The 122,952-nt window shown below is 39.5% G+C and overlaps 3 protein-coding genes and 1 long non-coding RNA gene across 5 annotated transcripts; 2 read left to right on the top strand and 2 right to left on the bottom strand.

The window, feature by feature from the left end:
- Nucleotides 1-7,118: 7,118 nt before the first annotated feature.
- Nucleotides 7,119-34,113, bottom strand: LOC103693918 (uncharacterized). Its single transcript, XR_010058653.1, has 3 exons — nucleotides 33,517-34,113; nucleotides 31,666-31,794; nucleotides 7,119-7,378 (listed from the first exon to the last, which is right to left on the bottom strand). It is a non-coding gene; the product is annotated as an uncharacterized LOC103693918 (long non-coding RNA).
- A 755-nt stretch (nucleotides 34,114-34,868) lies between these two features.
- Nucleotides 34,869-68,008, bottom strand: LOC134482477 (ankyrin repeat domain-containing protein 7-like). Of its 2 annotated transcripts, XM_063275946.1 has the most exons (8): nucleotides 66,680-68,008; nucleotides 62,078-62,192; nucleotides 61,178-61,351; nucleotides 60,028-60,134; nucleotides 57,993-58,045; nucleotides 50,039-50,136; nucleotides 45,743-45,801; nucleotides 34,869-39,090 (listed from the first exon to the last, which is right to left on the bottom strand). In XM_063275946.1, the coding sequence occupies exons 1-6, from the start codon at nucleotides 66,934-66,936 to the stop codon at nucleotides 50,126-50,128; spliced, it is 717 nt and encodes a 238-aa protein (XP_063132016.1). In that variant the 5' UTR covers nucleotides 66,937-68,008; the 3' UTR covers nucleotides 34,869-39,090; nucleotides 45,743-45,801; nucleotides 50,039-50,125. The 2 variants fall into 2 exon arrangements, with proteins under 2 accessions (XP_063132016.1, XP_063132017.1); XM_063275947.1 differs by lacking the exon at nucleotides 45,743-45,801 and having other exon boundaries at nucleotides 34,870-39,090.
- Nucleotides 68,009-79,245: 11,237 nt separating this feature from the next.
- LOC134482563 (elongin-C-like) lies at nucleotides 79,246-79,662 on the top strand. The gene has a single exon (XM_063275994.1). The coding sequence runs from the start codon at nucleotides 79,246-79,248 to the stop codon at nucleotides 79,645-79,647; it is 402 nt and encodes a 133-aa protein (XP_063132064.1). The 3' UTR covers nucleotides 79,648-79,662.
- Nucleotides 79,663-119,368: 39,706 nt separating this feature from the next.
- On the top strand, nucleotides 119,369-119,853 carry LOC134482481 (elongin-C-like). The gene has a single exon (XM_063275951.1). The coding sequence runs from the start codon at nucleotides 119,379-119,381 to the stop codon at nucleotides 119,787-119,789; it is 411 nt and encodes a 136-aa protein (XP_063132021.1). The 5' UTR covers nucleotides 119,369-119,378; the 3' UTR covers nucleotides 119,790-119,853.
- Nucleotides 119,854-122,952: the final 3,099 nt, after the last annotated feature.

Below are 122,952 nucleotides of genomic sequence, written 5' to 3'. Positions count from 1 at the left end.
ACCTACACAGCCTGTTAATCATCCAAAGGAAAAGCCCACAGCCTGGCAACCATCCATAAGAATTGCCCATGTCCTGTCAGTCATCCACTGGAAACCCCCTCATCCTGTCAATCATCTACCAGCAACTCACAAAACCTATCAGCCATCCAGAAGAAATTATCACAGTCTGTCAATCAGACATAACAAATGGCCATAGTCTGTTAATCACCCACAGGACATGGCGACTAACTTATATACAAACCTCTCAGAGCCGGTCAGTCATACATTAGAAACTCCCATAGCCAGTCATTCAATGGAGAGACCCACAGCCTGTCAGTCTTTCACAACATATCTCAAAGCCTGTGGATTATTCATAGGTAGTGTCAACAGCCTATCATTCAACCCCAGGAAACATATACCAACTTTGTCACTTGTCCAAAGGACAAGCCCACACTCTATCTGTCATTCACAGGAAATACCTACACCCTGTCCATCATTGTTAAGAAATAGCCAAAGCCTGTCAACCATACATAGTATGTATCTACCATTGTTCAGTATGCATAACAAATATGCACAGACTTTCAGTCAGTCCTCCATGGTAAATGAGGGCTACATGAAATCATCCATAGAAAGTACCCACAACCTGTAAGGCATTCATAGGAAAAACCAACAACCTGTCAATCATCTGTAGGAAAGAGTTGCCTGTTTGTCAGCTACATGGCACACCCCCAACTTGGTAATCATCTGGGGGAAAAATCTACATCCTATCAATAACCCATAGGAATTGCCCATAGCCTTAGAACCATTTATAAGAAATTTCCATATCCTATCAAACAGCCACAGTAAAGTCAACAGCCTCTCAGTCATCTATTAGAAACACACACAGTCTTTCAGTCATCCACAGATCACATACATTGCGTGAGAGTCATCCATAGGAAAAGCTAAGTGCCTGTCATGCATACAAAGGAAATGAACACAACCAGTAAATCATGCATAGGAATCTCCAACAGTCTGTCAGTTATCAAGAGAAAATTCACACAGTCTTTCAATTATCCAACAGTATTCAATTAAGATTAAACAGAAAAATTTCCAAAATCCGCCACCCTCACACACTGATATCATAAATAGGGACATGATAAACCTGGGAGACAGCACACAATAAATCATGCCGAGAGCAAAGATTCATCTCTGCCTCAGGCTCCTCCTCCTACATCATTCAGGCCTCAGGTTTGCCATGCAGAGCCGATCCTGTTACCATGCCTGCTTGAAATCAAATGGGGAGATGTTTGTGATGATGAACTTCATCAATTTATTCTAATAGCTTTATAAAAATCATGTAGTGAAGGAAGCGCAGGATTTTGTTTCTGTTGACAGCACATTTTCAGAAGGGTTTAGTCCACGGTTTTTCTGCATACGGTAGCTAATTCTTCAGAGCTCCTGATAAAGCAGAAGATTGTATAATAGGAAAACAAGGCAGGAAGTGTGTGTCCATTCAAGAGGCTAACCTCACCTTATTTCAATTATATTGACAATAGCAAAAAGAAACGTAAGAAAAATGATAAAAATGCCTCATCTTGAATATGATCACAGTTTACCATTGAAAGAAACACCGATGTTTAAACAATATGCACATAGAATTAATATTTAATTAATGAATTCTAGTGACAGGTTTACAACGTGCCTCAATGGTTTACATTTCTTTTTTTTATTCAGTATTTTTCCTCCATCTTTATTAACTTGGGTATTTCTTATTTAAATTTCAACTGTTATTCCCTTTGCCGGTTTCTGGGCCAAATCCCCCAACCACTCCCCTTCCGCTACTATATGGGTGTTACCCTCCCCATCTTCCCCTGTTACTGCCCTCCCCCCAATAGTCACGTTCACTGGGGGTTCAGTCATGGCAGGACCAAGGGCTTCCCCTTCCACTGGTGCTCTTACTAGGCTATTCATTGCTACCTATGCAGTTGGAGCCCAGAATCAGTCCATGTATAGTCTTTGGGTAGTGGCTTAGTCCCTGGAAGCTCTGGTTGGTTGGCATTGCTGTTCATATGGGGTCTCATCCCCTTCAATCTCTTTCAGTCCTTTCTCTGATTCCTTCAACGGGGGTCCTGTTCTCAGTTCAGTGGTTTGCTGTTCGCGTTCACCAATGTATTTGCCTTATTCTGGCTGTGTCTCTCAGGAAAGATCTATATCTGGTTCCTGTCAGCCTGCACTTCTTTGCTTCATCCATCTTATCTAGTTTGGTGGCTGTATATTTATGGGCCACATGTGGGGCAGGCTCTGAATGGGTGTTCCTTCAGCCTCTGTTCTAAACTTTGAATCCCTATTCCCTCCCAAGGGTATTCTTGTTCCCCTTTTAAAGAAGGAGTGAAGCATTCACATTTTGGTCATCCCTCTTGAATTTCATGTGTTCTATGCATCTAGGGTAATTCAAGCATTTGGGCTAATATCTACTTATCAATGAGTGCATACATACCATGTGTGTTTTTCTGGGATTGGGTTACCTCACTCAGGATATTTTCCAGTTCCATCCACTTGCCTTTGAATTTCATAAAGTCATTGTTTTTTGATAGCTGAGTAGTCTACATGTTTACGTGAAGGCTGTTAGTTCAAGACTGACAGCCATGCAGCTAAGATCAGGGTCTTAAAGCCCACACCCACAGTGACACGCCTATTCCAACAGGGTCACAACTTCTAATATTGCTATTCCCTGGGCTTCACACATATAAACCATCAGACCCAGGATACAGTTCAATATAATCAAGACAGGATAAGAATGGTACACAGCAAATATCATTCTAAAATATATATGCCCAAGCATTCACACTAAATCAGAAATCAGAAATGTGAAAAATATATTTGATCTTCCCCTGTTCAATAAAATCATTGAAGTCTTAGCTAGAATAAGAGCACAAGTGAATGAGATAGATGTACACCCTTGAAAGAATGAAGCCAATGTCACTTTATTTAGGCCTGGGTGGTTGATATACACAAAAGACTCTAAAGCCTCCACCAAAATTCCCCTGCAGCTATTCAATTGTTCAGCATTGTATTAGAGGAAAAGCAATGCATAAAACCAAGTTAGTTTCCTAAATTCAAATACCCAGCACACTCTGCAAATAAGCAAACTAACAGATTCTCACAGATATTATAGATTAAATATAACCAAGGAATTGAATGACTTGTACAGTAAAAACTCTAAACTTAATGTAAATTAACAGAAGAAGATACAGTAACATGGAAAGGCCCCATGCTCCTAGGTCAGAAGGATTAATATGGTGGAGTTGGATGTGATGGTTTATATTTCCTTGGCTCAGAGGTGGCACTATTAGAAGCATGGTCTGTTGGAGTAGGTGTGGCCCTGTTGGAGTAGGTGTGTGACTGTGTGTAAGGGGTTTAACACACTCACCCTAGCTGCCTAGAAGGCAGTATTCTGCAGGATCATCCAGATGAAGATCTACAGCTCTCAGATCCTCCTTCACCATGTCTGATTGGTGGCTGCAGTGATCCTGCTGTGATGATAACAGGTCTAAACCTCTGAGGCTGTAAACCAGCCCTAATGAAATGGTGTCCTTTTAAGAGTTGCCTTGGCCATGGTGTCTGTTCACACAACTAAAGTCCTACGTAAGACAGTGGCCATAACACAAAAATTTATCTACATAATCTGTGCAACCCCCTAAGAATACTAACACGATTCTTTAAAGACATTTAGAAATCCATCATTAATTTAACAGGTCAATATAAAGGAGCCAAGAAGGTCAGCACAGTTATCAACATTAGCGCAGCTTGAGCCCTCACCGGCACAGATTTGGAGTTATTACACCATAGCGGTAAAGCAATAATGAAATCTGCAACAATATTCAAAGGCTCATAGGTTGGGAAACATAATTAAGCATCTGTCCATAAATTTGTACACAGACAGCCATGAGTCATTGAACACCCCTGTCTGGGTTCAGGTAAAGCAGATGTCTACCCTTCAAGAGACTAGCGGCTCCAGGAAGCTTATACATATGGTGGAGTTGCTGGGCTGGGGATATCCTTGTGGAGGAGACAAGGGGTAGGGGGAGGAGGTATGCAATATTGAGATGTGGGACTGTCAGGGGGTGGATTGGGAGGGGAATGAAATCTGAAGTATAAAAGTAAATAAATAAAAAATGGCTATCTTGCTGATAGCAATCTACTGATTCAATACAATCTATCAAAATTCCAATTCAATCCTTCATAGAGTCAGAAAGATGAATTTGCAAATTCACTTGGAATAACAAAAAAAAAAAACAAAAACAAGGATAGAGAAAACTATCCTCAACATAAAGAAATAATAACAATAAAAGATAGAATCACCATCCTTGACCTCAAGCTGTATTACAGAGCAATAGTTTTAAAAACTGTATGGTATTAAAACAGAGACAAGCAGGTAGATCAATGTAATAGAATTGAGGACACAGAAATGAACAAATACTCCTATGGTCCCTAGATGTTTGACAAATGAAATATAACCTTACAGTAGAAAAAAGATAGCTTTTTCAATAATTGTTGCTGGATCAACTGGAAGTTCGCACCCAGAAGAATGCAAATTGATCTTCTTCCCTAGTGCAAAGCTCAAGGGCAAGTGGATCAAGGACATCCACATAAAAAGAAAACACTCAAAGCCATAGGGGAAACTGTGGAGAAAAGCCTCGAACGTAGGGACTCTGCGGAAATTTTCCTGAAAAGAAACACCAATGGCTTCTGCTCAAGGACTTTCAAATGGGACCTCATAATATTGCAAAGCTTCTCTAAGGCAAAGGATACTGTCTTTAGGACAACACGGCAACCAAGAGATTGGGAAAAGGTCTTCACCTATCCTACATTCAATAGAGGTCTAATATCCAATATGTACTAAGAACTCAAGAACTTAGACTCCAGAGAGCCAAATAATCCTATTAGAGAAATGGATATAGAACTAAACAGAGAAATCTCAGCTGAGGAATATCGAATAACTGAAAAGTACCTGTAGAAATGTTCTTCAACAACCTTAGTCATTAGGGGAATGCAAATCAAAACAATGCTGAGATTCTACATCACAACCCTCAGAGTGGCTAGGAACAAAACTCAGGTGACCACAGATTCTGACAAGAATGTGGAGAAAGCAGAACACTCCTCCACTGTTACTTGGATAGCGAGCTGGTACAACTGCTCTGGTATTCAGCTGGGGGTTTCCTCAGAAAATTGGACATAGTACTACCTGAGGACCCAGGTATACCCATTTCTGGGCATAGAGCCAATAGATGCTCCAACATATAACAGACAAACATGCTCCAGTAAGTCCATGGCAGCCTTATTTTTAATAGCTAGAAGCTGGAAAGAACCCAGAAGTCCATCAACAAAAGAATGGATACAGAGAATGTGGTTCAATTACACAAACGCAGTACTACTCAGCTATTAAAAAGACAATGACTTCATGAAATTCATAGGGAAAAGGATGGAACTAGAAAATATCATCTTGAGTGAGGTGACCCCAGAAAATAACACAGATGGTGTGCACTCACTGATAAGTGAATAGTAGCCCCAAAGCTCAGATGAGCCAAGGTGCAATCCACAGATCACATAAAGCTCAAGAAGAAGGACAACCAAAATGTCTATGTGTCAGTATTTCTTAGAAGGGGGAACAAAAATATTTATAGCAGGAAATATGAAGCCAAAATTTGGAGAAGAGATTGAAGGAAAGTACATATTAATTAACTAATTAATTAAAAAATAAAAATTAAAAATAAATCCATGGTATATGGGGAATTGACAGCACGTTAACAAATTATACTGGTGAATAGAGACAGCTTCATGGAGAAGACAGAAACTTGGTCCATTACACAGAACAAGCACAAAAGTCAATGCCACATGCATCATGGAACAAAACATAAGACTTCATACCACAGATGTGGCAGATGAGAAAATAGGAAATATGTTTGACTTCGTTGTGCAGAATGGTACTTCCTGAACATTACTCCTATAGCACAGAGAATAAAAACATCCATTCATAAATCATACCTCCTGAAATTTAAAACATGGCATAAATCAATGATCATCATCATTTAGCTGAAAATGATGCCTCTACCATTCGTAAAAATCTTAATAGATTCCTATAAAAAATAAGTATATTTACTCTATAAACACAAGAAAAACCTTATCTATTAAGCTTCACACCTACCAAGTAGCATTCATGATACGTAAAGTAGTCTGCATGATTTCAGAACAGAAATGCAAACATGGTTATTCCAAAGCTACAAATACTGCAAAGTAAACCAGTTACTGGCTCGTAAGATGTTCTGGTACAGTAGTGGAACACATATTATGGAAATAATTCTATTTCCTGATTCTATTTCAGACACACTCTATGTGATGGAAGCCAGGCCTGAAACTGCTAAAGCAGCCAAAACCCTAAGAGTAGATATGTCCTGAGACAAGAGGAAAACTCAGTACTCTTATCCGTATCAATGAAATGACTGTCATAGCTATAGATCTGTGTTTGGAACCCTCATTAGAAAAGCATCATCTTCTTGTAGGCTATAGACACTAACACAGAGACCCCAACCTGGAAAGTGTACAGAGAAGGTGGTAACTCCATTTTAAATGGGATGACTCCTTTACATCTCTCCCTCAAGACTTCATTATCTCTATAGCAAATAAACGTAGAGATTCTAAGAGATTGGGGTGATAGATTACTGTAGTGAGTGACTTACCGACATAATACCAAGTCCCTAGTAAAAGAGAAGAAAAAACAACATGGAATCTGAGAAGTAATACTAAGAAGTCAATAGGATTCAAACAAGGAATTGCTGAGTGGATGAAGGTAGAGGTCAGTACTTTCCCTTTCGTGCATTCAGAGGACCTGTGGGAGCATCACCTAAGGATGGCACAATGGCACCAGCCACCCTGGGTTTCCCTTCAGTATTTAGGTATTTTAGTAATATCTGCAATTTAATGAGTATAAATATCCTCCACTTGGGAAGACAGATGTGATGTTTGGATTCCACTGAGCATGGATGTTTGTTAAAATTTATTCTCAGTCTAATAGGTCAGGTCTGCACCTGAAGGGTGCACTGTGCACTCACTGATTTTGGTGAACAGGATTTTATGTGTGAAAAGAACAAATACTTCTCACGCACTTACCAGATGACACAATCCAGGAGATTGGAACCGTGATCAAGGAGAATCCATGTCTCTGTGAATGCAGTGTCCTGGAGGTGACTCATTTGTCCTTCTTTGCCATCGGGCAGGCAGCAGGCCAATACCATGACAGTGGATGTATCCATGTCCAAGGTGATCCTTAGTGAAGCTCAGTTTTTTTCAGAGATAAAGTGACGTCACGAACAGCAGATGACGTTTGCAGACATGACAATTTATGGAGTCTGGTCTGCGTATGCTGTAAAGTTGTCAAAGAAAGCCAGCACAGCACTGTTAGTAAAACAGTCCAAGGAGAGCAGTGGGCCTCTGATTTGTGAGGGTTTATCATGACATTGCTAAGTAGGACTCCCTCTTGTCAAGGACTCTGCTGCTAGTCCTACTTACTCATCCTATGAGTGTTGACCTAAACTGTTTGCCTTTTAATTAAGAGTTTCCCATTAAGAATATCCTAGTAAGAGCACCAGTGGAAGGGGAAGCCCTGGGTCCTGCTAAGACTGTACCCCCAGTGAACTAATATTGTTGGGGGGAGGGCAGCAATGGGGGGGGGGAGGATGGGGAGGGGAACACCCATAAAGAAGAGGAGGGGGAGGGATTAGGGGGATGTTTACCCAGAAACCAGGAAAGGGAATAACACTTGAAATGTATATAAGAAATACTCAAGTTAATAAAAAAAAAGAGTTTCCCATTAAAATGTTTTAAGTGAAAGCCACAAGTTTCTATACTCTTTATTACATCAGTAGCTTTTTAGTGTATTTTTCAAGTGAAAACCAGTCTTCAACTGGTACTCTTTAAAACTTCAGGAGCTCCTTCCAGTACCTGATGGAATTAGGATACCCCATTCTGTGTAGGGTGTTTTCAGCAAAGGCCCCTGTATTGGACTCATGACTGCTAGCATTTGTTCCATCCAGAAGACCTAGTTTTACAGGAATGCCCCCAAAATTCACTCTTCCATCCTCTCTGACTCTGCTCAACAGCAGCACTGGAGCCTTGGAGGCTAGGATGCTGGTTGATTTTAAGCAACTCTACAAAATGTGGATATAATCTGGGAAAAGTGAATCACAGTAGAGGTACCTTCTCCATCACATTGTCCTGAGGGCAAGTCTGAAGCTCATTTTATTGTGATTGATGTATAATTGCTCTGCTAAGTGTAAAAGACAAAAGAGAGAACCCCAAATGGTCCAGCATGATGAACGGGTAAACAGAGTTTATCATATTGATACAATGTCTCTAGAGATGGACAGAGGCATTGACAGTATCTTATGATAAAAGAAACTATTATTTAATGACCAAGAAAGGGGATATTTCTATATTAGATGACTTCATTTATGTTAAATATGCAAAATGACCTGGTCGGTGAGGGCATAGAACTTTATCCCAGCACTCAGGAGGCAGAGGCATGTAGATTTTCACGAGTTTGGGGCCAGCCTAGTCTACAGAGGTAGATTCAGGAAAGCCAGAGCTACACACACTCAAACACACACACACACACAGAGAGAGAGAGAGAGAGAGAGAGAGAGAGAGAGAGAAAGGGGGTGGGCAGAGACAAACTTTCTTGAAAATCAACCAATCACTCACACAAGGAATCAATTAAACAAACAAAAACCTCAAAAAACCAGACACCAAAAAACCAATCAATCTATCAAACAATATCAGAAGCAACAGCAGCAGCAGCAGCAACAACAACAACAACAACAATGACAACAACAACAACGACGACAACATCTACACCAAAAACCAACCGAATGAGACCAAATGTTAGATTGGATTGCAGCCAGTTTACTCATTAACTCAAAGCATCCGTGAAACCCAGGCACACCATGGGCTATGGTGTGCTCTACACATCCTGATCTTAAGTTCCTATACTTAAAGTAACACTTCTGTCATTAAAGAGGGATAGGCTGAGCTGGTGCCTAACAAGTTGATAGGGGGTAGGATCTGGAGGAATAAAGAGTACCTTCTAATGGCCACAGAGTTTTCTCAAACTTAAAATATTTTTAAAACCAATAGTATAAGGGATGCATAATTTAATGACATAGTAAGAATGCACTCCTAGATTATATACTTGAAAAAGATGAATTTGCTGCATAAGTGTATTACATACCTGTAAACATGTTATTATTGAAAGATTATGCTTCTTTCACATGTATGAATGTTTTGCCTACGTGTCTGTGTGTGCACTATATGTATGTCTGGGCCTGTGAAGATATGAGGGTTCTAGATCACCTATAATTAGATTTGAAGATGCCTTTGAGCTTCTTTGTAGGTGTTACTGTAGGTTTCAGGGTTTGAAGCTGACTGATATTGAGGATTACCTTTGCCCTCCAGTAGCAGACAGGTTACCTTCCAGTATTATGAACTCTGGTTAGTAGTGTGAAGAGTCTAGTTAGACCCCGGCTCAACCTATCCCCCCCTGTGATGACAGAAATGTTATCTTCAGAAGTCAGTCCTGAACATCAGATTTTATAGAGCAACCAATAGTCTTGGCACTGGCTTGTGATGGTCAAGGTTTTCTATAGGACCCTTTGGGTAATGACTCAACAGGTTGTCACCCATTCCTGTTGCTGGATTTGTAACTTGGTGGCACAAGATGTCTAAGTGGAGCCTCGTGTCATGTTAGTTTTTGGCTCCATATGTATTCCATACATATAGGAAGCTAATAGAGTAGCAGATTTCCATTTAATTTTTTCAAAGGGACTTGAGTGTTTGTTGTCCCTCCCCTTATTTCCTACTTTACCTAGGCTTGCATGCCAGGGCAGTGGGTGCTTGGTTAAGAAAAAGAAACTGACCCTCTTCCTTATCAAGTATGAACCTGTGTGCCCATTCCAACATGCAGCCTGCAGGTGACCTGGATACACTGGAGAGAGTGATCAACTCCAGTCAACATCATGTTGATGAATATGAAAGGAGGGTAATGGGGCTTGAAAAATGCGAGGGAGGTAGAAGTGTGTACCCTTTGCCTCTACCCATTTCTCCTGGTTCCCTCTCATTAACCCCTCCTATTCTAGCTTTTCTTTATCTCTTCCCAACACTATACACTCCTTCCTCTTCCTGGGCAGATATTCTTCTGCCCCCTAGTTCCCTAGTAGATAGTCAGGAATCCTGTGTGGTTATCCAGATTGTAGTTCTCATATCAGATACTTAAAACCTAACATCCTTAACAGCAGACACATGAAATGTTTGTTGTTTTGGGTCTGGGTTTGCTAAATCACGATGATTTTTTTAGGTCCATCAGGCCAGTCTTAGGGTTACAGATTGCAATGGCTGCCCTAACTGCCCTCAGTACTCCCTTTGAAGGCCATGCAAATAGATCTACTTCAGCGTCAACATTGACAGAGCTTTGAACAAGCACTGAGGGGGCTGGGCTCCTAACAGTGGAGTCTGATGGGGCACACATGGAGCATAAGGATAGGGTACAGTCCGTAAGCCAACTCCATTGTGAGCTCAGAGCATGTCACTATGGTGGTGCCAGTGCAGCTGTGTTACTAGGTGATGAAGTATAGTTCAGTTAACCCTGAACGAGCAGGTCTTGCCTACACTTCTTTGGCAAGAATTGGTGATTTTAGCAAACTCTTATCGTATAATTTGGGAGGTGGAGATTAGCTAAATGGGAGGGAAGAGAGGGTAAGAAGGTCCTGGGCGGCCCTAGAGCTCCATAATGGAGGAAGATTTTGAATATGATGCTCTGGCATTGAAGTTCCCCAGAAGGGGACGCTGGTACACCCGTCTGTGGCGCTCCTGTCCTGGTTTTGGATGCCTGCGTCAAAAGAAAACGACGAAATTTCCCCTCTATCTGATCGGGTATGATCCCGTGGGTCGATTACAAAGAGCGGCCTGTGTTGGGGACGTGGAGAAAATTGAAAGTATGATCCATGAGTGTCATCATCATGTGGATGAATCTGATTGGAGGGGCAGGTAATGGGGCTTCAAATTGATGAGGGGAGTAAAAGGAGGAGGGTAGGAACTGTTAGGGACACTCAGGGCTAAGGAGGAAGACAAATCAACTTCCAGGGCTACAATCTGAGGGTAGAGAGTGGTCATACATAGGCTCATTTTCACTGGGGACCCCTGGGTTTTATACCTGCTAAATGCTCTTAGTCGTATGAGACCTCCACACTGTGGAACAGCAGCTCCTAGGCCTTAATGAAACTACATAATTTTATTTTTATGTTAACCCTTACATTTTGTAAACATACAAAAAGACACACACACTCACACACATAAATACCGTTGATTTGCCTCTGTGTATTTTCTGTGTACCATTGTGATAGAACCTGGTGCAGGATCCCCTGGAACTGCAGCTATAGACAGTTGTGAGCTGCCCTGTGTGTCTTAGCAATCAAACTGAGTTCTCTACTAAACAAAACTAGAGCTGTTATTGCCAAGACCCCTATCTAGATTTTCTTTCTTCTTTGTTGTTGTTGTTGTTTTCTGTTTTTTCATTTTTATTAGATAGTTCATACATTTACATTTCAATGTTATGTCCTGTCCTGCCTCTTCCATCCCACTTCCCACTCCCCCTGATTCTATGACGACTTTCTTAATACATAATATGATGCAATATAATAATGTATAATATAATATAATGTATATGATACAATATAATAATATAGTATAAAATAATAATGGATCAAAGACATTTAGAACTGGAACTGTGACCATGCTCCCATGTAATCACCTTCTGTACTGTTGTTTTTACATCGATACACATGTGAAGGACAGAGATTGTCCTCATCTCACTTCCTGTGCCCCACACGTGTGGAGCTTAGGGTGTGGTGGTCAGAGACAATGTCGACTGCTAGTTATGTTGTACCACCATGGGGTTCTAAGGCCTGAGCTCAGGCAAGCAGGCCTCCCTGTGGGTTCCAGCCCATTGTCCCTCTGTTCTGGAGACTCCACTCAAGCAAGTCCATGGTGTGCTTTATTTACTGTCTTGGAGCACACTGATCCTCACACTTGTAGGCAAGTGAGCTTTGCAGATCCCGTTATCCCAAGATCAGCAGTCAGGTTTTCAGGACAAATGCTTTACCAATTGAGTTTTAACAACTACCCCAGCCCCTCATTCCTTTTTCTCTGTGTGTGTGTGGGTTCTTACCATGAACCCCCTTGCTCATCGTCCCTCCTCCTCTTATATGAGGGTTCACCCCCACCCGTTTGCCCACTCCTTCGGGATTCCCTGCCTTAGCATTCCGTTCCACTGGGGCTAGAGCCTTGGCAGGACCACGGGCTTCTCCTCTTATTGGTGCCCAACAAGGCCATCCTCTGCTACATATGCAGTTGAAGCCAGGGGTCTTTCCATGTGAACTCTTTAGATGAACAGACATCTGGGTTCTCTCCAGCTCCTGGCTATTGTAAATAAGGCTGTTGTGAATGTAATGGAATATGTTTCTTTGTTTTATGTTGGAGCCCTTTTTGTGTATATGCACAGGAGTGTGTAAAGCTGGGTCCTCCGAACAGATTTCCAGAGTTGTCCCAGCTTGCTCTCCCACCTACAAAGGAGGAGTGTTCCTCCTTCTCCAAATCCTCGCCTACCTCTGTTGCCTGAGTTTTGATCTTAGCCACTCTGACTGGTGTGGCGTTGAATAACAGGGTGGTAATGATTTGCATTTTCTCTGATGACTAAAGATGTTGACCAGTCCTTTAGGTTCTTTTTGGCCATTTGATATTCCTCAATTGAGAATTCTTTGTTTAGCTCTGCTCCCCTTTTTGTAATAAAGTAATTTGATTCTCTGGAGTCCAACTACTTGAATTCTATGTGTATATTGGATGTAAGCCTTCTATCAGATGTAGGATTCATAAAAATCTTTTCCAATCTGTTAGTAGCCATTGTTTTCTAATGACAGTACTCTTTGCCTTACAGAAGCTTTGCAATTTGATGAGGTCCCATTTGTTGATTCTTGATCTTGGAGAATAAACTATTGCTGTTCTGTTCAGGAAATTTTCCCAAGTATTCCAGGCTCATGTATTCTAGGCTCTTCCCCATGTTTTCTTCTTTTAAGTTGAGTATATCTGGTTTTATGTGGAGATCCTTGATTTGCTTGGATTTTAACTGTGTACAGGGTGATAAGAAAGGTTTGATTTGCAGTCTACATGCTGAGTGCCAGTTGATTCAGCACCAGTTGTTGAAAAAGCTATCTTTTACCCACTAGATGGTTTTAGTTCTTTTGTTAAAAATCAAGTGACCATAGGTAGGTGTATGGGTTCATTTCTGGGTCTCCTATTCTATTCTATTGATCTACTTGCCTATCGCTGTACCAGTATCATAACATTTTTATCGCTATTGCTCTGTAATACAGCTTAAGGTTAGGGAGGGTGATTCCCCCAGAATTTTTTTTCTTGTTGAGTATAGTTCTCAGGATCCTGTTTTTTTGTTAATGCAAGTGAATTTCCAAATCGCTCTTTCTACCTCCATGGGGAATGGAGTTAGAATTTTGATGGAGATTGCGTCGAATCAGTAGATTGCTTTTGGACAGATGGCCAATTTTATAATGTTAATCCTGCCAATCTGTGAGAATGGGAGATCTTTCCATCTTATGAGATCTTCTATTCTTTCTTCAGAGACTTGAAGTTCTTACCGAACAGGATTTTCACTTGCTTGGTTAGAGTCACACTGGGTTATTTTATTTTATTTGTGATTATTCTGAAGGTGTTGTTTCCCTAATTCCTTTCTTAGCCTATTCATCCTTTGAATAGAGAAAGGCTACTGATTTGTTTGAGTTAATTTTGTATCCAGCCACTTTGCTGAATTTGTTTAAGGGGGCATCCTTGACTACTCCCTGATTTTAGTGGTATTCCTTCAACTTTCTCTCAATTTAGTTTGATGTAGGCTATTGGTTTGCTGTACATTGCTTTTCCTATGTTTATAGTAAGCTTTGAATTCCTGATTTTTCCAAGACTTTTAAAGGTTAGCACCTCATTCTTATATCCTGTCTTTATGGTTGAAGGGGAATCGATGACACACCAGCATATTTTCCCTAGTTCACATGCTTCTTGATCATTTTGTTATTCTAAGATGTTAATTAGTCTTTAAGGTGGAGCTTCATATAAAGAATACAAGAATGAAGTTTAGTTTTAAAATATTCTTCTGTTCATTGAATATTTTCTTTAAAAACACTGAATTGTCCAATGGTAATTTTTCATTCTGTCAGTCCATTTATTCCCCACATGTAACTTAGATATCCCCTGTGTAGAATACACATTCTAATATCTCTCAAGATCTTCCCATTTGTAAAACTTCATTTCTCTGCCCAGTCAAGCTTCCTTACATTGTATAAATTTAAATATAACATGAAATGAACATTACTCTTTGGAACCCTCCTTTCATTTTACTGAAACTCTATGAATCTCAAGCAAGGCAGCTATGCCACCATAGGTTATTACCTTGTAGCAATATTTACCTGATTTTGGTGTGAGTCCATGGGCACATTGATCAATATACGGCAAAGCATGAGGTCCTGGTTTCTATACCGAGTATAGAAGTGTTACATATGGGCATAAAAAATGAAATGTGAAAATAAAAATAAAAGAAAGTATTGAGGACTGAGGGCTTACATTTTTGTTCACTGTTAAAAATGTACATAGATGCAAGTGACCGGTAAAATTGCCACTTACCTGTAGATTGTGACATATTTTGTTTAATGTAGGGCACAATGGGTTGCATGATAATTACCTTTTATTTTGTAAAGTGCTAAAAGTATGCTAATTATAGTTGTAAAATAATAAAAAGGATAAATGACCTTCCATTCTTAGAGAGGGTAAAATGTGAATGAAAATGAAGGTAACCACAATGAATAAGATAGGAGGATTAAGAAATGTAAACTTCTTTTATATGAATTTTTTTATGTGTACTGCTGATAAAATCCTGTTTTTCTCTCACAGAATAGTTCTGTTTGTTATCACTAGGAAGAGAAATCATTACCATGATCAGGAAATGCTGAGCTCTCAGGAGCTGGAAATGCTTGTAGTGTTGTAGCAGATTTCTTCCCCATTCGAACTGAAACATCAGAGTAGCCCCTATTAAGATATGTTTAATGTTCATCCCTTGGATGGGGACATGGAGTCATGGAGCTCCTGAAAATACCGAGGAGTAACTAGTAAGTTCCAGATATTAGAGTATGACTTAAATTCAAGCTGAGATCAATTTGGGAACTTTTCTAGGATTCAGACAGGCTGCTTTGAGCAGCGAAGAAGGTCAGGATAGAACACCTGCCTTAAATAGGAAGAGTCATGTACCATATCCCTAGCACAGTAAATGAACATTTGAGTAGACCTCAATAAATAAGAACATTGTAGTTACTTTCTTCCATCAGATAGAAATCACCTTCATATTATGTAGTACTTACAGGTGATGAGAGTCTTACTGGGAATTCAGAGATGTTGCTAAATGTGTTTTCAATTTGCAGGACATCGCTGCATTATGCGAGTGCCCACAACCATCCAGATGTAGTGACACTGTTATTAGAAAATAAGTCCAACATTAACATCCAGGATGATGAAGGCTGCACACCGTTGATTAAGGTAGCTATTGGCCATCTGTTTTGGTATGAAATGGATTAGAGGTGTCCTTGTTTGGTTTCTGTTGTTGTGAGAAAACACAGACCAAAACTTACTCAGGAGAGGAAAAAGTTATTTAGCTTACATTTATTCATCCCAGTTGATCCTCATGGGAAACCTGGTCAGGAACTCAAATCAGGAACTGGGGGGAAGAACTAAACTAGAGATCAGGGGAGAATGCAGCTTTCCATGGCTTTTACCCAGGTTTGCTCAGCTTTTTTTTATACAACTTTGAACTCAGGCATGCCCCTACCACAAGACTTTGGGCTTTCCTACTTCTGTCTAAATAAAAAAAATAGTTCCACACAGTGCCCCAGAGGCCAGTCCAATTCCTCAAGTGAGGATCTTTCCAGGTGTATTAAGCGTGTATCACATTGGCAAAAAGAACAAAATCTAAGCAAACAAGCAATCTCTGCATTGTGACAGCCAACCAGCACAGACCTGAGTGCTTAGGACATCTAGGTGGGTTGGTAGAACCCCTTAATTCTACCACTTGGAAAAAGATGTGGTGGGGAGATCATTAAATGAGTCAAGCCTGGAGTATTTAAGAAGACCTTGTGTCAAAATGGAGGGAAAATATGAATAACTAAAACTCTGTCTGATTTCAGAGAAACTATTCAGTGCCATTGTAGAAATGTTTCCCTTGGCTTCCTTGAAGTGAAGATGTATTTCTTTGTACAATTTCCACAGGCTGCGCAGCGGGACAACACACATTGTGTTTGTGTATTGCTCAGGCACAATGCTAATCCAAATTTGATGGATTACAGTGGGAATACAGCCTTTCACCATGCCATTTCCAGGGGCAGCATAGCAATTGTAAAGATGCTCCTGGAGTACAACGTAGATATTGAAGCCAAAACAGAGGTAAAGGTCATTCAACTTCATTCCCAATGCACTTCTAGCTACTTCTAGCTGGGACACTCAGACCTATTTTCTACATGCAGAACCTCAAGCATTGTCACTGAATGTGTTCAGAGGAACGCTTTTTCTCTTTAAATATATATGTGTGTGTGTGTGTGTATGTGTGTGTCTGTGTGTGTGTCTGTGTGTGTCTGTGTGTGTGTGTGTGTGTGTGTATTTATAATTAGTGCCAAAAAACCCACAGAATAGCATATTTTGTCTCAGCGTTGACTTTAAGTTTGAAATTCAAGATTATAGGCTTTAGGATTACACACACACACACACACACACATACACACACACATCACATCACATCACATCTACACCAACAAGGAAAAGAAATACATTTCAAGTTTAATGATTGTAGAATATATAGAACTGGGTTGCTGCTAAGAAGGTATTGATGTGTGTTTGGCTCAGGGATGAGGGCAGACTGGGAAAGGAGAGAGGTGTCAGGCAAATTAGAAAATCTGATCATTGAGAAAATACACAAAACATTTTTATGATTTTCAAAAGTTTTGGTATTCATAGAAGATGCTATTGCCCTTGGGAGATAATTCTTAGTTTAGAAAAGAAATATATTTGGAGTGCAGATTGAGAAACTCTGCTCCAGATACCTCTTGAGCACACTCCTTCAACAGGGGCATACCAAACTTTATATTTTGGGGTTGTGTCCATGGAGGTCCTAGTTTTTGGAGCTAAGAAGATTGGAACCATTGAGTGTTTGGGGAAAATTCTGGAAGGGATTGGTGTTCATATGCAGTGTTGTGTAGACAAAAGATGTGTCAAAGGGAAGAAGAGAGCTGTGTGTGGAAAGCACAGCAGGTGTTGTAGGAAAAATGATGCCTTGTGACTCAGTACAGTGTGTGTTTATGTTCACAAAATCTGTGATGAACTTTCAGTTGAGAAACAAGTTGTTTTATAAAATGTAATATTGTTTTCTTTACAGTATGGCTTGACACCACTGCAACTTGCAACATATGAAAATCAGACTGAAATGATAAACTTCTTAGAATCAATGAGTGCAGATGCACAGGCCGTGCAAGTGTCAAACAGGTACAGTTTCTTCTCTTCTACAATCTTAGTGTTGTTCTTGATGGTGAGAATTGCTTAAGTCAGGAATATTAATATGATATTAAATGATTTGAAAAACTCAGAGAAATATTTAGAAAGCTTATTACACACGAAATATGAGCTAGAAAAGAGACTGTTCCAACACAACAAAAGAACAGCAGTACCAGGAGTACTACATAGCTCAGTAGTTCAGTTCGTGAGTCATGAACCAAGACAAAGAATAAGCTAGATCAGCTGTTGGTCCACTTCAGTATTTTTTATTTTGACACAGTTTGCCACTGAATTAAAGGTCATGTGTGTCATTGGCAAATGTTCTACCATGAATAAACACCCCCAGTCCCTGAGTCTGAAATTTTATAATTTCTGACCTTAAAAATGACAGTATAAGCCATATCTTTAGAATTATATGTTACATAATCACAGGTAATAAATAGTGTTTCCTAATGATCTGTTTGAAATGTCCAATGCAGTAGAAAACTACCTTTTGCTAGGAGGTGTTTGGTAAACTTTCATCCTGTAATTAACTAGCAATGTTGGTGATATTGCAGTCCAAGACATTTTTGTGTCACATTTCAGATGGAGCTTTTAATGTGGATATATAAATAGTTCATTTCCTTCCACATATTCTGGTATTTTAGAATTATAAATCTTCTCCTAGATTTTGTGAATGTTTAGCTCTAAATAAATTGATCTTACAAAGCTATATTCCCTTCCATATGAAATAAAATTATTATGCTGAAATTCCCTGTTTAGTACACATGTTTACCTAATGTTTATGTTGAGCCATTATTTCCAGACAACAGATCTGTGCTTTAAGGTGAGCCTTTCTAGAGAGAGCTCACTCTCCTTTCAAAACTTAATGCTCTTTGAAATATTTAATTTTATTTTTTCTTATTCATTTTACATCAAACTCACTGACCCTGTCTCAGTCTCCCTATTCCACAGTCCTTTCTGGTTCCCCTTCCCCTTCACCTCTGAGCAGTCATGGATCCCCTATGTATCCCCACACCCTGGCACTTCAAGTCTCTGCAAGGGTAGACACTTCCTCTCTCTCCAAGGTCAGACAAGGCAGCTCAGCTAGAAGGAGGTATCCCATGTATAAGGAACAGCTTTTTGATAGGCCCCATCCCAGTTGACTGGGACCTATATGAAAATCCAGCTGCTCTTCTGCTACATATGAGTGGGAAGGTGTGAGTCCAGCCCGTGTATGTTCTGTGGTTGGTGGTTCAGTCTCTGAGAGCCCCAGGCGTCCAGCTTATTTCACTCTGTTGTTTGTCCTCTGGAATTCTTATCTCCTTGCAGACCTGGAATCTTTCCTCCTAGTGTTCCCTAAGAGTCTACTGCCATACATCCCTGAGCAATGCAAATATTCTCTTTAGAGTTTTTAAGAGGGAGAAAGGAGAGAGAGAGAGAGAGAGAGAGAGAGAGAGAGACAGAGAGAGACAGAGAGAGAGAGAGATTGATTGATTGTGTGTATGCATGCTTGAGCCTTTTAGTTTGTGTTCTATTTAAAAGCTAACCATGCCTCATGTTTTCTCTTGAGAAAGTCGCAAGAATACCAGTCAACAGTCATAGTGAATTGCTGAAAAATAAATTCAAAATTGTTTGACTCTGTAGTTCCATGAATTACATCCCAGACTGTGGGAGGGAGGAGACACACAGACCTTTGTGAGTTAAGTACAACATGGTCTATGGCGTGGGTTTCAGACCAGCATGGCTACATAGTGAGATCCGGTTTCAAAAAACATTGTTTGTGAACATCTAAACTAAGATACAGGGGACTGAAATATAAAGGTCTTCAAATGCTCGCTAAATGTTTTTCTTATGAATAGTACAATAACCATAACTTATAAATCTATGCCACAGTGCAAGAACACCAGCACATAAAAAAAAGTGAAGCATGTAAGATTTTTGGAAGGTAAGATTTTTTATATCATATATAAATTTACTATATTGTAGCTGGTCTTATTCACCCTAGATAAAATAGTGCGGACATTTTAGCTCCTCTCCTACTGTGACCACACAAGGCAGCCCAGCTAGCAGAAAGGAATCCAAATGCAGGCAACAGAATGAGAACCTGCCCTCACTTCAGTAAACCAGGAGTCCACATGAAGAGCACGTGAAGCTGCACGTCTGCTACCTCTGAATATGGGGTCTATGTGCAGCCCTGACGTGCTCTTTGATAGGTGGTTCAGTCCCTGTGAGCCCTCATGGGCCCCTGTTGGTTAATCTGTAGGTTTTCTTGTTGTGTTTCTGAACCTTCAATGGCACTGTCCTCCTTTGAATTCAATATCCTTCCCCCAACTCTTTCACAAGACGCCCCAACCTCCACCTGATATTTATTTTGCTGTGGGTGTGTACATCTGTTTCTATCCAGGGCTTGATGAAGACTCTCAGAAGAATTATCCAAGGCTTCTGTCTGCAAGCATAGCAAAATATCATTAATGGAGTCAAAGACTGGCTCTCTCCCACAGGGTGGGTCTCAAGTTGGTCCAGTTATTGGTTTGGTATCTCCTTAATGTCCGTTCCATTTTAACCTGCATATCTTGGTGGTAGGATAAATTCTGGGTTGATGTTTTTCTGAGTGCTTTGGTGTTCTCCTCCTTCTCCTGGAAGTCTCCCCTGTGTACAGAAGATGACCACTGAAAGCTGCATATCACCTGCTGCTAGTAGGATCTGCAAGTCTCAGCTCCATAGATAGACTGCTAAAAGCCCCCATGGTTCCTGGTCTTTGTTTCACCACAGAGATGCCTCTCCACTGGTATCTTCTGTCCCAGCTCCCACACCACACCTGCTCTGCACCTTAGTTCCCCTCCCCATCCTACAAATTTCCCTCCCTCAATCGAATCCTGATATCTATTTCATTTTCCCTCCTGAGTGAGATTCACGCATCTTCCCTTGGGCCCTCATTACTTAGCTTCTTTAGGTCTGTGCCCTGTGGCCTGGTTATTCTGTAATTTATGGCTGCTAAGGTCCTCACCTTTAAGTGAGTACATACCATGCCTGTCCTTCTCGGTTTCAGTTACCTCATCCAATATGATGTTTGCCAATCCCATCCATTTGCCTGCAATTTTCTCAAATTCCATGTTTTTCATAGCCGAGTATTATTTCATTGTGCAAATATACCACATTTCCTTAATCAGTTTTTCAGTTGTCTCCTGTCCATGGCTATTACAAGGAGAGGTTTTATGAACATAGTTAAGCAAGTGTGCTTGGGTGGTATGGTGGAGCAAGTTTGGGGTATATGCCCATGATTGACATAGTTGTGTCTTAAGGTAAAAACTATTTCAAAATTTTTGGAAAAAAACCCGCCAAATTGCTTTTCAAAAGGGATTTTAGGGGTTAGGGATTTAGCTCAGTGGTAGAGCACTTGCCTAGCAAGCGCAAGGTCCTGGGTTCGGTCCCCAGCTCTGAAAAAAAGAAAAAAAAAAAAAAAGAAAAGGGATTTTAATGTCTCTCCCACCAACAATGGAGGAATGTTCCCTTTGCTCAATATCCTTGTCAGCATGGCTGTCACTTGAGGTTTTGATTCTGGCTTCTCTGACTGGTGTAGGATGGACACATGGTCCTTCTGATCTGCATTCAGTGATGACTGAAGATGAGCATTTGATGTCTCTCGGCCTCCTGAGCATCCTCGGCTGGGAATGCTCCGTTTACCACTGTACACCATATTCAGATTGGTTTATTGTTGTCTATCTTTTTGGGCATTTTATATATTTTAACCATTATTTCTCTGTGAAGTGTAAGACTGATGACGATCTTTTCCCAAAATGTAGGCTTCTCTTTTGTCCTTTTGATGGTGTCCTTTGCTTTACAGAGGTTTTTAAGTTTTTTGAGTCCCCATTTATCAATCGTTGATCTCAGAGGCTGGGACAGTGGTGTGCTGTTCAGGAAATTGTCTACTGTACCGATGTCCTCAGTATATTGAAGTTTCTGCTTCAATGTCAAGGTCTTTCATCCACATGAACTTGAGTTTTGTGCAGGTTGAGAAAAACAGATCTATTTGCATTCTTCTTCATGCAGACATACAGTTACACCTGCACCATTTGTTGAAGAAACTTTCCTATTTTCCCCATTGTGTGGTTTTGCCTTTGTCAAAATCATGTGTTGGTAGGTATGTGTGTTTTTTCTTTGATTTGATTCCATCGGTCAACTTTTTGTTTCTATACTAATTCTATACAGCTTTTGTTATGATTGCTCTGTGATATGTCTTGATATCAGGGATGATGATACCTCCAAAAATTATTTAATTATTCAAGATATCTATCTATCATCTATCATGGGTTTTTTGTTTTTTAAAAAATTGCTCTTTCAAGGTCTGTAAATAATGGTCTTGCAATTTTGAAGAGAAATGTATTGACTGTGAAGATGCTTTTTGTAAGATGGCCATTTTCACCTTGTTAATCCTATCCATCTGTAGTATAGGAGACCTTTCCATCTTCAGATGTCCTGTTAATTCCTTTTTCAGAGACATAAAGTTTTTGACAGGCAGGTCTTTAAGTAGCTTGATTAGAGTTGTACTGGGCTATTTAATGTTATCTGTGGTTACTATAAAGGGTTTTGCTTGACTAAATTTTTCTTATCCCTTTTAACTGTTGCATGAGGAAGGGCTGCTGGTTTTTTGAGTTAATCTTGTATTCAGACACTTTTCTGTAAGGGTTTATCACCTTTGGTGTAGGAGTTCTTTGGTAGATTTTGTGAGGTCTCTTTTGTATGTGGGCAGCTTTGCTTACTCTCTGGTTTTAAGTTTCTCTGCATATAAGTTGTTAGTGTTTATTGGCTGGTTCAGGTATGCAAATTTGATCACTGAGGTCTCTAAGACTTTTAACATGAAGGGGTGCTTGATTTTATCAACGGCTTTATCAGCATCTAATGTGATGACCAAGTGAATTTTTTTGACATCTCCACCCCTGCCAGCTGCAGCTATCCATTCATTTTCATGGCTGTCAAGCCATCTCCCCTGTATCTCCCCAGACCCGATCCTGAAACACTCAATTGTCCCAAATTTACCCACTCCCACCTAGTTCTTTCCTTCCTCTGCCTCCTCTGACTATTTTCCGGTATGTTCTAAGTTAGATTCAAAATCCTCTCTTGGTCCTTTCTTCTTCATCTTCTTTTGGTCCTGAGTATAGTATTGATATCCTGTACTTTATTGCTAATATCCACTTATAAGTGAGTATACACCATCCATGTCTTTTGGGTCTGGGTTATGTCACTCAGGAAGATACTCTCAAGTTCTATTCATTCACCAGCGAAAATTCATTATGTCTTTGTCTTTAGTAGGTGAATAATATCCCACATTGTCTTTTTTCATTAAAAAAAAAAACTTCACCTTGTCAGGACCATCCATCCATCTCTCCTCTTCCTTACCCACACCTGATTCCAAACCCATCCCATAGCCCTCCGTATCTCTTCTCTATTCAGTTCACTCCCTCCGTCTTCCTCTTAGGACTGCTTTATGCACTCCTTTAAGTGAGATTCAGGCATCCTCACTTGTGCATTCCTTCCTGTGTAGCTTTTCTGCGTCTGTGGATAATAGCATGGTGTCTGTAATTTTGGCCAATAACCATCTATAAGTGAGTACATAACACACATGTCCTGTTTGGACTCCGGAGGATATTCTCAAGTTCCATTGATTTACCTGCAAAATTCATTCTGCCTTTGTTTGTAATAGTGGGATAATATGCCATCACTTTATTTTTTTTTATTAACTTATGTATTTCTTATTTACATTTCAAGTGTTATTCCCTTTCCCAGTTTCCGGGCCAAAATCCCCGTAGCCCTTCCCACTCCCCTTCTTTATGGATGTTCCCCTCCCATTCCTCCCCTATTGCCGCCCTCCCCCGAACAATCACGTTCACTGGGGGTTCAGTCTTCACAGGACCCAGGGCTTCCCCTTCCACTGGTGCTCTTACTAGGCCATTCATTGCTACCTATGAGGTCAAAGTCCAGGGTCAGTCCATGTATAGTCTTTAGGTAGTGGCTTAGTCCCTGGAAGCTCTGGTTGCTTGGCATTGTTGTTCATATGGCATCTCATCCCCTTCAATCTCTTTCAGTCCTTTCTCTGATTCCTTCAACGGGGGTCCTGTTCTCAGTTCAGTGGTTTGCTGCTGGCATTCACCTCTGTATTTGCTGTATTCAGGCTGTGTCTCTCAGGAGAGATCTACATCGGGCTCCAGTCTGCCCACTTCATTGCTTCATCCATATTGTCTAATTGGGTGGCTGTATAAGTATGGGCCACATGTGGGGCAGGCTCTGAATGGGTGTTACTTCAGTCTCTGTTTTAATCTTTGCCTCTCTATTCCCTGCCAAGGGTATTCTTGTTCCTTTTTCAAAGAAGGAGTGAAGTATTCACATTTTGATCATCCATCTTGAGTTTCATGTGTTCTAGGCATCTAGGGTAATTCAAGCATTTGGGCTAATATCCACTTATCAATGAGTGCATACCATATGTGTTTTTCTGTGATTGGGTTAGCTCACTCAGGATGATATTTTCCAGTTCCAACCATTTGACTATGAATTTCACAAAGGCATTGTTTTTGATAGCTGAGTAATATTCCATTGTGTAGATGTACCACATTTTCTGTATCCATTCCTCTGTTGAAGGGCATCTGGGTTCTTTCCAGCTTCTGGCTATTATAAATAAGGCTGCTATGAACGTAGTGGAGCACGTGTCTTTTTTATATGTTGGGGCATCTTTTGGGTATATGCCCAAGAGAGGTATAGCTGGATCCTCAGGCAGTTCAATGTTCAATTTTCTGAGGATCCTCCAGACTGATTTCCAGAATGGTTGTACCAATCTGCAATCCCACCAACAATGGAGGAGTGTTCCTCTTTCTCTGCATCCTCGCCAGCATCTGCTGTCACCTGAGTTTTTGATCTTAGCCATTCTCACTGGTGTGAGGTGAAATCCAAGGGTTGTTTGATTTGCATTTCCCTTATGACTAAAGATGTTGAGCATTTCTTTAGGTGTTTCTCAGCCATTCGGCATTCCTCAGCTGTGAATTTTTTGTTTAGCTCTGAACCCCATTTTTTAATAGGGTTATTTGTCTCCCTGCGGTCTAACTTCTTGAGTTCTTTGTATATTTTGGATATAAGGCCTCTATCTGTTGGAGGATTGGTAAAGATCTTTTCCCAATCTGTTGGTTGCCGATTTGTCGAACCACAATGTCCTTTGCCTTACAGAAGCTTTGCAGTTTTATGAGATCCCATTTGTCGATTCTGGAAATTTTTTCCAGTGCCCATGTGTTCCAGATGTTTCCCTAGTTTTTCTTCTATTAGTTTGAGTGTGTCTGGTTTGATGTGGAGGTCCTTGATCCACTTGGACTTAAACTTTGTACAGTTTGATAAGCATGGATCGATCTGCATTCTTCTACATGTTGACCTCCAGTTGAACCAGCACCATTTGCTGAAAATGCTATCTTTTTTCCATTGGATGGTTTTGGCTCCTTTGTCAAAAATCAAGTGCCCATAGGTGTGTGGGTTCATTTCTGTGTCTTCAGTTCTGTTCCATTGTTCTATCTGTCTGTCTCTGTACCAATACCATGCAGTTTTTATCACTATTGCTCTGTAATACTGCTTGAGTTCAGGGATAGTGATTCCCCCTGAAGTCCTTTAATTGTTGAGGATAGTTTTAGCTATCCTGGGTTTTTGGTTTAATATACGGAAAACCATCAACGTGATCCATTATATAAACAAACTGAAAGAACAAAACCACATGATCATTTCATTAGATGCTGAGAAAGCATTTGACAAAATTCAACATCCCTTCATGATAAAAGTCCTAAACATAGTAAAAGCCATATACAGCAAACCAGTTGCTAACATTAAACTATATGGAGAGAAACTTGAAGCAATTCCACTAAAATCAGGGACTAGACAAGGCTGCCCACTCGCTCCCTACTTATTCAATATAGTTCTTGAAGTTCTAGCCAGAGCAATCAGACAACAAATGGAGGTCAAGGGGATACAGATTGGAAAAGAAGAAGTCAAAATATCACTATTTGCAGATGATATGATAGTACATTTAAGTGATCCCAAAAGTTCCACCAGAGAACTACTAAAGCTGATCAACTACTTCAGCAAAGTGGCTGGGTATAAAATTAACTCAAATAAATCAGTAGCCTTCCTCTACACAAAAGAGAAAAAGCTGAGAAAGAAATTAGGGAAGTAACACCCTTCATAATAGATCCAAATAATATAAAGTACCTCGGTGTGACTTTATCCAAGCAAGTAAAAGATCAGTACAATAAGAACTTCAAGACTCTGAAGAAAGAAATTGAAGAAGACCTCAGAAGATGGAAAGATCTTTCATGCTCATGGATTGGCAGGATTAATATAGTAAAAATGGCCATCTTACCAAAAGCGATCTACAGATTCAATGCAATCCCCATCAAAATACCAATCCAGTTCTTCAGAGTTAGAAAGAACAATTTGCAAATTCATCAACAAAAAGCCCAAGATAGCTAAAACTATCCTCAACAATAAAATGACTTCAGGAGGAATCACTGTCCCTGAACTCAAGCAGTATTACAGAGCAATAATGATAAAAACTGCATGGTATTGGAACAGAGACAGACAGATAGTCCAATGAAACAGAATTGAAGACCCAGAAATGAAGCCACACACCTATGGGCACTTGATTTTTGACAAAGGAGCCAAAACCATCCAATGGAAAAAAGATAGCATTTTCAGCAAATGGTGCTGGTTCAACTGGAGGTCAACATGTAGAAGAATGCAGATCGATCTATGCTTATCACCCTGTACAAAGCTTAAGTCCAAGTGTATAAAGGACCTCCACATCAAACCAGATACACTCAAACTAATAGAAGAAAAACTAGGGAATCATCTGGAACACATGGGCACTGGAAAAAATTTCCTGAACAAAACACCAATGGCTTATGCTCTAAGATCAAGAATCGACAAATGGGATCTCATAAAATTGCAAAGCTTCTGTAAGGCAAAGGACACTGCGGGTAGGACAAAACGGCCACCAACCGATTGGGAAAAGATCTTTACCAATCCTACAACAGATAGAGGCCTTACATCCAAAATATACAAAGAACTCAAGAAGTTAGACCGCAGCGAGACAAATAACCGTATTAAAAATGAGGTTCTGAGCTAATCAAAGAATTCACAGCTGAGGAAGGCGAAATGGCTGAGAAACACCTAAAGTAATGTTCAATATCTTTAGTCATAATGGAAATGCAAATCAAAACAACCCTGAGATTTCACCTCACACCAGTGAGAATGGGTAAGATCAAAAACTCAGGTGACCACAAATGCTGGCCAGGATGTGGAGAAAGAGGAACACTCCTCCATTGTTGGTGGGAAAGCAGACTGGTGCAACCATTCTGGAAATCAGTCTGGAGGTTCCTCAGAAAATTGGACATTGAACTGCCTGAGGATCCAGCTATACCTCTCTTGGGCACATACCCAAAAGTTGCCCCGACATATAAAAAAGACACGTGCTCCACTATGTTCATAGCAGCCTTATTTATAATAGCCAGAAGCTGGAAAGAACCCAGATGCCCTTCAACAGAGGAATGGATACAGAAAATGTGGTACATCTACACAATGGAATATTACTCAGCTATCAAAAACAATGACTTTATGAAATTCATAGGCAAATGGTTGGAACTGGAAAATATCATCCTGAGTGAGGCAACCCAATCACAGAAAAACACACATGGTATGCACTCATTGATAAGTGGCTATTAGCCCAAATGCTTGAATTACCCTAGATGCATAGAACAAATGAAACTCAAGATGGATGATCAAAATGTGAATGCTTCACTCCTTCTTTAAATGGGGAACAAGAATACCCTTGGCAGGGAATAGAGAGGCAAAGATTAAAACAGACACAGAAGGAACACCCATTCAGAGCCTGGGCCACCCATTCAGAGCCTGCCCCACATGTGGCCCATACATATACAGCCACCCAATTAGACAATATGGATAAAGAGATGAAGTGCATGCCGTTAGGATACGGATGTAGATCTCTCCTGAGAGACACAGCCAGAATACAGCAAATACATAGCCGAATGCCAGCAGCAAACCACTGAACTGAGAACGGGACCCCCGTTGAAGGAATCAGAGAAAGAACTCGAAGAGCTCGAAGGAGCTCGAGACCCCATATGAACAACAATGCCAAGCAACCAGAGCTTCCAGGGACTAAGCCACTACCTAAAGACTATACATGGACTGACCCTGGACTCTGGACTCTGACCTCATAGGTAGCAATAAATATTCTAGTAAGATCACCAGTGGAAGGGGAAGCCCTTTGTCCTGCTAAGACTGAACCCCCAGTGAACGTGATTGTTGTGGGGGAGGGCAGCAATGGGGGCAGGATGGGGAGGGGAACACCCATAAAGAAGGGGAGGGGGAGGGATTAGGGGGATGTTGGCCTAGAAACCAGGAAAGGGAATAACACTCGAAATGTAAATAAGAAATACTCAAGGTAATAAAAAAAAAAAGATTTCAATAGACTGGTGTCATTTCCACTAAGTTCTCTCTTTCCTGTGTAGGTCAAGATGTGATCTCTCAGCTGCTGCTTCATCGTCATGCTTGTCTGCCTGAATCATGATGGTGATTTCTGTATCCAATTTAACCAAGAGACCCACTTCACACCATCTCTTTCTTCTAAACATTTTCTTTCCCATGATATTTTTTACAACTATAGAAAGTGACTAACATAAGCATCAGCTAGTTACAATAAGAGTGTATTTAACAGAGTCTGAAGGATTCATTCAAAGCTGTGAAGTGGTGTTACCCAGGGGATTTGGTCACAAAATGTGTTATCAAATTCCATAAAGCTAGCTTAGATAGGATGCCCGGAACACTCGTTGATTTAAATAGATAAATTCAGGAAGTTGGGCTTGTGAATGGGTTTGATGCTGCATTGTAAATGGGAAGCCTCATTGACTCATACTGCATAAGAAATAAGATCTTCACATGTTTGTTCTTCCTTACACCTCAGGGAAACCCATAACATGGCAGTCTACTTTTGACTTTCAGTGCCAGGTTTGAGGATGATTTACGTTTCTTACTTGCAAAACTGACACGTCAAACATTCTCTGCATCAACAAGCAATATATCACAGAGAAGATTCAACAGAACAGGTGAAGGAGGACTGTTGATCAAAGAATAATGTTGAAGAAGCATGCATTTCCTCTTAGTGTTCACACTATTAAAATGGATCATGAGAGAATTTAAGTTCCTTGGATTTCCTGAGAAAGACAGACTTGAATATAGCAAACCATGGGGTATGTTACATACATAGTCATGTTTTCATATGCAATGTGTTACCAGACTACTTATCACTACCCCATTGAACCATCTGGCTGGCAAATATGCATATACACATGTGTGTGCACTTATACGCATGTATGTATTTCTAACTACATATGTGTACGTGAGAAGATGTGTATACATGCATATATATGCAAGTATATGTATATATGTATATATATTTACTGCTTTTAAAATAAAAGGAGAGAGATTGGTGTATAGCCGTTTAGAATAAAAATGAAATGTAGTAAGTGTGAATTTCTCATTCATGTGATCTTTTTCTTTCAGCCAAACTAGGCATCACCTTTGAAATGTGCCTGTGTCATTGTAAATCCTGCTGGCTGTACTTGTTTATAATGACTTATACCTGGTATTCCGCTAGCATGGGGTAGAGAACTGGTATTAACTAGTTAAGGTCTTTCATTTTTTTATTTTATACTCATTACACCGCATTTGCCATGTAGTCTTGTGTGTAGTCTTGTGTTCGTTTGGTTTTATTCAAATTTAACATCAGAAATGATGTTTAGTTTTACTTCAGTGACATTTATTCCTTGGAAGAATGGAAACTACCTTTGTCTTAGTTGTCTCTGTAAGATCCCACTGCTGTAATGATATTGTGGATTGTATTCTAATCATGGGCATATAAAATTTAGTTACTATATTTATCACCATTATTTGTACATTCCATAGCATCATAAAATTTTAGTTAGGATAAAATGTGTTTGCATTAGAAATTTTACTTTAGAAAATTCTAATGACTTTTCACTGCAATAGAAGGTGATTGCCGAGTGAATTTCTGTTTATTAAAGTACCTGAGTTCTATGTCTTTGCTAAGGTCTTCCTAGAATAAAAATTACTCAGGTTCATCACCTGTAGTAGTTAATTGGAAACCAAATTGATCTAGGCATAAACGAAGAGCATTTGAGTTTGGTTTCTGTAAATTACAGTTTCTAATGATTCCATTAGGTGTAATAATTATATCTGAACTTCCTCTTTCCTAATGATGAAATTAGAGGTCTAGAGGAAGGTAGTTAGCTACGTGTTGACAGTATGCAGTGGAGTAAGGAGTAAGTAGTGTGTGTAAGATCAGCAGACACACCCTTCTGCTTGCTTTGTAACTTCTGTAAGGGGATTTAAACAGGAAAGATGGCTGTTACTTTTGAATTTGTTTCTGTACTTTCTGTGACAAAATATCTGATGGGGAAAACCAGTCACTTATTTCAAGGAAGGAACAGGGAGGCCTGACTTTTGGCAGTACATTGTTGGTTCTCACATGCTGGTACCACAAGTAGTCATAGCCATTAAAATCTACCACTGAAAACCTTCTGCTAGCAAGGCCAGACCCCAAAAGTTAAACAATCTCCCATCAGTGGCCAAGTGTTCAATCACATGAACTCCCATCTCTTTGTCTGATCCTCCCATGCACTGCTTAGCATTTGTGTTAATGTTAAATAACCCCCCCCCACACACACACATGCAGAGTTTATCTACTGTTTGTCTGTTAATGCTAACCAAAGTGTAAATCATACTACCAATGTGATAAACCTACTTGGCAGCCTGACTGATAACTTGAATTTGATACCTGAGACTGGAAACAGAGGAAGGGAAAGATTGATTCATACAAGTTATCTTTTGATACCCACAATTCAACTTACATTCTCCTACTCCCCAAATAAATTAAGAACAGGACGTCCTTGAACTGACAGAGACCACCCTGCCTGCTTTATGAGTTCGTGAATTAACTGTGTACACCAACATACCCAGCCACCTGTTGTGGGCACCCTGCCTATAAGTACTTTGGACTTCAATGGGTAAAACCAGAATGCTGAGGTCCTGTCCAGGAAGTTAAGAAATATCAGAAGACTGACTTCTTATTTCCCCTGATGATAATTTTAATCTTTTTGCCTATCAAACATATTAAATCTGTGTGCTGGAAAAGGGGCTGAGGAGTTTAAAACATTCATTGCTCCTCCAGGACACCTGGCTTTGCTTTGTAAAACACATAATATTGGCTGACAAAGTTCTGGAACAACAAGAACAAAGGATGAAATGACCTCTTCTGATTTTTGTGGGAAGCACACGCACATGGTATACAGACAGAATACACGCAAAACATTCACACACATAAAGTCAGTCAATCCAAAGTAAATGAAGCACAACTATGGTGGTTGCTTTCAAGTTTACTGTACCTATATCGAGGAGCATGTACTATTTGGTTTCTGTATTTTTATGAGTTCTCCTCAGTGAGTTAAAAACATGCTCATTTTCTGTTTTTTCTTCTGTTTCCATAGTCTAATTTACTATTATTACATTTTATGACAGTGATTCTCAACCTGTCTGTCATACCCTATTGGAGGAGGGCATAGAACAGTCTCACACAGGTTGGCAAAGACCTTCTGAAAATACCAATACGACATTACAGTTGATGATATTATCAATCTGACACTGATGCAGTAGCAACAAAACAGTTGTATGGTTGGGAATCACCACAGCATGAGGAACTGTATTAAAGGTCACAGCATTAGGAAGGTTGAGAAGCACTGCCTAATGCAGTGACTGGCAAGGAGTGAGGATATGGAGAGTGTGAAGGGAATGCTCAAGGCTGATCTTTCTCTACTCGTTCACTACTTGCACTAGAAAGGCATAGGCACAAACACCCATCACTCCCCTTCACAAAAGGAAATAGGTTACTTCTCAAATGAGGGGAATTACCATTATGGATTTTTTTGCTTTCCATACATCAGGTACTGGCTCTCCTCGAGAACACACATAAACTCCAGATTTTCTAAAAATGTTCTGGATCTTCTTAGGTATTATATGGAATTTTCTTCCCGAATCTCCCTGCAATGCAGAGAAGAGAGTTTACTTTTTATTTGGTCTCGAAATTAACTCTATTCTTTTAGGATGCATGCTTTCAAATCAACAATGTTCTTTAGGAATTACAGGATATTGACACATGAAAATCAAAGTTATTAAATATAAAATATCTTCTTATATGCCTATTTACAACTTAATAGGATACCATCAAGAAGTTAAAATATTTATGCTAGCCTAGATTAAGAGAAAATCATTAACTGACAAACTTGACCTTGTTCTTGTTGAGACTAAGCTTAATTCATTATCAGTCAATTATTCTGCTTCTAGTTTAAGATGATTATTAATATTAATGAGGCCCCTTCTAACAGTCTTACTCTTCCATTGTGGGGAATCACAAAATGCACAGTTTTCATTTACAAATAAATGGCAATTTAATTGCTAGCACTGTCCATACCATAGAACCGGTGAAACTGCTTTATAGAAACACATTGGTCCACTGAGTCACATTCAAAAATCATTCACACAGCCCCTCACTATAGGGCTATAGGTTATATAGAAACAGGTTTCTTAACCTTGAGCAGCTCACAGTGATAAAGCAGCCTCAGACTGAATATGGAAATATCTAAGTAAAGCACTACAATATTTTAACTGTTTGAATGTGGCACAAAGAATATAAGTTTATATTATTTTAAAATCCATAAAGAAGAACTTAAATGGAAATATACAGTAATTGACTCCCTGCATCTAAAAATGCTGGATAATTGGGAAAAACACTTGTTGTTTTTCTAGATGAAGAGCTTTCAACATACCCTCATAGAATCAAATAGAAAATGCTCTATTCTCATAAGACAAATTTGATGAACATATTACAAACTGCTACATAGCCACAATTTCTCCTTAGTGTAAATACACATGAAATAGAGAAACCAAGGAGATGCTCTCATACAGAATCCTAAAATAGCAGTGTCCAAAGGTAGATAAAAATTGCATGCATTTTCCTGAGGGTAAAGTCACTTAGGAGATTCATGGATTATAGAAATGTCTGGACTTACTAAGAAGTACTTATTATATATAAGTATACAGTAGCTATCTTCAGACACACCAGGAGAGATCATCAGATCTCATTATAGATGGTCGTCAGTCAACATGTGGTTGCTGGGAATTGGATTCATCAAGACCTCTGGAAGAGCAGTCAGTGCTCTTTTTTTTTTGTTTTTTTGTTTTTTTTTTGTTTTTTTTTTTTTTTTTGGTTCTTTCAGTCAGTGCTTTTAACCACTGAGCCATCTCTCCAGCCCAGGAAAACCAATATGGGAGAGGGTGAGGGGGAAGGGATGGGGGCTCATGGACCGGAAACCAGGAAGGGGAAAAACATTGGAAAAGTAAGTAAAGAAATAATATCTAATAAAAATTTTTTAAAAAAGAAATATTATGGTCTAGTAACAGTCACATTTTAAAATCAGTCGAACATGTACTCATTTCTGCAAACAATACTTGTCAAACGTCAGACATCTTCTATTGTACGAGGACTGTGCTCAGTCTTCCACTCACTATGTCTTTTGAGTCCATTCTCTTATTGGCCACCACTACCCACAAGGACTTACTGCTCACTTGCAGTTTGTAGAAATCTCCACATCTACAATGTGGACTCCCTTGAGCAATCTTTCCATATAAAACTGGGATAGTTACACTATTGCTGAATTGTAACAAAATTCATAAGAAAATTAAACTCACAAAGAAGAATTTTACCTTCACAGAGGAGGTAGAGCTGACATTATCCACATTCACACACCTAGGAACAAGAAAGGAGGGCTTGTCAGGGAGCCTTTAGAATAACAGCATGCAACATTCTTCCAACCTTGGTTTTGTGGCTCAATCCCTTCTTCATGAATAAGAAACCCAGGCAAACTATCCAGTAAACTTCAGGGGATTCTCTCTCACCACCTCCTGCCTCACCATAAGTGCCCCAGGATTCAGATGCACATGAGATCCTCAAGACCTCATGTGGATTCTGAGAATCCAAACTTCCATTCTCACAGACTCATGGCAAGCACTTTATCCACTGAATCATCTCCCTTCCTAAGGATGTTTGTCCATAACTCATGCTGTGTGGGAGATAATTGTTCAGCTTGTGATTATAGAAGAAATAAAGAAGCTGAAATCGGAGTACACAGAGGCAAAGAGAATGTCAGGTTCTGAACATTATACTTTTTACAGATTAATTTATTGTAAAATGCACACATTCTTACCATGGTGATGTTCCTGTAAGTCTCTTACCAGCTTCTAAAGAGGGAAGCAAAATTTGTCACAAAACAACTATAGGAAACATGACAATAAGTGCAAAGGCTAATATTTGTGACCCTATATCCTTTGGCACCATTTATGAAAAGCCTTTAAAGTGAATAATTATTGGTAAATAATAAATATATGCAAAAACCTTTCTTCCCATTTCCTAGTATATTTTAAAGACAAAGAGAAAATTTCATCAAAAGTTACTACTTATAAAAATTGTTGTGCAAATTACCTATGATCCTGATCACTATCAGACACAGAAATTATCATCTTAGCCTGAACTGTTGTCCCATAGTGAAGGGTTAAAAGGACAGCGTCATGTTGCCACTGCTGCTTTTGGCCTCTGGACTAGGGATGTTTGCAGCACTCTAGGTGAGCATGCTCATCTCGTACAGTAGTGAAAGGGGCTGCTACAAAGGTCGACTTGAACTTCCTTCACTGTAGGGGAACATTCATTGCTACCACCGGGAAGCACAGTCTCTGGTGACTGTCATTGCAGGACAGTCAAATATAGGAGACCCAAAGACCTTTACAAAGTATTTCCAGCTGCAAGTGTGACAAAGCTCTTGAGAGATCAGTGTGTTACTGTAGTCGAGATCTTCTGAAGAAGATGTTAAGGGCCCTCAGATCTAGCATTGACCCCTAGCTCATTTCCAGCAAAAAGAAGTTCAACATCAACTTCCATTGCTGGCCATGGCAAGAGCAACTGGAAAGACTTCCTTAGTAGTTATGCAACATGAATTATTACTCCAGAGAGAAGCATGAAAGAAACTTGCAGATAGAGCAGCAATCTCACATAAAACATTTTAAAAATATATTTCCACATATAAACCATAGTGTGTCTCAAGTTTCACTCTCTGGATAAAGCCTGCCCTCGAAACATGCTTCAGAGAATGAACAACCCTAGTTCATTTCTTTACAGTATGTAAAACTCCACTGCACTCCCCTTGGCATTGCCCATGACCAGAGCAAGTTTTTGTCCTATCAACAAATGGGCTGAGAAAATGTCTCTATGGTGGACCATATGCTCAGCATGTGTGGGGCCTCTTTCAGTCCTCGACAACACAAACAAAACTCCAGTGCTGAAATACATTTTAAAAAAAGACACCCACATTATGATAATTCTGTTTCCCTCAGGGTTATGTGAAGAGGGTCATTTAGGTTCCTCTACACTATTCTCTGGCTGGCTCTCTCCAAAGTAGGTATGAGAGATGCTGTGGTGTAGGTTGCTGAGAGGATAAATTCTGTGGTGCTTCTCCCACTGTTGGAATCTAATCTTATTCAGACTCACTCAATGGATCATTCAGTGCTGTGTACTGGAGAATGATGTGGTTTTTCAACCTTCCATCTACTGTGCCAATGTTTTTTTTTTTTACTGGAAATTATGTCTTGCAGCATATAAAACAAGTATCACTATATCTTTTGCTAATTAATAGAACTACAGGGAAAAGGTGCTGTCACAGTAGCCCATATGGAGGCTGCTTTCATTGAATGCTAAGAATATCAGTTTTTATTCCCCAGCACTACCTACAAATCTCACACACCATTCACTTCTCCAAAGGTTCCTGAGTGAGCCAGATATTTATAATATCAAGATATTCACATTAAATGGAAGACAACTAAAAATAACTATAAGATAATCTGTGAATTATAAAATAAGTATGATTGAAATATTATGGAGGGAAAAATTCCAGATTATGCTAATGATATTTAGTCTCCAAAACATAATGAAATTAATTGAATACTGTTTTTTGGTTTGCTTTTTAATATGATCATATTTTCACACACTGACTCCTATGACATGTAGCAATAATCATATATATAGTATATATGCTAAAACCTGAAATAAAAATGTATTTTATATCAAAGTCAAATTGCTGCTATGTGTCTAGAGAGGACACAAATCATGGAATAGTTTTTTTTTTTTAATCAAAGGTCACTACATGCATCAGTAGTTCGATTTGAATATAGTAGCATTGCAGATGATATAATTTGAATTTGAAATTTCTTAGAAGCTCTGGTTGGTTGGCATTGTTGTTCATATGGGGTCTCAAGCCCCTTCAAGCTCCTTCAGTCCTTTCTCTGATTCCTTCAACGGGGATCCCATCCTCAGTTCAGTGGTTTAATGATGGCATTTGCCTATGTATTTGCTGTAGTCTGGCTTTGCCTCTCAGGAGAGATCTACATCCGGTTCCTGTCGGCCTGCACTTCTTTGCTTCATCCATCTTATCTAGTTTGGTGGTTGTATAAATTTTTAAAAATCCCATAAAAGAAAAAAGGAAAAAAAGAAAAAAAAAGAAATACAGGGTAAAAAATGGAGCAGAGAGGAAAGGAAAGGCTGTCCAGTGACCGGCCCAACTTGGGATCTATCCCATGCATAGGCACCAAACCCTGACACTATTACTAATGCCATGTTGTGCTGGCAAACAGGAGCCTAGCATGGCTGTCCGCTAAGAGGCTCTACCAGAAGCTGACTAAGACAGACGCAGAGACAGCCAACCACTGGATTGATGTCTAGAATGCCTATGGAAAAGTTGTGTAAAGAAATAAACTGTAATTCAATAAAAAGAATGCAAATACATAAAACAACTTTAAAAGAAAAAAAGAAATTTCTTAGAAACAATATCTTAAGTAAATCTGAATTCTAAAAATGGTTGCCAGGAAGTGAAGAATGGATATAAATATATTCATATTTGATTTCCTTACTTTCCTAGCACAAACAAAGTTCTTTCTATAGTTAGGGTAGAATCAGTAGAGGACTTACACTTAATCTTACCTGAATTATGCCGGTTAGAGTTTTTCAAAATGGATTTTAGCTGTCCTGGTGGTCTTATTCCACTGTGGTGTATTTTAAGAATGTTATGTTAATATTCATACTAAACATTAATCCAATGCATTGGATTACTTCTTGCTTGATTTTCTAACTTATATTACATTATAAATTGTTTTAAAAAGCTATTCATTTGTTCTTTAACCAGTTGAGTATGTCTGGGAATACTTTACTTCCAACTTTTCCCCATGTTGAAGAAAGGGAAGGAAATTAGGCCCAAAAATCAGCCCAATGAAACCATTATACAGATACATATATACACACAACCACCTCTCTAGCTTTTGCTCTCATAGCTATACCGAGTGATATTTTTAATCTATAGATGCAATGGAATTAATCCCCTGACTACATTAATCATAACAGTCTTTGCCCCTGATGCAGTAAGGCACCTATTCCCATGATACTTTGTGAATATTTCACTATCTATGATGGTACCACCCAAGTGGTTTGCTTGTCGAACATCAAATAGATTTCTGTTGCTGCTAGAGCTCTTCAAAACCCACCACTGCATTTGTAATGTTCAAGCTGCTCCTTCTTAACACACGCATGAATGAATCCCGAAGTCACAATCTGCCTGTTTCTGTGCCATTTATCCATTTTTATGAACATAATAAGGTAATAACAGAAACAAAGAACAATAAGACTAATTGCATTGAGACTGTGAAACTGTTTGCACTTCCAAGTATAAGTTAACATGCGTATTTTGCAAGGAGTCTTTGAACAGTTTTAGTATGGAAAAGTTTGAATCTTGATTTTGACATTAGCTTGTATGATTTAGGGAATCTTAAACATGGAGGGAATAAGTCATGTGATAGTATTTATAAAATGATTTCCTGATGCAGAGCCCAAATAAAGAGAACAACATAATTGTCCTCTCTTGTGGAGGTAAGTAATCCTAATGAGCACAGAATGAGCTTGAAATACACCTTTTAATTTTCTACCAAACCAGTGTCTAACCTAGCATCCTGGACAGGAATGGATGGGCCTTCACCTGTATGTTCATGTCCAACTGATATGGAAGGCAAAAACCTCCTTTATAGAGAGATAAATAATAGTCACATGGTCACTTAGTTCTATACATTCAGCTAATCTATTGAGATTCAAAGGATCCATTACTGTGGAAAACTGATCATATGAATGGTTATTTGATGGGTGGAGCTTTCAGGAAGACATGGGTTTGTGGAATAATTAAAAGGTGAATGACTGGTTCCCATGAGTTCCCATGCCAGGTGCAATCACATGCTCTAGATGTTTCTCTGTCATCCATTTTCACACACTGTCTCCATAGCGGGTTGTTCTGTGGGCCATGCTAGTGTGGCCACATGCCAAGCTAGCCCCAAGCATTCCATAGCCTAGCACCGCTTCCTGTCACAGACTCTTCTCACACTCCCAACAATCCAGTGAAGTCATGACTCAACAAACTGTAACACAGCAACTGTAACCCAGAGTCATATGTTAATTACTTAATGAAAAATACATTTGCACAATCAACTTACAACCAATTGATAAGGACATAAACCACCCACTTAGGTAAGATATAGTTAGTTCATCTAGACACACACAAACCAGTACATAGCCATCCCTTAAGAATAGCCATAACAACCTATAAATGTAAAGTGAGAAATGTTAATATCCACCTTCATGGAATCTCACCCTTTCATTGGATGGACTGCAACTCATGGGTTTCTTCTAAGATATATGATATATGCTACACCTGACAAAAAGTTCCTTTGCCTTCATAGCTGGTGTCAAAGGAGGAAAGAAATGGTTGCCATCTTGTAGTAATGACTGACAACTGAGAATCATCCCACATTATGTACCGTGTCAGAGAGATGAATGCCTGAAATGATAACTATGAGTGTGGGTCTTAGTCCACAAATACAATTTAGTAAGGCTTTGAAAAGCTAAAGAATCTTAAGTGGACATTAACTTGCAGAGTTAATCCTAGCAGGCTCTTTTTAAAAACTGCATATTTTTTTCTTGGAAATGGCATACTTGTGAGCATACTTTTCACATTCATATAAAGTACACTGAACAAATTTTAGGCTAAAATTATATTCAGAATACTGTGGGACCTGTAAGACACAAGTCTCAAAGTATACCCAAAAAGAATTTGCTTTTTATCTTTGCACTCCTCTAGTACTAATGTACTGTTAAGCCTTACCAGGACAAAGGCCTTTCATCTTTAAAAAACAAGACTTCTGAAAATAAAAACAAAATGTGTATTATTACAAGTATAGAAGAATATTACAAATAAAATTATGAAACTCATTTTTAGTATCAATGTCTATGAGAACAATCTATTGAGTACTCTAGAGTAAATATTCATTTGTAGCCAATTACGTCACTTAGAACCAATCCATTCCCTGTATATTGCAAATCAAAGATGGCAGTAATTTATCAAACATCAATGTCTAGAAATAAATACCCGTGAACAATTGTGATGATCCTAACTGAACTCTCTCAGAATGACAGAAAACCCCATCCCTACCAGTATAAAAACAATCAACTGTGATTCCTTTTACTCTGGGCTAATGATTCTTGAAAGAATAACAGATTGGGTCTGGTGTCGCACAACATGAATCCCAACACTGAGGAAGCAAAAGCATATGGATCACTGTGATTCCTTAGACAAAGAGAGCTACAATTTAGTGAGACCATATCTTAACCTAACCCCTAAAAAGAGAAAAACCCAGAGCCCACTTCATGACTCTTGCACCAGTAAACACCCATGGATAAAGAGTTGGCTAAAGGCCAGCATGAGAATACACTCAACAAGAACAAAACAATATAACACACCTAGAGCCCAGCTATCCTACTACATCAAGACCTGGATATGCTAACAAAATCAAAATACAATAAAATGACATTGAATCCAATCTTATGAATATGATAGAGGAATTTAAAGGAGAAATTATCAAATCCCTTAAAATATACAGGAAAATACAATCAAACAGGTGAGCAAAATGAATAAAATATGTCAACACCTGCAAATGATTAAAGAAGCAATAAAGTAAACCGAAAATGATGGAACCTTGGAGATAGAAATACTCCAAAAGAGAACAAGAACAGAAGCACAGCCAACACAATAAAAGAATTGGAAGAGATGATCTCAGGCATACAGGATATACTCAAAGAAATTAGTCTTTGAGTATATCAGGTAGTCTGAGACACTGTGAAATTTTGTACTAAGGATAATAGGAATTGTTCAAAAGTGAAGAGAGTACCAGCTCCAAAGATGAGAACATATGTTCAACAAAATCATAGAAGGAAATTTATACAACATAAAGGAAGAATGCCTATAGAGGAACCTTACAGAACACCAAATTGATTGGTGTTAACAAAAATAAATAATAATCACTCATCCACAAAATGAGAATGGCAGGAATTAACATTCATTTGTTGTTAATATCTCTCAATATCAGTGAACTCATCTTCCCCATTAAAAAGGCACAGCCTGATAGGCTGGATGTGGAATCAGGGCCAAACTTAAGAAAAATAGGAACAGGAGAAGAAGATTCCCAGATTAAAGGCCCAGAAAATATCTTCAACAACATCATAGAAGAAAACATCCCAAACCTCAAGAAAAAGATGCCTACATACACACAAGAAGCTTACAGTACAAATAAGAGTTTACTGTGTCAGAAAATAAATCCTCCAGCTACATAATAACCAAAACATTAAATCCCCAAAGCAAAGAGAGAAAATTAAAAAGCCACAAGGAGAAAGAGGCAAGTAACATATTACATATAAAGACAGAACAATCAGAATTATACCAAACTTCTCAACAGAGAATTAAAAGCCAGAAGAGCCAGAGAGATGTCTTACAGACCCTAAGAGACTATAGCTGTCAGCCCAGACTACAATACTTAGCAAAATTTTCAATCAATTTTACTCAAGATGGAGTAAAAAGCTATTCTGTGACAAAACCAAACGCAAACTATATCTTTCTACTAACCCATCACTAATCAGGATGCTACAAGCAAAACTCCAAGACAAGGAGAGTAACTGAACTCAATGAAACACGAGAAACTAATAATCGCATAGTAAAACCAACCAAGAGAAACACATGCAAACCAAAATTAAAATACCAAGTAAAAGCAATCATTAATTATTAATATCTCTGAACAGGAACAGATTCACTTACCAAATAAAAAGACATAGTCTAAGAGAGTAGATGCATAAACCGAATCTATACTTCTGTTGCATATAGAAATGCAACTCAGCCACAAAGATAAACACTGCCACAGAATAAAGGACTGGACAAAAGGTCTGTAAAGCAAATGGACCCAAGAGTCAAGCTGCAGCAGCCAATCTAATATCTGGTAAAATAGACTTTCAATGAGAAATAATTAAAAGAGATGGGAAAGGACACTGCATATAAATCAAAGGAAAATCCAACAAGATGATGCTTCAATTCTAAACATCAATGCTTGCGATACAAGTGCATCCTCCTTTACAAAAGAAGCATTTACTAATTTTGTTAAAGCTTAAACCACACCTCCAATTCCACACATTAATAGTAGGGGACATCACCTACATATTATCACGTTAATGACCAAAAGGCATGTCACCAAAAGAGAAACTAAACTGAAATGTAATGCAACTAGTAGATGGCATGAATCAAATGGACCTAACAGATATCTGTGGTGGTTTGCCCTGAAGTTTCTGTATTTTGATGCTAATTCCACTGCCCCAAGGACAGCTGCCTAGTCACAGACTCAGAACTCAGATGACTTCACCAGAACCACCTCCCCATTGAATTTGTAAAATACAGGTGAGGGGCAGGTACAGGATAGTAGGAGACCTGACATTGGAGGAGAAGCAAGGATGGGCAGGAGAGAAGCTTGAAGGAAGAGAAGGGGATTAACACAGAGAAGAGGAGAGAGAGGGGGGAGGAGCCATGGCAGGTGATGTTAAGATTCTGCTCTGTGTATTTACAGGTTGTTATCAATCTTCCTAAGGGATGGATGGTACCAGGCCTTGTATGTTTAAGTGGCAACTATACCTTACCAATTGGATCAAAGATTATTGTGTTGTGTGTTCTTTTATGTGAGGGTTTGAGTGTAGGAAAATGTGCGGCTGGGCTGTGTTTCCGCCAAGATATCTAGCAGATATCTTGGGGCACCGAGGTGCGGACCTAGCGGGGTAAAAGACAACTTTTACTTTTTTATTTTAATATTTTTACAACAACAGATATCTATAGAAGCTGTCACTCAAATAAAAAAAAATATGTATCTTCTCAGCACCTCATGGAACCTTCTCCAAAATTGAACATGTACAGATACAGATCTACAACAGATACAAGAAAATACAAAAACAACAACAACAACAACAAAAGAACACCAAAATGCTTTTGTGTCTGATAAGGTCACCATGGACTAAAGTTGGACTATGTCAACAACAAAAACAATGGAAAGCCTACAATCTCATGGAAACTGAACAACTCTATGCTAAGTGACCACTGTTGAAAGAAGAAATCAAAGTCTTTCTAGAATTCTATGAAAGTGAAGGCACAAATCATACAAACTTAGGGAACACAATAAAAGCAGTGCAAAAGGAAAGTTCATAACACTATGTCCCTTCAAAAGAAATGGAGAGATTTCATAATAGCAGCTAATCAGCACATATGCAATATTAAAAATAAAAACAGAAGCATACACGCTCAAGAGAAGATGGTATGAAAATTAAACATAGAAACATGGGAAACAATACAAAGAATGAACAAAACCAAGAGCTGCTTACTCAAAACCACTCTGACATGTCATTTGAAACCCATCACAAAAGCAAAGATGAAAACTCAAGTGAGAGTGAATGCTGGCAGGTTGTGGAGCAAAGGGAACACTAATCCATCACTGATGGACGTGAAACTTTGAACAACAACTTTGGAAATCAATTGGGTGGTTTCTCACAAAACTGAGAGAAAAAAAACTGTTCTACCTCAAGGGCCAGCTATAACGCTCCTGGGTGTGTAGTCATAAAGATGTCATACTGTACCAAAGAACCACTTGTCAAACTATGTTCATAGTAGCTTTGTTCATACTAACCAGAATCTGGAAACAACCTGGATGTCCCTCTACTGAACAATGAATAAAGAAAGTGATGTATGGCTCCCAAACCCTGTGGAAGGACCGGACACTTCCGGTTTTTAGCGGGAGTCCGAATCTCGTGCTCCCTGCCTCCAGCTCACTGCTCCCAAACCCCGTGGGAGAGAGAGCTCACCGCCCGGACAGGTGGGCACTCCTGAGACTGCAGAGCAGAAGAGACCACCAACACTGTCCACCCCTGCCCATATACCTGGCCCAAGAGGAACGGTCTCTGGGTTCCCGTAGATAAGGGCACAGGAGCAGCAGGTCCGCTGCATCTGAGACACCGCAGGAACCTGAAGAGACCAGCCAGATAAAACGGTTCTCTGCACCCAAATCCTGGGAGAGGGAGAGCTTAACCGTCAGAGAGGCAGACATGCCTGGAAGACCAGAAAAGACTACACTCTGCCCACATCTCTGACTCCAGAGGAAAACACCAAACGCCATCTGGGACTCTGGTGCACGGGGGGCTCCCAGAAAGGGCGGCGCAGGTCCTCCTGGTTGCTGCCCCTGAGGAGAGATCATGAGCAACACCCCACGAGCAATCTTGAGCCTCGGGACCACAGATAAGACCAACTTTTCTGCTCCAAGTGACCTGCCTGGTGAATTCAGGGCACAGGCCCACAGGAACAGCTGAAGACCTGTAGATAGGAAAAACTACACGCCCCAAAGCAGAACACTCTGTTCCCATAACTGGCTGAAAGAAAACAGGAAAACAGGTCTACAGCACTCCTGACACACAGGCTTATAGGACAGTCTAGCCACTGTCAGAAATAGCAGAACAAAGAAACACTAGAGATAATCTGATGGCGAGAGGCAAGCACAGGAACCCTAGCAACAGAAACCAAGACTACATGACATCATCGGATCCCAATTCTCCAACCAAAGCAAACACGGAATATCCAAACACACCAGAAAAGCAAGATCTATTTTCAAAATCATATTTGATCGATACTGGAGGACTTCAAGAAAGACATGAAGAACTCCCTTAGAGAAATGCAGGAAAACATAAATAAACAAGTAGAAGCCTACAGAGAGGAATCACAAAAATCCCTGAAAGGATTCCAGGAAAACACAAACACTTGAAGGAATTAAAAATGGAAATAGAAGCAATCAAGAAAGAACACATGGAAACAACCCTGAATATAGAAAACCAAAAGAAGAGACAAGGAGCTGTAGATACGAGCTTCACCAACAGAATACAAGAGATAGAAGAGAGAATCTCAGGAGCAGAAGATTCTATAGAAAACTATCGACTCAATTGTGAAAGATAATGTAAAGCAGAAAAAGCTACTGGTCCAAAACATACAGGAAATCCAGGACTCAATGAGAAGATCAAACCTAAGGATATAGGTATAGAAGAGAGTGAAGACTCCTAGCTCAAAGGACCAGTAAATATCTTCAACAAAATCATAGAAGAAAACGTCCCTAACCTAAAGGAAGAGATACCCATAAGCATACACGAAGCCTACAGAACTCCAAATAGATTGGACCAGAAAAGAAACAGCTCCCGTCACATAATAGTCAAAACACAAAACGCACAAAATAAAGAATATTAAAAGCAGTAAGGGAAAAAGATCAAGTAACATAAAGGCAGACCTATCAGAATCACACCAGAAACTGTGAAAGCCAAAAGATCCTGGACAGATGGCCTACAGACCTTAAGAGAACACAAATGCCAGCCCAGGTTACTTTATCCTGCAAAACTCTCAATTAACATAGATGGAGAAACCAAGATATTCCAGAACAAAGCCAAATTTACACAATATCTTTCTACAAATCCAGCAATACAAAGGATAATAAATGGTAAAGCCCAACATAAGGAGGCAAGCTACACCCTAGAAAAAGCAAGAAACAAATCGACTTGGCAACAAAACAAAAAGAAGAAAAGCACACAAACATAACCTCACATCCAAATATGAACATAACAGGAAGCAATAATCACTATTGCTGAATATCTCTCAACATCAATGGCCTCAACTCCCCAATAAAAAGACATAGATTAACACACTGGATATGCAATGAGGACCCTGCATTCCCTACAGGAAACACACCTCAGAGACAAAGACAGACTCTACCTCAGAGTGAAAGGCTGGAAATCAACTTTCCAAGCAAATGGTCTGAAGAAGCAAGCTGGAGTAGCCATTCTAATATCAAATAAAATCAATTTTCAACTAAACGTCATCAAAAAAGATAAGGGAGGACACTTCATATTCGTCAAAGGAAAAATCCACCAAGATGAACTCTCAATCCTAAATATCTATGCCCCAAATACAAGGGCATCTACATACATAAAAGAAACCTTACTAAAGCTCAAAACACACATTGCACCTCACACAATAATAGTAGGATATTTCAACACCCCACTCTCATCAATGGACAGATCATGGAAACACTAATTAAACAGAGACGTAGACAGACTAAGGGAAATCATGAACCAAATAGACTTAACAGATATTTATAGAACATTCTATCCTAAAGCAAAAGGATATACCTTCTTCTCAGGTCCTCATGGTACTTTCTCCAAAATTGACCATATAATTGGTCAAAAAACAGGCCTCAACAGGTACAGAAAGATAGAAATAATCCCATGGGTGCTATCAGACCACCACGGCCTAAATCTGGTCTTCAATAACAATAATGGAAGAATGCCTACTTATACGTGGAAGTTGAACAATGCTCTACTCAATGATAACCTGGTCAAGGAAGAAATAAAGAAAGAAATTAAAGACTTCTTAGATTTAATGAAATCGAAGGTACAACTTACCCAAACTTATGGGACACAATGAAAGCTGTGCTAAGAGGAAAACCCATAGCTCTGAGTGCCTGCAGAAAGAAACAGAAAACAGCATATGTCACCAGCTTGAGAGCACACCAAAAACTCTAGAACAAAAAGAAGCAAATACACCCAGGAGGAGTAGAAGGCAGGAAATAATCAAACTCAGAGCTGAAATCAGCCAAGTAAAAACAAATGGACCATAGAAAGAATCAACAGAACCAAAAGATGGTTCTTTGAGACAATCAATAAGATAGATAAACCCTTAGCCAGACTAACTAGAGGACACAGAGAGTGTTTCCAAATTAACAAAATCGGAAATGAAAAGGGAGACATAACTACAGATTCAGACAAAATGAAAAAAACATCAGATCTTACTATAAAAGCCTATGTTCAACAAAACTTGAAAATCTGCAAGAAATGGACAATTTCATAGACAGATACCAGGTACCGAAGTTAAATCAGGAACAGATAAACCAGTTAAACAACCCCATAACTCCTAAGGAAATAGTAGCAGTCATTAAAGGTCTCCCAACCAAAAAGAGCCCAGGTCCAGACGGGTTTAGTGCAGAATTCTATCAGACCTTCATAGAAGACCTCATACCAATACTATCCAAACTATTCTACAAAATTAAAACAGATGGAGCACTACCAAATTCCATCTATGAAGCCACAATTACTCAAACCACACACAGACCCAACACAGAAAGAGAACTTCAGATCAATTTCCCTTATGAATATAGACGCAAAAATACTCAATAAAATTCTGGCAAACCGAATCCAAGAGCACATCAAAACAATCATCCACCATGATCAAGTAGGCTTCATCCCAGGCATGCAGGGATGGTTTAATATACGGAAAACCATCAACGTGATCCATTATATAAACAAACTGAAAGAACAAAACCACACGATCATTTCATTAGACGCTGAGAAAGCATTTGACAAAATTCAACACCCCTTCATGATAAAAGTCCAGGAAAGAATAGGAATTCAAGGCCCATACCCAAACATAGTAAAAGCCATATACAGCAAACCAATTGCTAACATTAAACTAAGTGGAGAGAAACTTGAAGCAATCCCACTAAAATCAGGGACTAGACAAGGCTGCCCACTCTCTCCCTACTAATTCAATATCGTTCTTGAAGTTCTAGCCAGAGCAATCAGACAACAAAAGGAGGTCAAGGGGATACAGATTGGAATAGAAGAAGTCAAAATATCACTATTTGCAGATGATATGATAGTACATTTAAGTGATCCCAAAAGTTCCACCAGAGAACTACTAAAGCTGATAAACAACTTCAGTAAAGTGGCTGGGTATAAAATTAACTCAAATAAATCAGTAGCCTTCCTCTACACAAAAGAGAAACAAGCCAAGAAAGAAATTCGGGAAACGACACCCTTCATAATAGACCCAAATAATATAAAGTACCTCGGCGTGACTTTAACCAAGCAAGTAAAAGATCTGTACAAGAAGAACTTCAAGACTCTGAAGAAAGAAATTGAAGAAGACCTCAGAAGATGGAAAGATCTCCCATGCTCATGGATTGGCAGGATTAATATAGTAAAAATGGTCATCTTACCAAAAGCGATCTACAGATTCAATGCAATCCCCATCAAAATACCAATCCAATTCTTCAAAGAGTTAGACAGAACAATTTGAAAATTCATCTGGAATAACCAAAAACCCAGGATAGCTAAAACTATCCTCAACAATAAAAGGACTTCAGGGGGAATCACTATCCCTGAACTCAAGCAGTATTACATAGCAATAGTGATAAAAACTGCATGGTATTTGTACAGAGACAGACAGATAGACCAATGGAACAGAACTGAAGACCCAGAAATGAACCCACACACGTATTGGCACTTGATTTTTGACAAAGGAGCCAAAACCATCCAATGGAAAAAAGATAGCATTTTCAGCAAATGGTGCTGGTTCAACTGGAGGTCAACATGTAGAGGAATGCAGATCAATCCATGCTTATCACCCTGTACAAAGCTTAAGTCCAAGTGGATAAAGGACCTCCACATCAAACCAGATACACTCAAACTAATAGAAGAAAAACTAGGGGAGCATCTGGAACACGTGGGCACTGGAAAAAAAAACCTGAACAAAACACCAATGGCTTATGCTCTCAGATCAAGAATCGACAAATGGGATCTCATAAAACTGCAAACCTTCTGTAAGGCAAAGGACACTGTGGTTAGGACAAAACGGCAACCAACAGATTGGGAAAAGATCTTTACCAATCCTACAACAGATAGAGATCTTATATCCAAAATATACAAAGAACGCAAGAAGTTAGACTGCAGGGAGACCAATAACCCTATTAAAAAATGGGGTTCAGAGCTAAACAAAGAATTCACAGCTGAGGAATGTCGAACGGCTGAGAAACACCTAAAGAAATGTTCAACATCTTTAATCATAAGGGAAATGCAAATCAAAACAACCCCCAGATTTCACCTCATACCAGTAAGAACGGCTAAGATCAAAAACTCAGGTGACAGCAAATGCTGGCGAGGATGTGGAGAGAGAGGAACACTCCTCCATTGTTGGTGGGAAAGCAGACTGGTACAACCATTCTGGAAATCAGTCTGGAGGTTCCTCAGAAAATTGGACATTGACCTGCCTGAGGATCCAGCTATACCTCTCTTGCGCATATACCCAAACGATGCCCCAACATATAAAAAAGACATGTGCTCCACTATGTTCATAGCAGCCTTATTTATAATAGCCAGAAGCTGAAAAGAACCCAGATGCCCTTCAGCAGAGGAATGGATACAGAAAATGTGGTACATCTACACAATGGAATATTACTCAGCTATCAAAAACAATACCTTTGTGAAATTCATAGGCAATGGTTGGAACTGGAAAATATCATCTTGAGTGAGCTAACCCAATCACAGAAAAACACATATGGTATGCACTCATTGATAAGTGGATATTAGCCCAAATGCTTGAATTACCCTAGATGCATAGAACACATGAAACTCAAGATGGATGATCAAAATGTGAATATTTCACTCGTTCTTTAAAAGGGGAACAAGAATACCCTTGGCAGGGAATAGAGAGGCCAGGATTAAAACAGAGACTGAAGGAACACCCATTCAGAGCCTGCCCCACATGTGGCCTATACATATACAGCCACCCAATTAGACAGGATGGAGGAGCAAAGAAGTGTAGGCAGACTGGAGCCGGATGTAGATCTCTCCTGAGAGACACAGCCAGAATCCAGCAAATGCATAGGTGAATGCCAGCACTGAATTGAGAATAGGACCCCCATTGAAGGAATCAGAGAAAGGACTGGAAGAGCTTGAAGGGGCTCGAGACCCCATATGAACAACAATGCCAAGCAACCAGAGCTTCCAGGGACTAAGCCACTACCTAAAGACTATACATGGACTGACCCTGGACTCTGACCTCATAGGTAGCAATGAATAGGCTAATAAGAGCACCAGTGGAAGGGGAAGCCCTGGGTCCTGCCAAGACTGAATCCCCAGTGAAAGTGATTGTTGGGGGGAGGGCGGCAATGGGGGAGGATGGGGAGGGGAACACCCATAAAGAAGGGGAGTGGGAGGGGTTAGGGGGATTTTGGCCTGGAAACTGGCAAATGGAATAACACTTGAAATGTAAATAAGAAATACATAAGTTAATAAAAAAAAGAAAGTGATGTATACTTTCTTTTTTTTTTCAATTCTATACATTGACCAATGTGTCTATTATTTCAATAATATGCTTTTTTTTATTAATGTAAGCTTTTTAATAAAACTTGAAATCTGGGAAAAAAAGTTTAAATCCACTGTAATGACATGTATTCTGTGTTTTTCTACAGTTTACCATACAAAGTTATCCCTTCAACCATTTCCATGGACATAAATATCAATAATTTATCAATTAAATTCAAATACATTCATTTAATCAATTTCAGGTTAGTTTACCAAATCAACTGCAAGACCTCAACTCAAATATGAGGGATGATTCTACTACAAAAATCATAACTTTTAACAACTTATGGCATCTATAATTTATTATTTGAGTATGTGCTTAGACAATATCCCCTGTAAACTTAGCTTGGCTTAAAACTCATGAACAATATAATGTAGCAGTTTGATCCAGTTCTTCCACACAGCGCCATGCTCCGAGAACTAAGACTCAGACTCAAGATATATTTACAAATACCTTGAGTATATAGTGAGGCTCTTCTCTAACTAGATCACAATTTAGAATAACTGACTATTTTAACCTACATTCTGTAACATGCCCACTTAACCATGTTCAGGTACCATGTGTCTCTCTCCTCACGTCTTCCAAGGTGAATCTCCTGCCGCATTCTATCTCAGAATTATGATTTCTCCCAGATTTTCCACTTCTTATTTACCACCTAAATAATAAGCCATCAGATTTATTATTAACAAGTGCCATAGTCATATCGATATTAGATAATCTCTCAATAATCCCCCTTTGAAGTACAATAAATGTCTCTTTTTCAAATATAAATTGAATAAAATTATAAAAATTATAATAGTTATAAGGTGTGATATATATTTACAATGTCAAGTCCATAGTATGTGGTAATTTAAAAAAATGTCCTATTATCTATCCTATCCTGGTGAGTTCAGAGTTCTGGATCTAAATCACATTTTATCCTTACTTGCATTAACAACCTAACACCATCTTTTTAGGTCTAATAAATCTTCTTAAAAATACCAACTTAAGCTTTTATTGAGACTATGATTATCTTGTATTCAACCCCAAAAGACAACTAAGTAGAAATATTTCCTGATTAAGTAGGAAGTGCAGACAAACACTTTCAAAGTTTTTTTTTTTTTTTTTTTTTTTTTTTTTTTTTTTTGGAATTGCAAGCTACTTATATTCTAGGTTAAATAGAAAAAGTCATCATTCTTTGGGAAATTTAATAGTTTAACCTCTGGTGATGTTATAAAATGGCATCGATGGTCATTTTTTTTTCATGGTGGCAGATGCCTTTTTTTTTGTTTAATTTAGAAAATACTTTATTAGTTTTTTTAATCAAACCCACGTATATAAGACCTTACATATTTAATACAGTGTGTTACCCCTGTACAAATGGAAAAAACTTAAGTTCAACATTTCTAGACCAATATGGCTGTTAATTTCTGTACAGTGCCAACTCAACACAGTAAACGGGGATACTTTTTTCCAAAGTTGACAGCACAGCTAAAGTTTCAAAAAATTCAAATTATATATCTGTATATATATATATATTTATATTTATATAAAAAGACCAATAATAGCAGTGTGTTATGCATCAACAGCAGCAACAGCTTTTCCAGGTTCTGCAGTCATCTGAACAAAACTGTAGAGACATCCAGCACACTCCATTAAAAAAAAAAGTAAAAAAACAAAACCCGAGAAAACAGCACAGTTCTGTTACTCTTGTGGTACCTGGCACCATTTTTTTTTAAATTAGCTTCTCAATCATCATCTGGAAAGAAAACATTCTGAGCAACATCATTAAAAACAGCTCTGATAAAGCACGGTCACTACTACGTATCATAAAGCAGGTACAAGCTATTTTACATCCACAGAGGTATGATACAGTACTGTCATACATCTATAATACTAGAGGATACAATTTAAAAGGCATTATTTGAGACTTGATTCTACTTTTCCAGCAGAGGGCCCAAAGGATGGTGTGACACAGCTTTGTAAAGAAACATACTCTAGACAGGATTTCCTTTCACTAGTGGCACACTTCTAAGGATTCATTCTCTCCATGAATGTCAGCTAAAACCGTTATTAAAAAAATGAAATATCCCTAGAACAAAACCGTATAACCACCGGATTCACATGAAGATGACCTAGTGGAGACAAGCTGGACCTCACCTTACCAACAAGCTATCAAATCTGTTATGTTTAAACAGTGAGACCTCCAAGGAAGGAGATGCCAAGTAGTGCTTCAAAGCTTCGGACCACAATCAATCACAGCATCCTTTTCAACAGAAGCAGAAGCTCATCTGAATATGCTCATGGATGCTGACATCAACATTTAATCATCTCCTCACTCATCCAGGAAGAGGGGGAGATCAGTTACTACTGTAATTTATTGTGTTCAACCAAATCACCATGTTACAAAAATAGCAAGCTGCCATAATAAAAAATAAGGCTCCTCTATCCAGCACCAGATAGCATCATTTTACTTTCAAGCCTAGAAATTGCACACTTGTATATAAACCAATCGAAGATGAGGATTGATAGTTCATCTTGGTGGATTTTTCCTTTGATGAATATGAAGTGTCCTTCCTTATCTTTTTTGATGACTTTTAATTGAAAATTGATTTTATTTGATATTAGAATGGCTACTCCAGCTTGCTTCTCCTGACCATTTGCTTGGAAAGTTGTTTTCCAGCCTTTCACTCTGAGGTAGTGTCTGTCTTTGTCTCTGAGGTGTGTTTCCTGTAGGCAGCAGAATGCAGGGTCCTCATTGCATATCCAGTTTGTTAATCTATGTCTTTTTATTGGGGAGTTGAGGCCATTGATGTTGAGAGATATTCAGGAATAGTGATTATTGCTTCCTGTTATATTCATATTTGGATGTGAGGTTATGTTTGTGTGCTTTCATTCTCTTTGTTTTGTTGCCAAGACGATTAGTTTCTTGCTTCTTCTAGGGTATAGCTTGCCTCCTTATGTTGGGCTTTACCCTTTATTATCCTTTGTATTGCTGGATTTGTAGAAAGATATTGTGTAAATTTGGTTTTGTCATGGAATATCTTGGTTTCTCCATCTATGTTAATTGAGAGTTTTGCAGGATACAGTCACCTGGGCTGACATTTGTGTTCTCTTAGGGTCTGTATGACATCTGTCCAGGATCTTCTGGCCTTCATAGTTTCTGGCGAAAAGTCTGGTGTGATTCTGATAGGTCTGCCTTTATATGTTACTTGACCTTTTTCCCTTACTGCTTTTAATATTCTTTCTTTATTTTGTGCATTTGCTGTTTTGACAATTATGTGACGGGAGGTGTTTCTTTTCTGGTCCAATCTATTTGGAGTTCTGTAGGCTTCTTGTATGCCTATGGGTATCTCTTGTTTTAGGTTAGGGAAGTTTTCTTCTATGATTTTGTTGAAGATATTTACTCGTCTTTTGAGCTGGGAGTCTTCACTCTCTTCTATACCTATTATCCTTAGGTTTGATCTTCTCATTGAGTCCTGGATTTCCTGTATGTTTTGGACCAGTAGCTTTTTCCGCTTTACATTATCTTTGACAGTTGAGTCAATGATTTCTATGGAATCTTCTGCTCCCGAGATTCTCTCTTCCATCTCTTGTATTCTGTTGGTGAAGCTTGTATCTACAGCTCCTTGTCTTTTCTTTTGATTTTCTATGTCCAGGGTTGTTTCCATGTGTTCTTTCTTGATTGCTTCTATTTCCATTTTTAATTCCTTCAACTGTTTGATTGTGTTTTCCTGGAATGCTTTCAGGGATTTTTGCGATTCCTCTCTGTAGGCTTCTACTTGTTCTCTAAGGGAGTTCTTTATGTCTTTCTTGAAGTCCTCCAGCATCATGATCAAATATGATTTTGAAACTAGATCTTGCTTTTCTGGTGTGTTTGGATATTCCGTGTTTGCTTTGGTGGGAGAATTGGGCTCCGATGATGCCATGTAGTCTTGGTTTCTGTTGCTTGGGTTCCTGCGCTTGCCTCTCGCCATCAGATTATCTCTAGTGTTACTTTGTTCTGCTATTTCTGACCGTGGCTAGACTGTCCTATAAGCCTGTGTGTCAGGAGTGCTGTAGACCTGTTTTCCTGTTTTCTTTCAGCCAGTTATGGGGACAGAGTGTTCTGCTTTCGGGCGTGTAGTTTTTCCTCTCTACAGGTCTTCAGCTGTTCCTGTGGGCCTGTGTCTTGAGTTCACCAGGCAGGTTTCTTGCAGGGGAAAAGTTGGTCCTACCTGCGGTTCCAAGGCTCAAGTTTGCTCGTGGGGTACTGCCTAAGTCCTCTCCGAGGCGGCAGCAACCGGGAACATCTGCGCCGCTCTTTCCGGGAGCCTCCGTGCACTAGGGTTCCAGATGGCGTTTGGTGTTTTCCTCTGGCGTCTGGATGTGCACAGAGTGCAGTCTCTTCTGGTTTCCCAGGCGTGTCCGCCTCTCTGAAGGTTTAGCTCTCCCTCCCACGGGATTTGGGTGCAGAGAACTGTTTATCCGGTCTGTTTCCTTCAGGTTCCGGCGGTGTCTCAGGCGCAGGGGTCTTGCTGCTCCTGGGCCCTCCCCTATGGGAACCCAGAGGCCTTATACAGTTGCCTCTTGGGCCAGGGATGTGGGCAGGGGTGGGCAGTGTTGGTGGTCTCCTTCTCTGCAGCCTCAGGAGTGCCCACCTGATCAGGCCTGATGTATACTTTCAAAATGGCATATTATCCCACTATTACAAACAAAGGCAGAATGAATTTTGCAGGTAAATCAATGGAACTTGAGAATATCCTCCGGAGTCCAAACAGGACATGTGTGTTATGTACTCACTTATAGATGGTTATTGGCCAAAAATACAGACACCATGCTATTATCCACAGACTCAGAAAAGCTACACAAGAAGGAATGCACAAGTGAGGATGCCTGAATCTCACTTAAAGGAGTGCATAAAGCAGTCCTAAGAGGAAGACGGAGGGAGTGAACTGAATAGAGAAGAGATACAGAGGGCTATGGGATGGGTTCGGAATCAGGTGTGGGTAAGGAAGAGGAGAGATGGATGGATGGTCCTGAAAGTGAATGGAAATCTGCAACTGACAAGGGTGAAGTTTTTTTTTTTAATGAAAAAAGACAATGTGGGATACTATTCACCTACTAAAGACAAAGACATAATGACCTTTGCAGGTGAATGAATAGAACTTGAGAATATCTTCCTGAGTGACATAACCCAGACCCAAAAGACATGGATGGCGTATACTCACTTCTAAGTGGATATTAGCAATAAAGTACAGGATATCAATACTATACTCAGGACCAAAAGAAGATGAAGAAGAAAGGACCAAGAGAGGATTTTGAATCTAACTGAGAACATACCGGAAAATACTCAGAGGAGGCAGAGGAAGGAAGGAACTAGGTGGGAGTGGGTAGTTTTGAGACAACTGAGTGTTTCAGGATCGGGTCTGGGGAGATACAGGGGAGATGGCTTGACAGCCATGAAAATGAATGGATAGCTGCAGCTGGCAGGGGTGGAGATGTCAAAAAAATTCACTTGGTCATCACATTAGATGCTGATAAAGCCATTGATAAAATCAAGCACCCCTTCATGTTAAAAGTCTTAGAGACCTCAGTGATCAAATTTGCATACCTGAACCAGCCAATAAACACTAACAACTTATATGCAGAGAAACTTAAAACCAGAGAGTAAGCAAAGCTGCCCACATACAAAAGAGACCTCACAAAATCTACCAAAGTACACCTACACCAAAGGTGATAAACCCTTACAGAAAAGTGTCTGAATACAAGATTAACTCAAAAAACCAGCAGCCCTTCCTCATGCAACAGTTAAAAGGGATAAGAAAAATTTAGTCAAGCAAAACCCTTTACAGTAACCACAGATAACATTAAATAGCCCAGTACAACTCTAATCAAGCTACTTAAAGACCTGCCTGTCAAAAACTTTATGTCTCTGAAAAAGGAATTAACAGGACATCTGAAGATGGAAAGGTCTCCTATACTACAGATGGATAGGATTAACAAGGTGAAAATGGCCATCTTACAAAAAGCATCTTCACAGTCAATGCATTTCTCTTCAAAATTGCAAGACCATTATTTACAGACCTTGAAAGAGCAATTCTTTAAAAAACAAAAAACCCATGATAGCTGATAGATACATAGATGATAGATAGATAGATGATAGATACATAGATAGATAGATAGATAGATGATAGATAGATAGATATCTTGAATAATTAAATAATTTTTGGAGGTATCATCATCCCTGATATCAAGACATATCACAGAGCAATCATAACAAAAGCTGTATAGAATTAGTATATAAACAAAAAGTTGACCGATGGAATCAAATCAAAGAAAAAACACACATACCTACCAACACATGATTTTGACGAAGGCAAAACCACACAATGGGGAAAATAGGAAAGTTTCTTCAACAAATGGTGCAGGTGTAACTGTATGTCTGCATGAAGAAGAATGCAAATAGATCTGTATTTCTCAACCTGCACAAAACTCAAGTTCATGTGGATGAAAGACCTTGACATTGAAACAGAAACTTCAATATACTGAGGACATCGGTACAGTAGACAATTTCCTGAACAGCACACCACTGTCCCAGCCTCTGAGATCAATGATTGATAAATGGGGACTCACAAAACTTAAAAACCTCTGTAAAGCAAAGGACACCATCAAAAGGACAAAAGAGAAGCCTACATTTTGGGAAAAGATCGTCATCAGTCTTACACTTCACAGAGAAATAATGGTTAAAATATATAAAAAGCCCAAAAAGTTAGACAGCAATAAACCAATCTGAATATGGTGTACAGTGGTAAACGAAGCATTCCCAGCCGAGGATGCTCAGGAGGCCGAGAGACATCAAATGCTCATCTTCAGTCATCACTGAATGCAGATAAGAAGGACCCTGAGTCCATCCTACACCAGTCAGAGCAGCCAGAATCAAAACCTCAAGTGACAGCCATGCTGACAAGGATATTGAGTAAAGGGAACATTCCTCCATTGTTGGTGGGAGAGACATTAAAATCCCTTTTCTTTTTTTTTTTTCTTTTTCTTTTTTTCAGAGCTGGGGACCGAACCCAGGGCCTTGCGCTTGCTAGGCAAGTGCTCTACCGCTGAGCTAAATCTCTAACCCCTAAAATCCCTTTTGAAAAGCAATTTGGCGGGTTTTTTTCCAAAAATTTTGAAATAGTTTTTACCTTAAGACACAACTATGTCAATCATGGGCATATACCCCAAACTTGCTCCACCATACCACCCAAGCACACTTGCTTAACTATGTTCATAAAACCTCTCCTTGTAATAGCCATGGACAGGAGACAACTGAAAAACTGATTAAGGAAATGTGGTATATTTGCACAATGAAATAATACTCGGCTATGAAAAACATGGAATTTGAGAAAATTGCAGGCAAATGGATGGGATTGGCAAACATCATATTGGATGAGGTAACTGAAACCGAGAAGGACAGGCATGGTATGTACTCACTTAAAGGTGAGGACCTTAGCAGCCATAAATTACAGAATAACCAGGCCACAGTGCACAGACCTAAAGAAGCTAAGTAATGAGGGCCCAAGGGAAGATGCGTGAATCTCACTCGGGAGGGAAAATGAAATAGATATCAGGATTCGATTGAGGGAGGGAAATTTGTAGGATGGGGAGGGGAACTAAGGATCAGAGCAGGTGTGGTGTGGGAGCTGGGACAGAAGATACCAGTGGAGAGGCATCTCTGTGGTGAAACAAAGACCAGGAACCATGGGGGCTCTTAGCAGTCTATCTATGGAGCTGAGACTTGCAGAGCCTACTAGCAGCAGGTGATATGCAGCTTTCAGTGGTCATCTTCTGTACACAGGGGAGACTTCCAGGAGAAGGAGGAGAACACCAAAGCACTCAGAAAAACATCAACCCAAAATTTATCCTACCACCAAGATATGCAGGTTAAAATGGAACGGACATTAAGGAGATACCAAACCAATAACTGGACCAACTTGAGACCCACCCTGTGGGAGAGAGCCAGTCTTTGACTCCATTAATGATATTTTGCTATGCTTGCAGACAGAAGCTTTGGATAATTCTTCTGAGAGTCTTCATCAAGCCCTGGATAGAAACAGATGTACACACCCACAGCCAAATAAATATCAGGTGGGGGTTGGGGCGTCTTGTGAAAGAGTTGGGGGAAGGATATTGAATTCAAAGGAGGACAGTGCCATTGAAGGTTCAGAAACACAACAAGAAAACCTACAGATTAACCAACAGGGGCCCATGAGGGCACACAGGGACTGAACCACCTATCAAAGAGCACGTCAGGGCTGCACATAGACCCCATATTCAGAGGTAACAGACGTGCAGCTTCACGTGCTCTTCATGTGGACTCCTGGTTTACTGAAGTGAGGGCAGGTTCTCATTCTGTTGCCTGCATTTGGATTCCTTTCTGCTAGCTGGGCTGCCTTGTGTGGTCACAGTAGGAGAGGAGCTAAAATGTCCACACTATTTTATCTAGGGTGAATAAGACCAGCTACAATATAGTAAATTTATATATGATATAAAAAATCTTACCTTCCAAAAATCTTACATGCTTCACTTCTTTTTTATGTGCTGGTGTTCTTGCACTGTGGCATAGATTTATAAGTTATGGTTATTGTACTATTCATAAGAAAAACATTTAGCGAGCATTTGAAGACCTTTATATTTCAGTCCCCAGTATCTTAGTTTAGATGTTCACAAACAATGTTTTTTGAAACCGGATCTCACTATGTAGCCATGCTGGTCTGAAACCCACGCCATAGACCATGTTGTACTTAACTCACAAAGGTCTGTGTGTCTCCTCCCTCCCACAGTCTGGGATGTAATTCATGGAACTACAGGTCTAGTCAAACAATTTTGAATTTATTTTTCAGCAATTCACTATGACTGTTGACTGGTATCCTTGCGACTTTCTCAAGAGAAAACATGAGGCATGGTTAGCTTTTAAATAGAACACAAACTAAAAGGCTCAAGCATGCATACACACAATCAATCAATCTCTCTCTCTCTCTGTCTCTCTCTTTCTGTCTGTCTCTGTCTCTGTCTCTCTCTCTCTGTCTCTCTGTCTCTCTCTGTCTCTCTCTCTGTGTCTCTGTCTCTCTCTCTCTGTCTCTCTCTCTCTCTGTCTGTCTCTCTCTCTCTCTCTCTCTCCTCCCTCCCTCTTAAAAACTCTAAAGAGAATATTTGCATTGCTCAGGGATGTATGGCAGTAGACTCTTAGGGAACACTAGGAGGAAAGATTCCAGGTCTGCAAGGAGATAAGAATTCCAGAGGACAAACAACAGAGTGAAATAAGCTGGACGCCTGGGGCTCTCAGAGACTGAACCACCAACCACAGAACATACACGGGCTGGACTCACACCTTCCCACTCATATGTAGCAGAAGAGCAGCTGGATTTTCATATAGGTCCCAGTCAACTGGGATGGGGCCTATCAAAAAGCTGTTCCTTATACATGGGATACCTCCTTCTAGCTGAGCTGCCTTGTCTGACCTTGGAGAGAGAGGAAGTGTCTACCCTTGCAGAGACTTGAAGTGCCAGGGTGTGGGGATACATAGGGGATCCATGACTGCTCAGAGGTGAAGGGGAAGGGGAACCAGAAAGGACTGTGGAATAGGGAGACTGAGACAGGGTCAGTGAGTTTGATGTAAAATGAATAAGAAAAAATAAAATTAAATATTTCAAAGAGCATTAAGTTTTGAAAGGAGAGTGAGCTCTCTCTAGAAAGGCTCACCTTAAAGCACAGATCTGTTGTCTGGAAATAATGGCTCAACATAAACATTAGGTAAACATGTGTACTAAACAGGGAATTTCAGCATAATAATTTTATTTCATATGGAAGGGAATATAGCTTTGTAAGATCAATTTATTTAGAGCTAAACATTCACAAAATCTAGGAGAAGATTTATAATTCTAAAATACCAGAATATGTGGAAGGAAATGAACTATTTATATATCCACATTAAAAGCTCCATCTGAAATGTGACACAAAAATGTCTTAGACTGCAATATCACCAACATTGCTAGTTAATTACAGGATGAAAGTTTACCGAACACCTCCTAGCAAAAGGTAGTTTTCTACTGCATTGGACATTTCAAACAGATCATTAGGAAACACTATTTATTACCTGTGATTATGTAACATATAATTCTAAAGATATGGCTTATACTGTCATTTTTAAGGTCAGAAATTATAAAATTTCAGACTCAGGGACTGGGGGTGTTTATTCATGGTAGAACATTTGCCAATGACACACATGACCTTTAATTCAGTGGCAAACTGTGTCAAAATAAAAAATACTGAAGTGGACCAACAGCTGATCTAGCTTATTCTTTGTCTTGGTTCATGACTCACGAACTGAACTACTGAGCTATGTAGTACTCCTGTTACTGCTGTTCTTTTGTTGTGTTGGAACAGTCTCTTTTCTAGCTCATATTTCGTGTGTAATAAGCTTTCTAAATATTTCTCTGAGTTTTTCAAATCATTTAATATCATATTAATATTCCTGACTTAAGAAATTCTCACCATCAAGAACAACACTAAGATTGTAGAAGAGAAGAAACTGTACCTGTTTGACACTTGCACGGCCTGTGCATCTGCACTCATTGATTCTAAGAAGTTTATCATTTCAGTCTGATTTTCATATGTTGCAAGTTGCAGTGGTGTCAAGCCATACTGTAAAGAAAACAATATTACATTTTATAAAACAACTTGTTTCTCAACTGAAAGTTCATCACAGATTTTGTGAACATAAACACACACTGTACTGAGTCACAAGGCATCATTTTTCCTACAACACCTGCTGTGCTTTCCACACACAGCTCTCTTCTTCCCTTTGACACATCTTTTGTCTACACAACACTGCATATGAACACCAATCCCTTCCAGAATTTTCCCCAAACACTCAATGGTTCCAATCTTCTTAGCTCCAAAAACTAGGACCTCCATGGACACAACCCCAAAATATAAAGTTTGGTATGCCCCTGTTGAAGGAGTGTGCTCAAGAGGTATCTGGAGCAGAGTTTCTCAATCTGCACTCCAAATATATTTCTTTTCTAAACTAAGAATTATCTCCCAAGGGCAATAGCATCTTCTATGAATACCAAAACTTTTGAAAATCATAAAAATGTTTTGTATATTTTCTCAATGATCAGATTTTCTAATTTGCCTGACACCTCTCTCCTTTCCCAGTCTGCCCTCATCCCTGAGCCAAACACACATCAATACCTTCTTAGCAGCAACCCAGTTCTATATATTCTACAATCATTAAACTTGAAATGTATTTCTTTTCCTTGTTGGTGTAGATGTGATGTGATGTGATGTGTGTGTGTATGTGTGTATGTGTGTGTGTGTGTCTGTGTGTGTCTCTGTGTGTGTGTGTGTGTGTGTGTGTGTAATCCTAAAGCCTATAATCTTGAATTTCAAACTTAAAGTCAACGCTGAGACAAAATATGCTATTCTGTGGGTTTTTTGGCACTAATTATAAATACACACACACACACACACAGACACACACAGACACACACAGACACACACACAGACACACACACAGACACACACATACACACACACACACATATATATATTTAAAGAGAAAAAGCGTTCCTCTGAACACATTCAGTGACAATGCTTGAGGTTCTGCATGTAGAAAATAGGTCTGAGTGTCCCAGCTAGAAGTAGCTAGAAGTGCATTGGGAATGAAGTTGAATGACCTTTACCTCTGTTTTGGCTTCAATATCTACGTTGTACTCCAGGAGCATCTTTACAATTGCAATGCTGCCCCTGGAAATGGCATGGTGAAAGGCTGTATTCCCACTGTAATCCATCAAATTTGGATTAGCATTGTGCCTGAGCAATACACAAACACAATGTGTGTTGTCCCGCTGCGCAGCCTGTGGAAATTGTACAAAGAAATACATCTTCACTTCAAGGAAGCCAAGGGAAACATTTCTACAATGGCACTGAATAGTTTCTCTGAAATCAGACAGAGTTTTAGTTATTCATATTTTCCCTCCATTTTGACACAAGGTCTTCTTAAATACTCCAGGCTTGACTCATTTAATGATCTCCCCACCACATCTTTTTCCAAGTGGTAGAATTAAGGGGTTCTACCAACCCACCTAGATGTCCTAAGCACTCAGGTCTGTGCTGGTTGGCTGTCACAATGCAGAGATTGCTTGTTTGCTTAGATTTTGTTCTTTTTGCCAATGTGATACACGCTTAATACACCTGGAAAGATCCTCACTTGAGGAATTGGACTGGCCTCTGGGGCACTGTGTGGAACTATTTTTTTTATTTAGACAGAAGTAGGAAAGCCCAAGGTCTTGTGGTAGGGGCATGCCTGAGTTCAAAGTTGTATAAAAAAAAGCTGAGCAAACCTGGGTAAAAGCCATGGAAAGCTGCATTCTCCCCTGATCTCTAGTTTAGTTCTTCCCCACAGTTCCTGATTTGAGTTCCTGACCAGGTTTCCCATGAGGATCAACTGGGATGAATAAATGTAAGCTAAATAACTTTTTCCTCTCCTGAGTAAGTTTTGGTCTGTGTTTTCTCACAACAACAGAAACCAAACAAGGACACCTCTAATCCATTTCATACCAAAACAGATGGCCAATAGCTACCTTAATCAACGGTGTGCAGCCTTCATCATCCTGGATGTTAATGTTGGACTTATTTTCTAATAACAGTGTCACTACATCTGGATGGTTGTGGGCACTCGCATAATGCAGCGATGTCCTGCAAATTGAAAACACATTTAGCAACATCTCTGAATTCCCAGTAAGACTCTCATCACCTGTAAGTACTACATAATATGAAGGTGATTTCTATCTGATGGAAGAAAGTAACTACAATGTTCTTATTTATTGAGGTCTACTCAAATGTTCATTTACTGTGCTAGGGATATGGTACATGACTCTTCCTATTTAAGGCAGGTGTTCTATCCTGACCTTCTTCGCTGCTCAAAGCAGCCTGTCTGAATCCTAGAAAAGTTCCCAAATTGATCTCAGCTTGAATTTAAGTCATACTCTAATATCTGGAACTTACTAGTTACTCCTCGGTATTTTCAGGAGCTCCATGACTCCATGTCCCCATCCAAGGGATGAACATTAAACATATCTTAATAGGGGCTACTCTGATGTTTCAGTTCGAATGGGGAAGAAATCTGCTACAACACTACAAGCATTTCCAGCTCCTGAGAGCTCAGCATTTCCTGATCATGGTAATGATTTCTCTTCCTAGTGATAACAAACAGAACTATTCTGTGAGAGAAAAACAGGATTTTATCAGCAGTACACATAAAAAAATTCATATAAAAGAAGTTTACATTTCTTAATCCTCCTATCTTATCCATTGTGGTTACCTTCATTTTCATTCACATTTTACCCTCTCTAAGAATGGAAGGTCATTTATCCTTTTTATTATTTTACAACTATAATTAGCATACTTTTAGCACTTTACAAAATAAAAGGTAATTATCAAGCAACCCATTGTGCCCTACATTAAACAAAATATGTCACAATCTACAGGTAAGTGGCAATTTTACCGGTCACTTGCATCTATGTACATTTTTAACAGTGAACAAAAATGTAAGCCCTCAGTCCTCAATACTTTCTTTTATTTTTATTTTCACATTTCATTTTTTATGCCCATATGTAACACTTCTATACTCGGTATAGAAACCAGGACCTCATGCTTTGCCGTATATTGATCAATGTGCCCATGGACTCACACCAAAATCAGGTAAATATTGCTACAAGGTAATAACCTATGGTGGCATAGCTGCCTTGCTTGAGATTCATAGAGTTTCAGTAAAATGAAAGGAGGGTTCCAAAGAGTAATGTTCATTTCATGTTATATTTAAATTTATACAATGTAAGGAAGCTTGACTGGGCAGAGAAATGAAGTTTTACAAATGCGAAGATCTTGAGAGATATTAGAATGTGTATTCTACACAGGGGATATCTAAGTTACATGTGGGGAATAAATGGACTGACAGAATGAAAAATTACCATTGGACAATTCAGTGTTTTTAAAGAAAATATTCAATGAACAGAAGAATATTTTAAAACTAAACTTCATTCTTGTATTCTTTATATGAAGCTTCACCTTAAAGACTAATTAACATCTTAGAATAACAAAATGATCAAGAAGCATGTGAACTAGGGAAAATATGCTGGTGTGTCATCGATTCCCCTTCCACCATAAAGACAGGATATAAGAATGATGTGCTAACCTTTAAAAGTCTTGGAAAAATCAGGAATTCAAAGCTTACTATAAACATAGGAAAAGCAATATACAGCAAACCAATAGCCTACATCCAACTAAATTGAGAGAAAGTTGAAGGAATACCACTAAAATCAGGGAGTAGTCAAGGATGCCCCCTTAAACAAATTCAGCAAAGTGGCTGGATACAAAATTAACTCAAACAAATCAGTAGCCTTTCTCTATTCAAAGGATGAATAGGCTAAGAAAGGAATTAGGGAAACAACACCTTCAGAATAATCACAAATAAAATAAAATAACCCAGTGTGACTCTAACCAAGCAAGTGAAAATCCTGTTCGGTAAGAACTTCAAGTCTCTGAAGAAAGAATAGAAGATCTCATAAGATGGAAAGATCTCCCATTCTCACAGATTGGCAGGATTAACATTATAAAATTGGCCATCTGTCCAAAAGCAATCTACTGATTCGACGCAATCTCCATCAAAATTCTAACTCCATTCCCCATGGAGGTAGAAAGAGCGATTTGGAAATTCACTTGCATTAACAAAAAAACAGGATCCTGAGAACTATACTCAACAAGAAAAAAAATTCTGGGGGAATCACCCTCCCTAACCTTAAGCTGTATTACAGAGCAATAGCGATAAAAATGTTATGATACTGGTACAGCGATAGGCAAGTAGATCAATAGAATAGAATAGGAGACCCAGAAATGAACCCATACACCTACCTATGGTCACTTGATTTTTAACAAAAGAACTAAAACCATCTAGTGGGTAAAAGATAGCTTTTTCAACAACTGGTGCTGAATCAACTGGCACTCAGCATGTAGACTGCAAATCAAACCTTTCTTATCACCCTGTACACAGTTAAAATCCAAGCAAATCAAGGATCTCCACATAAAACCAGATATACTCAACTTAAAAGAAGAAAACATGGGGAAGAGCCTAGAATACATGAGCCTGGAATACTTGGGAAAATTTCCTGAACAGAACAGCAATAGTTTATTCTCCAAGATCAAGAATCAACAAATGGGACCTCATCAAATTGCAAAGCTTCTGTAAGGCAAAGAGTACTGTCATTAGAAAACAATGGCTACTAACAGATTGGAAAAGATTTTTATGAATCCTACATCTGATAGAAGGCTTACATCCAATATACACATAGAATTCAAGTAGTTGGACTCCAGAGAATCAAATTACTTTAATACAAAAAGGGGAGCAGAGCTAAACAAAGAATTCTCAATTGAGGAATATCAAATGGCCAAAAAGAACCTAAAGGACTGGTCAACATCTTTAGTCATCAGAGAAAATGCAAATCATTACCACCCTGTTATTCAACGCCACACCAGTCAGAGTGGCTAAGATCAAAACTCAGGCAACAGAGGTAGGCGAGGATTTGGAGAAGGAGGAACACTCCTCCTTTGTAGGTGGGAGAGCAAGCTGGGACAACTCTGGAAATCTGTTCGGAGGACCCAGCTTTACACACTCCTGTGCATATACACAAAAAGGGCTCCAACATAAAACAAAGAAACATATTCCATTACATTCACAACAGCCTTATTTACAATAGCCAGGAGCTGGAGAGAACCCAGATATCCGTTCATCTAAAGAGTTCACATGGAAAGACCCCTGGCTTCAACTGCATATGTAGCAGAGGATGGCCTTGTTGGGCACCAATAAGAGGAGAAGCCCGTGGTCCTGCCAAGGCTCTAGCCCCAGTGGAACGGAATGCTAAGGCAGGGAATCCCGAAGGAGTGGGCAAACGGGTGGGGGTGAACCCTCATATAAGAGGAGGAGGGACGATGAGCAAGGGGGTTCATGGTAAGAACCCACACACACACAGAGAAAAAGGAATGAGGGGCTGGGGTAGTTGTTAAAACTCAATTGGTAAAGCATTTGTCCTGAAAACCTGACTGCTGATCTTGGGATAAGGGGATCCGCAAAGCTCACTTGCCTACAAGTGTGAGGATCAGTGTGCTCCAAGACAGTAAATAAAGCACACCATGGACTTGCTTGAGTGGAGTCTCCAGAACAGAGGGACGATGGGCTGGAACCCACAGGGAGGCCTGCTTGCCTGAGCTCAGGCCTTAGAACCCCATGGTGGTACAACATAACTAGCAGTCGACATTGTCTCTGACCACCACACCCTAAGCTCCACACGTGTGGGGCACAGGAAGTGAGATGAGGACAATCTCTGTCCTTCACATGTGTATCGATGTAAAAACAACAGTACAGAAGGTGATTACATGGGAGCATGGTCACAGTTCCAGTTCTAAATGTCTTTGATCCATTATTATTTTATACTATATTATTATATTGTATCATATACATTATATTATATTATACATTATTATATTGCATCATATTATGTATTAAGAAAGTCGTCATAGAATCAGGGGGAGTGGGAAGTGGGATGGAAGAGGCAGGACAGGATATAACATTGAAATGTAAATGTATGAACTATCTAATAAAAATGAAAAAACAGAAAACAACAACAACAACAAAGAAGAAAGAAAATCTAGATAGGGGTCTTGGCAATAACAGCTCTAGTTTTGTTTAGTAGAGAACTCAGTTTGATTGCTAAGACACACAGGGCAGCTCACAACTGTCTATAGCTGCAGTTCCAGGGGATCCTGCACCAGGTTCTATCACAATGGTACACAGAAAATACACAGAGGCAAATCAACGGTATTTATGTGTGTGAGTGTGTGTGTCTTTTTGTATGTTTACAAAATGTAAGGGTTAACATAAGAATAAAATTATGTAGTTTCATTAAGGCCTAGGAGCTGCTGTTCCACAGTGTGGAGGTCTCATACGACTAAGAGCATTTAGCAGGTATAAAACCCAGGGGTCCCCAGTGAAAATGAGCCTATGCATGACCACTCTCTACCCTCAGATTGTAGCCCTGGAAGTTGATTTGTCTTCCTCCTTAGCCCTGAGTGTCCCTAACAGTTCCTACCCTCCTCCTTTCACTCCCCTCATCAATTTGAAGCCCCATTACCTGCCCCTCCAATCAGATTCATCCACATGATGATGACACTCATGGATCATACTTTCAATTTTCTCCACGTCCCCAACACAGGCCGCTCTTTGTAATCGACCCACGGGATCATACCCGATCAGATAGAGGGGAAATTTCGTCGTTTTCTTTTGACGCAGGCATCCAAAACCAGGACAGGAGCGCCACAGACGGGTGTACCAGCGTCCCCTTCTGGGGAACTTCAATGCCAGAGCATCATATTCAAAATCTTCCTCCATTATGGAGTGCTAGGGCCACCCAGGACCTTCTTACCCTCTCTTCCCTCCCATTTAGCTAATCTCCACCTCCCAAATTATACGATAAGAGTTTGCTAAAATCACCAATTCTTGCCAAAGAAGTGTAGGCAAGACCTGCTCGTTCAGGGTTAACTGAACTATACTTCATCACCTAGTAACACAGCTGCACTGGCACCACCATAGTGACATGCTCTGAGCTCACAATGGAGCTGGCTTACGGACTGTACCCTATCCTTATGCTCCATGTGTGCCCCCCTCAGACTCCACTGTTAGGAGCCCAGCCCCCTCAGTGCTTGTTCAAAGCTCTGTCAATGTTGACGCTGAAGTAGATCTATTTGCATGGCCTTCAAAGGGAGTACTGAGGGCAGTTAGGGCAGCCATTGCAATCTGTAACCCTAAGACTGGCCTGATGGACCTAAAAAAATCATCCTGATTTAGCAAACCCAGACCCAAAACAACAAACATTTCATGTGTCTGCTGTTAAGGATGTTAGGTTTTAAGTATCTGATATGAGAACTACAATCTGGATAACCACACAGGATTCCTGACTATCTACTAGGGAACTAGGGAGCAGAAGAATATCGCCCCAGGAAGAGGAAGGAGTGTATAGTGTTGGGAAGAGATAAAAGCTAGAATAGGAGGGGTTAATGAGAGGGAACCGGGAGAAATGGGTAGAGGCAAAGGGTACACACTTCTACCTCCCTCGCATTTTTCAAGCCCCATTACCCTCCTTTCATATTCATCAACATGATGTTGACTGGAGTTGATCACTCTCTCCAGTGTATCCTGGTCACCTGCTGGCTGCATGTTGGAATGGGCATACAGATTCATACTTGATAAGGAAGAGGGTCAGTTTCTTTTTCTTAACCAGGCACCCACAGCCCTGGCATGCAAGCCTAGGTAAAGTAGGAAATAAGGGGAGGGACAACAAACACTAAAGTCCCTTTGAAAAAATTAAATGGAAATCTGCTACTCTATTAGCTTCCTATATGTATGGAATACATATGGAGCCAAAAACTAACATGACACGAGGCTCCACCTAGACATCTTGTGCCACCAAGTTACAAATCCAGCAACAGGAATGGGTGACAACCTGTTGAGTCATTACCCAAAGGGTCCTATAGAAAACCTTGACCATCACAAGCCAGTGCCAAGACTATTGGTTGCTCTATAAAATCTGATGTTCAGGACTGACTTCTGAAGATAACATTTCTGTCATCACAGGGGGGGATAGGTTGAGCCGGGGTCTAACTAGAATCTTCACACTACTAACCAGAGTTCATAATACTGGAAGGTAACCTGTCTGCTACTGGAGGGCAAAGGTAATCCTCAATATCAGTCAGCTTCAAACCCTGAAACCTACAGTAACACCTACAAAGAAGCTCAAAGGCATCTTCAAATCTAATTATAGGTGTCTAGAACCCTCATATCTTCACAGGCCCAGACATACATATAGTGCACACACAGACACGTAGGCAAAACATTCATACATGTGAAAGAAGCATAATCTTTCAATAATAACATGTTTACAGGTATGTAATACACTTATGCAGCAAATTCATCTTTTTCAAGTATATAATCTAGGAGTGCATTCTTACTATGTCATTAAATTATGCATCCCTTATACTATTGGTTTTAAAAATATTTTAAGTTTGAGAAAACTCTGTGGCCATTAGAAGGTACTCTTTATTCCTCCAGATCCTACCCCCTATCAACTTGTTAGGCACCAGCTCAGCCTATCCCTCTTTAATGACAGAAGTGTTACTTTAAGTATAGGAACTTAAGATCAGGATGTGTAGAGCACACCATAGCCCATGATGTGCCTGGGTTTCATGGATGCTTTGAGTTAATGAGTAAACTGGCTGCAATCCAATCTAACATTTGGTCTCATTCGGTTGGTTTTTGGTGTAGATGTTGTCGTCGTTGTTGTTGTTGTCATTGTTGTTGTTGCTGCTGCTGCTGTTGCTTCTGACATTGTTTGATAGATTGATGGGTTTTTTGGTGTCTAGTTTTTTGAGGTTTTTGTTTGTTTAATTGATTCCTTGTGTGAGTGATTGGTTGATTTTCAAGAAAGTTTGTCTCTGCCTACCCCCTTTCTCTCTCTCGCTCTCTCTCTCTCTCTCTCTCTCTCTCTCTCTCTCTCTCTCTCTCTGTGTGTGTGTGTTTGTGTGTGTGTGTGTGTGTGTGTGTGTGTGTGTGTGTTTGAGTGTGTGTAGCTCTGGCTGTCCTGAATCTACCTCTGTAGACTAGGCTGGCCCCAAACTCGTGAAAATCTACATGCCTCTGCTTCCTGAGTGCTGGGATAAATTTCTATGCCCCCACCAACCAGGTCATTTTGCATATTTAACAAAAATGAAGTCATCTAATATAGAAATATCCCCTTTCTTGGTCATTAAATAATAGCTTCTTTTATCATAAGATACTGTCAATGCCTCTGTCCATCTCTAGAGACTAGTCCATTGTATCAATATGATAAACTCTGTTTACCCGTTCATCATGCTGGACCATTTGGGGTTCTCTCTTTTGTCTTTTACACTTAGCAGGGCAATTATACATCAATCACAAAAAAATGAGCTTCAGACTTGCCCTCAGGACAATGTGATGGAGAAGATACCTCTACTGTGATTCACTTTTCCCAGATTATATCCACATTTTATAGAGTTGCTTAAAATCAACCAGCATCCTAGCCTCCAAGGCTCCAGTGCTGCTGTTGAGCAGAGTCAGAGAGGATGGAAGAGTGAATTTTGGGGGCATTCCTGTAAAACTAGGTCTTCTGGATGGAACAAATGCTAGCAGTCATGAGTCCAATACAGGGGCCTTTGCTGAAAACACCCCACACACAATGGGGCATCCTAATTCCATCAGGTACTGGAAGGAGCTCCTGAAGTTTTAAAGGGTACCAGTTGAAGACTGGTTTTCACTTGAAAAATACACTAAAAAGCTACTGATGTAATAAAGAGTATAGAAACTTGTGGCTTTCACTTAAAACATTTTAATGGGAAACTCTTTTTTTTTTATTAACTTGAGTATTTCTTATATACATTTCGAATGTTATTCCCTTTCCTGGTTTCCAGGAGAACATCCCCCTAATCCCTGCCCCTCCCCTTCTTTATGGGTGTTCCCCTCCCCATCCTCCCCCCATTGCCGCCCTCCCCCCAACAATCTAGTTCACTGGGGGTTCAGTCTTAGCAGGATCCAGGGCTTCCCCTTCCACTAGTGCTCTTACTAGGATATTCTTAATGGGAAACTCTTAATTAAAAGGCAAACAGTTTAGGTCAACACTCATAGGATGAGTCACTAGGACTAGCAGCAGAGTCTTTGACAAGAGGGAGTCCTACTTAGCAATGTCATGATAAACCCTCACAAATCAGAGGCCCACTGCTCTCCTTGGACTGTTTTACTAACAGTGCTGTGCTGGCTTTCTTTTACAACTTTACAGCGTATGCAGACCAGACTCCATAAATTGTCATGTCTGCAAACGTCATCTGCTGTTCGTGACGTCACTTTATCTCTGAAAAAAACTGAGCTTCACTAAGGAACACCTTGGACATGGATACATCTACTGTCATGGTACTGGCCTGCTGCCTGCCCGATGGCAAAGAAGGACAAATGAGTCACCTCCAGGACACTGCATTCACAGAGACATGGATTCTCCTTGATCAAGGTTCCAATCTCCTGGATTGTGTCATCTGGTAAGTGCGTGAGAAGTATTTATTCTTTTCACACATAAAATCCTGTTCACCAAAATCAGTGAGTGCACAGTGCACCCTTCAGGTGCAGACCTGACCTATTAGACTGAGAACAAATTTTAACAAACATCCATGCTCAGTGGAATCCAAACATCACATCTCTCTTCCCAAGTGGAGGATATTTATACTCATTAAATTGCAGAAATTACTAAAATACCTAAATACTGAAGGGAAACCCAGGGTGGCTGGTGCCATTGTGCCGTCCTTAGGTGATGCTCCCACAGGTCCTCTGAATGCACGAAAGGGAAAGTACTGACCTCTACCTTCATCCACTCAGCAATTCCTTGTTTGAATCCTATTGACTTCTTAGTATTACTTCTCAGATTCCATGTTGTTTTTTCTTCTCTTTTACTAGGGACTTGGTATTATGTCGGTAAGTCACTCACTACAGTAATCTATCACCCCAATCTCTTAGAATCTCTACGTTTATTTGCTATAGAGATAATGAAGTCTTGAGGGAGAGATGTAAAGGAGTCATCCCAATTAAAATGGAGTTACCACCTTCTCTGTACACTTTCCAGGTTGGGGTCTCTGTGTTAGTGTCTATAGCCTACAAGAAGATGATGCTTTTCTAATGAGGGTTCCAAACACAGATCTATAGCTATGACAGTCATTTCATTGATACGGATAAGAGTACTGAGTTTTCCTCTTGGCTCAGGACATATCTACTCTTAGGGTTTTGGCTGCTTTAGCAGTTTCAGGCCTGGCTTCCATCACATAGAGTGTGTCTGAAATAGAATCAGGAAATAGAATTATTTCCATAATATGTGTTCCACTACTGTACCAGAACATCTTAAGAGCCAGTAACTGGTTTACTTTGCAGTATTTGTAGCTTTGGGATAACCATGTTTGCATTTCTGTTCTGAAATCATGCAGACTACTTTACGTATCATGAATGCTACTTGGTAGGTGTGAAGCTTAATAGATAAGGTTTTTCTTGTGTTTATAGAGTAAATATACTTATTTTTATAGGAATCTATTAAGATTTTTACGAATGGTAGAGGCATCATTTTCAGCTAAATGATGATGATCATTGATTTATGCCATGTTTTAAATTTCAGGAGGTATGATTTATGAATGGATGTTTTTATTCTCTGTGCTATAGGAGTAATGTTCAGGAAGTACCATTCTGCACAGCGAAGTCAAACATATTTCCTACTTTCTCATCTCCCACATCTGTGGTATGAAGTCTTATGTTTTGTTCCATGATGCATGTGGCATTGACTTTTGTGCTTGTTCTGTGTAATGGACCAAGTTTCTGTCTTCTCCATGAAGCTGTCTCTATTCACCAGTATAATTTGTTAACGTGCTGTCAATTCCCCATATACCATGGATTTATTTTTAATTTTTATTTTTTAATTAATTAGTTAATGAATATGAACTTTCCTTCAATCTCTTCTCCAAATTTTGGCTTCATATTTCCTGCTATAAATATTTTTGTTTCCCCTTCTAAGAAATACTGACACATAAACATTTTGGTTGTCCTTCTTCTTGAGCTTTATGTGATCTGTGGATTGCACCTTGGCTCATCTGAGCTTTGGGGCTACTATTCACTTATCAGTGAGTGCACACCATCTGTGTTATTTTCTGGGGTCACCTCACTCAAGATGATATTTTCTAGTTCCATCCTTTTCCCTATGAATTTCATGAAGTCATTGTCTTTTTAATAGCTGAGTAGTACTGCGTTTGTGTAATTGTACCACATTCTCTGTATCCATTCTTTTGTTGATGGACTTCTGGGTTCTTTCCAGATTCTAGCTATTAAAACTAAGGCTGCCATGGACTTACTGGAGCATGTTTGTCTGTTATATGTTGGAGCATCTATTGGCTCTATGCCCAGAAATGGGTATACCTGGGTCCTCAGGTAGTACTATATCCAATTTTCTGAGGAAACCCCCAGCTGAATACCAGAGCAGTTGTACCAGCTCGCTATCCAAGTAACAGTGGAGGAGTGTTCTGCTTTCTCCACATTCTTGTCAGAATCTGTGGTCACCTGAGTTTTGTTCCTAGCCACTCTGATGGGTGTGATGTAGAATCTCAGCATTGTTTTGATTTGCATTCCCCTAATGACTAAGATTGTTGAAGAACATTTCTACAGGTACTTTTCAGTTATTCGATATTCCTCAGCTGAGATTTCTCTGTTTAGTTCTATATCCATTTCTCTAATAGGATTATTTGGCTCTCTGGAGTCTAAGTTCTTGAGTTCTTAGTACATATTGGATATTAGACCTCTATTGAATGTAGGATAGGTGAAGACCTTTTCCCAATCTCTTGGTTGCCGTGTTGTCCTAAAGACAGTATCCTTTGCCTTAGAGAAGCTTTGCAATATTATGAGGTCCCATTTGAAAGTCCTTGAGCAGAAGCCATTGGTGTTTCTTTTCAGGAAAATTTCCGCAGAGTCCCTATGTTCGAGGCTTTTCTCCACAGTTTCCCCTATGGCTTTGAGTGTTTTCTTTTTATGTGGATGTCCTTGATCCACTTGCCCTTGAGCTTTGCACTAGGGAAGAAGATCAATTTGCATTCTTCTGGGTGCGAACTTCCAGTTGATCCAGCAACAATTATTGAAAAAGCTATCTTTTTTCTACTGTAAGGTTATATTTCATTTGTCAAACATCAAGGGACCATAGGAGTATTTGTTCATTTCTGTGTCCTCAATTCTATTACATTGATCTACCTGCTTGTCTCTGTTTTAATACCATACAGTTTTTAAAACTATTGCTCTGTAATACAGCTTGAGGTCAAGGACGGTGATTCTATCTTTTATTGTTATTATTTCTTTATGTTGAGGATAGTTTTCTCTATCCTCGTTTTTTTTTTGTTATTCCAAGTGAATTTGCAAATTCATCTTTCTGACTCTATGAAGAATTGAATTGGAATTTTGATAGATTGTATTGAATCAGTAGATTGCTATCAGCAAGATAGCCATTTTTTATTTATTTACTTTTACACTTCAGATTTCATTCCCCTCCCAATCCACCCCCTGACAGTTCCACATCTCAATATTGCATACCTCCTCCCCCTACCCCTTGTCTCCTCCACAAGGATATCCCCAGCCCAGCAACTCCACAATATGTATAAGCTTCCTGGAGCCGCTAGTCTCTTGAAGGGTAGACATCTGCTTTACCTGAACCCAGACAGGGGTGTTCAATGACTCATGGCTGTCTGTGTACAAATTTATGGACAGATGCTTAATCATGTTTCCCAACCTATGAGCCTTTGAATACTGTTGCAGATTTCATTATTGCTTTACCTCTATGGTGTATTAACTCCAAATCTGTGCCGGTGAGGGCTCAAGCTGCGCTAATGTTTATGACTGTGTGACCTACATGGCTCCTTTATATTGACCTATTAAATTAATGATGGATTTCTAAATGTCATTAAAGAATCGTGTTGGTATTCTTAGGGGATTGGACAGACTATCTAGATGAATTTTTGTGTTATGGCCACTGTCTTACGTAGGACTTTAGTTGTGTGAACAGACAACATGGCCAATGAAACTCTTAAAAGGAAACCATTTCATTAGGGCTGGTTTACAGCCTCAGAGGTTCAGACCTGTTATCATCACAGCAGGATCACTGAAGCCACCAATCAGACATGGTGAAGGAGGATCTGAGAGCTGTAGATCTTCATCTGGATGGTCCTGCAGAATACTGCCTTCTAGGCAGCTAGGATGAGTGTGTTAAACCCCTTACACACAGTCGCACACCTACTCCAACAGGGCCACACCTACTCCAACAGGACCACGCTTCTAATAGTGCCACCCCTGAGCCAAGGAAATATAAACCATCACATCCAACTCCATCATATTAATCCTTCTGACCTAGGAGCATGGGGCCTTTCCATGTTACTGTATCTTCTTCTGTTAATTTACATTAAGTTTAGAGTTTTTACTGTACAAGTCATTCAATTCCTTGGTTATATTTAATCTATAATATCTGTGAGAATCTGTTAGTTTGCTTATTTGCAGAGTGTGCTGGGTATTTGAATTTAGGAAACTAACTTGGTTTTATGCATTGCTTTTCCTCTAATACAATGCTGAACAATTGAATAGCTGCAGGGGAATTTTGGTGGAGGCTTTAGAGTCTTTTGTGTATATCAACCACCCAGGCCTAAATAAAGTGACATTGGCTTCATTCTTTCAAGGGTGTACATCTATCTCATTCACTTGTGCTGTTATTCTAGCTAAGACTTCAATGATTTTATTGAACAGGGGAAGATCAAATATACTTTTCACATTTCTGATTTCTGATTTAGTGTGAATGCTTGGCATAAATATTTTAGAATGATATTTGCTGTGTACCATTCTTATCTTGTCTTTATTATATTGAACTGTATCCTGGGTCTGATGGTTTGTATGTGTGAAGCCGAGGAAGTAGCAGTATTAGAAGTTGTGACCCTGTTGGAATAGGCATGTCACTGTGGGTGTGGGCTTTAAGACCCTGATCTTAGCTGCATGGCTGTCAGTCTTAAACTAACAGCCTTCACGTAAACATGTAGACTACTCAGCTATCAAAAAACAATGACTTTATGAAATTCAAAGGCAAGTGGATGGAACTGGAAAATATCCTGAGTGAGGTAACCCAATCACAGAAAAACACACATGGTATGTATGCACTCATTGATAAGTAGATATTAGCCCAAATGCTCGAATTACCCTAGATGCATAGAACACATGAAATTCAAGAGGGATGACCAAAATGTGAATGCTTCACTCCTTCTTTAAAAGGGGAATAAGAGTACCCTTGGGAGGGAATAGGGATGCAAAGTTTAGAACAGAGGCTGAAGGAACACCCATTCAGAGCCTGCCCCACATGTGGCCCATAAATATACAGCCACCAAACTAGATAAGATGGATGAAGCAAAGAAGTGCAGGCTGACAGGAACCAGATATAGATCTTTCCTGAGAGACACAGCCAGAATAAGGCAAAAACATTGGCGAACGCGAACAGCAAACCACTGAACTGAGAACAGGACCCCAGTTGAAGGAATCAGAGAAAGGACTGAAAGAGATTGAAGGGGATGAGACGCCATATGAACAACAATGCCAACCAACCAGAGCTTCCAGGGACTAAGCCACTACCCAAAGACTATACATGGACTGATTCTGGGCTCCAACTGCATAGGTAGCAATGAATAGCCTAGTAAGAGCACCAGTGGAAGGGGAAGCCCTAGGTCCTGCCATGACTGAACCCTCAGTGAATGTGATTATTGGGGGGAGGACAGTAACAGGGGAAGATGGGGAGGGTAACACCCATATAGTAGCGGAAGGGGAGTGGTTGGGGGATTTGGCCTAGAAACCGGCAAAGGGAATAACAGTTGAAATTTAAATAAGAAATACCCAAGTTAATAAAGATGGAGGAAAAAATACTGAATAAAAGAAAGGAATGTAAACCATTGAGGCACGTTGTAAACCTGTCACTTGAATTCATTAATTAAATATTAATTCTATGTGCATATTGTTTAAACATCTGTGTTTCTTTCAATGGTAAACTGTGATCATATTCAAAATGAGGCATTTTTATCATTTTTCTGACGTTTCTTTTTGCTATTGTCAATATAATTGAAATAAGGTGAGATAGGACTCTTGAATGGACACACACTTCCTGCCTTGTTTTCCTATTATACAATCTTCTGCTTTATCAGGAGCTCTGAAGAATTAGCTACCCGTATGCAGAAAAACCGTGGACTAAACCCTTCTGAAAATGTGCTGTCAACAGAAACAAAATCCTGTGCTTCCTTCACTACATGATTTTTATAAAGCTATTAGAATAAATTGATGAAGTTCATCATCACAAACATCTCCCCATTTGATTTCAAGCAGGCATGGTAACAGGATCGGCTCTGCCTGCCAAACCTGAGGCCTGAATGATGTAGGAGGAGGAGCCTGAGGCAGAGATGAATCTTTGCTCTCGGCATGATTTATTGTGTGCTGTCTCCCAGGTTTATCATGTCCCTATTTATGATATCAGTGTGTGAGGGTGGCGGATTTTGGAAATTTTTCTGTTTAATCTTAATTGAATACTGTTGGATAATTGAAAGACTGTGTGAATTTTCTCTTGATAACTGACAGACTGTTGGAGATTCCTATGCATGATTTACTGGTTGTGTTCATTTCCTTTGTATGCATGACAGGCACTTAGCTTTTCTATGGATGAATCTCACGCAATGTATGTGATCTGTGGATGAGTGACAGACTGTGTGTGTTTCTAATAGATGACTGAGAGGCTGTTGACTTTACTGTGGCTGTTTGATAGGATATGGAAATTTCTTATAAATGGTTCTAAGACTATGGGAAATTCCTATGGGTTATTGATAGGATGTAGATTTTTCCCCCAGATGATTACCAAGTTGGGGGTGTGCCATGTAGCTGACAAACAGGCAACTCTTTCCTACAGATGATTGACAGGTTGTTGGTTTTTCCTATGAATGCCTTACAGGTTGTGGGTACTTTCTATGGATGATTTCATGTAGCACTCATTTACCATGGAGGACTGACTGAAAGTCTGTGCATATTTGTTATGCATACTGAACAATGGTAGATACATACTATGTATGGTTGACAGGCTTTGGCTATTTCTTATCAATGATGGACAGGGTGTAGGTATTTCCTATGAATGACAGATAGAGTGTGGGCTTGTCCTTTGGACAAGTGACAAAGTTGGTATATGTTTCCTGGGGTTGAGTGATAGGCTGTTGACACTACCTATGAATAATCCACAGGCTTTGAGATATGTTGTGAAAGACTGACAGGCTGTGGGTCTCTCCATTGAATGACTGGCTATGGGAGTTTCTAATGTATGACTGACCGGCTCTGAGAGGTTTGTATATAAGTTAGTCGCCATGTCCTGTGGGTGATTAACAGACTATGGCCATTTGTTATGTCTGATTGACAGACTGTGATAATTTCTTCTGGATGGCTGACAGGTTTTGTGAGTTGCTGGTAGATGATTGACAGGATGAGGGGTTTTCCACTGGATGACTGACAGGACATGGGCAATTCTTATGGATGGTTGCCAGGCTGTGGGCTTTTCCTTTGGATGATTAACAGGCTGTGTAGGTGCTGGGGACAGATTTTTGATAAGGTGTATGACTTGTGGGTGACTGACATGTTGTGCTTCTTAAGCTAGATGATTGATACATCATAGGCATGACCTACAGATGCAGATCTACAGACCACTTGTTTCACTGAAAATTTTAAAAACAAATGAAAATTGAAATCCCCAGTCACCAATACTTTGACTTTTTCAATCCAAATTTCATTTTTATGCCCACGATTAAGCTTTCTATATTTGCTACCATTAGGATCACAACATATTGCTTAGGTAATAAATAAAGTATCCATGTTAACCCGGGAGCAAAAACGTTGCAAAGCAGGACCTTCCATTTTGTTTTAAAATGGTCAATGTGTCCCTGGACTTAAACTAAATTAGGTAAATATAAGTAGAAGGAAATAAACTATGGCATCCAATCTCCTATATATGAGATTCAAAAAGGTTTCAGCAAAATGAAATGAGAGTTCCAAAAAGCAAGTTTCATTTCATGTTATATTTACATTTATATGATGTAAGGAAGCTTGACTGGGCAGAGAAACATAAAGGTTTAAGAATGGGAAGACCTTGAGATATATTTTTTTTTTCGGAGCTGGGGACCGAACCCAGGACCTTGTGCTTGCTAGCCAAGGGCTCTACCACTGAGCCAAATCCCCAACCCGACCTTGAGATATATTAAAATGTGTATTATACACAATAGACATTTAATTACATGTGAGGAATAAATGGACTGACAGAATGAAAAACTATAGTTGGACAAATCAGAGTTTGAAGAAAATATTCAATAAGCATAAGAATATTTTCAAACTATAATTCATTCTTGGATTATTTATATGAAGCTCTACCTTAACAACTAATAAACACCTTAAAAGAACAAAATGATTAAGAAGCATGTGGACTTCGGGAAAATATGCTGGTGTGCCATCAATTCCCCTTCAAGCAAAAAAATATGAAATACGAATGAGGGCCTAGCCCATCACACTGCTCCCTGATCTCAAATCCCATGGAGAAGAGAGCTAAACACCAAGAAGTATGGAACATCCTGAGACCACAGGACAGACAGACACATCTGCCCACTTTCAACACCACATTCTCATCAATGGACAGATAAGAGAAACAGAAATTAAACAGCGACATAGAGAAACTAACAGAAGTTATATACTAAATGGATTTAACAAATATTTATAGAACATTAAATAATAAAACAAAAGGATTTACATTCTTCTCAGCACCTCATAGTACCTCATCGAAAATTGACCATATAATTTGTCAAAAAAATAGGCATCAAAAGATACAGGAAGATAGAAATAATTCTATTTGTCCTATCAGATCACCATGGACAAAGGCTGGTCTTCAATAAAAACAATAATGACAGAATGCCCTCAGATACATTGAAGTTTAACAACACACTACTCAATGAAATCTTGGTCAAGGAAGAATTAATGATAGAAATTAAAGATTTCTTAGCACTTCCTTCAGATGCAAGTTACTAGATGACTGCTTCTCGGCCTCGCCAGGAAACTAGTAAGTTCCTCTGGGATCAAATAGAATTTTATAAGAACATAATGGATGGAGAGGAGAAAACCTATGGTGGCTGTGAAGGCCCTGATGCGAAATTAATATCTTCTGATGGTCATGAATTTATTGTAAAAAGAGAACATGCATTAACATCAGGAACAATAAAGGCCATGTTGAGTGGTCCAGGTCAGTTTGCGGAGAATGAAACCAATGAGGTCAACTTTAGAGAGATCCCTTCACATGTGCTATCGAAAGCGTGCATGTATTTTACCTACAAGGTCCGCTATACTAACAGCTCCACTGAAATTCCTGAATTCCAAACTGCACCTAAAATTGCACTGGAACTGCTGATGGCCGTGAACTGCTTAGATTGTTAAATAAGATAAATTAAAATAAACTGTTAATTTTTTTCAGTATTTAATACCTGTAGTTCAGGTAGTAATTTTTTCACATATAGCATGTTGCCTTTATGAAATTGAACTCTAAAGTTAATTGCTGAGCACATTTCTTCTGTCATTTGCATAGCAGAGTTGAAATTTGTTTGCTACATCAACAAATTAAGGAAGTTTCACAAGCCAAAAAATAAATAAATAATGCCAGTTTAAAAAAAAGATTTCGTAGAATTTAATGAAAATGAAAATACAACACACCCAAACATTTAGGAAAGAGTGAGAGCAGTACTAAAAGGAAAACTCATAGCTCTGAGTACAGCCAAAAGAAACAGGAGAGAGCATACTCAGCAGCTTGACAGCACATCTAAAATTTCTACAGCCAAAAGAAGTAAATACACACAAGAGGAATAGAAGGGAAGAAATAATAAAACTAAGAGCTAAAATCATCCAAGTTTTAAAAAAAAGGAGTACACAAAGAATCAACAAAAGCAGGAGCTGGTTCTTCGACAAAATCAACAAGATAGATAAACCCTTAGCAAGAATACCCAGAGTGTATCCAAATTAACAAAATCAGAAGGGAAAAGGGAGACATAACAAAAAATCTGAGGAAATTAAAAATATCAACAGATCCCACTACAAAAGCATATATTCAACAAAACTGGAAAATCTGGAGGAAATAGACAATTTTCTAGACAAATACAAGGTACTAAAGTTAAATCAAAAACAAATAAACATCTAAACAACACCATAATTCCTAAAGAAGTAGAAGCAGTTATTAAGAGTCTCCCAACCAAAGAGAACCCAGGACTCCATGAATTTACTGCAGAACTCTATCAGGCCTTCATAGAAGACCTCATATCAACACTATCCAGATTAGTTCCCAAAACAGAAATAAGCAGAGCACTACCAAATTCCTTCTTTGAAACCACAGTTACTCTCATAACTAAACCACACAAAAATCCAACAAAGAAAGAGAACTTGAGACCATTTACCCTTATGAATATTGATGTAAAAATACTCAATAAAAATCTTGCAAAGTGAATGCAAGAACACATCAAAATAATCACCCATCATGATCAGTTAGGCTTCAGCCCAGGGATGAAAGGATGGTCCAATATACTAAACGATAACCTGGGCAAGGAAGAAATAAAGAAAGAAATTAAAGATTTCTTAGAATTTAATGAAAATGAAGGTACGACATACCCAAACGTATGGGACACAATGAAAGCTGTGGTAAGAGCAAAACTCATAGTTCTTAGTGCAAGCAGAAAGAAACAGGAGAGAGCATATATCAGCAGCTTGACGGCACACCTAAAAGCTCTAGAACAAAAAGAAACAAATACACCCAGGAGGAGTAGAAGGCAAGAAATAATCAAACTCAGAGCTGAAATCAACCAAGTAGAAAAAAAGACAACCATAGAAAGAATCAACAAAACCAAAAGTTGGTTCTTTGAGAAAATCAACGGGACAGATAAACCCTTAGCCAGACTAACGAGAGGACACAGAGAGTGTGTCCAAATTAACAAAATCAAAAATGAAAAGGGAGACATAACTACAGATTCAGAGGAAATTAAAAAAATCATCAGATCTTATTATAAAAGCCTATATTCAACAAAACTTGAAAATCTGCAGATAATGGAAAATTTCCTAGACAGATATCAGGCACCGAAGTTAAATCAGGAACAGATAAACAAGTTACACAACCCCATAACTCCTACGGAAATAGAAGCAGTCATTAAAGGTCTCCCAACCAAAAAGAGCCCAGGTCCAGACAGGTTTAGTGCAGAATTCTATCAGACCTTCATAGAAGACCTCATACCAATATTCTCCAAACTATTCCACAAAATTGAAACAGATGGAGCACTACCAAATTCTTTCTATGAAGCCACAATTACTCTTATACCTAAACCACACAAAGACCCAACAAAGAAAGAGAAATTCAGACCAATTTCCCTTATGAATATAGACGCAAAAATACTCAATAAAATTCTGGAAAACCGAATCTAAGAGCACATCAAAACAATCATCCACCATGATCAGGTAGGCTTCATTCCAGGCATGCAGTGATGGTTTAATATATGGAAAACCATCAATGTGATCCATTATATAAACAAACTGAAAGAACAAAACCACATGATCATTTCATTAGATGTTGAGAAAGCATTTGACAAAATTCAACACCCCTTCATGATAAAAGTCCTGGAAAGAATAGGAATTCAAGGCCCATACCTAAACATAGTAAAAGCCATATACAGCAAACCAGTTGCTAACATTAAACTAAATGGAGACAAACTTAAAGCAATCCCACTAAAATCAGGGACTAGACAAGGCTTCCCACTCTCTCCCTACTTATTCAATACAGTTCTTGAAGTTCTAGTCAGAGCAATCAGACAACAAAAGGAGGCCAAAGGGATACAGATTGGAAAAGAAGAATTCAAAATATCACTATTTGCAGATGATATGGTAGTACATTTAAGTGATCGCAAAAGTTCCACAAGAGAACTACTAAAGCTGATAAACAACTTCAGCAAAGTGGCTGGGTATAAAATTAACTCAAATAACTCAGTAGCCTTCCTCTACACAAAAGAGAAACAAGCCGAGAAAGAATTTCGGGAAATGACACCCTTTATAATAGATCCAAATAATATAAAGTACCTCGGTGTGACTTTAACCAAGCAAGTAAAAGATTTGTACAATAAGAACTTCAAGACTCTGAAGAAAGAAATTGAAGAAGACCTCAGAAGATGGAAAGATCTCCCATGCTCATGGATTGGCAGGATTAATATAGTAAAAATGGACATTTTACCAAAAGCGATCTACAGATTCAATGCAATCCCCATCAAAATACCAATCCAATTCTTCAAAGAGTTAGAACAATCTGCAAATTCATCTGGAATAACAAAAAACCCAGGACAGCTAAATCTATCCTCAACAATAAAAGGATATCAGGGGGAATCACTATCCCTGAACTAAAGCAGTATTACAGAGCAATAGTGATAAAAACTACATGGTATTGGTACAGAGACAGAAAGATAGACCAGTGGAAGACAATTGAAGACCCGGAAATGAACCAACACACCTATGGGCACTTGATTCTTGACAAAGGAGCCAAAATCGTCCAATGGAAAAAAGATAGCATTTTCAGCAAATGGTGCTGGTTCAACTGGAGGTCAACATGTAGAAGAATGCAGATCGATCCATGCTTATCACCCTGTACAAAGCTTAAGTCCAAGTGGATCAAGGGCCTACACATCAAACCAGATATACTCAAACTAATAGAAGAAAAACTAGGGGAGCATCTGGAATACATGGGCACTGGAAAAATTTCGTGAACAAAACACCAATGGCTTATGCTCTAAGATCAAGAATTGACAAATGGGATCATAAAACTGCAAAGCTTCTGTAAGGCAAAGGACACTGTGGTTAGGATAATACGGCAACCAAAAGATTGGGAAAAGATCTTTACCAATCCTACAACAGATAGAGGCCTTATATCCAAAATATACAAAGAACTCAAGAAGTTAGACCGCAGGGAGACTAATAACCCTATTAAAAAATGGGGTTCAGAGCTAAACAAAGAATTCACAGCTGAGGAATGCCGAATAGCTGAGAAACACCTAAAGAAATGTTCAACATCTTTAGTCATAAGGGAAATGCAAATCAAAACAACCCTGAGATTTCACCTCACACCAGTGAGAATGGCTAAGATCAAAAACTCAGGTGACAGCAGATGCTGGAGAGGATGTGGAGAAAGAGGAACACTCCTCCATTGTTGGTGGGGTTGCAGACTGGTTCAACCATTCTGGAAATCAGTCTGGAGGCTACTCAGAAAATTGGACATTGAACTGCCTGAGGATCCAGCTATACCTCTCTTGGGCATATACCCAAAAGATGCCCGAACATATAAAAAAGACACATGCTCCACTATGTTCATAGCAGCCTTATTTATAACAGCCAGAAGCTGGAAAGAACCCAGATGCCCTTCAGCAGAGGAATGGATACAGAAAATGTGGTACATCTACACAATGGAATATTACTCAGCTATCAAAACAACGGCTTTATGAAATTCGTAGGCAAATGGTTGGAACTGGAAAATATCATCCTGAGTGAGCTAACCCAAACACAGAAAAACACACATGGTATGCACTCATTGATAAGTGGCTATGAGCCCAAATGCTTGAATTACCCTAGATGCCTAGAACAAATGAAACTCAAGACGGATGATCAAAATGTGAATGCTTCACTCCTTCTTTAAAAGTGGAATGAGAATACCCTTGGCAGGGAATAGAGAGGCAAAGATTAAAACAGACACAGAAGGAACACCCATTCAGAGCCTGCCCCACATGTGGCCCATACATATACAACCACCCAATTAGACAAGATGATGAAGCAAAGAAGTGCAGGCCGACAGGTGCCGGATGTAGATCTCTCCTGAGAGACACAGCCAGAATACAGCAAATACATAGGCGAATGCCAGCAGCAAACCACTGCACTGAGAATAGGACCCCACTGAAGGAATCAGAGAAAAAAATGGAAGAGCTTGAAGGTGCTCCAGACCCCATATGAACAACAATGCCAAGCAACCAGAGCTTCCAGGGACTAAGCCACTACCTAAAGACTATACATGGACTGACCCTGGACTCTGACCTCATAGGTACCATTGAATATCCTAGTAAGATCACCAGTGTAAGGGGAAGCCCTGGGCCCTGCTAAGACTGAACCCCCAGTGAACGTGATGGTTGTGGGGAGGGCAGCAATGGGGGGAGGATGGGGAGGGGAACAGCCATAAAGAAGGGGAGGGGGAGGGGTTAGAGGGATGTTGGCCCGGAGAATGGGAAAGGGAATAACACTCGAAATGTAAATAAGAAATACTTAAGTTAATAAAAAAAATTAATAAGAAGTTTGAAGGAAAAGGAGACAAGAAGAGAGACAGGAGAGAGAGGGGGTGAGCAACCGAGATTCTTCATTTCTAATAAGCCCCAGCACCAGTGGTCCAGGGACCACTGAAAGTCATGGGCAGTGGGCCAAGAGCAGGCATCTCCTTGACTGTACCTAAAACACAGTTTATGTAACAATTTAGAAGACAGAAAACGAGTCCCAAACCGGCGGATCCCTGCCAGCAGCAGCTCTCTGCTCCCAAACCCCGTGGGAAAGAGCCCTCACCGCCTGGTCAGGTGGGCACTCCTGAGGCTGCAGAGCGGAAGAGACCAACAACACTGCTCACACCTGCCCACATCCATGGCCCAAGAGGAAACTGTATATGCCCTCTGGGTTCCAGTAGAGGAAGGCTCAGGAACAGCAGGTCTGCTGTGTCTGAGACTCCACCGGAACCTGGAGGGACCGACCAGATAAACAGTTCTCTCCACCCAAATCCCTGGGAGGGAGAGCTAAACCTTCAGAGAGGCAGACACGCTTGGGAATCCAGAAGAGACTGCACTCTGCACACATTACTGATTCCAGAGGAAAACACCAAACGCCATCTGGAACCCTGCTGCACGGAAGCTCCCGGAAAGGGCTACACAGATCTTCCTGGTGGCTTCTGCCACGGAGAGCTCATAAGCAACACCCTACGAGCAAACTTGAGCCTCGGGACCACAGGTAAGACCAACTTTTCTGCTGCAAGCAACCTGCCTGGTGAACTCAAGACACAGGCCCACAGGAACAGCTGAAGACCTGTAGATAGGAAAAACTACACACCCGAAATCAGAACACTCTGTCCCCGTAACTGGCTGAAAGAAAACAGCAAAACAGGTCTACAGCACACCTGAAACACAGGTTTATAGGACAGTCTAGCCACTGTCAGAAATAGCAGAACAACGTAACACTAGAGATAATCTGATGGCGAGAGGCAAGCACAGGAACCCAAGCAACAGAAACCAAGACTACGTGGAATCATCTGACCCCAATTCTCCCACCAAAGCAAACACGGAATATCCAAACACACTAGAAAAGCAAGATCTAGTTTCAAAATCATATTTGATCATGATGCTGGAGGACCTCAAGAAAGACATGAAGAACTCCCTTAGAGAAACACACGAAAACATAAATAAATAAGTAGAAGCCTACAGAGAGGAATCACAAAAATCCCTAAAAGATTTCCAGGAAAACATAAATAAACAAGTAGAAGCCAATAGAGAGAAATCACAAAAATCCCTGAAAGAATTCCAGGAAAACACAATCAAACAGTTGAAGGAATTGAAAATGGAAATAGAAGCAATCAAGAAAGAACACATGGAAACAACCCTGGATATAGAAAACCGAAAGAAGAGACAAGGAGCTGTAGATACAAGCTTCACCAACAGAATACAAGATATGGAAGAGAGAATCTCAGGAGCAGAAGATTCCATAGAAATCATCGACTCAACAGTCAAAGATAATGTAAAGCAGAAAAAGGTACTGGTCCAAAACATACAGGAAATCCAGGACTCAATGAGAAGATCAAACCTAAGGATAATAGGTATAGAAGAGAGTGAAGACTCCCAGCTCAAAGGACCAGTAAAAATCCTCAACAAATTCATAGAAGAAAACTTCCCAAACCTAAAGAAAGAGATACCCATAAGCATACAAGAAGCCTACAGAACTCCAAATAGATTGGACCAGAAAAGAAACTCCTCCCGACACATAATAGTCAAAACACCAAATGCACAAAATAAAGAAAGAATATTAAAAGCAGTAAGGGGAAAAAGGTCAAGTAACATATAAAGGCAGACCTATCAGAATCACACCAGACTTTCCGCCAGAAACTATGAAAGCCAGAAGATCCTGGACAGATGTCATACAGACCCTAAGAGAACACAAATGTCAGCCCAGGTGACTGTATCCTGCAAAACTCTCAATTAACATAGATGGAGAAACAAAGATATTCCATGACAAAACCAAATTTACACAATATCCTTCTACAAATCCAGCACTACAAAGGATAATAAATGGTAAAGCCCAACATAAGGAGGCAAGCTATACCCTAGAAGAAGCAAGAAACTAATCGTCATGGCAACAAAACAAAGAGAAGAAAAGCACACAAACATAACCTCACATCCAAATATGAATATAACAGTAAGCAATAATCACTATTCCTTAATATCTCTCAACATCAATGGCCTCAACTCCCCAATAAAAAGACATAGATTAACAAACTGGATACGCAACGAGGACCCTGCATTCTGCTGCCTACAGGAAACACACCTCAGAGACAAAGACAGACACTACCTCAGAGTGAAAGGCTGGAAAACAACTTTCCAAGCAAATGGTCAGAAGAAGCAAGCTGGAGTAGCCATTCTAATGTCAAATAAAATCAATTTTCAACTAAAAGTCATCAGAAAAGATAAGGAAGGACACTCCATATTCATCAAAGGAAAAATCCACCAAGATGAACTCTCAATCCTAAATATCTATGCCCCAAAATCAAGGGCACCTACATACGTAAAAGAAACCTTACTAAAGCTCAAAACACACATTGCACCTCACACAATAATAGGAGGATATTTCAACACCCCACTCTCATCAATGGACAGATGATGGAAACAGAAATTAAACAGAGACGTAGACAGACTAAGAGAAGTCATGAGCCAAATGGACTTAACAGATATTTATAGAACATTCTATCCTAAAGCAAAAGGATATACCTTCTAATCAGCTCCTCATGGTACTTTCTCCAAAATTGACCATATAATTGGTCAAATACGGGCCTCAACAGGTACAGAAAGAAAGAAATAATCCCATGCGTGCTATCAGACCACCACAGCTTAAGCTGGTCTTCAATAACAGTAAGGGAAGAATGCCCACATATGCGTGGAAATTGAACAATGCTCTACTCAATGATAACCTTGTCAAGGAAGAAATAAAGAAAGAAGTTAAAGACTTTTTAGAATTTAATGAAAATGAAGGTACAACATACCCAAACTCATGGGACACAATGAAAGCTATGCTAAGAGGAAAACTCATAGCGCTGAGTGCCTGCAGAAAGAAACAGGAAAGAGCATATGTCAGCAGCTTGACAGCACACCTAAAAGCTCTAGAACAAAAAGAAGCAAATACACCCAGGAGGAGTAGAAGGAGGAAATAATGAAATTCAGAGCTGAAATCAACCAAGTAGAAACAAAAAGGTGCATAGAAAGAATCAGCAGAGCCAAAAGTTGGTTCTTTGAGAAAATCAACAAAATAGATAAACGCTTAGCCAGACTAGCGAGAGGACACAGAGAGTGTTTCCAAATTAACAAAATCAGAAATGAAAAGGGAGACATAACAAGAGATTCAAAGGAAATTCAAAAAATCATCAGATATTACTATAAAAGCCTGTATTCAACAAAACTTGAAAATCGGCAGGAAATGGACAATTTCCTAGACAGATACCAGGTACCGAAGTTAAATCAGGAACAGATAAACCAGTTAAACAACCCCATAACTCCTAAGGAAATAGAAGCAGTCATTAAAGGTCTCCCAACCAAAAAGGGCCCAGGTCCAGACGGGTTTAGTGCGGAATTCTATCAGACCTTCATAGAAGACCTCATACCAATACTATCCAAACTATTCCACAAAATTGAAACAGATGGAGCACTACCAAATTCCTTCTATGAAGCCACAATTACTCTTATTCCTAAACCACACAAAGACCCAACAAAGAAAGAGAACTTCACATCAATTTCCCTTATGAATATAGACACAAAAATACTCAATAAAATTCTGGAAAACCGAATCCAAGAGCACATAAAAACAATCATCCACCATGATCAAGTAGGCTTCATCCCAGTCATGCAGGGATGGTTTAATATACAGAAAACCATCAACCTGATCCATTATATAAACAAACTGAAAGAACAAAAATACATGATCATTTCATTAGACGCTGAGAAAGCATTTGACAAAATTCACCACCCCTTCATGATAAAATTCTGGTAAAGAATAGGAATTCAAGGCCCATACCTAAACATAGTAAAGGCCATATACAGCAAACCAGTTGCTAACATTAAATTAAATGGAGAGAAACTTGAAGCAATCCCACTAAAATCAGGGACTAGACAAGGCTGCCCACTCTCTCCCTACTTATTCAATACAGTTCTTGAAGTTCTAGACAGAGCAATCAGACAACAAAAGGAGGCAAAAGGGATACAGATTGGAATAGAATAAGTGAAAATATCACTATTTGCCGATGATATGATAGTACATTTAATTGATCCCAAAGTTCCACCAGAGAACTACTAAAGCTGATAAACAACTTGAGCAAAGTGGCTGGGTATAAAATTAACCCAAATAAATCAGTTGCCTTCCTCTATACAAAAGAGAAACAAGACGAGAAAGAAATTAGGGAAACGACACCCTTCATAATATACCCAAATAATATAAAGTACCTCGGTGTGACTTTAACAAAGCAAGTAAAAGATCTGTACAATAAGAACTTCAAGACACTGAGGAAAGAAATTGAAGAAGACCTCAGAAGATGGAAAGATCTCCCATGCTCATGGATTGGCAGGATTAATATAGTAAAAATGGCCATTTTACCAAAAGCGATCTACAGATTCAAGGCAATCCCCATCAAAATACCAATCCATTTCTCCAAAGAGTTAGACAGAACAATTTGCAAATTCATCTGGAATAACAAAAAACCCAGGATAGCTAAGGCTATCCTCAACAATAAAAGGACTTCAGGGGGAATCACTATCCCTGAACTCAAGCAGTATTACAGAGCAATAGTGATAAAAACTGCATGGTATTGGTACAGAGACAGACAGATAGACCAATGGAATAGAATTGAAGACCCAGAAATAAACCCACACACCTATGGTCACTTGATTTTTGACAAAGGAGCCAAAACCATCCAATGGAAAAAAGATAGCATTTTCAGCAAATGGTGCTGTTTCAACTGGACGTAAACATGTAGAAGAATGCAGATCGATCCATCCTTATCACCCTGTACAAAGCTTAAGTCCAAGTGGATCAAGGACCTCCACATCAAACCAGACACACTCAAACTAATAGAAGAAAAACTAGGGAAGCATCTGGAACACGTGGGCACTGGAAAAATTTTCCTGACCAAAACACCAATGGCTTATGCTCTAAGATCAAGAATCGACAAATGGGATCTCATAAAACTGCAAAGCTTCTGTAAGGCAAAGGACACTGTGGTTAGGATAAAACGGCAACCAACAGATTGGGAAAAGATCTTTACCAATCCTACAACAGATAGAGGCCTTATATCCAAAATATACACAGAACTCAAGAAGTTAGACCACAGGGAGACAAATAACCCTATTAAACAATGGGGTTCAGAGCTAAACAAAGAATTCACAGCTGAGGAATGCCGAATAGCTGAGAAACACCTAAAGAAATGTTCAACATCTTTAGTCATAAAGGAAATGCAAATCAAAACAACCCTGAGATTTCACCTCACACCAGTGAGAATGGCTAAGATCCAAGATCAAAAACTCAGGTTACAGCAGATGCTGCAGAGGATGTGGAGAAAGAGGAACACTCCTCCATTGTTGGTGGGGTTGCAGACTGGTACAACCATTCTGGATATCAGTCTGGAGGTTACTCAGAAAATTGGACATTGAACTGCCTGAGGATCCAGCTATACCTCTTGGGCATATACCCATAAGATACCCCAACATATAAAAAAGACATGTGCTCCACTATGTTCATAGCAGCCTTATTTATAACAGCCAGAAGCTGGAAAGAACCCAGATGCCCTTCAACAGAGGAATGGATACAGAAAATGTGGTACATCTACACAATGGAATATTACTCAGCTATCAAAAACAATGACTTTATGAAATTCGTAGGCAAATGGTTGGAACTGGAAAATATCATCCTGAGTGAGGTAACCCAATCACAGAAAAACACACATGGTATGCACTCATTGACAAGTGGCTATTAGCCCAAATGCTTGAATTACCCTAGATGCCTAGAACAAAGGAAACTCAAGACGGATGATCAAAATGTGAATGCTTCACTCCTTCTTTAAAAGTGGAATGAGAATACCCTTGGCAGGGAATAGAGAGGCAAAGATTAAAACAGAGACAGAAGGAACACCCATTCAGAGCCTGCCCCACATGTGGCCCATACATATACAGCCACCCAATTAGACAAGATGGATGAAGCAATGAAGGGCAGGCTGACAGGTGCGGGATGTAGATCTCTCCTGAGAGACACAGACAGAATACAGCAAATACATAGGCAAATGCCAGCAGCAAACCATTGCACTGAGAATAGGACCCCATTGAAGGAATCAGAGAAATAACTGGAAGAGCTCGAAGGGGCTCAAGATCCCTTATGAACAACACTGCCAAGCAACCAGATCTTCCAGGGTCTAAGCTACTAACTAAAGACTATACATGGACTGACCCTGGACTCTGACCTCATAGGAAGCAATGAATATCCTAGTAAGAGCACCAGTGTAAGGGGAAGCCCTGGGTCCTGCTAAGACTGAACCCCCAGTCAACGTGATTGTTGGGAGGAGGGCGGCAATGGGGGGAACGAAGGGGAGGGGGAGGGATTAGGGGGATGTTTGCCCGGAAACCGGGAAAGGAAATAACACTCGAAATGTAAAGAAGAAATACTCAAATTAATAAAAAAAATTTGACTTTAACAAGTTTCTAACCCCAGGACCATTTCTAAAATTCAAAGATTGTTTTCTCTACTATAAAGTATATGTGTATTTAATGGTTTTATTTTATAATTATTATATAACTTCTATCCATTATATGATAATGAACTCATCTTTTTCAGTAGCACATACATTTTATACTTTATTATGTAAAAGGTATGGCTCAGGTACAATATTTCATTTCATAAATGTTATATTTTGTAATAAAGAGAAAACAACAAAAAAAAGTCCTGGAAAGATCAGGAAATCAAAACCCATAACTGAATATAGTAAAAACAATATACAGTGAACCAGTAACTAACATCAAACTAAATGGAGAGGAACTTGATGAAATCCCACTAAAATCAGGGACTAGATAAGGCTGCCTGCACTGTAACTACTTATTCAATACAGCCCTGGAATTCCGAGCCAGAGCAGTCAGACAACAAAAGGAGGTCAAGGGATACAAAGTGGGAGGGAAGATGTCACAATATGGCTATTTGCCAACGATAGGATAGTATATTTAAGTGACGCCAAAAGGTCCACCAGAAATTACAAAACCTGATATTAACTTCAGCAAATTTTTGGGTACAAAATGACTCAAAAAAAATTAGTAGCCTTCCTCCACTCAAAGGAAAAACAGGCTGAGTAAAATTAGGGAAATGACACCCTTCACAATAGTCGCAATAATATAAAATACCTCAGTGTGACTTTAACGAAATAAGTGAAAGATCAGGTCAAAGGGATACAAATTGGAAGGGAAGAAATCAAAATATCACTATTTGCAGATGATATGATAGTGTACTTAAGCGAACACAAAAGATCCACCAGAGAACTCCTTAACCTGATAAACAACTTCAGCAAAGTGCCGGGGTGTAAAATTAACTCAAACAAATCAGTAGCCTTACTCTACCCAAAGGATAAACAGGCTGAGAGAGAAATTAGGGAATGGCTCCCTTAACAATAGTCCCAAATAACATAAAATGCCTTGGTGTGATGTTAACCAAGCAAGTGAGAGATCTGTATGACAAGAATTTCAAATCTCTGAAGAAATTGGAGAAGATCTCAGAAGATGACAAGATCTTCCATGCTCAAGGATTAGCAGGATTAATATGCTAAAGATGGCCATTTTGCCAAAATCAATCTACAGGTCAATGCAATCCCCATCAAATTTCCTGCTCAATTCTTTATAGAGATAGAGAGAGCAATTTGCAAATTCATTTGGAATAACAAAACCCCAGGATGGCGAAAACTATACTCAACAATAAAAGAAATTCTGGGGGAATCACCATCCCTGACTTCAAGCAGTATTACAGAGCAATAATCTTCAAAACTTTATGGTATTGGTACAGAGACAGGCAGGTAGATCAGTGCAACAGAATTGACGATCCAGCAATGAACCACACACCTGTAGCCTCTTGATCTTTGACAAAGGAGCTAAAACTGTCCAATGGAAGAAAGATAGCATTTTCAACAGATGGTGCTGGTTCAACTGGAGGTCAGCATATAGAAGAATGGAAATGGATCCATTCTTATCACCCTGTACAAAGCTTAAATCCAAGTGGATCAAGAACCTCCACATCAAACCAGATACACTCGAATTGATAGAAGAAAAATTGGAGAAGAGTCTCAAACACATGGGCACTGGGGAAAATTTCCTGAACAAAACAAAAATGGCTTCTGCTCTAAGATCAAGAATCAACAAATGGGACCTCATAAAACTGCAAAGCTTTTGTAAAGCAAAAGACAATGTCATTAGGACAAAACAGCAACCAGCAGATTGGGAAAAGATCTTTACCAATCCTACATCTGATAGAGAGCTATTATTAATCCAAAATATACAAAGAACTCAGGAGGTAGACTCCAGAGAGCCAAATCACTCTATCAAAAAATAGGGTACAGGGCTAAAGAAAACATTCTCAGCTGAGGATTATCAAATGGCCAAAAAGCATCTAAAGAAATGTTCAACATCCTTAGTCATCACGTGAATGCAAATCAAACAGCCCTGAGATAAAAAAAAAAAAACCTCAGGTGACAGCAAACACTGGTGAGGATGTGGAGAAAGAGGAACACTCCTCCATTGTTGGGGGGATTGCAAACTTCTACAACCTCTCTGGAAATCAGGCTGGAGGTTCCTCAGAAAATTGGACATTACACTACCTCAGGACCCAGCTCTACCACCCTTGGGCACATACTCAAAAGATGCTCAAACATACAACAAAGACACATGCTCCACTATGTTCATAGCAGCCTTATTTATAATAGCCAGGAGCTGGAAAGAACCCAGATGCCCTTCAACAGAAGAAAGGATTCAAAAAATGTGGTAAATCTACACAATGAAGTATTACTCAGCTATCAAAAACAATGACTTCGTGAAATTCATAGGCAAATGGAATGAACTAGAAAATATCATGCTGAGTGAGGTTACTCAATGACAAAAAACACACTTGGTATGCACTCATTGATAAGTGGATATTAGTCAAAAACCCAATTTCCCAAGACACAATCTACAGACCACAGGAAGCTCAAGAAGAAGGATGACCAAATTGCAGATGCTCCTACATTTTCTTAAAATTGGGGAAAATATTCATGTGATGGGATGTGGAAGCGAAGTTTAGAGCAGCGACTCAAGAAATGGCTGTTCAGAGCCTGACACACATATGGCCCATGTATATACAACCACCAAAACTAGGTAAGATTGATGAAGCTAAAAAGGGACCGGATATAGATCTCTCCTGAGAGACAATCCAGAGCATGTCTAATACAGAGGTCAATGCTAGCAGCAAAGCACCAAACTGAGAAGAGGACCCTGTCGGGCAGAATTAGAGGAAGTATTGAAAGATTTGAAGGAGCTTGCAACCCCATAAAAACAAGAATGCCAACCAACCAGAGCCTCCAGGGACTAAACCATCACCTAAAGACTATACATGGACTGACCCAGGTCTCCAGCCTCATATGTAGCAGAGAATAGCCTTGTTGGGGCACCAGTGGAAGGGAAAGCCCTTGGTCTTTCCACGGTTGGACCGCCAGTTCAGGGGAATATGGGGGAGGACAATGAGGGGGATGTATAGGAGGAATACCTGTATAGGGGAGAAGGAGGGGAAGGAATGTGGGCTTATGGACAGGAAACCAGGAAGGGGAATAACCTTTGAAATGTAAGTAAAGAAACATATAATAAATAATTAAAAATAAATAAATTTAAAAATAAATAAATAAATAAATAAATAAATAAATAAATAAATAAATAAATAAATAAGGCTGCTATGGAACATAGTGGATCATGTGTACTTGTTAAATGTTGGGGAATCTTTGTAGGTATATGCCCAGGGTTATATATCTGGTTCTGAGGCACGGTGTCCAGTTTTCTGAAGAACCTCCAGCCTGATTTCCAGAGTGATTGAACAAGCCTGCAATGCTACCAGCAATGGAGGGCTGTTCCTCTTTTTCCACATGTTGGCCAGCATATGCTGTCACATGAGTTTTTACTCTTTGCCATTCAGACTGATATGAGGTAGAATCTCATGGTCATTTTGAGTTTCATTTCCCTCATGACTAAGGATTTTGAACACTTCTTTAGATGCTTCTTGGACATTTGAAATTCATCAGTTGAGAATTCTTTACCTCTGTACCCCATTTTTAATAGGGTTATTTTTCTCTCAGGAGTTTAACTTCTGGGAATTCCATGAAGTCACAGTTATGTTGATAACTAAACCACACAAAGACTCAAAAAAGAAAGAGAATTTCAGACCAATTTTTCCTATGAATATTGAGGCAAAAATACTCAATAAATTTCTAACAAACCTATTTCAAGAACGCTTTAAAATAACCATTCATCATGATAAAGCAGAGTTCTGCCCAGAGATGCAGGGATGGTTCAATATATGAATATCAATCAACATAATCTACTATATAAACAAACTAAAAAATACATTATCATTAAAAGCCTTGGGCAAAATACACCACCCCTTAATGTTAAAAGTCTTCAATAATCAGGAATTCACGGCCCAAATCCAAACATAATAAAAGCAAGGAACAGCAAACCAATGTGCAATATCAAACTGACAGAACGTTCACATATTCATGGAAGTTGAACAACTCTATCCTCAATGACAACTTGGTCAAGGAAGAATTAAAGAAATAAAGACTTCTTAGAATTTAATGAATATGAAGATACAACATATCGAAATATAAGGGACACAATGAAAGCAGTGCTAAGAGTAAAACTCATAGCTCTGAGTGCTTGCAAAAGAAACAGGAGAGAGCATACTCAGCTACTTGACAGCACACCTAAAAGCTCTAGAACAAAAGAAACAGATACAACCAAGTGGTGTATTTGTAGAAGGCAGCAAATAATCAAACTCCAGGCTAAAATTAAGCAAGTAGAAACAAAAAGGATTACATAAAGATTCAACAAAACCTGGAGCTGTTTCTTTGAGAAATCAACAAGATAGATAAACACTTAGACAGACTAATCAGAGACCACAGAGAAGTGTAGCCAAATCAAAAAAATCATAAATGAAAAGAGAGACATAGCAAAATCTGAGTAAATTAAAAAAAATCATTAGATCATCCAACAAAAGCCTATATTCAGCATAACTGGAAAATCTGGAGGAAATGGACAATTTTCTAGACAAATACCATTTACCAATGTTAAATGAGGAACACATAAACCATCTAAACAATCCTGTAACTCCTAAAGAAATAGAAGAAGTGATTAAGAGTCGCCTAACCAAAAAGAGCCCAGGACGAGATGGATTTAGTGCAGAATTCTATCAGAATAGAAGATATCACAGCAATACTATCCCGATTATTCCCCCAAAAAGAAACAGATGGAGCACTCCCAAATTCCTTCTATGAAGCTACAATTACTCTTATACAGAAACCACACAAAGACCCCATGAAGAAAGAGAAGTTCAGACCAATTTCTTTTATGAATATTGACACAAAAATACTCAATAAAATTCTTGTAAATGGCAAACAGAATCAAAGAACACATCAAAACCATCATCGATCATGATCAAGTAGGCTTCATCCCCGGCATGAAGGGATGGTTTAATATACAGAAAACCATCAACATAATCCACTATATAAACAAACCGAAAGAACAAAACCACATGATCATTTCATTAGATACAGAGAAAGCATTTGACAAAATTTCAACACCGCTTCATAATCAAAGTTCTGGAAAGAATAGGAATTGAAGGCCCATACCTAAACATAGTAAAAGCCATATACAGCAAACCAGTTGCTAACATTAAACTAAATAGACAGTAACTTGAAGCAATCCCACGAAAATCAGGGACTACACAAGGTTACCCACTCTCTCCCTACTTATTCAATATAGTTCTTGAAGTTCTGGCCAGAGCAATCAGACAACAAAAGGAGATCAAAGGGATAAAGATTGGAAAAAAGGAAGTCAAAATATCACTATTTGCAGATGATATGATAGTATATCTAAGTGAACCCAAAAGTCCCACCAGAGAACTACTAAAACTGATAAACACCTTATGCAAAGTGGCTGGGTCTAAAATTACTCAAATAAATCAGTAGCCTTCCTCTACACAAAAGAGAAACAAGCCAAGAAAGAAATAGGGAAATGACACCCGTCCTAATAGTCCCAAATAATAAAAAATACCTCGGTGTGACTCTAGCCAAGCAAGTGAAAGATCTGTATGATAATAACTTTAAGCCTCTGAAGAAAGAAATTGAAGAAGACCTCAGAAGATGGAAAGATCTCCCATGCTCATGGATTGGCAGGATTAATATAGTAAAAATGGCCATTTTACCAAAAGCGATCTACAGATTCAATGCAATCCCCATCAAAATACCAATCCAATTCTCCAGAGAGTTAGACAGAACAATTTGCAAATTCATCTGGAATAACAAAAAACCCAGGATAGCTAAAACTATCCTCAAAAATGAAATCACTTCCAGGGGAATCACTATCCCTGAACTCAAGCAGTAATACAGAGCAATAGTGATAAAAAAAAAAAAAAAACTGCATGGTATTGGTACACAGACAGACAGATAGACAAGTGGAATAGAAGTGAAGACGCAGAAATGAACCCATACACCTATGGTCACTTGATTTTTGACAAAGGAGCCAAAACCATCCAATGGAAAAAAGAGCATTTTCAGCAAATGGTGCTGGTTCAACTGGTGGTCAGCCTGTAGAAGAATGCAGATCGATCCATTTTTTTTTTATTAACTTGAGTATTTCTTATATACATTTCAAGTGTAATTCCCTTTCCCGGTATCCGGGCAAACATCCCCCTCCCCCCTCCCCTTCCTTATGGTTGTTCCCCTCCCAACCCTCCCCGCATTGCCGCCCTCCCCCCACCAGTCTAGTTCACTGGGGGTTCAGTCTTAGCAGGACCCAGGGCTTCCCTTCCACTGGTGCTCTTACTAGGATATTCATTGCTACCTATGAGGTCAGAGTCCAGGGTCAGTCCATGTATAGTCTTTAGGTAGTGGCTTAGTCCCTGGAAGCTCTGGTTGCTTGGCATTGTTGTACATATGGGGTCTGGAGCCCCTTCAAGCTCTTCCAGTTCTTTCTCTGATTCCTTCAATGGGGGTCCTATTCTCAGTTCAGTGGTTTGCTGCTGGCATTCGCCTCTGTATTTGCTGTATTCTGGCTGTGTCTCTCAGGAGCGATCTACATCCGGCTCCTGTCGGTCTGCACTTCTTTGCTTCATCCATCTTGTCTAATTCGGTGGCTGTATATGTATGGGCCACATGTGGGGCAGGATCTGAATGGGTGTTCCTTCAGTCTCTGTTTTAATCTTTGCCTCTCTCTTCCCTGCCAAGGGTATTCTTGGTCCCCTTTTAAAGAAGGAGTGAAGCATTCACATTTTGATCATCCGTCTTGAGTTTCATTTGTTCTAGGCATCTAGGGTAATTCAAGCATTTGGGCTAATAGCCACTTATCAATGAGTACATACCATGTATGTCTTTCTGTGATTAGGTTAGCTCACTCAGGATGATATTTTCCAGTTCCAACCATTTGCCTACGAATTTCATAAAATCGTTGTTTTTGATAGCTGAGTAATATTCCATTGTGTAGATGTACCACATTTTCTGTATCCATTCCTCTGTTGAAGGGCATCCGGGTTCTTTCCAGCTTCTGGCTATTATAAATAAGGCTGCAATGAACATAGTGGAGCACATGTCTTTTTTATATGTTGGGGCATCTTTTGGGTATATGCCCAAGAGAGGTATAGCTGGATCCTCAGGCAGTTCAATGTCCAATTTTCTGAGGAACCTCCAGACTGATTTCCAGAATGGTTGTACCAGTCTGCAATCCCACCAACAATGGAGGAGTGTTCCTCTTTCTCCACATCCTCGCCAGCATCTGCTGTCACCTGAGTTTTTGATCTTAGCCATTCTCACTGGTGTGAGGTGAAATCTCAGGGTTGTTTTGATTTGCATTTCCCTTATGGCTAAAGATGTTGAACATTTCTTTAGGTGTTTCTCAGCCATTCGGCATTCCTCAGCTGTGAATTCTTTGTTTAGCTCTGAACCCCATTTTTAATAGGCTTATTTGTTTCCCTGTGGTCTAACTTCTTGAGTTCTTTGTATATTTTGGATATAAGGCCTCTATCTGTTGTAGGATTGGTTAAGATCTTTTCCCAATCTGTTGGTTGCCGTTTTGTCCTAACCACAGTGTCCTTTGCCTTACAGAAGCTTGGCAGTTTTATGAGATCCCATTTGTCGATTCTTGATCTTAGATCGATCCATTCTTATCACCCTGTACAAAGCTTAAGTCCACATGGATCAAGGACCACCACATCAAACCACATACACTGGAAGTTATAGAATAAATAGTGGGGAACTGTGTCAAACATGTAGGGACTGAGAAAAATTTCCTGAAAAAATGCCAATTGCTTATGCTCTAAGATCAAGAATCAAGACATGGGAGCTTATAAAACTGCAAAGCTTCTGTAAGGCAATGTACACTGTCATTAGGACAAAACAGCAACCTATAAATTGGGAAAAAATCTTTACCAATACTACATCCGATACAAAGCTAGTATCAAAAATAGATGAACTCAAGAACTTAGGCTCCAGAGAGCCAAATAACACTATTTAAAAATGTGGGGCAGGCTCTGAACGGCCATTCCTTGAGTGTCTGTTGTAAAGATTGCCTCCATATCCCCTCCTATGAGTACTTTTTCCCCCCATTTTAAGAAGGATTGCAAGCGTCTGCATTTTGGTCATCCTTCTTCTTGAGCTTCATGGGGTCTGGGGATTGCATCTTGGGTAATTTGAGCTTTTGGGCTAACATACAATAATTACTGAGTGTAGAACATGTGTGTTTTCCTGTGAATGGGTTAACTCACTCAGGTTGATATTTTCTAGTTCTTTCCATTTGCCTCCGAGTTTCATGAAGTCATTGTTTTTGATAGTTGAGTAGTACTCCATTGTGTCGATGTACCACATTTTCTGAATCAATTTCTCTGTTGAAGGCATCTGAATCCTTTCCAGTTTCTGGCTATTATAAATAAGGTTGCTATGAAAATAATGGAGCATGTTTTCTTGTTGCATGTTGGAGCATCATTTGGGTCTACGCCCAGGAGAGGTATAGCTGGGTCTTTAGGTAATGCAATGTCCAATTTTCTGAGGAACCTCCAGAATGATTTCCAAAGTGGTTATACCAGTTTGCAATTCCACCAACAATGGAGGAGTGTTCCTCTTTCTCCACATCCTCACCAGCATCTGCTGTCACCTGAGATTTTTATCCTAGCCTTTCTGACTCGTGTGAGGTGGAATCTCAGGGATTTTTTGATTTGCATTTCCCTGATGTCTAAGAATATTGAACTAAGAATATTTCCTAAGGTGCTTCTCGCCCATTCGATATTCCTCACCTTTTAATTTGTTTGTGTGTGTGTGTGTGTGTGTGTGTGTGTGTATCCACCAAAACTAGGTAAGATTGATGAAGCTAAGAAGAGCATGCTGACAGGAACCAGATATAGGTCTCTACTACAGACACAACCAGAGCATGTCAAATACATAGGTAAACACTAGCACCAACCCACTCAACTGAGAACGGGACTCCCTTGGGGAAATTCCAGAAGGAATTGAAAGATCTGAAGGTTCTTGCCACCCCATAAGAATACCAAGGCCTACCATCCAGAGCTTCCAGGGACTAAACCACTACCCAAAGACCATACATGGACTGACCCAGGACTCCAAATGCATATGTTGCAGAGTTGGAATATCATTTCTTAGGCACCAGTGGAAGGGGAAGTCCTTGGTCCTGCCAAGGTTGGACCCCAGAGCGGGGGAATGTCTGGGGGTGTAGAACGGGAGAATGAATGGGAGGGCCTCAGTTATGGTGAAGGAGGAGGGGATAGGAGGCTTATGGATAGAAAATGGGAAAGGAATGTACATCTGAAATTTAAATGAAGAAATATATCCCATCAAAAAAAGAGAAGAAGAAGAAGAAGAAGAAGAAGAAGAAGAAGAAGAAGAAGAAGAAGAAGAAGAAGAAAAAGAAGAAGAAGAAGAAGAAAAAGAAGAAGAAGAAGAAGAAGAAGAAGAAGAAGAGGAGGAGGAGGAGGAGGAGGAGGAGGAGGAGGAGGAGGAGGAGGAGGAGGAGAACGGACTGGAGGAGCTGAAGGGGTTTCAACCCCATAAGATTAATTACAACATCAACCATTCAGACCCTCCACAGCTCCCAGAGACTAAACCAGCAACCAAAGAGAAGCTTGACACCCGTGTGTTGCTTTTCTAGGTATCACACTATTTATTTACTGACTAACTCATTTATGAGATTTTGCTTTCTTTGTTTGTTTTGAATACGGGCACTGTAGGATAGGCTGGAAGCCTCCAACAGGGCTTCTAGCTAACCCTCTTGACACACTAAACCTGTCTAGCTCCACATGGCTCCTGGCACTTAGAGAACTTTAATTAGTCCAGTAATGCCACTGTGTGCTCACAGTTAGTGAATGATTCGAAATTGACAACAATGACTGTGGAGCCTGTTAAATTACAACAATCAACACAAATCTAAGTAATCTTCCATCCAATAAAAACTATAATATATGTAAAGTAAAAAGTGAGGGTTAGCCTTCATTTTAAAATTCTTGGATTGATCAGGAATTCAAGGCCCATACCTAAACATAGTAAAAACAATATACAGCAAACCAGTGGCCAATATCAAATTAAATGGAGAAAACCTTGAAGAATTAGCACTAAAGTCCACGGCCTTCCTCTATTCAAAGGATAAACAGGCTCAGAAAGGAATTAGGGAAATGTCACCCTTCACAACAGTAACAAATGATATAAAATACCTCGCTGTGACTCTAATCAAACAAGTGAATGATCTCTTTGACAAGAACTTTAAATTTCTAAAGAAAGAACTTGAACAAGATCTCATAAGATGGAAAGATTTCCCATGCTCACATATTGGCAGGATTAAAATTGTAAAAATGGAAATCTGACCAAAAGCAATCTAAGATTCAATGTAATTCCCATGAAAGTTCCAACTCTATTCCTCATTTAGGTAGAAAGAGGAATGTGCAAATTCATTTGGAATAATAAAAAATCCAGGGTAGTGAGAACTGTCCTCAAAAATGAAAGAACTTCTGGGAGACTCACCATCCCAGGCGTCAGGCTGTATTACATATCAATAGTGATAAAAACTGCATGGTTTGGTACACAGACAGGCAGGTTGATCAAGGGAGTAGAATTGGAGACAGAGAAATGAACCCACACAACTTTGGTCACTTGATGTTTGACAAAGACACTGAAATCATTCAGTGGAAAAAAGACAGCATTTCCAGCAAATGTTGTTGAATCAACTGGCAGTCAGCATGTAGAATGCAAATCAAACTTTTCTTGTCACCCTGTACACAGCTAAAGTCCACATGAATTGAGGATCTCCACATAGAAGCAGATACACTCAAAATAATAAAAGGAAAATTGGGGAAGAGCCTGGACCACATGGGCACTGGGGAAATTTTCCTGAATAGAACACCAATAGCTTAGGCTCCAATTTCAAGTATCGAAAAATGAGACCTCAAAAAATTGCAAAGATTATGCAAGGAAAAGGACACTGTCATTAGGACAAAATGGAAACTAACAGATTAGAAAAAGATCTTTACGACTCCTACATCTGATAGAAGGCTAATATGCAACGTATACAAAGAAATCTATGTTTAGACTCCAGAGAATCAAATAGCTCTATTACAAAATGAGGAGGTGCAAACTTAAATAAAGAATTCTAAACTGAGGAATATCAAATGTCCCAGAAACTCCTAAGGAACTATTGAACATCCTTAATCATCAGGGAAATGTAAATCAAGAAAATGAAGAGATTCCACCTCACACCAGTAGAATGACTAAGAACAAAATCTCAGGTGACAACAGATGTTGGTGAGGATGTGGAGAAAGAGGAACACTCCTCCTTGTAGGTGGGAGAGCAAGCTGGTACAACTCTAGAAATTACTTAGCATGTTCCTCAGAAAATTGGGCATAGTACTACCTGAGGACCCAGCTATACCCCATCCTGGGCATATACCTAAAAGGGGCTCCAACATATAACAAAGACACATGCTCAAATTATGATCATAGCACCCTTTTTGTAATTGCCTGGAGCTGGAAAGAACCCAGATGTCCCTCCATGTACAAAGTACACATTGACACACTCATGTCTTCAGGTCATATGTAGCAGAGGATGACCTTTTTGGGAACCAATGAGAGGAGAAGCCCTTGGTCTTGCCAAGGCTCCACCTCCCAGTGTAAGGGAATGCTAAGACAGGGAGGTGGGAAGGGGTGAGTGAATGGGTGGGAAAACACCCTAATAGAAGAGGGGGAGGGGCAATGTGATAGGCGGTTCATGGATGGGAAACTAGGAAAGGGGATAACATTTGAAATGGGAACAAAAAATATCAAATAAAAATCCCCCCACCCCCAGAATAGGGAGGCTAAGTTTAGAATAGACGTAGAAGGAACACCCATTCAGAGCCTGCCCCACATGTGGCCCATACATATACAGCCACCAAACTAGATAAGATGGATGAAGCAAAGAAGTGCAGGCTGACAGGAACCAGATGTAGATCTCTCCTGAGAAACACAGCCAGAATACAGCAAATACATAAGTGGATGCCAGCAGCGAACCACTGAACTGAGAACGGGACCCCCGTTGAAGGAATCAGAGAAAGGATTGAAAGAGCTTGAAGGGACTTGAGACCCCATATGAACAACAATGCCAAGCAACCAGAGCTTCCAGGGACTAAGCCACTACCTAAAGACTATACATGGACTGACCCTGGACTCCAACTGCATAGGTAGCAATGAATAGCCTAGTAAGGTCATTAGTGGAAGGGGAAGCCATTGGTCCTGCCAAGGCTGGACCCTTAAATAATGGGATTCTTGGGGTGAGGTAATGGGGGGAGAATGGGGAGGGGAACACCCATATAGAAGAGGAGGAGGAGGGGATCGGGGGATGTTGGCCTGGAAACCGGGAAAGGGAATAACAATTGAAATGTAAATAAGATACATCCAATTTAATATTGACCGGGAAAATAAAAGAAAAGGAAAAAATCGCCCCCCCGCAGAAAAATAATGAAGCGCTTTTGCGGTTGGTAAACCTCACTTGGTAAAACATTTGCCCTGAAAACCTGACTGTAGATGTGGGGATAAGGGGAGCCCCAAGGCTTACTTGCCTGCAAGTGTGAATATCAATGTGCTCCAAGATAGTAAATCAAGCACACGAGGGATGTGGCTGGGTGAGGTTTGTCTCTAGAACAGAGGGACCAGGGGTGGAACCCACAGGGAGGCCTGATGGCCTGAGTTCAGTCCTCAGAAGCCAGAACAGAACCGTCAGTTGGCTCTGTCCTCTGACCACTACACACTTAGCTCCACATGTGTGGGGCACTGGAAAGTGAGAGAAAGACAATGGCAATCTCTAACCTTCACATGTATATCAGTGCAAAATCAACAGAACAGAAGGTCCTCACTCACCTTCTGTGAGGGGGACATGGTCACAGTTCCTGTTCAAAATGTCTTTTATCCATTAGCAAACAGGTAATGTTGATCTAATATTCATTATTGATATTGCCCTAAAGTTGACAATTTGTCTTATGATAAATTTTCGAGTGTTGTCTATTATAATTAATGCTCTATATATTAATAAAGTCTTCATAGAATCAGGGGTTATGGAGGGGGGATGGGGATAACATTTGAAATGTAAATACATAAAATATCTAAGAAAAAAGAAAAAAGAACAAAAAGAACAAAAACAGGAAAAACAAAAAGAAAATCTACATGGGGGCATGGCAGTGACCAGCTCTAGTTTTGGTTTGAATAACACTCAGTTCTGATTGCTAGGACACACAGGGCAGCTCACAACTGTTTATAGCTGCAGCCCCAGGGGAACCAGCACCAGGTTCTACCACATATGGTACACAGAAAATACACAGAGGTAAAACGATTGTGTGTGTGTGTGTGTGTGTGTGTGTGTGTCTGTTTGCCCGCGTGCATGTGTGTCTGTGTCTGTGTGCCTTTTTGTATGTTTACACAACTTAAGTTATACATAAAAATAAAATGAGGTAGTTTCATTAAGGCCTAGGACCTGCTGTCACACAGGGTGGAGGTCTCATATGACTAAGAGCTTTCAGCAGGTATAGACTCAGGAGTCCCCAGGCTTGGGCTCTGTCTTCAAATCATGGGTCACCTGGTACCCATCATGAAAAGGATGCTTAGGGATCCTGAAGAAAGACAAGCAGCTAGGGAGAGCAGCAGAACGCCTTGACTTGCTGTTTGGCAAATGGTGCTGCAGAGACTTGTGAGATTGCCTGGGCTCTGTTAATGTTTTTGGGGTTTTGCTTTGGTTTGGTGTTTTGAGCCAGGGTTTCTCTGTAGACCAGGCTGCCCACAAAGTGAGATTCTATCTCAGAAGTAGTAAGTTACCGTCCCAGAGACGGTGTCATCTGCTTCAGATGTCTTCTGGGAGCCCTTGTAGAAAGGTTGCTGACTGATTTATGTGATGCCACAGAGCTGTTTGTAATGAGGCAGGAAAACAGGGACGTATGTGAGGGCTGCCTTTGCTCCTTGTGTATCACAGGCCAAATCCTTCCTTCCTAAACTCCAGACTTGCGCGCTGCCCCTTTACCTCTTGAGCAGATGAAGTCCTTGTGGAGATGACCGCAGCTCCATCCTGCAGTTGTTGGTTCTGACAGACAGCCCCGAGAGACCACAAAGCCTTTAAGGATAGGGCGTGTTCTGGAAGTCCGCTGATGTGGGGTTCACCCACACTGGACAGCCTAGACGGAGCAAGTCTCACATCCGCCATCTTGGTGAAGGCCCACAACAGCTCCAGGAAGCGGAAGTACATGGATGGGGGGAGGAGTCCTCCAGCACTGGTTAGAATGGACAGTCTCAAAACGGCCAGGGAGGTAAACGCCCCAAGCATGTCCAGGATCGAGGCCACTTCTCTTTTCATCACCGAGAGGTCTCTGTGACCTCTGTCTCAGTACTTTTCTCCCTGACATGATTTATTAATACATGTATGTTATTTTGGGGTTATTTATTTTTCCACTACTGTCAATGCCAGTCACCTTAAAAGGCAATCATTCACCTTTTCCAAAAACACTGTGGGTTTATTCTACATTTCTCTCAGCGAACAAAAGCAAAAGTGCCAAGTATAACAGTTTAATATTTGTCACCAAGTTAAAAAAACAAATGAAAAAAATACATATATAAATACATATATATACACATATATATTTTTATATATATATGCATGCATGCGCCAAGGGAATAGATACGGAGCCAAAAACTAACAGAGGACACAAGGCTCCACCTAGACATCTTGTGTCACACAATTTCACCTCCAGTAACAGGAATGGGTAACAAACTGCTGAGTCATTAACCATAGGGTCCTATAGGAAGCCTCAACTGTCACAGGCTTGTGTCAAGACTATTGGTTGGTCTACACAATCTGATGTTCAGGACTGATTTCTGATGGTAACACTTCTGTCATCACAGTGGGAGAGGTTGAGCCGGGGTCTAGCTAGACTCTTCACCCTACTAAACCAGAATTCATAATACTGGAAGGTACCCTGTCTGCTACTGGAGGGCAAAGGTAATCCTCAATATCTGTCACCTACAAACCCTGCAACCTACAATGACACCTACGTGGAAGCCCAAAAGCATCTTCAAATCTAATTCCAGGTGATCTAGACCCCTCTTATATCTTCACAGGCCCAGACATGCATGTAGTGCACCGACAGACACATAGGCAAAACTTTCACACATAAGAAATAAGCATAATGTTTCAATAATAATAGGTTCACAGGTATGTAGTAAACTTATGTGCTAAGTTCATTACTTACAAGCATACAATGTAGTAGTGGTTTCTTAGTACTTTATTAAAGTCATGCTCCCATCACCCTATTGTTTTAAAAACATTCTCATCTTTGACAGGAAACCCTGGGCCATTACAAGTTACTCTTTTTTACTCCACAGCCTACCCCCTATCAACTTTTTAGGCACCAGTTCCAACTATCCCTCTTTGATGATAGAAGTATGACCTTCAAATATAGAACCTTAAAACCAGGTTGTGTACAGCTCCAATGCCATTGCAATAGCCCATAATATGAATGGTTTTCTGAGGGGCCCTTTGATTAATGAGGAAACAAGCTGGTACCCAATCTAACTTCTGCTTTACGTTTCTCATTCTGTTAGTGTTTGTTGTTGCTGTTGCTGCTGCTGCTGCTGCTGCTGCAGTTGTTGTGTTTAATTGATTGATTTCTTTTTGTTGTCTTGTTTTTGAGGTTTTTGTTTGATTGATTGATTGATTGATTGTGTGAGTGCGTGTATGTCCGTGTGTGTGTGTGTGTGTGTGTGTGTGTGTGTGTGTGTGTGTAGCATCCCTGGCTGTCCGATACCTAACTCTGTAGACCAGGCTGGCTTTAAACTCATGGAGAACTACATGTCTCAGCCTCTTGAGTGCTGGGATTAAAGGCATATGTCACCACCAACCAGTTCATTCTAGGTATTTAATAGAAATTAATGATCTAATATAAAAATAAAGCTTTTTGGTCATTAAAAATGCTATTTTCACTGAGTTTACGGATTGTAATGTGTTTTCATGTTTTAGGATTATTATGAATACCTCTTGTCATTGCTAGATACTAGTCCATTTTATTGATATGCCACACTTTGTTTACCTATTCATCATGCTATACTTCTTGGGGTTCCTCCCTTTTGTCATTTGTAAGTTCTGTGCACATTCAGCTGCTTGAGGCTGAACCATTTTATATTTATAGTTCCAACAGTAATATAGAAGGTTGCTATTTCTCAGTTCCTTTACAGTCTCACATGTGCCATACAAGTGCTCCACCACTGACCTACACACTCAGCATATGAATATATATATATATCATTTTATTATACTATATGTTATATATAAATGAGAAACTTATAAGAGTATTTATGAAATGTATGTGTCAACTACACTCCAGTGCTCTGTGAACTGAGCTATCGAAGTCTCTTCAAAACAACTACAGAAAATACTTGCAAAGTAGGTTTTATACCAGGAAAACAGGGATGGTTCAGTTACAAACACTCAACAAGTCATCTGCCATATAAACAAACTGAAAGAAAAAATCAGCAATTGATGACAGAGTGGAGACTGAGGGATACTAGCCAAACTTGATACCCATCCGTGGGCAAGCACCAATCCTTGACATTTCATAATACTCTATAACAGAGTATTTTATAACAATTATAACAATTACAGACAAGTGTTTAGCATGGCTGTCCTCTGAGAGGCTCCACTGAACAGCTTACTCAGACAGATGCAGACATCCACAGCTAAACACTGGGTAGAACTTAAGGACTCATATACAAGATTCAGAAAAAGGATTGCAGCCCTCAAGGGGAATGAAACTCCATAGGCCATACAGCAGAGTTAACTAGACTTGACACTTTGGGCTCTCAGCATCTGAACCACCAGCAAAAGAACATACAGGGGTTGGAGACAGGCCTCCCAGTACATGTGTGGCAGATATGCAGCTCGATATTCATGTGTGGCCTGAGCAACTGGAGCAGGGGCTGGACCAAAAGTTGTTGCTTTTCTGGTTGGTATGTTCTTCTAGCTAGGTATCTAGCTGGAAATCTCTGGAGAAAGGTCTTGAAATCCATTGCCCATGCTGACCTTTTACTGTTGAGATTTTAGACATCTTTATATATTTTGGACAAAAAATTGCTATAAGCCTATACCTTTACATAAACTTCTGGAAATATTTCAAACAGCAGGAAAAACACACTGACTTCTTCTGGACACAAATGAATTAAAAAAATCAGGAACTTGAGTGTCAGGCCCTGGTGTCTTATACAATTATTTATTGTACTAAAAATTATTTACTTCCCTTAAAATGTTGTGCTTGTCTTCACAGTTCGAGAGCTGCCTTCCATGTGTGAAGCAAACTCGCACTGCCTCTAAAGTACTGGCACATCCTTACGTGTTCCTTAATATTGTCTAAGATTTGATGTACTTAGAAAGTGACAGAAATATTAGAAATGCTTCTGCTTTTTAAATGAAAAGAATGTCAATGGGAAGAAATTTGTAGAAAAGCAACCATTGAGATGACACAGCACCTAAGATCATTTTCCATTCAAGCCTGATGACCTGCAATCTTGGTAGGAGGATCAAACCAATTCTAAGACATTGCACTCTCACCTCTACATATGGACTTTGTCACTTACAAACACACACACACACACACACATACACACACACACAGAGAGAGAGAGAGAGAGAGAGAGAGAGAGAGAGAGAGAGAGGGGAGGGGCAGAGATTACTGCCTTGTTCACATGATTTGCTCAACCTGTTTTCTTTTTTTTTTTTTTTTTTTTTTTCCGGAGCTGGGGACCGAACCCAGGGCCTTGCGCTTCCTAGGCAAGCGCTCTACCACTGAGCTAAATCCCCAGCCCCTCAACCTGTTTTCTTATACAACTGAGGCCCATCCACCCAGAAGTACCAACATCTAGTATCACCACCTACAATTACAGGGGACACTCTACATTAACCACAGAAAATTACCCACAGACTTCCTTCAAGACAATGTGATGGAGAAGATTCCTCTACTCTGATTCAGTCTTCCCAGATTATATGTAGATTTATGGAAAGTTCATTAAAATCAAACAGCACAACATCCTCCAAGGCTCAGGTACTGTTGTGGAAGAGGGAGTCAGAAAAGATATAAGGACAAAATGTGGGGAGACGTGCTGTGAAACTAGGTCTTCTGGATGTGACAAAGTAATGACAGTCATGAATATAATAAGGGTGTTTTCCTCAAAACGCCCTACACGAGAATGGAGCATCACCATCATCTCAGGTATTTGGAATGGCTCATAAAGTCACCATTAATGGCCACTTGTGGAGGGAGCAGAATAAACGTTTTACAAAAATAAAGAAAGAAAAAAGGAAAGAAAGGAGGAAGGAAAGGAAAGAAAGAAAATTCAGAGAAGCCACATTTCAACTGTCTTCTCTTTGCCAACTAATAACACATGACTTGATAATATGAGAAGTAAGAGTAGGGTTAAAGATTGTTTTCCCTTGAAAATACACTAAAAAAGCTACTGATGCAATAAAAATTTTAAAATGCAAGACTTTCACTTTGAACATTTTAATGGGAAACTCTTACAATTAAGAGGCAAGCAGTTTAATTCAAAACTCATACGCTAAGTCCCTTGGACAAACAATACAGTCTGTGACACCAAGGTGTTCTATTTAGCAACTTTATGATATATCCTCACAAATCAGAGGGACAGGCAATGTACACTCCCTTCACATATTAAGTGCATGTAGTATATATCGGGAAGGGATTTAACTGAAAGACGGAGTTAGAGGTCAGTGTTTGGTCAAACTATAGGCTCTATGGTGGAGGGTTACAGTGAAGACAGCACAAACCAGAAACCTAGAAGCACTACATACAAACAGCTAAAGGCAAGAAGGCACATGTGTGATGGGAAGCTACAAAGGAGTGGACTGAGAGTCTCTGAGAGATTAAAATGAATACTGAACAGTGGCCTGATTGATAAGGTTGGCTTAGTGCAGGCTGTGGACACTGACAACTAACCTAAAGGAAGGGCTAAGTCCTGAGGAAGCAGTGCATGAGCCTAAGTGGCATCTGATTTTTGTGCAAAGGGGGACAGAGCTGCCATCTCAACAATGCAACACATTGACCTCTGTTGAAACCCTGGGCAGATAGCTACAGGGTTACACATCTGGGTCCATTGATCTCCTTGGACTGTTTTTCTCACAATGCTCTGCTGCCTTTCCTTTACAACTTTATAACATGTGAAGACCTGACTCCATAACTTACCATTTCTCCAATTGTCATCTGCTGTTCATGATGTCACTTATTTCTGAAAAAATTTAATTCAATTGGATATATATATTCATTCTTGTTACTGGCCTGCTACCTGCCTAATCACGAAAAGGAAGAAGAAATGAGTCATTTTCAGGACACTGCAGTCACAGAGACATGGATTCTCCTTGATCAAGGTTCCAATCTCCTGGATTGCATCATCTGGTAAGTGCGTGAGAAGTATTTGTTCTTTTCACACATAAAATCCTGTTCACCAAAATCAGTGAGTGCACAGTGCACCCTTCAGGTGCAGACCTGACCTATTAGACTGAGTATAAATTTTAACAAACATCCATGCTCAGTGGAATCCAAACATCACATCTGTCTTCCCAAGTGGAGGATATTTATACTCATTAAATTGCAGATATTACTAAAATACCTAAATACTGAAGGGAAACACAGGGTGGCTGGTGCCATTGTGCTGTCTTTAGGTGATGCTCCCACAGGTCCTCTGAATGCACGAAAGGGAAAGTACTGACCTCTACCTTCATCCACTCAGCAATTCCTTGTTTGAATCCTATTGACTTCTTAGTATTACTTCTCAGATTCCATGTTGTTTTTTCTTCTCTTTTACTAGGGACTTGGTATTATGTCTGTAAGTCACTCACTACAGTAATCTATCACCCCAATCTCTTAGAATCTCTACGTTTATTTGCTATAGAGATAATGAAGTCTTGAGGGAGAGACGTAAAGGAGTCATCCCATTTAAAATGGAGTTACCACCTTCTCTCTACACTTTCCAGGTTGGGGTCTCTGTGTTAGTGTCTGTAGCCTACAAGAAGATGATGCTTTTCTAATGAGGGTTCCAAACACAGATCTATAGCTATGACAGTCATTTCATTGATACGGATAAGAGTACTGAGTTTTCCTCTTGGCTCAGGACATATCTACTCTTAGGGTTTTGGCTGCATTAGCAGTTTCAGGCCTGGCTTCCATCACATAGAGTGTGTCTGAAATAGAATCAGGAAATAGAATTATTTCCATAATATGTGTTCCACTACTGTACCAGAACATCTTACGAGCCAGTAACTGGTTTACTTTGCAGGATTTGTAGCTTTGGGATAACCATGTTTGCATTTCTGTTCTGAAATCATGCAGACTACTTTACGTATCATGAATGCTACTTGGTAGGTGTGAAGCTTAATAGATAAGGTTTTTCTTGTGTTTATAGAGTAAATATACTTATTTTTTATAGGAATCTATTAAGATTTTTACGAATGGTAGAGGCATCATTTTCAGCTAAATGATGATGATCATTGATTTATGCCATGTTTTAAATTTCAGGAGGTATGATTTATGAATGGATGTTTTTATTCTCTGTGCTATAGGAGTAATGTTCAGGAAGTACCATTCTGCACAGCGAAGTCAAACATATTTCCTATTTTCTCATCTGCCACATCTGTGGTATGAAGTCTTATGTTTTGTTCCATGATGCATGTGGCATTGACTTTTGTGCTTGTTCTGTGTAATGGACCAAGTTTCTGTCTTCTCCTTGAAGCTGTCTCTATTCATCAGTATAATTTGTTAACGTGCTGTCAATTCCCCATATACCATGGATTTATTTTTAATTTTTATTTTTTAATTAATTAGTTAATTAATATATACTTTCCTTCAATCTCTTCTCCAAATTTTGGCTTCATATTTCCTGCTATAAATATTTTTGTTCCCCCTTCTAAGAAATACTGACACAAACACATTTTGGTTGTCCTTCTTCTTGAGCTTTATGTGATCTGTGGATTGCACCTTGGCTCATCTGAGCTTTGGGGCTACTATTCACTTATCAGTGAGTGCACACCATCTGTGTTATTTTCTGGGGTCACCTCACTCAAGATGATATTTTCTAGTTCCATCCTTTTGCCTATGAATTTCATGAAGTCATTGTTTTTTAATAGCGGAGTACTACTGCGTTTGTGTAATTGTACCACATTCTCTGTATCCATTCTTTTGTTGATGGACTTCTGGGGTCTTTCCAGCTTCTAGCTATTAAAAATAAGGCTGCCATGGACTTACTGGAGCATGTTTGTCTGTTATATGTTGGAGCATCTATTGGCTCTATGCCCAGAAATGGGTATACCTGGGTCCTCAGGTAGTACTATGTCCAATTTTCTGAGGAAACCCCCAGCTGATTACCAGAGCAGTTGTACCAGCTCGCTATCCAAGTAACAGTGGAGGAGTGTTCTGCTTTCTCCACATTCTTGTCAGAATCTGTGGTCACCTGAGTTTTGTTCCTAGCCACTCTGAGGGGTGTGAAGTAGAATCTCAGCATTGTTTTGATTTGCATTCCCCTAATGACTAAGATTGTTGAAGAACATTTCTACAGGTACTTTTCAGTTGTTCGATATTCCTCAGCTGAGATTTCTCTGTTTAGTTCTATATCCATTTCTCTAATAGGATTATTTGGCTCTCTGGAGTCTAAGTTCTTGAGTTCTTAGTACATATTGGATATTAGACCTCTATTGAATGTAGGATTGGTAAAGACCTTTTCCCAATCTCTTGGTTGCCGTGTTGTCCTAAAGACAGTATCCTTTGCCTTAGAGAAGCTTTGCAATATTATGAGGTCCCATTTGAAAGTCCTTGAGCAGAAGCCATTGGTGTTTCTTTTCAGGAAAATTTCCGCAGAGTCCCTACGTTCGAGGCTTTTCTCCACAGTTTCCCCTATGGCTTTGAGTGTTTTCTTTTTATGTGGATGTCCTTGATCAACTTGCCCTTGAGCTTTGCACTAGGGAAGAAGATCAATTTGCATTCTTCTGGGTGCGAACTTCCAGTTGATCCAGCAACAATTATTGAAAAAGCTATCTTTTTTCTACTGTATGGTTATATTTCCTTTGTCAAACATCAAGGGACCATAGAAGTATTTGTTCATTTCGGTGTCTTCAATTCTATTACATTGATCTACCTGCTTGTCTCTGTTTTTAATACCATACAGTTTTTAAAACTATTGCTCTGTAATACAGCTTGAGGTCAAGGACGGTGATTCTATCTTTTATTGTTATTATTTCTTTATGTTGAGGATGGTTTTCTCTATCCTTGTTTATTTTTGTTGTTATTCCAAGTGAATTTCCAAATTCATCTTTCTGACTCTATGAAGGATTGAATTGGAATTTTGATAGATTGTATTGAATCAGTAGATTGCTATCAGCAAGATAGCCATTTTTTATTTATTTACTTTTACACTTCAGATTTCATTCCCCTCCCAATCCACCCCCTGACAGTTCCACATCTCAATATTGCATACCTCCTCCCCCTATCCCTTGTCTCCTCCACAAGGATATCCCCAGCCCAGCAACTCCACCATATGTATAAGCTTCCTGGAGCCTCTAGTCTCTTGAAGGGTAGACATCTGCTTTACCTGAACCCAGACAGGGGTGTTCAATGACTCATGGCTGTCTGTGTACAAAATTATGGACAGATGCTTAATTACGTTTCCCAACCTATGAGCCTTTGAATACTGTTGCAGATTTCATTATTGCTTTATCTCTATGGTGTATTAACTCCAAATCTGTGTCGGTGAGGGCTCAAGCTGCGCTAATGTTGATGACTGTGCTGACCTACATGGCTCCTTTATATTGACCTATTAAATTAATGATGGATTTCTAAATGTCATTAAAGAATCGTGTTGGTATTCTTAGGGGATTGCACAGACTATCTAGATGAATTTTTGTGTTATGGCCACTGTCTTACGTAGGACTTTAGTTGTGTGAACAGACACCATGGCCAATGCAACTCTTAAAAGGAAACCATTTCATTAGGGCTGGTTTACAGCCTCAGAGGTTCAGACCTGTTATCATCAAAGCAGGATCACTGCAGCCACCAATCAGAAATGGTGAAGGAGGATCTGAGAGCTGTAGATCTTCATCTGGATGGTCCTGCAGAATACGGCCTTCTAGGCAGCTAGGATGAGTGTGTTAAACCCCTTACACACAGTCGCACACCTACTCCAACAGGGCCACACCTACTCCAACAGGACCACGCTTCTAATAGTGCCACCCCTGAGCCAAGGAAATATAAACCATCACATCCAACTCCACCATATTAATCCTTCTGACATAGGAGCGTGGGGCCTTTCCATATTACTGTATCTTCTTCTGTTAATTTACATTAAGTTTAGAGTTTTTACTGTACAAGTCATTCAATTCCTTGGTTATATTTAATCTATAATGTCTGTGAGAATCTGTTAGTTAGCTTATTTGCAGAGTGTGCTGGGTATTTGGATTTAGGAAACTATCTTGGTTTTATGCATTGCTTTTCCTCTAATACAATGCTGAATAATTGAATAGCTGCAGGGGAATTTTGGTGGAGGCTTTAGAGTCTTTTGTGTATATCAACCACCCAGGCCTAAATAAAGTGACATTGGCTTCATTCTTTCAAGGGTGTACATCTATCTCATTCACTTGTGCTGTTATTCTAGCTAAGACTTCAATGATTTTATTGAACAGGAGAAGATCAAATATACTTTTCACATTTCTGATTTCTGATTTAGTGTGAATGCTTGGCATAAATATTTTAGAATGATATTTGCTGTGTACCATTCTTATCTTGTCTTTATTATATTGAACTGTATCCTGGGTCTGATGGTTTGTATGTGTGAAGCCGAGGAAGTAGCAGTATTAGAAGTTGTGACCCTGTTGGAATAGGCATGTCACTGTGGGTGTGGGCTTTAAGACCCTGATCTTAGCTGCATGGCTGTCAGTCTTAAACTAACAGCCTTCACGTAAACATGTAGACTACTCAGCTATCAAAAAACAATGACTTTATGAAATTCAAAGGCAAGTGGATGGAACTGGAAAATATCCTGAGTGAGGCAACCCAATCACAGAAAAACACACATGGTATGTATGCACTCATTGATAAGTAGATATTAGCCCAAATGGTCGAATTACCCTAGATGCATAGAACACATGAAATTCAAGAGGGATGACCAAAATGTGAATGCTTCACTCCTTCTTTAAAAGGGGAACAAGAATACCCTTGGGAGGGAATAGGGATGCAAAGTTTAGAACAGAGGCTGAAGGAACACCCATTCAGAGCCTGCCCCATATGTGGCCCATAAATATACAGCCACCAAACTAGATAAGATGGATGAAGCAAAGAAGTGCAGGCTGACAGGAACCAGATATAGATCTTTCCTGAGAGACACAGCCAGAATAAGGCAAATACATTGGCGAACGCGAACAGCAAACCACTGAACTGAGAACAGGACCCCCGTTGAAGGAATCAGAGAAAGGACTGAAAGAGATTGAAGGGGATGAGACGCCATATGAACAACAATGCCAACCAACCAGAGCTTCCAGGGACTAAGCCACTACCCAAAGACTATACATGGACTGATTCTGGGCTCCAACTGCATAGGTAGCAATGAATAGCCTAGTAAGAGCACCAGTGGAAGGGGAAGCCCTTGGTCCTGCCATGACTGAACCCCCAGTGAACGTGACTATTGGGGGGAGGGCAGTAACAGGGGAAGATGGGGAGGGTAACACCCATATAGTAGCGGAAGGGGAGTGGTTGGGGGATTTGGCCCAGAAACCGGCAAAGGGAATAACAGTTGAAATTTAAATAAGAAATACCCAAGTTAATAAAGATGGAGGAAAAAATACTGAATAAAAGAAAGGAATGTAAACCATTGAGGCACGTTGTAAACATGTCACTAGAATTCATTAATTAAATATTAATTCTATGTGCATATTGTTTGAACATCTGTGTTTCTTTCAATGGTAAAATGTGATCATATTCACAATGAGGCATTTCCTTTCATTTTACTGACGTTTCTTGTTGCTATTGTCAATATAATTGAAATAAGGTGAGGTTGGACTCTTGAATGGACACACAAGGCAGGGCCTTGTTTTCACATTACACACTCTTCTGCTTTATCAGGAGCTCTGAAGAATTAGCTACCGTATGCAGAAAAACCGTGGACTAAACCCTTCTGAAAATATGCTGTCAACAGAAACAAAATCCTGCGCTTCCTTCACTACATGATTTTTATAAAGCTATTAGAATAAATTGATGAAGTTCCTCATCACAAACATCTCCCCATTTGATTTCAAGCAGGCATGGTAACAGGATCGGCTCTGCATGGCAAACCTGAGGTCTGAATGATGTAGGAGGAGGAGCCTGAGGCAGAGATGGATCTTTGCTCTCGGCATGATTTATTGTGTGCTGTCTCCAGGTTTATCATGTCCCTATTTATGATATCAGTGTGTGAGGGTTGTGGATTTTGGAAATTTTTCTGTTTAATCTTAATTGAATACTGTTGGATAATTGAAAGACTGTGTGAATTTTCTCTTGATAACTGACAGACTGTTGAAGATTCCTATGCATGATTTACTGGTTGTGTTCATTTCCTTTGTATGCATGACAGGCACTTAGCTTTTCCTATGGATGACTCTCACGCAATGTATGTGATCTGTGGATGACTGACAGACTGTGCGTGTTTCTAATAGATGACTGAGAGACTGTTGACTTTACTGTGGCTGTTTGAAAGGATATTGAAATTTCTTATAAATGGTTCTAAGGCTATGGGCAATTCCTATGGGTTATTGATAGGATGTAGATTTTTCCCCCAGATGACTACCAAGTTGGGGGTGTGCCATGTAGCTGACAAACAGGCAACTCTTTCCTACACATGATTGACAGGTTGTTGGTTTTTCCTATGAATGCCTTACAGGTTGTGGGTACTTTCTATGGATGATTTCATGTAGCAGTCATTTACCATGGAGGACTGACTGAAAGTCTGTGCATATTTGTTATGCATACTGAACAATGGTAGATACATACTATGTATGGTTGACAGGCTTTGGCTATTTCTTATCAATGATGGACAGGGTGTAGGTATTTCCTATGAATGACAGATAGAGTGTGGGCTTGTCCTTTGGACAAGTGACAAAGTTGGTATATGTTTCCTGGGGATGAGTGATAGGCTGTTGACACTACCTATGAATAATCCACAGGCTTTGAGATATGTTGTGAAAGACTGACAGGCTGTGGGTCTCTCCATTGAATGACTGGCTATGGGAGTTTCTAATGTATGACTGACCGGCTCTGAGAGGTTTCTATATAAGTTAGTCGCCATGTCCTGTGGGTGATTAATAGACTATGGCCATTTGTTATGTCTGATTGACAGACTGTGATAATTTCTTCTGGATGACTGACAGGTTTTGTGAGTTGCTGGTAGATGATTGACAGGGTGAGGGGATTTCCAGTGGATGACTGACAGGACATGGGCAATTCTTATGGATGGTAGCCAGGCTGTGGGCTTTTACTTTGGATGATGTAGGTGTTGGGGACAGATTTTTGATAAGCTGTATGACTTGTGGGTGACTGACATGTTGTGCTTCTTAAGCTAGATGATTGATACATCATAGGCATGACCTACAGATGCAGATCTACAGACCAATTGTTTCACTGTAAATTTTATAAACAAATGAAAATTGAAATCCCCAGTCACCAATACTTTGACTTTTTCAATCCAAATTTCATTTTTTATGCCCATGATTAAGCTTTCTATATTTGCTACCATTAGGATCACAACATATTGCTTAGGTAATAAATAAAGTATCCATGTTAACCCGGGAGCAAAAATGTAGCAAAGCAGGACCTTGCATTTTGTTTTAAAATGGTCAATGTATCCCTGGACTTACACTAAATTTGGTAAATATAAGTAGAAGGAGATAAACTATGGCATCCAATCTCCTATATATGAGATTCAAAAAGGTTTCAGCAAAATGAAATGAGAGTTCCAAAAAGCAAGGGTCATTTCATGCTATATTTACATTTATATGATGTAAGGAAGCTTGACTGGGCAGAGAAACATAAAGGTTTAAGAATGGGAAGACCTTGAGTTATATTTTTTTTTCGGAGCTGGGGACCGAACCCAGGACCTTGTGCTTGCTAGGCAAGGGCTCTACCACTGAGCCAAATCCCCAACCTGACCTTGAGATATATTAAAATGTGTATTATACACAATAGACATTTAATTACATGTGAGGAATAAATGGACTGACAGAATGAAAAACTATAGTTGGACAAATCAGAGTTTGAAGAAAATATTCAATAAGCATAAGAATATTTTCAAACTATAATTCATTCTTGGATTATTTATATGAAGCTCTACCTTAACAACTAATAAACACCTTAAAATAACAAAATGATTAAGAAGCATGTGGACTTCGGAAAATATGCTGGTGTGCCATCAATTCCCCTTCAAGCAAAAAAATATGAAATACGAATGAGGGCCTAGCCCATCACACTGCTCCCTGATCTCAAATCCCATGGAAAAGAGAGCTAAACACCAAGAAGTATGGAACATCCTGAGACCACAGGACAGACAGACACATCTGTCCACTTTCAATACCACATTGTCATCAATGGACAGATAAGAGAAACAGAAATTAAACAGCGACATAGAGAAACTAACAGAAGATATATACTAAATGGATTTAACAAATATTTATAGAACATTAAATAATAAAACAAAAGGATTTACATTCTTCTCAGTACCTCATAGTACCTCCTCGAAAATTGACCATATAATTTGTCAAAAAAATAGGCATCAATAGATACAGGAAGATAGAAATAATTCTATTTGTCCTATCAGATCACCATGGACAAAGGCTGGTCTTCAATAAAACAATAATGGCAGAATGCCCTCAGATACATTGAAGTTTAACAACACACTACTTAATGAAAACTTGGTCATGGAAGAATTAATGATAGAAATTAAAGATTTCTTAGCACTTCCTTCGGATGCAAGTTACTAGATGACTGCTTCTCGGCCTCGCCAGGAAACTAGTAAGTTCCTCTGGGATCAAATAGAATTTTATAAGAACATAATGGATGGAGAGGAGAAAACCTATGGTGGCTGTGAAGGCCCTGATGCCATGTATGTGAAATTAATATCTTCTGATGGTCATGAATTTATTGTAAAAAGAGAACATGCATTAACATCAGGAACAATAAAGGCCATGTTGAGTGGTCCAGGTCAGTTAGCGGAGAATGAAACCAATGAGGTCAACTTTAGAGAGATCCCTTCACATGTGCTATCGAAAGTGTGCATGTATTTTACCTACAAGGTCCGCTATACTAACAGCTCCACTGAAATTCCTGAATTCCCAACTGCACCTGAAATTGCACTGGAACTGCTGATGGCCGTGAACTTCTTAGATTGTTAAATAAGATAAATTATAATAAACTGTTAATTTTTTTCAGTATTTAATACCTGTAGTTCAGTTAGTAATTTTTTCCCATATAGCATGTTGCCTTTATGAAATTGAACGCTAAAGTTAATTGCTGAGCAGATTTCTTCTGTCATTTGCATAGCAGAGTTGAAATTTGTTTGCTACATCAACAAATTAAGGAAGTTTCACAAGCCAAAAAATAAATAAATAATGCCAGTTTAAAAAAAAAGATTTCTTAGAATTTAATGAAAATGAAGATACAACACACCCAAACATTTAGGACACAGTGAGAGCAGTACTAAAAGGAAAACTCATAGCTCTGAGTGCCGCCAAAAGAAACAGGAGAGAGCATACTCAGCAGCTTGACAGCACATCTAAAAAGTCTAGAGCCAAAAGAAGTAAATACACACAAGAGGAATAGAAGGGAAGAAATAATAAAACTAAGAGCTAAAATCATCCAAGTTTAAAAAAAAAAGAGTACACAAAGAATCAACAAAAGCAGGAGCTGGTTCTTCGACAAAATCAACAAGATAGATAAACCCTTAGCAAGAATACCCAGAGTGTATCCAAATTAACAAAATCAGAAGGAAAAGGGAGACATAACAAAAAAATCTGAGGAAATTAAAAATATCAACAAATCCTACTACAAAAGCATATATTCAACAAAACTGGAAAATCTGGAGGAAATAGACAATTTTCTAGACAAATACAAGGTACTAAAGTTAAATCAGAAACAGATAAACATCTAAACAACACCATAATTCCTAAAGAAGTAGAAGCAGTTATTAAGAGTCTCCCAATCAAAGAGAACCCAGGACTCCATGAATTTACTGCAGAATTCTATCAGGCCTTCATAGAAGACCTCATATCAATACTGTCCAGATTAGTTCCCAAAACAGAAATAGGCAGAGCACTACCAAATTCCTTCTTTGAAACGACAGTTACTCTTATAACTAAACCACACAAAAATCCAACAAAGAAAGAGAACTTGAGACCATTTACCCTTATGATTATTGATGTAAAAATACTCAATAAAAATCTTGCAAAGTGAATGCAAGAATACATCAAAATAATCACCCATCATGATCAGTTAGGCTTCAGCCCAAGGATGAAAGGATGGTCCAATATACTAAACGATAACCTAGGCAAGGAAGAAATAAAGAAAGAAATTAAAGACTTCTTAGAATTTAATGAAAATGAAGGTAAGACATACACACACGTATGGGACACAATTAAAGCTGTGCTAAGAGGAAAACTCATAGTTCTTAGTGCCTGCAGAAAGAAACAGGAGAGAGCCTATATCAGCAGCTTGACAGCACACCTAAAAGCTCTAGAACAAAAAGAAGCAAATACACCCAGGAGGAGTAGAAGGCAGGAAATAATCAAACTCAGAGCTGAAATCAACCAAGTAGAAAAAAAGAGGACCATAGAAAGAATCAACAGAACCAAAAGTTGGTTCTTTGAGAAAATCAACGGGACAGATAAACCCTTAGCCAGACTAACGAGAGGACACAGAGAGTGTGTCCAAATTAACAAAATCAGAAATGAAAAGGGAGACATAACTACAGATTCAGAGAAAATTAAAAAAAAATCATCAGATCTTATTATAAAAGCCTATATTCAACAAATTTGAAAATCGGCAGGAAATGGACAATTTCCTAGACAGATACCAGGTACCGAAGTTAAATCAGGAACAGATAAACCAGTTAAACAACCCCATAACTCCTAAGGAAATAGAAGCAGTCATTAAAGGTCTCCCAACCAAAAAGGGCCCAGGTCCAGACGTGTTTAGTGCAGAATTCTATCAGACCTTCATAGAAGACCTCATACCAATACTATCCAAACTATTCCACAAAACTGAAACATATGGAGCACTACCAAATTCCTTCTATGAAGCCACAATTACTCTTATTCCTAAACCACACAAAGACCCAACAAAGAAAGAGAACTTCAGATCAATTTCCCTTATTAATATAGACGCAAAAATACTCAATAAAATTCTGGCAAACCGAATCCAAGAGCACATCAAAACAATCATCCACCATGATCAGGTAGGCTTCATCCCAGGCATGCAGGGATGGTTTAATATACGGAAAACCATCAACGTGATCCATTATATAAACAAACTGAAAGAACAAAACTACATGATCATTTCATTAGACGCTGAGAAAGCATTTGACAAAATTCAACACCCCTTCATGATAAAAGTCTGGGAAAGAATAGGAATTCAAGGCCCATACCTAAACATAGTAAAAGCCATATACAGCAAACCAGTTGCTAACATTAAATTAAATGGAGAGAAACTTGAAGCAATCCCACTAAAATCAGGGACTAGACAAGGCTGCCCACTCTCTCCCTACTTATTCAATACAGTTCTTGAAGTTCTAGCCAGAGCAATCAGACAACAAAAGGAGGTCAAGGGGATACAGATTGGAATAGAAGAAGTCAAAATATCACTATTTGCAGATGATATGATAGTACATTTAAGTGATCCCAAAAGTTCCACCAGAGAACTACTAAAGCTAATAAACAACTTCAGTAAAGTGGCTGGATATAAAATTAACTCAAATAAATCAGTAGCCTTCCTCTACACAAAAGGGAAACAACCGAGAAAGAAATTAGGGAAACGACACCCTTCATAGTAGACCCAAATAATATAAAGTACCTCGGCGTGACTTTAACCAAGCAAGTAAAAGATTTGTACAATAAGAACTTCAAGACACTGAAGAAAGTAATTGAAGAAGACCTCAGAAGATGGAAAGATCTCCCATGCTCATGGATTGGCAGGATTAACATAGCAAAAATGGCCATTTTACCAAAAGCGATCCACAGATTCAATGCAATCCCCATCAAAATACCAATCCAATTCTTCAAAGAGTTAGACAGAACAATTTTCAAATTCATCTGGAATAACAAAAAACCCAGGATAGCTAAATTTATCCTCAACAATAAAAGGACTTCAGGGGGAATCACTATCCCTGAACTCAAGCAGTATTACAGAGCAATACTGATAAAAACTGCATGGTATTGGTACACAGACAGACAAATAGACCAAAGGAATAGAATTGAAGACCCAGAAATGAACCCACACACCTATGGGCACTTGATTTTTGACAAAGGAGCCAAAACCATCCAATGGAAAAAAGATAGTATTTTC

Source organism: Rattus norvegicus, chromosome 16 (assembly GCF_036323735.1).
Source record: "Rattus norvegicus strain BN/NHsdMcwi chromosome 16, GRCr8, whole genome shotgun sequence".
NCBI classification, from domain to species: Eukaryota; Metazoa; Chordata; class Mammalia; order Rodentia; family Muridae; genus Rattus; species Rattus norvegicus.
Note: the sequence above shows the minus strand (reverse complement) of the source record. Positions and strands in the feature narration are given on the sequence as shown.

What these genes read in the sequence shown, in the direction of transcription:
- LOC134482563 (XM_063275994.1), top strand. Translation starts at nt 79,246, where the DNA reads ATGACTGCTTCTCGGCCTCGCCAGGAAACTAGTAAGTTCCTCTGGGAT.
- LOC134482477 (XM_063275946.1), bottom strand. Translation starts at nt 66,936, where the DNA reads ATGGAGGAAGATTTTGAATATGATGCTCTGGCATTGAAGTTCCCCAGA. An exon ending in GCTGCACACCGTTGATTAAG is followed by an intron (nt 61,352 to 62,077) that starts GTAGCTATTGGC and finishes CAATTTCCACAG; the next exon opens with GCTGCGCAGCGGGACAACAC. An exon ending in ATATTGAAGCCAAAACAGAG is followed by an intron (nt 60,135 to 61,177) that starts GTAAAGGTCATT and finishes TTTTCTTTACAG; the next exon opens with TATGGCTTGACACCACTGCA.
- LOC134482481 (XM_063275951.1), top strand. Translation starts at nt 119,379, where the DNA reads ATGACTGCTTCTCGGCCTCGCCAGGAAACTAGTAAGTTCCTCTGGGAT.